Source organism: Mustela nivalis (genome assembly GCF_964662115.1).
Source record: "Mustela nivalis genome assembly, contig: HAP1_SCAFFOLD_915, whole genome shotgun sequence".
In the NCBI taxonomy this organism is placed as follows: Eukaryota; Metazoa; Chordata; class Mammalia; order Carnivora; family Mustelidae; genus Mustela; species Mustela nivalis.
This window is the reverse complement of record NW_028135749.1, coordinates 88,404-232,582: the sequence shown is the minus strand read 5'-3', so window position 1 is coordinate 232,582 and position 144,179 is coordinate 88,404.

The window sequence follows — 144,179 nt, the reverse complement described above, 5'->3', positions numbered from 1 at the left end:
GAGATGAGATCAAGATCCTCCCATGCCACCATCTTGAATGGAAACCCCAGACCTTATCTATGTATGTGTGTACACACACATATGTGTGTACACACACACACACACACACACACAAATATTCATGCTCTTCTAAACTATTTCCCATCTAGGGGCACCTGGGTGGCTCAGTGGGTTAAGCCTCTGCCTTCGGCTCAGGTCATATCTCAGAGTCCTGAGATCAAGCCTCACATCAGGCTCTCTGCTCAGCCGGAGCCTACTTTCCCCCCTCTCTCTGCCTGTCTCTCTGCCTCCTTGTGACCTCTCTCTCTCTCTGTCAAATAAATAAATAAAATCTTAAAAAAAGAATAAAAAAATAAAAAATAAAAACCCATTCTATTAAAAAAATTTCCCATCTAAAAATATAACTTGAATGTCTTTACATAAAACACATACATTTCTATTAATATTTTATGTGCATGCTGAGTGTCCCATTGAACAGATGTTCCAAATCTTTCATAACCTATTTCCAAGTATTGGTCTCACAGGATTAGCTATCCTGTGTTTCCCCTCTACAATACTGTGATACCCCGGTAGGCTTATATGCTTAGAGGCAATAAATTACTATCTAATTCCCCTGTGACTCTGCTACTCCATGACCTGTTTAGTCAGCAAGAATCAGATGTGATGGGGCGCCTGGGTGGCTCAGTGGATTAAGCCGCTGCCTTTGGCTCAGGTCATGATCTCAGGGTCCTGGGATCGGGTCCCGCATCGAGCTCTCTGCTTGGCAGGGAGCTTGCTTCCCTCTCTCTCTCTCTCTCTGGCTGCCTCTCTGTCTACTTGTGATTTCTCTCTGTCAAATAAATAAATCTTAAAAAAAAAAAGAATCAAATGTGATGATTCCCAAACTAGTTAAGGACACCTACACTTACTTTTCATTAAACACTATGTAAACCAACAAAATATGACTGCAAAAAAATCACTGTTCTTTTGAAAACTAACACAGCTACTTTGGAAAGATTTGATACAAAGAAATCAATAAGAAAATTTTTGCTAAGTTAGGTATGGGTGAGATGACCAAGTACCAGGCAGGGAGGGAGTGATCACAGGATTCTCACTCAATTCAGTTAAAGAAACTGAAACTGAATGCAAAAAAAGACAACATAGAAAACTTTTTTTAAAGATTCTTTTTATTTATTTGAGACACAGACAGACAGTATGAGCAGGGAAAGGGGCAATGGGAGGAGATTCCCTGCTGAACAGGGGGCCCAATGTGGGACTCCATCCCAGGACCCCGAGGTCATGACCTGAACCGAAGGTAGATGCCTAACCTATTGAGCGACCCAAGTGCTGTGATAACTCAGAAATCTAATCTGCAGCCAGTTTCCAGAGAAAAGACCTGGCACTGTTTCAATGGAGAATAAATGTACATATATTTTTTCCAAATAAAATGCTAAAAACTGTATGTACCATTCCCTAAGAGTACTTGTTTAAACTGACTTTTTTAGTTAATCAACCAAAGACTGACCCTGCTAGTGTCGGAGAGAAGGACTTCATACCAAACCGTAATTTCACAGTCATCTACAGAAAGCCACCTGCTCCTTACACTGGTGACCAAATTAGCCTGGACCTTTCTCTCCTGAGACAATTTCAGACCTTACATCATAGTTATGTAGTACATCACGGGAGGGGGTCTTGGTTCATAATCCTGGCCATCCTACGCATCAACTGTATACCTTTAGGTCGATCACTTTCCCTGCCTCAGTTACACATTGTTGAAGTTCTTGAACTTCATGATGGCATTCTAAATTGTATAACTGGGGTGCCTATGTGGTTAAGCATCTGCCTTTGGCTCAGGTCATGATCCCAGTCTCTTGGGTTTGAGTTCCACATCAGGCGCTCTGCTGAGCAAGGAGCCTGCTTCTCCCTCTGTCCCTTCCTCCTGCTCCTGCACTCTCTCACTCTCAAATAAAATCTTAAATAAGTAAATAAATAAATAAATCATATAACTTAGCCTCAGTGAACAAATGCTATTAGGTAATATTAGTACTCAACTTACCATTTATGCATTTGTTCTCAGATAAACAAAAGTTGCATAACACATGACTAAATAACTCGGAACATCTGTGAATACTGGGTTAGGCAGCGTTTGCTGTGAAAAGCAAACCCAAACTCACAGTGCCATAATAGAGACCCATTTCACTTAACCAAGAATGGTTTTACTACTTTAGGAATGGTTTTACTTTATAGTGTAGATTCCCCAAGTATTCAAAAAGAAAGTATTTACAACCCATACATTTATGGTCAACTGATTTTTCACAAGGATGCCAAGACCATTTAATGGGGGGGGGGGGAAACAGTCTTTTTGAGTGCCTACTACTGGGACAAGTGAATATCTACATGCAAAAGAATGAACTTGGAACAGCAACGTCACACATACACAAAAATATAACTCAAAGGGGAACAAAGATTTAAATGTAAGAGTCAAAACTGTAACACTCAGAGAAAACAGGTGAAAATCTGTATGACTTTGGATCAGGAAAAGCTTTCTTAGACATGATACACAAAGCAATAAGAAATATTAGATAAGCTGAACTTGATCAAAATAAAAACTTTCGTGTGTCAAAGGACACTACGGAGAACGTGAAAAGACAACCCACAGAATGGGAGAGAGTATCTGCAAATCATTTGTCTGACAAGGATCTAATAACCAGAATATGCAAATATACTCTTAGAACTCAACAACAAAAAAACAAATAACCTAATTTAAAAACAAGCCAAAGACTTTTGAATAGACATTTCTCCAAAGATGATACACAGATGGTCAAGAGCACATGTCGGGATGTTCGACATCCTTAGTCATTGGGGAAATGCGAATCAAAAGCACATGCAGATGCCACATCACACCCACTAGGACAACTATGGTAAAATAAGAAAAAGAAAAAGAAAAAAAAAGAAGAAGAAAAGTGCTGGCAAGAAGGCGGAGAAGCTGGAACCCTTCTGTATTGTCGGTGAGAATGTAAAACAGTGTGGCTAAGGCAGCAAACAGCTCGGTAGCTCCTCAAGAAGTTACACACGTACAATTACCCAGCAGTTCTACGTCTAGGGGTATGACATCGACAGAACTGACAACAGATGTTCCTGCCACAACCTGTACATGAATGTGCACAGCAGCGCTGCTCGTAACAGCCAAAAGAGTATATACCCAACGTCCATCAACTGATGAATGGATACATAAAATTTGGAAGAGCCTCTTACACAACCATAAAAAGGAATAAACTGTTACATGCTACAACACGAGTGAAGTCTGAAAACATTCTACTCTCAGGTTAAAGGAAGCCAGACACAAAAGGTCACGTGTTATACAATTCCACTGATATGAGATGTTCCAGAAAAGGCAAATCCATAAAAACAGAAAGTAGATTCATGATTGCCAGGGAATAAGGGGAGGGGAGAATTGGAAGTAAGAGGTTTATTTTTCGGGTGATGGAAGCATTCTGGAATTAGACAGAAGTGACGTATGTACCATATACACAGTAAATATACTAAAAACCAGAGAAGAGTACACTTTAAAATGGCAACTATTATGCTTTGTGAATTATATTTTGATGAAAAATGAAACAACTTAAATATCAACAAGCTAAATGCTAGGATACATTAAAAAAAATCCAAAGTAACACTAATCACAGGAACAATGGCGTAGCTACATGAATTTCAGACAAAGCAGATTTCAGAGAAGGAAAATTATCAGGCATAAAGAGCAGCATTACATAATGATAAAGAAATCGACTGACCAAGAAGACACAATTATCCTTAAGGTATGTGTGCCTGATCAACACAGGTAAGACACAACCTAACAGAACTGCAGGGAGAAATAAACAATTCCATTATCACAGCTGGTGACTTCAACACTTCTTCATCATTAATGGGCCAATCCAGCAGCAGGGCAACAAGGATTTGACAGATGTGGACATTCAGTCCAGACATGGCACACTTAACACCACCATCAATTACCGTACAACAGATGTACACAGACTATTTCGCCCAGTAATAGTGCAACACACATTCTTCTTAAGCTCATATGGAACACTCATCAAGACAGAATAATTCTGGGCCACAAAACACAACAAATTTTTAAAAATAAAAATTATACCAAATATGTTCTCAGACCGCAATGGAATTAAAAATCAGTAACAGAAGATAGTTGAAGAAGTCCAAAATACATGGAGATTAAATGACACACTTCTAAATGACAGGAGACCAGTCTCAACAAAATACAATGTAGCAAAATGTGTGGAATGCTGCTTAAAGGGAAAATACAGTACTGAATGCAAATATTAGAAAAAAAAAAAGATTAAAGTCAATAATCTAAGCTTCCATTTTAGGCAACAACAACAAAATCAAATCTAAAGTAAGGAGGGGCTCCTGGGTGGTTCATTTGGTTAATCATCTGCCTTTGGCTCAGGACATGGTCCTAGGGTCCTGGGACAGAGCCCTGCATCAGAGTTTCCTGCTTAGGGAGGCTGCTTCTCCATCTCCCATTCCTCCTGCCTGTATTCCCTCTCTCACTGACTCTCTCTGTGTCGAATAAAATCATTAAAAAAAAAAAACCCTAAAGGAAGTAGAAAAAAAATAAAAATTAGAGCAGAAATCAATGTAATTAAAACCAGGAATTTTTTTTTTAAATCAATAAACCCCAAGTCTGTTTCTTTGAAAACATCAATAAAACAGATAGACCCTTAGCCAGTCAAACAAAGAAAAAAAGGTAGAAGACATAAATTACTAATATCAGATGAAAGAAGGGAGGGCTACTGCTAACAATCCCAATCACTGTAAATTCAACCGAACATTTATGGAATACTACACAATTCTCTAAAATCTCTTCCAGAAAGTAAAACTAGAAGGAGTACTTCCTAAATCATTCTAGGAGATCATTATTACCCTGACACCAAAACCAATACTACAAGAAAAGAAACTATAAACTAGTATCTCTCATGAACACAGACATAAAAATCTTCAACAAAAATTAGCAAATAAAAGCAAACACTATATTAAAAAATTATACACCAGGGTCATGTAGGATTTATTCCAGGTATGCAACATTAGAAAATGTTCAACATTAGAAAATCAATGTGATCCATCATATCAACAGAAAGAAAATCACATGATCATATCAATGAAGGGAGGAAAAAAACATTTAACAAAATCCACACCTCTTCATTATTAACCCTCAGGAAACTAAGAATAGGAGGACTTCCTCAACTTGATAAAGAATGTTTCCAAAAATCCACAGCTAACATGATATTAATACTGAGAAAATAGAAGAGAGGTAATCAAGGCAAGGATGTCCCTCCTACTACTACTATTCAATACTATACTGGAAGGCCAAACTAATGAAATAAAGTAAGAAAAGGAAACAAAAGGTATACAACCTGGGAAAGAATAAAACTTTGTTCACAGATGACATGACTGTCTACAGAAAATACAAAGACTTCACACCCCACACCCTCCTGAAACTAGTCAAGTGATTATAGCAAGTCTGCACAATACACAGTTAAAATACAGAAGTCAATTGCTTTCCAATGATGTATCAGACAAAGGGCCAGTATTCAAAATTTATAAAGAATTTATCAAACTCAACATCCAAAAAACAAAAAAATCCAGTCAAGAAATGGACAGAAGACATGAACAGACCAAAGAAGACATCCAAATGGCCAACAGACACATGAAAAAGGGCTCCACATCACTCAGCATCAGGGAAATACAAATCAAAACCACAATGAGACACCACCTTACATCAGTCAAAATGGCTAAAATTAACAAGTCAGGAAACAACAGATGTTGGCGAAGATGTGGAGAAAGGGGAATCCTCCTACACTGTTGGTGGGAATGCAACTCTGGAAAACAGTATGGAGGCTCCTCAAAAAGTTAAAAATGTAACAACCCAACGACTTAGCAATTGCCCTATTAGATGTTTATCCAAAGTACACAAAGTGATTTGAAGGGGCAAAAGCACCCAGATGTTTATAGTCAAACTATTGAAAGAGCCCAGATGTCCATCAACAGATGAATGGATAAAGAAGATGTGGTATACATACACACACACACACACACACACACACACACACACATTACTCAGCCATCAAAAAGAACAAAATCTTGCCATTTGCAAGGACATGGATGGAACTAGAGGAAGACAAATACCATATAGTTTCAGTCACATGTGGAACTTAAGAAACAACAGATGAATATAGGAGAAGGGAAGGAAAAATAGAAACAGACAGGGAGGCAAATCAGAAGAGACTTAACTACAGGAAACAAACTGAGGGTTACTGGAGAGGGGAAAGTTGGGGTAACTGCGTGAGGGGTATTAAGGAGGGCACTTGTTGGGATGAGCTCTGGGTGTTGTATGCAACCAATGAATCACGAAATTCTAACCATGAAACTAAAAGTACACTGTATGTTAACGAGATTGAATTTTAATTAAAAAATTTAAAAAGTCAATTGCTTTCGTATATACCAGCAATGTACAAGTGGAATTTGAAGTTAAAAACACAAGACCATTTACATTAGCATACCAAAAAAATTAATACTTAGGTGCAAATCTAACAAAATATGCACAAGATCTATATGAGAAAAAGTATAAAATTCTGATGAAAGATAACAAGCAAGGTAAGATGTGAAGTGGAAAGAAAGTCCACAATCTTGGGTAAGAACACTCAATACTGTTAAGAGGTCAGTTCTTCCCAAACTGATCGACAGACTCAATGCAATCCCAATCAAAATGCCAGGAAGTTATTCTGTGGATACCAACATGTTGACTCTAAAATTTGGATGGAAAACTGGAAAACCAAGAGTCCCAGAGTAGTCAACAAAATATTAAATAGTGGGGAAAAAAAGGAAATTGAGGATTGCCACCACCCAATCTCAAGACTTACTATTAAAGCTATAGTGATTAAGACAGAAGGTGCCTGGCAAAAGAGACAGGTGCTTGGAACAGAGTGGAGAGCCCAGAACAACATCCACACACACAGGCAAAGGCAACTCAATGGCAAGGACAGTCTTCAACAAATGGAACCGAACAATGGGACATTGATAAGAAAAAACAAACAAATGAAAAGAATAAAAACAAACTTTTCACACCTTTCACAAAACCTAAACGTAAAATGCAAAACTTCTTAAAGATGACATAAGAAAAAATGTAGGGATCCTTGGATTTGGCAATGACTTTTCAGATATAAAACCAAAAGCATGATCTACGAAAGAAAAAAATTGATGAGAGGGACTTTGTTAAAATTAAACTTCTCTGTAAAAGACACTGTTAAGAGAATGAAAAGACGGGACAACTGGGTGGCTCAGTTGGTTAAGCAGCTGCCTTTGGTTCAGGTCATGATCCCAGCGTCCTGGGATCGAGTCCCACATTGGGATCCTTGCTCCGCAGGGATCCTGCTTCACCCTCTGACTCTGCCTTCCACTCTGTCTGCCTGTGCTCACTCTCGCTCGCTCTTTCTCTGACAAATAAATAAATAAAATCTTAAAAAAAAAAAGAGAGAGAGATGAAAAGACCAGTCACAGAGTAGAGAAAATATCTGCAAAACACAGCCATGGTAAAGGACTTAAAATAAGAAATATAATATAAAGATGTCTTAGTAGCAACAAGAAATCAAACCTAATTTAAAAATGTGAAAAGAGCGGTGGCTGGGAACCCCAGTCAGTTAAGCATCTGCCTTTAGCTCAGGTCCTGGGACTGAAATCCACACTGGGCTCCCGGCTCAGCGAGGAGCCTGCTTTTTTCCCTCTCCTGCTGCCTGCTGCTACCTCTCCGTATGCTTGTGCTGTTAATAAATAAATAGAATCTTTAAAAACAAAAACAAAAAAAAGGATCTGAAAAGATGCTCAACTTTGTATGTCATTAAGAAATTGCAAATTTAAACAAGGTACTATTACATATCACGTAGAATATAAAAAATCCAAAGCACTAGTAATACCAAATGGGACAAGGATGTGGGACAACCAAACTCTCATTCACTGTTTGGTCAGAATGCAAAATGGGAGACACTGTGTGAGACAGCTTGGCAGTTTCTCACAGAACTAAACACATTCTCACTATAAGATCAGTAATTGTGCTCCTTTGTATTTACCCAAAAGAGCTTAAAACTAGTGTCCACACAAAAACCTGCACACGGATATTTACAGCAGCTTTATTCTCTGAAGTGCCGATCCCTGCTTCTTAACAGCTCCAAGTGCCCGCCGCTTCAGAGTGGGGGCTGGGCGAGCAGGGAGCTGGGGTGGGCGCAGCGATGCCTAAGTTCTGACCTCAAGACCCTGTGCTGTTTCACCTGTCCCTTTAGGAGTACAATGACATAGGATGTCACCAACGGAGGATCTACCCCTGCATCCTGGTACTGGGAAAGCACGCGAGGGCTGCGGAGCTGAAAGCAAGAGTTGGTAGTTCCAGTAATGTGTGCAGGGTTTTAAAAAACTATATACCGGAAAATATCCGGTCTTATTTGCATGTGTTTGTATCATGCACAATTTTTAACTGCAATCCTCCTTTTACCTTCTTCCCTGTTGTTAAGACTCTCCTCTCCTCACCGCTGCCTTTGTCCCTATAATACCTGTTGACAGCCTGGTGCTCATCCATGAGCTCATTCGCCTCTATCCACGCACGCATGGGGCTCTGTCACTGTTTAACAAATATGGGCTCATTTTATCTACCTCTTGATCTAGTGCTTCCCAGTTAATAATCCCTCCTGCATAACGTCCTTCTGTTTTTATCTTCATTTTTATAAAGAATGGCTGCTCACCTTTTATCAGGTGCCTTTATTTTTTTATCAAATGCATTTATTGCTATGGTCTTAAGAGTTTTTCACAGTTAATTTAGTGATGAGGTAAATCTTATTGATTTTCTGGTCTTGAGCTCCCTTTATTTTCCTGGAATGAATCCAAGTTGGTCTCAGGATATAGTCCTTTGATAGAGGCCTGACTTCTGTTATTTGCTAACATTAGTTCAGTTTCTGTTAACTAATCTGTCCTAAGCCAGGTTTGTTAATAGCTTCCCCGGTCCTCCCTCTCAGGTTTGGGTATTAAAATTGTGCTCAGCTTCATCAAGTGAATTGACTTATTATTGTTTAATTGCCTATTGCCATTTAACAGTAGAATGAGAGTTATCAAGCTGCAAACCTGTCTGATCTTGGAACTCATCTTCTAAACTTGAAATCTTGGCCATTGGTTTTGATTAGATATGGTTAGGTTTTTATAATTTTAAAAATCCCTCCAGCCCTTGGTTCTGTCTGACCTGATTGCTTTCAGCTGTTTCTGCAACAAAAATGTCCCGGCAGGGAAAACTCTCATTGTTTACAGTGGTGCCCCCTTCTGAACACTTTGTTAATAAAAAGCTTTTTTTTTTTTTTTTTTTTTTTTTTCGGGCTATGGTAAATGTGGAACAACAATGAGGTATTTCAAAGAGGTGAACCACAGATAAATTTCTCTAAAGGTGGGGTGAGGTTTACTCAAAAAGGAACTTGACAAGGCTTTTAAAGATATCGACAATCATTATAACATAACGTGACTGATTGTTACTGTGTGCTTAAGTGGGCCAACACTTGTTGGCTTCCAAGATAAACTAACATAGTTGAGATGGTTCTAGCGGCCTTCTAGCACAGGGTCTCATGAGGCAGGGATTCTAGCCACTGGCTGTGCAAGGCATGAGGCCTGTTAGTGATTTTATTTTTTCCTCTGCAGAATGGGTCTTTCTACATTCCAGGTCCTTTCGACCCCAATAAATAAAGCAGCGATTCTCTCAATGAGTTGTACTATTGGTTTAAACAGCCAACTGTCTCTTTAAAAGGACTTTTGATTAAATTCCTTTAAAAAAAGTCCTTTCAAAAAAATCTTTTTTTTTCCTATTTTTTATTTTTAAATCCCATATGTTTACTCTGATCGTGGAACTTTGTCATTTTGACCTTCTCTGCTGATTAAAATATTCTTCATCATCAGCACCTACTGCTCTCCTCTCCTGGTGGTCTCTCCGGAAGGGGTCTTCTCTAGGTCTTCTAGCAGGAGATGGGCACTTCCCCTCTACCCATGTTTCCAGACCAGCCTTACCTATCCTGCAGGGTCAGGTCGGCCTGGCTTTTGGTCTGTTGTTCTCTTCTGAGTCGTTAGTTTTTCATAGATACCGTGCTTTGCATTTGTCAGGACTTACCCTGGACCCTTTTCTGGTGCCAGTGAATCCTAAAAAACAGTCGTGATGAGAGAACCAGGAACTCGAACAGATCATATTTATCCTGAATGTTCTGTCCAAAATGAAAAATACATTTCTGAGGAGCCTCAAGACCTCTGAGAAGGGAAGTTTCACCAACTCTGTTATGTAGGGGCATCAATTCCGATTCTGTGTCAATTTTTTTACTTTCCCAGCTAGTAATTCTCTACCTCAGATAGCCCACTCTCTACCGTTTCCTCTCTCAAAGGCAGTTGCTCTTACAGTCTGCACATGGCACTTGGGGCCTGCTGGTCGTTGGCTACTGCCCTCTCTACCTTGGGTCTAACAGCTGCGGGGCATCAAGATGAGAACGTCTCTTGTTCTAAGACTTAATAGAGTTTGGGACACATGGGAAGCAATAATCACTTTTGTTGTTGATCCAAGTGTTCAAACATTCTTAATTATTTTAGTACCACAGTTTACTTGTTCTAAGATTTGTCCTCCACCCCCATGTTAATATCTCTTAAAGTGGAACTCACCTTGCACTTGATGACATATCCTAGTTTAACTGACAGCATTTCTCTTTCTTAGTCGTACATAAACTATATTGCATCTTACCCTTGATAAAAGCTAGGATGCAATTAAATACTCTATTATGGTTACGATTCTGATATTTGAAATCCTCCGGTAACACCCTCTGCCGCCACAGTGTAGTACCTCACTTCCTCGGCATAGTATACAAACCATCTCACCCCAGTGTTAACCCCAGATCTCAGCCTCCATCCCCAGGTGATGCTGCCAGATCAGCTGTCGGTTGTCATGAACTTGCTGTAGTTTCCCGAATGCACTGTGCTGCCTCCTGGCACTTTGAAACTTGACACACTCATCCTCATTCTTCACTTTGCCATTGTCTATCACCTCCCCTGAAAATCTGTTCCTAAGTGGCTTTTCCCAGGTCCAACCTACCCTTGGCAGTCTTTTATCTCCCTGTGGTAAAGCCTGTCACATTGCACCATGGACATGCCCATTGTCCCCTGTAGAAGATAAAAGGGACAGTGAGGTCCCCCAGCATTTGCAGCTCTAGTGCAGAGCCCCATGCCTGGCTTGCAGGAAATGCCAGATCACGAAGACAATTGGAGATCATGCTCTGGCTAAAACCAGCTCTTCTTTGCCTACCGCAGGATCTGGATCAATAAAGAGCAGCCAGTTATTATTGCTGTTTTTCTAGGGAATTTTTCCCCATATATTTCCCAGGTCTTTACTTTTTTTTTTTTTATAGCACTTTAATTCAGGCTTCAACCACTTCCTAATCAGATCAGGTGAAATCATTTCCTTCCCATACCCTCGATGTATTTCACACCTAGTAATTCTTTTTTTAAAGATCTTATTTACCCATTTGACAGACAGATCACAAGTAGGTAGAGAGGGAGGCAGAGAGAGAGGGGGAAAGCAGGCTCCCCGCTGAGCAGAGAGCCCGATGTGGGGCTCCATCCCAGGACCCTGAAATCATGACCTGAGCCGAAGGCAGAGGCCTAAACCACTGAGCCACCCAGGAGACCCCATATCTGGTAATTTTTAACCAACGTGGATTTGCTGCATCAAATAGTTCCTTCTTCTTCAAATATAAATATATAAATATATTGATCAAGTCACTCGCATGTCTTAGGAGAATGTCATACCATTAGTAGCAAACTTGAAATCTTGGCCATTGGTTTTGATTAGATATGGTTAGGTTTTTGTAATTTTAAAAATCCCTCCAGCCCTTGGTTCTGTCTGACCTGATTGCTTTCAGCTGTTTCTGCAACAAAAATGTCCCGGCAGGGAAAACTCTCATTGTTTACAGTGGCGCCCCCTTCTGAACACTTTGTTAATAAAAAGCTTTTTTTTTTTTTTTTTTTTTTTTCGGGCTATGGTAAATGTGGAACAACAATGAGGTATTTCAAAGAGGTGAACCACAGATAAATTTCTCTAAAGGTGGGGTGAGGTTTACTCAAAAAGGAACTTGACAAGGCTTTTAAAGATATCGACAATCATTATAACATAACGTGACTGATTGTTACTGTGTGCTTAAGTGGGCCAACACTTGTTGGCTTCCAAGATAAACTAACATAGTTGAGATGGTTCTAGCGGCCTTCTAGCACAGGGTCTCATGAGGCAGGGATTCTAGCCACTGGCTGTGCAAGGCATGAGGCCTGTTAGTGATTTTATTTTTTCCTCTGCAGAATGGGTCTTTCTACATTCCAGGTCCTTTCGACCCCAATAAATAAAGCAGCGATTCTCTCAATGAGTTGTACTATTGGTTTAAACAGCCAACTGTCTCTTTAAAAGGACTTTTGATTAAATTCCTTTAAAAAAAGTCCTTTCAAAAAAATCTTTTTTTTTCTATTTTTTATTTTTAAATCCCATATGTTTACTCTGATCGTGGAACTTTGTCATTTTGACCTTCTCTGCTGATTAAAATATTCTTCATCATCAGCACCTACTGCTCTCCTCTCCTGGTGGTCTCTCCGGAAGGGGTCTTCTCTAGGTCTTCTAGCAGGAGATGGGCACTTCCCCTCTACCCATGTTTCCAGACCAGCCTTACCTATCCTGCAGGGTCAGGTCGGCCTGGCTTTTGGTCTGTTGTTCTCTTCTGAGTCGTTAGTTTTTCATAGATACCGTGCTTTGCATTTGTCAGGACTTACCCTGGACCCTTTTCTGGTGCCAGTGAATCCTAAAAAACAGTCGTGATGAGAGAACCAGGAACTCGAACAGATCATATTTATCCTGAATGTTCTGTCCAAAATGAAAAATACATTTCTGAGGAGCCTCAAGACCTCTGAGAAGGGAAGTTTCACCAACTCTGTTATGTAGGGGCATCAATTCCGATTCTGTGTCAATTTTTTTACTTTCCCAGCTAGTAATTCTCTACCTCAGATAGCCCACTCTCTACCGTTTCCTCTCTCAAAGGCAGTTGCTCTTACAGTCTGCACATGGCACTTGGGGCCTGCTGGTCGTTGGCTACTGCCCTCTCTACCTTGGGTCTAACAGCTGCGGGGCATCAAGATGAGAACGTCTCTTGTTCTAAGACTTAATAGAGTTTGGGACACATGGGAAGCAATAATCACTTTTGTTGTTGATCCAAGTGTTCAAACATTCTTAATTATTTTAGTACCACAGTTTACTTGTTCTAAGATTTGTCCTCCACCCCCATGTTAATATCTCTTAAAGTGGAACTCACCTTGCACTTGATGACATATCCTAGTTTAACTGACAGCATTTCTCTTTCTTAGTCGTACATAAACTATATTGCATCTTACCCTTGATAAAAGCTAGGATGCAATTAAATACTCTATTATGGTTACGATTCTGATATTTGAAATCCTCCGGTAACACCCTCTGCCGCCACAGTGTAGTACCTCACTTCCTCGGCATAGTATACAAACCATCTCACCCCAGTGTTAACCCCAGATCTCAGCCTCCATCCCCAGGTGATGCTGCCAGATCAGCTGTCGGTTGTCATGAACTTGCTGTAGTTTCCCGAATGCACTGTGCTGCCTCCTGGCACTTTGAAACTTGACACACTCATCCTCATTCTTCACTTTGCCATTGTCTATCACCTCCCCTGAAAATCTGTTCCTAAGTGGCTTTTCCCAGGTCCAACCTACCCTTGGCAGTCTTTTATCTCCCTGTGGTAAAGCCTGTCACATTGCACCATGGACATGCCCATTGTCCCCTGTAGAAGATAAAAGGGACAGTGAGGTCCCCCAGCATTTGCAGCTCTAGTGCAGAGCCCCATGCCTGGCTTGCAGGAAATGCCAGATCACGAAGACAATTGGAGATCATGCTCTGGCTAAAACCAGCTCTTCTTTGCCTACCGCAGGATCTGGATCAATAAAGAGCAGCCAGTTATTATTGCTGTTTTTCTAGGGAATTTTTCCCCATATATTTCCCAGGTCTTTACTTTTTTTTTTTTATAGCACTTTAATTCAGGCTTCAACCACTTCCTAATCAGATCAGGTGAAATCATTTCCTTCCCATACCCTCGATGTATTTCACACCTAGTAATTCTTTTTTTAAAGATCTTATTTACCCATTTGACAGACAGATCACAAGTAGGTAGAGAGGGAGGCAGAGAGAGAGGGGGAAAGCAGGCTCCCCGCTGAGCAGAGAGCCCGATGTGGGGCTCCATCCCAGGACCCTGAAATCATGACCTGAGCCGAAGGCAGAGGCCTAAACCACTGAGCCACCCAGGAGACCCCATATCTGGTAATTTTTAACCAACGTGGATTTGCTGCATCAAATAGTTCCTTCTTATTCAAATATAAATATATAAATATATTGATCAAGTCACTCGCATGTCTTAGGAGAATGTCATACCATTAGTAGCAAACTTGAAATCTTGGCCATTGGTTTTGATTAGATATGGTTAGGTTTTTGTAATTTTAAAAATCCCTCCAGCCCTTGGTTCTGTCTGACCTGATTGCTTTCAGCTGTTTCTGCAACAAAAATGTCCCGGCAGGGAAAACTCTCATTGTTTACAGTGGCGCCCCCTTCTGAACACTTTGTTAATAAAAAGCTTTTTTTTTTTTTTTTTTTTTTCGGGCTATGGTAAATGTGGAACAACAATGAGGTATTTCAAAGAGGTGAACCACAGATAAATTTCTCTAAAGGTGGGGTGAGGTTTACTCAAAAAGGAACTTGACAAGGCTTTTAAAGATATCGACAATCATTATAACATAACGTGACTGATTGTTACTGTGTGCTTAAGTGGGCCAACACTTGTTGGCTTCCAAGATAAACGAACATAGTTGAGATGGTTCTAGCGGCCTTCTAGCACAGGGTCTCATGAGGCAGGGATTCTAGCCACTGGCTGTGCAAGGCATGAGGCCTGTTAGTGATTTTATTTTTTCCTCTGCAGAATGGGTCTTTCTACATTCCAGGTCCTTTCGACCCCAATAAATAAAGCAGCGATTCTCTCAATGAGTTGTACTATTGGTTTAAACAGCCAACTGTCTCTTTAAAAGGACTTTTGATTAAATTCCTTTAAAAAAAGTCCTTTCAAAAAAATCTTTTTTTTTCCTATTTTTTATTTTTAAATCCCATATGTTTACTCTGATCGTGGAACTTTGTCATTTTGACCTTCTCTGCTGATTAAAATATTCTTCATCATCAGCACCTACTGCTCTCCTCTCCTGGTGGTCTCTCCGGAAGGGGTCTTCTCTAGGTCTTCTAGCAGGAGATGGGCACTTCCCCTCTACCCATGTTTCCAGACCAGCCTTACCTATCCTGCAGGGTCAGGTCGGCCTGGCTTTTGGTCTGTTGTTCTCTTCTGAGTCGTTAGTTTTTCATAGATACCGTGCTTTGCATTTGTCAGGACTTACCCTGGACTATCAAAACCCTTTTCTGGTGCCAGTGAATCCTAAAAAACAGTCGTGATGAGAGAACCAGGAACTCGAACAGATCATATTTATCCTGAATGTTCTGTCCAAAATGAAAAATACATTTCTGAGGAGCCTCAAGACCTCTGAGAAGGGAAGTTTCACCAACTCTGTTATGTAGGGGCATCAATTCCGATTCTGTGTCAATTTTTTTACTTTCCCAGCTAGTAATTCTCTACCTCAGATAGCCCACTCTCTACCGTTTCCTCTCTCAAAGGCAGTTGCTCTTACAGTCTGCACATGGCACTTGGGGCCTGCTGGTCGTTGGCTACTGCCCTCTCTACCTTGGGTCTAACAGCTGCGGGGCATCAAGATGAGAACGTCTCTTGTTCTAAGACTTAATAGAGTTTGGGACACATGGGAAGCAATAATCACTTTTGTTGTTGATCCAAGTGTTCAAACATTCTTAATTATTTTAGTACCACAGTTTACTTGTTCTAAGATTTGTCCTCCACCCCCATGTTAATATCTCTTAAAGTGGAACTCACCTTGCACTTGATGACATATCCTAGTTTAACTGACAGCATTTCTCTTTCTTAGTCGTACATAAACTATATTGCATCTTACCCTTGATAAAAGCTAGGATGCAATTAAATACTCTATTATGGTTACGATTCTGATATTTGAAATCCTCCGGTAACACCCTCTGCCGCCACAGTGTAGTACCTCACTTCCTCGGCATAGTATACAAACCATCTCACCCCAGTGTTAACCCCAGATCTCAGCCTCCATCCCCAGGTGATGCTGCCAGATCAGCTGTCGGTTGTCATGAACTTGCTGTAGTTTCCCGAATGCACTGTGCTGCCTCCTGGCACTTTGAAACTTGACACACTCATCCTCATTCTTCACTTTGCCATTGTCTATCACCTCCCCTGAAAATCTGTTCCTAAGTGGCCCTTCCCAGGTCCAACCTACCCTTGGCAGTCTTTTATCTCCCTGTGGTAAAGCCTGTCACATTGCACCATGGACATGCCCATTGTCCCCTGTAGAAGATAAAAGGGACAGTGAGGTCCCCCAGCATTTGCAGCTCTAGTGCAGAGCCCCATGCCTGGCTTGCAGGAAATGCCAGATCACGAAGACAATTGGAGATCATGTTCTGGCTAAAACCAGCTCTTCTTTGCCTACCGCAGGATCTGGATCAATAAAGAGCAGCCAGTTATTATTGCTGTTTTTCTAGGGAATTTTTCCCCATATATTTCCCAGGTCTTTACTTTTTTTTTTTTATAGCACTTTAATTCAGGCTTCAACCACTTCCTAATCAGATCAGGTGAAATCATTTCCTTCCCATACCCTCGATGTATTTCACACCTAGTAATTCTTTTTTTAAAGATCTTATTTACCCATTTGACAGACAGATCACAAGTAGGTAGAGAGGGAGGCAGAGAGAGAGGGGGAAAGCAGGCTCCCCGCTGAGCAGAGAGCCCGATGTGGGGCTCCATCCCAGGACCCTGAAATCATGACCTGAGCCGAAGGCAGAGGCCTAAACCACTGAGCCACCCAGGAGACCCCATATCTGGTAATTTTTAACCAACGTGGATTTGCTGCATCAAATAGTTCCTTCTTATTCAAATATAAATATATAAATATATTGATCAAGTCACTCGCATGTCTTAGGAGAATGTCATACCATTAGTAGCAAACTTGAAATCTTGGCCATTGGTTTTGATTAGATATGGTTAGGTTTTTGTAATTTTAAAAATCCCTCCAGCCCTTGGTTCTGTCTGACCTGATTGCTTTCAGCTGTTTCTGCAACAAAAATGTCCCGGCAGGGAAAACTCTCATTGTTTACAGTGGCGCCCCCTTCTGAACACTTTGTTAATAAAAAGCTTTTTTTTTTTTTTTTTTTTTTCGGGCTATGGTAAATGTGGAACAACAATGAGGTATTTCAAAGAGGTGAACCACAGATAAATTTCTCTAAAGGTGGGGTGAGGTTTACTCAAAAAGGAACTTGACAAGGCTTTTAAAGATATCGACAATCATTATAACATAACGTGACTGATTGTTACTGTGTGCTTAAGTGGGCCAACACTTGTTGGCTTCCAAGATAAACTAACATAGTTGAGATGGTTCTAGCGGCCTTCTAGCACAGGGTCTCATGAGGCAGGGATTCTAGCCACTGGCTGTGCAAGGCATGAGGCCTGTTAGTGATTTTATTTTTTCCTCTGCAGAATGGGTCTTTCTACATTCCAGGTCCTTTCGACCCCAATAAATAAAGCAGCGATTCTCTCAATGAGTTGTACTATTGGTTTAAACAGCCAACTGTCTCTTTAAAAGGACTTTTGATTAAATTCCTTTAAAAAAAGTCCTTTCAAAAAAATCTTTTTTTTTCCTATTTTTTATTTTTAAATCCCATATGTTTACTCTGATCGTGGAACTTTGTCATTTTGACCTTCTCTGCTGATTAAAATATTCTTCATCATCAGCACCTACTGCTCTCCTCTCCTGGTGGTCTCTCCGGAAGGGGTCTTCTCTAGGTCTTCTAGCAGGAGATGGGCACTTCCCCTCTACCCATGTTTCCAGACCAGCCTTACCTATCCTGCAGGGTCAGGTCGGCCTGGCTTTTGGTCTGTTGTTCTCTTCTGAGTCGTTAGTTTTTCATAGATACCGTGCTTTGCATTTGTCAGGACTTACCCTGGACCCTTTTCTGGTGCCAGTGAATCCTAAAAAACAGTCGTGATGAGAGAACCAGGAACTCGAACAGATCATATTTATCCTGAATGTTCTGTCCAAAATGAAAAATACATTTCTGAGGAGCCTCAAGACCTCTGAGAAGGGAAGTTTCACCAACTCTGTTATGTAGGGGCATCAATTCCGATTCTGTGTCAATTTTTTTACTTTCCCAGCTAGTAATTCTCTACCTCAGATAGCCCACTCTCTACCGTTTCCTCTCTCAAAGGCAGTTGCTCTTACAGTCTGCACATGGCACTTGGGGCCTGCTGGTCGTTGGCTACTGCCCTCTCTACCTTGGGTCTAACAGCTGCGGGGCATCAAGATGAGAACGTCTCTTGTTCTAAGACTTAATAGAGTTTGGGACACATGGGAAGCAATAATCACTTTTGTTGTTGATCCAAGTGTTCAAACATTCTTAATTATTTTAGTACCACAGTTTACTTGTTCTAAGATTTGTCCTCCACCCCCATGTTAATATCTCTTAAAGTGGAACTCACCTTGCACTTGATGACATATCCTAGTTTAACTGACAGCATTTCTCTTTCTTAGTCGTACATAAACTATATTGCATCTTACCCTTGATAAAAGCTAGGATGCAATTAAATACTCTATTATGGTTACGATTCTGATATTTGAAATCCTCCGGTAACACCCTCTGCCGCCACAGTGTAGTACCTCACTTCCTCGGCATAGTATACAAACCATCTCACCCCAGTGTTAACCCCAGATCTCAGCCTCCATCCCCAGGTGATGCTGCCAGATCAGCTGTCGGTTGTCATGAACTTGCTGTAGTTTCCCGAATGCACTGTGCTGCCTCCTGGCACTTTGAAACTTGACACACTCATCCTCATTCTTCACTTTGCCATTGTCTATCACCTCCCCTGAAAATCTGTTCCTAAGTGGCTTTTCCCAGGTCCAACCTACCCTTGGCAGTCTTTTATCTCCCTGTGGTAAAGCCTGTCACATTGCACCATGGACATGCCCATTGTCCCCTGTAGAAGATAAAAGGGACAGTGAGGTCCCCCAGCATTTGCAGCTCTAGTGCAGAGCCCCATGCCTGGCTTGCAGGAAATGCCAGATCACGAAGACAATTGGAGATCATGCTCTGGCTAAAACCAGCTCTTCTTTGCCTACCGCAGGATCTGGATCAATAAAGAGCAGCCAGTTATTATTGCTGTTTTTCTAGGGAATTTTTCCCCATATATTTCCCAGGTCTTTACTTTTTTTTTTTTTATAGCACTTTAATTCAGGCTTCAACCACTTCCTAATCAGATCAGGTGAAATCATTTCCTTCCCATACCCTCGATGTATTTCACACCTAGTAATTCTTTTTTTAAAGATCTTATTTACCCATTTGACAGACAGATCACAAGTAGGTAGAGAGGGAGGCAGAGAGAGAGGGGGAAAGCAGGCTCCCCGCTGAGCAGAGAGCCCGATGTGGGGCTCCATCCCAGGACCCTGAAATCATGACCTGAGCCGAAGGCAGAGGCCTAAACCACTGAGCCACCCAGGAGACCCCATATCTGGTAATTTTTAACCAACGTGGATTTGCTGCATCAAATAGTTCCTTCTTCTTCAAATATAAATATATAAATATATTGATCAAGTCACTCGCATGTCTTAGGAGAATGTCATACCATTAGTAGCAAACTTGAAATCTTGGCCATTGGTTTTGATTAGATATGGTTAGGTTTTTGTAATTTTAAAAATCCCTCCAGCCCTTGGTTCTGTCTGACCTGATTGCTTTCAGCTGTTTCTGCAACAAAAATGTCCCGGCAGGGAAAACTCTCATTGTTTACAGTGGCGCCCCCTTCTGAACACTTTGTTAATAAAAAGCTTTTTTTTTTTTTTTTTTTTTTTTCGGGCTATGGTAAATGTGGAACAACAATGAGGTATTTCAAAGAGGTGAACCACAGATAAATTTCTCTAAAGGTGGGGTGAGGTTTACTCAAAAAGGAACTTGACAAGGCTTTTAAAGATATCGACAATCATTATAACATAACGTGACTGATTGTTACTGTGTGCTTAAGTGGGCCAACACTTGTTGGCTTCCAAGATAAACTAACATAGTTGAGATGGTTCTAGCGGCCTTCTAGCACAGGGTCTCATGAGGCAGGGATTCTAGCCACTGGCTGTGCAAGGCATGAGGCCTGTTAGTGATTTTATTTTTTCCTCTGCAGAATGGGTCTTTCTACATTCCAGGTCCTTTCGACCCCAATAAATAAAGCAGCGATTCTCTCAATGAGTTGTACTATTGGTTTAAACAGCCAACTGTCTCTTTAAAAGGACTTTTGATTAAATTCCTTTAAAAAAAGTCCTTTCAAAAAAATCTTTTTTTTTCCTATTTTTTATTTTTAAATCCCATATGTTTACTCTGATCGTGGAACTTTGTCATTTTGACCTTCTCTGCTGATTAAAATATTCTTCATCATCAGCACCTACTGCTCTCCTCTCCTGGTGGTCTCTCCGGAAGGGGTCTTCTCTAGGTCTTCTAGCAGGAGATGGGCACTTCCCCTCTACCCATGTTTCCAGACCAGCCTTACCTATCCTGCAGGGTCAGGTCGGCCTGGCTTTTGGTCTGTTGTTCTCTTCTGAGTCGTTAGTTTTTCATAGATACCGTGCTTTGCATTTGTCAGGACTTACCCTGGACTATCAAAACCCTTTTCTGGTGCCAGTGAATCCTAAAAAACAGTCGTGATGAGAGAACCAGGAACTCGAACAGATCATATTTATCCTGAATGTTCTGTCCAAAATGAAAAATACATTTCTGAGGAGCCTCAAGACCTCTGAGAAGGGAAGTTTCACCAACTCTGTTATGTAGGGGCATCAATTCCGATTCTGTGTCAATTTTTTTACTTTCCCAGCTAGTAATTCTCTACCTCAGATAGCCCACTCTCTACCGTTTCCTCTCTCAAAGGCAGTTGCTCTTACAGTCTGCACATGGCACTTGGGGCCTGCTGGTCGTTGGCTACTGCCCTCTCTACCTTGGGTCTAACAGCTGCGGGGCATCAAGATGAGAACGTCTCTTGTTCTAAGACTTAATAGAGTTTGGGACACATGGGAAGCAATAATCACTTTTGTTGTTGATCCAAGTGTTCAAACATTCTTAATTATTTTAGTACCACAGTTTACTTGTTCTAAGATTTGTCCTCCACCCCCATGTTAATATCTCTTAAAGTGGAACTCACCTTGCACTTGATGACATATCCTAGTTTAACTGACAGCATTTCTCTTTCTTAGTCGTACATAAACTATATTGCATCTTACCCTTGATAAAAGCTAGGATGCAATTAAATACTCTATTATGGTTACGATTCTGATATTTGAAATCCTCCGGTAACACCCTCTGCCGCCACAGTGTAGTACCTCACTTCCTCGGCATAGTATACAAACCATCTCACCCCAGTGTTAACCCCAGATCTCAGCCTCCATCCCCAGGTGATGCTGCCAGATCAGCTGTCGGTTGTCATGAACTTGCTGTAGTTTCCCGAATGCACTGTGCTGCCTCCTGGCACTTTGAAACTTGACACACTCATCCTCATTCTTCACTTTGCCATTGTCTATCACCTCCCCTGAAAATCTGTTCCTAAGTGGCCCTTCCCAGGTCCAACCTACCCTTGGCAGTCTTTTATCTCCCTGTGGTAAAGCCTGTCACATTGCACCATGGACATGCCCATTGTCCCCTGTAGAAGATAAAAGGGACAGTGAGGTCCCCCAGCATTTGCAGCTCTAGTGCAGAGCCCCATGCCTGGCTTGCAGGAAATGCCAGATCACGAAGACAATTGGAGATCATGTTCTGGCTAAAACCAGCTCTTCTTTGCCTACCGCAGGATCTGGATCAATAAAGAGCAGCCAGTTATTATTGCTGTTTTTCTAGGGAATTTTTCCCCATATATTTCCCAGGTCTTTACTTTTTTTTTTTTTTTATAGCACTTTAATTCAGGCTTCAACCACTTCCTAATCAGATCAGGTGAAATCATTTCCTTCCCATACCCTCGATGTATTTCACACCTAGTAATTCTTTTTTTAAAGATCTTATTTACCCATTTGACAGACAGATCACAAGTAGGTAGAGAGGGAGGCAGAGAGAGAGGGGGAAAGCAGGCTCCCCGCTGAGCAGAGAGCCCGATGTGGGGCTCCATCCCAGGACCCTGAAATCATGACCTGAGCCGAAGGCAGAGGCCTAAACCACTGAGCCACCCAGGAGACCCCATATCTGGTAATTTTTAACCAACGTGGATTTGCTGCATCAAATAGTTCCTTCTTCTTCAAATATAAATATATAAATATATTGATCAAGTCACTCGCATGTCTTAGGAGAATGTCATACCATTAGTAGCAAACTTGAAATCTTGGCCATTGGTTTTGATTAGATATGGTTAGGTTTTTGTAATTTTAAAAATCCCTCCAGCCCTTGGTTCTGTCTGACCTGATTGCTTTCAGCTGTTTCTGCAACAAAAATGTCCCGGCAGGGAAAACTCTCATTGTTTACAGTGGCGCCCCCTTCTGAACACTTTGTTAATAAAAAGCTTTTTTTTTTTTTTTCGGGCTATGGTAAATGTGGAACAACAATGAGGTATTTCAAAGAGGTGAACCACAGATAAATTTCTCTAAAGGTGGGGTGAGGTTTACTCAAAAAGGAACTTGACAAGGCTTTTAAAGATATCGACAATCATTATAACATAACGTGACTGATTGTTACTGTGTGCTTAAGTGGGCCAACACTTGTTGGCTTCCAAGATAAACTAACATAGTTGAGATGGTTCTAGCGGCCTTCTAGCACAGGGTCTCATGAGGCAGGGATTCTAGCCACTGGCTGTGCAAGGCATGAGGCCTGTTAGTGATTTTATTTTTTCCTCTGCAGAATGGGTCTTTCTACATTCCAGGTCCTTTCGACCCCAATAAATAAAGCAGCGATTCTCTCAATGAGTTGTACTATTGGTTTAAACAGCCAACTGTCTCTTTAAAAGGACTTTTGATTAAATTCCTTTAAAAAAAGTCCTTTCAAAAAAATCTTTTTTTTTCCTATTTTTTATTTTTAAATCCCATATGTTTACTCTGATCGTGGAACTTTGTCATTTTGACCTTCTCTGCTGATTAAAATATTCTTCATCATCAGCACCTACTGCTCTCCTCTCCTGGTGGTCTCTCCGGAAGGGGTCTTCTCTAGGTCTTCTAGCAGGAGATGGGCACTTCCCCTCTACCCATGTTTCCAGACCAGCCTTACCTATCCTGCAGGGTCAGGTCGGCCTGGCTTTTGGTCTGTTGTTCTCTTCTGAGTCGTTAGTTTTTCATAGATACCGTGCTTTGCATTTGTCAGGACTTACCCTGGACTATCAAAACCCTTTTCTGGTGCCAGTGAATCCTAAAAAACAGTCGTGATGAGAGAACCAGGAACTCGAACAGATCATATTTATCCTGAATGTTCTGTCCAAAATGAAAAATACATTTCTGAGGAGCCTCAAGACCTCTGAGAAGGGAAGTTTCACCAACTCTGTTATGTAGGGGCATCAATTCCGATTCTGTGTCATTTTTTTTACTTTCCCAGCTAGTAATTCTCTACCTCAGATAGCCCACTCTCTACCGTTTCCTCTCTCAAAGGCAGTTGCTCTTACAGTCTGCACATGGCACTTGGGGCCTGCTGGTCATTGGCTACTGCCCTCTCTACCTTGGGTCTAACAGCTGCGGGGCATCAAGATGAGAACGTCTCTTGTTCTAAGACTTAATAGAGTTTGGGACACATGGGAAGCAATAATCACTTTTGTTGTTGATCCAAGTGTTCAAACATTCTTAATTATTTTAGTACCACAGTTTACTTGTTCTAAGATTTGTCCTCCACCCCCATGTTAATATCTCTTAAAGTGGAACTCACCTTGCACTTGATGACATATCCTAGTTTAACTGACAGCATTTCTCTTTCTTAGTCGTACATAAACTATATTGCATCTTACCCTTGATAAAAGCTAGGATGCAATTAAATACTCTATTATGGTTACGATTCTGATATTTGAAATCCTCCGGTAACACCCTCTGCCGCCACAGTGTAGTACCTCACTTCCTCGGCATAGTATACAAACCATCTCACCCCAGTGTTAACCCCAGATCTCAGCCTCCATCCCCAGGTGATGCTGCCAGATCAGCTGTCGGTTGTCATGAACTTGCTGTAGTTTCCCGAATGCACTGTGCTGCCTCCTGGCACTTTGAAACTTGACACACTCATCCTCATTCTTCACTTTGCCATTGTCTATCACCTCCCCTGAAAATCTGTTCCTAAGTGGCTTTTCCCAGGTCCAACCTACCCTTGGCAGTCTTTTATCTCCCTGTGGTAAAGCCTGTCACATTGCACCATGGACATGCCCATTGTCCCCTGTAGAAGATAAAAGGGACAGTGAGGTCCCCCAGCATTTGCAGCTCTAGTGCAGAGCCCCATGCCTGGCTTGCAGGAAATGCCAGATCACGAAGACAATTGGAGATCATGCTCTGGCTAAAACCAGCTCTTCTTTGCCTACCGCAGGATCTGGATCAATAAAGAGCAGCCAGTTATTATTGCTGTTTTTCTAGGGAATTTTTCCCCATATATTTCCCAGGTCTTTACTTTTTTTTTTTTTATAGCACTTTAATTCAGGCTTCAACCACTTCCTAATCAGATCAGGTGAAATCATTTCCTTCCCATACCCTCGATGTATTTCACACCTAGTAATTCTTTTTTTAAAGATCTTATTTACCCATTTGACAGACAGATCACAAGTAGGTAGAGAGGGAGGCAGAGAGAGAGAGGGGGAAAGCAGGCTCCCCGCTGAGCAGAGAGCCCGATGTGGGGCTCCATCCCAGGACCCTGAAATCATGACCTGAGCCGAAGGCAGAGGCCTAAACCACTGAGCCACCCAGGAGACCCCATATCTGGTAATTTTTAACCAACGTGGATTTGCTGCATCAAATAGTTCCTTCTTCTTCAAATATAAATATATAAATATATTGATCAAGTCACTCGCATGTCTTAGGAGAATGTCATACCATTAGTAGCAAACTTGAAATCTTGGCCATTGGTTTTGATTAGATATGGTTAGGTTTTTGTAATTTTAAAAATCCCTCCAGCCCTTGGTTCTGTCTGACCTGATTGCTTTCAGCTGTTTCTGCAACAAAAATGTCCCGGCAGGGAAAACTCTCATTGTTTACAGTGGCGCCCCCTTCTGAACACTTTGTTAATAAAAAGCTTTTTTTTTTTTTTTCGGGCTATGGTAAATGTGGAACAACAATGAGGTATTTCAAAGAGGTGAACCACAGATAAATTTCTCTAAAGGTGGGGTGAGGTTTACTCAAAAAGGAACTTGACAAGGCTTTTAAAGATATCGACAATCATTATAACATAACGTGACTGATTGTTACTGTGTGCTTAAGTGGGCCAACACTTGTTGGCTTCCAAGATAAACTAACATAGTTGAGATGGTTCTAGCGGCCTTCTAGCACAGGGTCTCATGAGGCAGGGATTCTAGCCACTGGCTGTGCAAGGCATGAGGCCTGTTAGTGATTTTATTTTTTCCTCTGCAGAATGGGTCTTTCTACATTCCAGGTCCTTTCGACCCCAATAAATAAAGCAGCGATTCTCTCAATGAGTTGTACTATTGGTTTAAACAGCCAACTGTCTCTTTAAAAGGACTTTTGATTAAATTCCTTTAAAAAAAGTCCTTTCAAAAAAATCTTTTTTTTTCCTATTTTTTATTTTTAAATCCCATATGTTTACTCTGATCGTGGAACTTTGTCATTTTGACCTTCTCTGCTGATTAAAATATTCTTCATCATCAGCACCTACTGCTCTCCTCTCCTGGTGGTCTCTCCGGAAGGGGTCTTCTCTAGGTCTTCTAGCAGGAGATGGGCACTTCCCCTCTACCCATGTTTCCAGACCAGCCTTACCTATCCTGCAGGGTCAGGTCGGCCTGGCTTTTGGTCTGTTGTTCTCTTCTGAGTCGTTAGTTTTTCATAGATACCGTGCTTTGCATTTGTCAGGACTTACCCTGGACTATCAAAACCCTTTTCTGGTGCCAGTGAATCCTAAAAAACAGTCGTGATGAGAGAACCAGGAACTCGAACAGATCATATTTATCCTGAATGTTCTGTCCAAAATGAAAAATACATTTCTGAGGAGCCTCAAGACCTCTGAGAAGGGAAGTTTCACCAACTCTGTTATGTAGGGGCATCAATTCCGATTCTGTGTCAATTTTTTTACTTTCCCAGCTAGTAATTCTCTACCTCAGATAGCCCACTCTCTACCGTTTCCTCTCTCAAAGGCAGTTGCTCTTACAGTCTGCACATGGCACTTGGGGCCTGCTGGTCGTTGGCTACTGCCCTCTCTACCTTGGGTCTAACAGCTGCGGGGCATCAAGATGAGAACGTCTCTTGTTCTAAGACTTAATAGAGTTTGGGACACATGGGAAGCAATAATCACTTTTGTTGTTGATCCAAGTGTTCAAACATTCTTAATTATTTTAGTACCACAGTTTACTTGTTCTAAGATTTGTCCTCCACCCCCATGTTAATATCTCTTAAAGTGGAACTCACCTTGCACTTGATGACATATCCTAGTTTAACTGACAGCATTTCTCTTTCTTAGTCGTACATAAACTATATTGCATCTTACCCTTGATAAAAGCTAGGATGCAATTAAATACTCTATTATGGTTACGATTCTGATATTTGAAATCCTCCGGTAACACCCTCTGCCGCCACAGTGTAGTACCTCACTTCCTCGGCATAGTATACAAACCATCTCACCCCAGTGTTAACCCCAGATCTCAGCCTCCATCCCCAGGTGATGCTGCCAGATCAGCTGTCGGTTGTCATGAACTTGCTGTAGTTTCCCGAATGCACTGTGCTGCCTCCTGGCACTTTGAAACTTGACACACTCATCCTCATTCTTCACTTTGCCATTGTCTATCACCTCCCCTGAAAATCTGTTCCTAAGTGGCTTTTCCCAGGTCCAACCTACCCTTGGCAGTCTTTTATCTCCCTGTGGTAAAGCCTGTCACATTGCACCATGGACATGCCCATTGTCCCCTGTAGAAGATAAAAGGGACAGTGAGGTCCCCCAGCATTTGCAGCTCTAGTGCAGAGCCCCATGCCTGGCTTGCAGGAAATGCCAGATCACGAAGACAATTGGAGATCATGCTCTGGCTAAAACCAGCTCTTCTTTGCCTACCGCAGGATCTGGATCAATAAAGAGCAGCCAGTTATTATTGCTGTTTTTCTAGGGAATTTTTCCCCATATATTTCCCAGGTCTTTACTTTTTTTTTTTTTTTTATAGCACTTTAATTCAGGCTTCAACCACTTCCTAATCAGATCAGGTGAAATCATTTCCTTCCCATACCCTCGATGTATTTCACACCTAGTAATTCTTTTTTTAAAGATCTTATTTACCCATTTGACAGACAGATCACAAGTAGGTAGAGAGGGAGGCAGAGAGAGAGGGGGAAAGCAGGCTCCCCGCTGAGCAGAGAGCCCGATGTGGGGCTCCATCCCAGGACCCTGAAATCATGACCTGAGCCGAAGGCAGAGGCCTAAACCACTGAGCCACCCAGGAGACCCCATATCTGGTAATTTTTAACCAACGTGGATTTGCTGCATCAAATAGTTCCTTCTTCTTCAAATATAAATATATAAATATATTGATCAAGTCACTCGCATGTCTTAGGAGAATGTCATACCATTAGTAGCAAACTTGAAATCTTAGCCATTGGTTTTGATTAGATATGGTTAGGTTTTTGTAATTTTAAAAATCCCTCCAGCCCTTGGTTCTGTCTGACCTGATTGCTTTCAGCTGTTTCTGCAACAAAAATGTCCCGGCAGGGAAAACTCTCATTGTTTACAGTGGCGCCCCCTTCTGAACACTTTGTTAATAAAAAGCTTTTTTTTTTTTTTTTTTTTTTCGGGCTATGGTAAATGTGGAACAACAATGAGGTATTTCAAAGAGGTGAACCACAGATAAATTTCTCTAAAGGTGGGGTGAGGTTTACTCAAAAAGGAACTTGACAAGGCTTTTAAAGATATCGACAATCATTATAACATAACGTGACTGATTGTTACTGTGTGCTTAAGTGGGCCAACACTTGTTGGCTTCCAAGATAAACGAACATAGTTGAGATGGTTCTAGCGGCCTTCTAGCACAGGGTCTCATGAGGCAGGGATTCTAGCCACTGGCTGTGCAAGGCATGAGGCCTGTTAGTGATTTTATTTTTTCCTCTGCAGAATGGGTCTTTCTACATTCCAGGTCCTTTCGACCCCAATAAATAAAGCAGCGATTCTCTCAATGAGTTGTACTATTGGTTTAAACAGCCAACTGTCTCTTTAAAAGGACTTTTGATTAAATTCCTTTAAAAAAAGTCCTTTCAAAAAAATCTTTTTTTTTCCTATTTTTTATTTTTAAATCCCATATGTTTACTCTGATCGTGGAACTTTGTCATTTTGACCTTCTCTGCTGATTAAAATATTCTTCATCATCAGCACCTACTGCTCTCCTCTCCTGGTGGTCTCTCTGGAAGGGGTCTTCTCTAGGTCTTCTAGCAGGAGATGGGCACTTCCCCTCTACCCATGTTTCCAGACCAGCCTTACCTATCCTGCAGGGTCAGGTCGGCCTGGCTTTTGGTCTGTTGTTCTCTTCTGAGTCGTTAGTTTTTCATAGATACTGTGCTTTGCATTTGTCAGGACTTACCCTGGACTATCAAAACCCTTTTCTGGTGCCAGTGAATCCTAAAAAACAGTCGTGATGAGAGAACCAGGAACTCGAACAGATCATATTTATCCTGAATGTTCTGTCCAAAATGAAAAATACATTTCTGAGGAGCCTCAAGACCTCTGAGAAGGGAAGTTTCACCAACTCTGTTATGTAGGGGCATCAATTCCGATTCTGTGTCAATTTTTTTACTTTCCCAGCTAGTAATTCTCTACCTCAGATAGCCCACTCTCTACCGTTTCCTCTCTCAAAGGCAGTTGCTCTTACAGTCTGCACATGGCACTTGGGGCCTGCTGGTCGTTGGCTACTGCCCTCTCTACCTTGGGTCTAACAGCTGCGGGGCATCAAGATGAGAACGTCTCTTGTTCTAAGACTTAATAGAGTTTGGGACACATGGGAAGCAATAATCACTTTTGTTGTTGATCCAAGTGTTCAAACATTCTTAATTATTTTAGTACCACAGTTTACTTGTTCTAAGATTTGTCCTCCACCCCCATGTTAATATCTCTTAAAGTGGAACTCACCTTGCACTTGATGACATATCCTAGTTTAACTGACAGCATTTCTCTTTCTTAGTCGTACATAAACTATATTGCATCTTACCCTTGATAAAAGCTAGGATGCAATTAAATACTCTATTATGGTTACGATTCTGATATTTGAAATCCTCCGGTAACACCCTCTGCCGCCACAGTGTAGTACCTCACTTCCTCGGCATAGTATACAAACCATCTCACCCCAGTGTTAACCCCAGATCTCAGCCTCCATCCCCAGGTGATGCTGCCAGATCAGCTGTCGGTTGTCATGAACTTGCTGTAGTTTCCCGAATGCACTGTGCTGCCTCCTGGCACTTTGAAACTTGACACACTCATCCTCATTCTTCACTTTGCCATTGTCTATCACCTCCCCTGAAAATCTGTTCCTAAGTGGCTTTTCCCAGGTCCAACCTACCCTTGGCAGTCTTTTATCTCCCTGTGGTAAAGCCTGTCACATTGCACCATGGACATGCCCATTGTCCCCTGTAGAAGATAAAAGGGACAGTGAGGTCCCCCAGCATTTGCAGCTCTAGTGCAGAGCCCCATGCCTGGCTTGCAGGAAATGCCAGATCACGAAGACAATTGGAGATCATGCTCTGGCTAAAACCAGCTCTTCTTTGCCTACCGCAGGATCTGGATCAATAAAGAGCAGCCAGTTATTATTGCTGTTTTTCTAGGGAATTTTTCCCCATATATTTCCCAGGTCTTTACTTTTTTTTTTTTTTTTATAGCACTTTAATTCAGGCTTCAACCACTTCCTAATCAGATCAGGTGAAATCATTTCCTTCCCATACCCTCGATGTATTTCACACCTAGTAATTCTTTTTTTAAAGATCTTATTTACCCATTTGACAGACAGATCACAAGTAGGTAGAGAGGGAGGCAGAGAGAGAGGGGGAAAGCAGGCTCCCCGCTGAGCAGAGAGCCCGATGTGGGGCTCCATCCCAGGACCCTGAAATCATGACCTGAGCCGAAGGCAGAGGCCTAAACCACTGAGCCACCCAGGAGACCCCATATCTGGTAATTTTTAACCAACGTGGATTTGCTGCATCAAATAGTTCCTTCTTCTTCAAATATAAATATATAAATATATTGATCAAGTCACTCGCATGTCTTAGGAGAATGTCATACCATTAGTAGCAAACTTGAAATCTTGGCCATTGGTTTTGATTAGATATGGTTAGGTTTTTGTAATTTTAAAAATCCCTCCAGCCCTTGGTTCTGTCTGACCTGATTGCTTTCAGCTGTTTCTGCAACAAAAATGTCCCGGCAGGGAAAACTCTCATTGTTTACAGTGGCGCCCCCTTCTGAACACTTTGTTAATAAAAAGCTTTTTTTTTTTTTTTCGGGCTATGGTAAATGTGGAACAACAATGAGGTATTTCAAAGAGGTGAACCACAGATAAATTTCTCTAAAGGTGGGGTGAGGTTTACTCAAAAAGGAACTTGACAAGGCTTTTAAAGATATCGACAATCATTATAACATAACGTGACTGATTGTTACTGTGTGCTTAAGTGGGCCAACACTTGTTGGCTTCCAAGATAAACTAACATAGTTGAGATGGTTCTAGCGGCCTTCTAGCACAGGGTCTCATGAGGCAGGGATTCTAGCCACTGGCTGTGCAAGGCATGAGGCCTGTTAGTGATTTTATTTTTTCCTCTGCAGAATGGGTCTTTCTACATTCCAGGTCCTTTCGACCCCAATAAATAAAGCAGCGATTCTCTCAATGAGTTGTACTATTGGTTTAAACAGCCAACTGTCTCTTTAAAAGGACTTTTGATTAAATTCCTTTAAAAAAAGTCCTTTCAAAAAAATCTTTTTTTTTCCTATTTTTTATTTTTAAATCCCATATGTTTACTCTGATCGTGGAACTTTGTCATTTTGACCTTCTCTGCTGATTAAAATATTCTTCATCATCAGCACCTACTGCTCTCCTCTCCTGGTGGTCTCTCCGGAAGGGGTCTTCTCTAGGTCTTCTAGCAGGAGATGGGCACTTCCCCTCTACCCATGTTTCCAGACCAGCCTTACCTATCCTGCAGGGTCAGGTCGGCCTGGCTTTTGGTCTGTTGTTCTCTTCTGAGTCGTTAGTTTTTCATAGATACCGTGCTTTGCATTTGTCAGGACTTACCCTGGACTATCAAAACCCTTTTCTGGTGCCAGTGAATCCTAAAAAACAGTCGTGATGAGAGAACCAGGAACTCGAACAGATCACATTTATCCTGAATGTTCTGTCCAAAATGAAAAATACATTTCTGAGGAGCCTCAAGACCTCTGAGAAGGGAAGTTTCACCAACTCTGTTATGTAGGGGCATCAATTCCGATTCTGTGTCAATTTTTTTACTTTCCCAGCTAGTAATTCTCTACCTCAGATAGCCCACTCTCTACCGTTTCCTCTCTCAAAGGCAGTTGCTCTTACAGTCTGCACATGGCACTTGGGGCCTGCTGGTCGTTGGCTACTGCCCTCTCTACCTTGGGTCTAACAGCTGCGGGGCATCAAGATGAGAACGTCTCTTGTTCTAAGACTTAATAGAGTTTGGGACACATGGGAAGCAATAATCACTTTTGTTGTTGATCCAAGTGTTCAAACATTCTTAATTATTTTAGTACCACAGTTTACTTGTTCTAAGATTTGTCCTCCACCCCCATGTTAATATCTCTTAAAGTGGAACTCACCTTGCACTTGATGACATATCCTAGTTTAACTGACAGCATTTCTCTTTCTTAGTCGTACATAAACTATATTGCATCTTACCCTTGATAAAAGCTAGGATGCAATTAAATACTCTATTATGGTTACGATTCTGATATTTGAAATCCTCCGGTAACACCCTCTGCCGCCACAGTGTAGTACCTCACTTCCTCGGCATAGTATACAAACCATCTCACCCCAGTGTTAACCCCAGATCTCAGCCTCCATCCCCAGGTGATGCTGCCAGATCAGCTGTCGGTTGTCATGAACTTGCTGTAGTTTCCCGAATGCACTGTGCTGCCTCCTGGCACTTTGAAACTTGACACACTCATCCTCATTCTTCACTTTGCCATTGTCTATCACCTCCCCTGAAAATCTGTTCCTAAGTGGCTTTTCCCAGGTCCAACCTACCCTTGGCAGTCTTTTATCTCCCTGTGGTAAAGCCTGTCACATTGCACCATGGACATGCCCATTGTCCCCTGTAGAAGATAAAAGGGACAGTGAGGTCCCCCAGCATTTGCAGCTCTAGTGCAGAGCCCCATGCCTGGCTTGCAGGAAATGCCAGATCACGAAGACAATTGGAGATCATGCTCTGGCTAAAACCAGCTCTTCTTTGCCTACCGCAGGATCTGGATCAATAAAGAGCAGCCAGTTATTATTGCTGTTTTTCTAGGGAATTTTTCCCCATATATTTCCCAGGTCTTTACTTTTTTTTTTTTTTATAGCACTTTAATTCAGGCTTCAACCACTTCCTAATCAGATCAGGTGAAATCATTTCCTTCCCATACCCTCGATGTATTTCACACCTAGTAATTCTTTTTTTAAAGATCTTATTTACCCATTTGACAGACAGATCACAAGTAGGTAGAGAGGGAGGCAGAGAGAGAGGGGGAAAGCAGGCTCCCCGCTGAGCAGAGAGCCCGATGTGGGGCTCCATCCCAGGACCCTGAAATCATGACCTGAGCCGAAGGCAGAGGCCTAAACCACTGAGCCACCCAGGAGACCCCATATCTGGTAATTTTTAACCAACGTGGATTTGCTGCATCAAATAGTTCCTTCTTATTCAAATATAAATATATAAATATATTGATCAAGTCACTCGCATGTCTTAGGAGAATGTCATACCATTAGTAGCAAACTTGAAATCTTGGCCATTGGTTTTGATTAGATATGGTTAGGTTTTTGTAATTTTAAAAATCCCTCCAGCCCTTGGTTCTGTCTGACCTGATTGCTTTCAGCTGTTTCTGCAACAAAAATGTCCCGGCAGGGAAAACTCTCATTGTTTACAGTGGCGCCCCCTTCTGAACACTTTGTTAATAAAAAGCTTTTTTTTTTTTTTTTTTTTTTTTTTTTCGGGCTATGGTAAATGTGGAACAACAATGAGGTATTTCAAAGAGGTGAACCACAGATAAATTTCTCTAAAGGTGGGGTGAGGTTTACTCAAAAAGGAACTTGACAAGGCTTTTAAAGATATCGACAATCATTATAACATAACGTGACTGATTGTTACTGTGTGCTTAAGTGGGCCAACACTTGTTGGCTTCCAAGATAAACTAACATAGTTGAGATGGTTCTAGCGGCCTTCTAGCACAGGGTCTCATGAGGCAGGGATTCTAGCCACTGGCTGTGCAAGGCATGAGGCCTGTTAGTGATTTTATTTTTTCCTCTGCAGAATGGGTCTTTCTACATTCCAGGTCCTTTCGACCCCAATAAATAAAGCAGCGATTCTCTCAATGAGTTGTACTATTGGTTTAAACAGCCAACTGTCTCTTTAAAAGGACTTTTGATTAAATTCCTTTAAAAAAAGTCCTTTCAAAAAAATCTTTTTTTTTCCTATTTTTTATTTTTAAATCCCATATGTTTACTCTGATCGTGGAACTTTGTCATTTTGACCTTCTCTGCTGATTAAAATATTCTTCATCATCAGCACCTACTGCTCTCCTCTCCTGGTGGTCTCTCCGGAAGGGGTCTTCTCTAGGTCTTCTAGCAGGAGATGGGCACTTCCCCTCTACCCATGTTTCCAGACCAGCCTTACCTATCCTGCAGGGTCAGGTCGGCCTGGCTTTTGGTCTGTTGTTCTCTTCTGAGTCGTTAGTTTTTCATAGATACCGTGCTTTGCATTTGTCAGGACTTACCCTGGACTATCAAAACCCTTTTCTGGTGCCAGTGAATCCTAAAAAACAGTCGTGATGAGAGAACCAGGAACTCGAACAGATCATATTTATCCTGAATGTTCTGTCCAAAATGAAAAATACATTTCTGAGGAGCCTCAAGACCTCTGAGAAGGGAAGTTTCACCAACTCTGTTATGTAGGGGCATCAATTCCGATTCTGTGTCAATTTTTTTACTTTCCCAGCTAGTAATTCTCTACCTCAGATAGCCCACTCTCTACCGTTTCCTCTCTCAAAGGCAGTTGCTCTTACAGTCTGCACATGGCACTTGGGGCCTGCTGGTCGTTGGCTACTGCCCTCTCTACCTTGGGTCTAACAGCTGCGGGGCATCAAGATGAGAACGTCTCTTGTTCTAAGACTTAATAGAGTTTGGGACACATGGGAAGCAATAATCACTTTTGTTGTTGATCCAAGTGTTCAAACATTCTTAATTATTTTAGTACCACAGTTTACTTGTTCTAAGATTTGTCCTCCACCCCCATGTTAATATCTCTTAAAGTGGAACTCACCTTGCACTTGATGACATATCCTAGTTTAACTGACAGCATTTCTCTTTCTTAGTCGTACATAAACTATATTGCATCTTACCCTTGATAAAAGCTAGGATGCAATTAAATACTCTATTATGGTTACGATTCTGATATTTGAAATCCTCCGGTAACACCCTCTGCCGCCACAGTGTAGTACCTCACTTCCTCGGCATAGTATACAAACCATCTCACCCCAGTGTTAACCCCAGATCTCAGCCTCCATCCCCAGGTGATGCTGCCAGATCAGCTGTCGGTTGTCATGAACTTGCTGTAGTTTCCCGAATGCACTGTGCTGCCTCCTGGCACTTTGAAACTTGACACACTCATCCTCATTCTTCACTTTGCCATTGTCTATCACCTCCCCTGAAAATCTGTTCCTAAGTGGCTTTTCCCAGGTCCAACCTACCCTTGGCAGTCTTTTATCTCCCTGTGGTAAAGCCTGTCACATTGCACCATGGACATGCCCATTGTCCCCTGTAGAAGATAAAAGGGACAGTGAGGTCCCCCAGCATTTGCAGCTCTAGTGCAGAGCCCCATGCCTGGCTTGCAGGAAATGCCAGATCACGAAGACAATTGGAGATCATGCTCTGGCTAAAACCAGCTCTTCTTTGCCTACCGCAGGATCTGGATCAATAAAGAGCAGCCAGTTATTATTGCTGTTTTTCTAGGGAATTTTTCCCCATATATTTCCCAGGTCTTTACTTTTTTTTTTTTTTATAGCACTTTAATTCAGGCTTCAACCACTTCCTAATCAGATCAGGTGAAATCATTTCCTTCCCATACCCTCGATGTATTTCACACCTAGTAATTCTTTTTTTAAAGATCTTATTTACCCATTTGACAGACAGATCACAAGTAGGTAGAGAGGGAGGCAGAGAGAGAGGGGGAAAGCAGGCTCCCCGCTGAGCAGAGAGCCCGATGTGGGGCTCCATCCCAGGACCCTGAAATCATGACCTGAGCCGAAGGCAGAGGCCTAAACCACTGAGCCACCCAGGAGACCCCATATCTGGTAATTTTTAACCAACGTGGATTTGCTGCATCAAATAGTTCCTTCTTCTTCAAATATAAATATATAAATATATTGATCAAGTCACTCGCATGTCTTAGGAGAATGTCATACCATTAGTAGCAAACTTGAAATCTTGGCCATTGGTTTTGATTAGATATGGTTAGGTTTTTGTAATTTTAAAAATCCCTCCAGCCCTTGGTTCTGTCTGACCTGATTGCTTTCAGCTGTTTCTGCAACAAAAATGTCCCGGCAGGGAAAACTCTCATTGTTTACAGTGGCGCCCCCTTCTGAACACTTTGTTAATAAAAAGCTTTTTTTTTTTTTTTTTTTTTTTTTCGGGCTATGGTAAATGTGGAACAACAATGAGGTATTTCAAAGAGGTGAACCACAGATAAATTTCTCTAAAGGTGGGGTGAGGTTTACTCAAAAAGGAACTTGACAAGGCTTTTAAAGATATCGACAATCATTATAACATAACGTGACTGATTGTTACTGTGTGCTTAAGTGGGCCAACACTTGTTGGCTTCCAAGATAAACTAACATAGTTGAGATGGTTCTAGCGGCCTTCTAGCACAGGGTCTCATGAGGCAGGGATTCTAGCCACTGGCTGTGCAAGGCATGAGGCCTGTTAGTGATTTTATTTTTTCCTCTGCAGAATGGGTCTTTCTACATTCCAGGTCCTTTCGACCCCAATAAATAAAGCAGCGATTCTCTCAATGAGTTGTACTATTGGTTTAAACAGCCAACTGTCTCTTTAAAAGGACTTTTGATTAAATTCCTTTAAAAAAAGTCCTTTCAAAAAAATCTTTTTTTTTCCTATTTTTTATTTTTAAATCCCATATGTTTACTCTGATCGTGGAACTTTGTCATTTTGACCTTCTCTGCTGATTAAAATATTCTTCATCATCAGCACCTACTGCTCTCCTCTCCTGGTGGTCTCTCCGGAAGGGGTCTTCTCTAGGTCTTCTAGCAGGAGATGGGCACTTCCCCTCTACCCATGTTTCCAGACCAGCCTTACCTATCCTGCAGGGTCAGGTCGGCCTGGCTTTTGGTCTGTTGTTCTCTTCTGAGTCGTTAGTTTTTCATAGATACCGTGCTTTGCATTTGTCAGGACTTACCCTGGACTATCAAAACCCTTTTCTGGTGCCAGTGAATCCTAAAAAACAGTCGTGATGAGAGAACCAGGAACTCGAACAGATCATATTTATCCTGAATGTTCTGTCCAAAATGAAAAATACATTTCTGAGGAGCCTCAAGACCTCTGAGAAGGGAAGTTTCACCAACTCTGTTATGTAGGGGCATCAATTCCGATTCTGTGTCAATTTTTTTACTTTCCCAGCTAGTAATTCTCTACCTCAGATAGCCCACTCTCTACCGTTTCCTCTCTCAAAGGCAGTTGCTCTTACAGTCTGCACATGGCACTTGGGGCCTGCTGGTCGTTGGCTACTGCCCTCTCTACCTTGGGTCTAACAGCTGCGGGGCATCAAGATGAGAACGTCTCTTGTTCTAAGACTTAATAGAGTTTGGGACACATGGGAAGCAATAATCACTTTTGTTGTTGATCCAAGTGTTCAAACATTCTTAATTATTTTAGTACCACAGTTTACTTGTTCTAAGATTTGTCCTCCACCCCCATGTTAATATCTCTTAAAGTGGAACTCACCTTGCACTTGATGACATATCCTAGTTTAACTGACAGCATTTCTCTTTCTTAGTCGTACATAAACTATATTGCATCTTACCCTTGATAAAAGCTAGGATGCAATTAAATACTCTATTATGGTTACGATTCTGATATTTGAAATCCTCCGGTAACACCCTCTGCCGCCACAGTGTAGTACCTCACTTCCTCGGCATAGTATACAAACCATCTCACCCCAGTGTTAACCCCAGATCTCAGCCTCCATCCCCAGGTGATGCTGCCAGATCAGCTGTCGGTTGTCATGAACTTGCTGTAGTTTCCCGAATGCACTGTGCTGCCTCCTGGCACTTTGAAACTTGACACACTCATCCTCATTCTTCACTTTGCCATTGTCTATCACCTCCCCTGAAAATCTGTTCCTAAGTGGCTTTTCCCAGGTCCAACCTACCCTTGGCAGTCTTTTATCTCCCTGTGGTAAAGCCTGTCACATTGCACCATGGACATGCCCATTGTCCCCTGTAGAAGATAAAAGGGACAGTGAGGTCCCCCAGCATTTGCAGCTCTAGTGCAGAGCCCCATGCCTGGCTTGCAGGAAATGCCAGATCACGAAGACAATTGGAGATCATGCTCTGGCTAAAACCAGCTCTTCTTTGCCTACCGCAGGATCTGGATCAATAAAGAGCAGCCAGTTATTATTGCTGTTTTTCTAGGGAATTTTTCCCCATATATTTCCCAGGTCTTTACTTTTTTTTTTTTTTATAGCACTTTAATTCAGGCTTCAACCACTTCCTAATCAGATCAGGTGAAATCATTTCCTTCCCATACCCTCGATGTATTTCACACCTAGTAATTCTTTTTTTAAAGATCTTATTTACCCATTTGACAGACAGATCACAAGTAGGTAGAGAGGGAGGCAGAGAGAGAGGGGGAAAGCAGGCTCCCCGCTGAGCAGAGAGCCCGATGTGGGGCTCCATCCCAGGACCCTGAAATCATGACCTGAGCCGAAGGCAGAGGCCTAAACCACTGAGCCACCCAGGAGACCCCATATCTGGTAATTTTTAACCAACGTGGATTTGCTGCATCAAATAGTTCCTTCTTCTTCAAATATAAATATATAAATATATTGATCAAGTCACTCGCATGTCTTAGGAGAATGTCATACCATTAGTAGCAAACTTGAAATCTTGGCCATTGGTTTTGATTAGATATGGTTAGGTTTTTGTAATTTTAAAAATCCCTCCAGCCCTTGGTTCTGTCTGACCTGATTGCTTTCAGCTGTTTCTGCAACAAAAATGTCCCGGCAGGGAAAACTCTCATTGTTTACAGTGGCGCCCCCTTCTGAACACTTTGTTAATAAAAAGCTTTTTTTTTTTTTTTTTTTTTTTTTTTCGGGCTATGGTAAATGTGGAACAACAATGAGGTATTTCAAAGAGGTGAACCACAGATAAATTTCTCTAAAGGTGGGGTGAGGTTTACTCAAAAAGGAACTTGACAAGGCTTTTAAAGATATCGACAATCATTATAACATAACGTGACTGATTGTTACTGTGTGCTTAAGTGGGCCAACACTTGTTGGCTTCCAAGATAAACTAACATAGTTGAGATGGTTCTAGCGGCCTTCTAGCACAGGGTCTCATGAGGCAGGGATTCTAGCCACTGGCTGTGCAAGGCATGAGGCCTGTTAGTGATTTTATTTTTTCCTCTGCAGAATGGGTCTTTCTACATTCCAGGTCCTTTCGACCCCAATAAATAAAGCAGCGATTCTCTCAATGAGTTGTACTATTGGTTTAAACAGCCAACTGTCTCTTTAAAAGGACTTTTGATTAAATTCCTTTAAAAAAAGTCCTTTCAAAAAAATCTTTTTTTTTCCTATTTTTTATTTTTAAATCCCATATGTTTACTCTGATCGTGGAACTTTGTCATTTTGACCTTCTCTGCTGATTAAAATATTCTTCATCATCAGCACCTACTGCTCTCCTCTCCTGGTGGTCTCTCCGGAAGGGGTCTTCTCTAGGTCTTCTAGCAGGAGATGGGCACTTCCCCTCTACCCATGTTTCCAGACCAGCCTTACCTATCCTGCAGGGTCAGGTCGGCCTGGCTTTTGGTCTGTTGTTCTCTTCTGAGTCGTTAGTTTTTCATAGATACCGTGCTTTGCATTTGTCAGGACTTACCCTGGACTATCAAAACCCTTTTCTGGTGCCAGTGAATCCTAAAAAACAGTCGTGATGAGAGAACCAGGAACTCGAACAGATCATATTTATCCTGAATGTTCTGTCCAAAATGAAAAATACATTTCTGAGGAGCCTCAAGACCTCTGAGAAGGGAAGTTTCACCAACTCTGTTATGTAGGGGCATCAATTCCGATTCTGTGTCAATTTTTTTACTTTCCCAGCTAGTAATTCTCTACCTCAGATAGCCCACTCTCTACCGTTTCCTCTCTCAAAGGCAGTTGCTCTTACAGTCTGCACATGGCACTTGGGGCCTGCTGGTCGTTGGCTACTGCCCTCTCTACCTTGGGTCTAACAGCTGCGGGGCATCAAGATGAGAACGTCTCTTGTTCTAAGACTTAATAGAGTTTGGGACACATGGGAAGCAATAATCACTTTTGTTGTTGATCCAAGTGTTCAAACATTCTTAATTATTTTAGTACCACAGTTTACTTGTTCTAAGATTTGTCCTCCACCCCCATGTTAATATCTCTTAAAGTGGAACTCACCTTGCACTTGATGACATATCCTAGTTTAACTGACAGCATTTCTCTTTCTTAGTCGTACATAAACTATATTGCATCTTACCCTTGATAAAAGCTAGGATGCAATTAAATACTCTATTATGGTTACGATTCTGATATTTGAAATCCTCCGGTAACACCCTCTGCCGCCACAGTGTAGTACCTCACTTCCTCGGCATAGTATACAAACCATCTCACCCCAGTGTTAACCCCAGATCTCAGCCTCCATCCCCAGGTGATGCTGCCAGATCAGCTGTCGGTTGTCATGAACTTGCTGTAGTTTCCCGAATGCACTGTGCTGCCTCCTGGCACTTTGAAACTTGACACACTCATCCTCATTCTTCACTTTGCCATTGTCTATCACCTCCCCTGAAAATCTGTTCCTAAGTGGCTTTTCCCAGGTCCAACCTACCCTTGGCAGTCTTTTATCTCCCTGTGGTAAAGCCTGTCACATTGCACCATGGACATGCCCATTGTCCCCTGTAGAAGATAAAAGGGACAGTGAGGTCCCCCAGCATTTGCAGCTCTAGTGCAGAGCCCCATGCCTGGCTTGCAGGAAATGCCAGATCACGAAGACAATTGGAGATCATGCTCTGGCTAAAACCAGCTCTTCTTTGCCTACCGCAGGATCTGGATCAATAAAGAGCAGCCAGTTATTATTGCTGTTTTTCTAGGGAATTTTTCCCCATATATTTCCCAGGTCTTTACTTTTTTTTTTTTTTTTATAGCACTTTAATTCAGGCTTCAACCACTTCCTAATCAGATCAGGTGAAATCATTTCCTTCCCATACCCTCGATGTATTTCACACCTAGTAATTCTTTTTTTAAAGATCTTATTTACCCATTTGACAGACAGATCACAAGTAGGTAGAGAGGGAGGCAGAGAGAGAGGGGGAAAGCAGGCTCCCCGCTGAGCAGAGAGCCCGATGTGGGGCTCCATCCCAGGACCCTGAAATCATGACCTGAGCCGAAGGCAGAGGCCTAAACCACTGAGCCACCCAGGAGACCCCATATCTGGTAATTTTTAACCAACGTGGATTTGCTGCATCAAATAGTTCCTTCTTCTTCAAATATAAATATATAAATATATTGATCAAGTCACTCGCATGTCTTAGGAGAATGTCATACCATTAGTAGCAAACTTGAAATCTTGGCCATTGGTTTTGATTAGATATGGTTAGGTTTTTGTAATTTTAAAAATCCCTCCAGCCCTTGGTTCTGTCTGACCTGATTGCTTTCAGCTGTTTCTGCAACAAAAATGTCCCGGCAGGGAAAACTCTCATTGTTTACAGTGGCGCCCCCTTCTGAACACTTTGTTAATAAAAAGCTTTTTTTTTTTTTTTTTTTTTTTTTTTTTTTCGGGCTATGGTAAATGTGGAACAACAATGAGGTATTTCAAAGAGGTGAACCACAGATAAATTTCTCTAAAGGTGGGGTGAGGTTTACTCAAAAAGGAACTTGACAAGGCTTTTAAAGATATCGACAATCATTATAACATAACGTGACTGATTGTTACTGTGTGCTTAAGTGGGCCAACACTTGTTGGCTTCCAAGATAAACTAACATAGTTGAGATGGTTCTAGCGGCCTTCTAGCACAGGGTCTCATGAGGCAGGGATTCTAGCCACTGGCTGTGCAAGGCATGAGGCCTGTTAGTGATTTTATTTTTTCCTCTGCAGAATGGGTCTTTCTACATTCCAGGTCCTTTCGACCCCAATAAATAAAGCAGCGATTCTCTCAATGAGTTGTACTATTGGTTTAAACAGCCAACTGTCTCTTTAAAAGGACTTTTGATTAAATTCCTTTAAAAAAAGTCCTTTCAAAAAAATCTTTTTTTTCCCTATTTTTTATTTTTAAATCCCATATGTTTACTCTGATCGTGGAACTTTGTCATTTTGACCTTCTCTGCTGATTAAAATATTCTTCATCATCAGCACCTACTGCTCTCCTCTCCTGGTGGTCTCTCCGGAAGGGGTCTTCTCTAGGTCTTCTAGCAGGAGATGGGCACTTCCCCTCTACCCATGTTTCCAGACCAGCCTTACCTATCCTGCAGGGTCAGGTCGGCCTGGCTTTTGGTCTGTTGTTCTCTTCTGAGTCGTTAGTTTTTCATAGATACCGTGCTTTGCATTTGTCAGGACTTACCCTGGACTATCAAAACCCTTATCTGGTGCCAGTGAATCCTAAAAAACAGTCGTGATGAGAGAACCAGGAACTCGAACAGATCATATTTATCCTGAATGTTCTGTCCAAAATGAAAAATACATTTCTGAGGAGCCTCAAGACCTCTGAGAAGGGAAGTTTCACCAACTCTGTTATGTAGGGGCATCAATTCCGATTCTGTGTCAATTTTTTTACTTTCCCAGCTAGTAATTCTCTACCTCAGATAGCCCACTCTCTACCGTTTCCTCTCTCCAAGGCAGTTGCTCTTACAGTCTGCACATGGCACTTGGGGCCTGCTGGTCGTTGGCTACTGCCCTCTCTACCTTGGGTCTAACAGCTGCGGGGCATCAAGATGAGAACGTCTCTTGTTCTAAGACTTAATAGAGTTTGGGACACATGGGAAGCAATAATCACTTTTGTTGTTGATCCAAGTGTTCAAACATTCTTAATTATTTTAGTACCACAGTTTACTTGTTCTAAGATTTGTCCTCCACCCCCATGTTAATATCTCTTAAAGTGGAACTCACCTTGCACTTGATGACATATCCTAGTTTAACTGACAGCATTTCTCTTTCTTAGTCGTACATAAACTATATTGCATCTTACCCTTGATAAAAGCTAGGATGCAATTAAATACTCTATTATGGTTACGATTCTGATATTTGAAATCCTCCGGTAACACCCTCTGCCGCCACAGTGTAGTACCTCACTTCCTCGGCATAGTATACAAACCATCTCACCCCAGTGTTAACCCCAGATCTCAGCCTCCATCCCCAGGTGATGCTGCCAGATCAGCTGTCGGTTGTCATGAACTTGCTGTAGTTTCCCGAATGCACTGTGCTGCCTCCTGGCACTTTGAAACTTGACACACTCATCCTCATTCTTCACTTTGCCATTGTCTATCACCTCCCCTGAAAATCTGTTCCTAAGTGGCCCTTCCCAGGTCCAACCTACCCTTGGCAGTCTTTTATCTCCCTGTGGTAAAGCCTGTCACATTGCACCATGGACATGCCCATTGTCCCCTGTAGAAGATAAAAGGGACAGTGAGGTCCCCCAGCATTTGCAGCTCTAGTGCAGAGCCCCATGCCTGGCTTGCAGGAAATGCCAGATCACGAAGACAATTGGAGATCATGCTCTGGCTAAAACCAGCTCTTCTTTGCCTACCGCAGGATCTGGATCAATAAAGAGCAGCCAGTTATTATTGCTGTTTTTCTAGGGAATTTTTCCCCATATATTTCCCAGGTCTTTACTTTTTTTTTTTTTTATAGCACTTTAATTCAGGCTTCAACCACTTCCTAATCAGATCAGGTGAAATCATTTCCTTCCCATACCCTCGATGTATTTCACACCTAGTAATTCTTTTTTTAAAGATCTTATTTACCCATTTGACAGACAGATCACAAGTAGGTAGAGAGGGAGGCAGAGAGAGAGGGGGAAAGCAGGCTCCCCGCTGAGCAGAGAGCCCGATGTGGGGCTCCATCCCAGGACCCTGAAATCATGACCTGAGCCGAAGGCAGAGGCCTAAACCACTGAGCCACCCAGGAGACCCCATATCTGGTAATTTTTAACCAACGTGGATTTGCTGCATCAAATAGTTCCTTCTTCTTCAAATATAAATATATAAATATATTGATCAAGTCACTCGCATGTCTTAGGAGAATGTCATACCATTAGTAGCAAACTTGAAATCTTGGCCATTGGTTTTGATTAGATATGGTTAGGTTTTTGTAATTTTAAAAATCCCTCCAGCCCTTGGTTCTGTCTGACCTGATTGCTTTCAGCTGTTTCTGCAACAAAAATGTCCCGGCAGGGAAAACTCTCATTGTTTACAGTGGCGCCCCCTTCTGAACACTTTGTTAATAAAAAGCTTTTTTTTTTTTTTTTTTTTTTTTTCGGGCTATGGTAAATGTGGAACAACAATGAGGTATTTCAAAGAGGTGAACCACAGATAAATTTCTCTAAAGGTGGGGTGAGGTTTACTCAAAAAGGAACTTGACAAGGCTTTTAAAGATATCGACAATCATTATAACATAACGTGACTGATTGTTACTGTGTGCTTAAGTGGGCCAACACTTGTTGGCTTCCAAGATAAACTAACATAGTTGAGATGGTTCTAGCGGCCTTCTAGCACAGGGTCTCATGAGGCAGGGATTCTAGCCACTGGCTGTGCAAGGCATGAGGCCTGTTAGTGATTTTATTTTTTCCTCTGCAGAATGGGTCTTTCTACATTCCAGGTCCTTTCGACCCCAATAAATAAAGCAGCGATTCTCTCAATGAGTTGTACTATTGGTTTAAACAGCCAACTGTCTCTTTAAAAGGACTTTTGATTAAATTCCTTTAAAAAAAGTCCTTTCAAAAAAATCTTTTTTTTTCCTATTTTTTATTTTTAAATCCCATATGTTTACTCTGATCGTGGAACTTTGTCATTTTGACCTTCTCTGCTGATTAAAATATTCTTCATCATCAGCACCTACTGCTCTCCTCTCCTGGTGGTCTCTCCGGAAGGGGTCTTCTCTAGGTCTTCTAGCAGGAGATGGGCACTTCCCCTCTACCCATGTTTCCAGACCAGCCTTACCTATCCTGCAGGGTCAGGTCGGCCTGGCTTTTGGTCTGTTGTTCTCTTCTGAGTCGTTAGTTTTTCATAGATACCGTGCTTTGCATTTGTCAGGACTTACCCTGGACTATCAAAACCCTTTTCTGGTGCCAGTGAATCCTAAAAAACAGTCGTGATGAGAGAACCAGGAACTCGAACAGATCATATTTATCCTGAATGTTCTGTCCAAAATGAAAAATACATTTCTGAGGAGCCTCAAGACCTCTGAGAAGGGAAGTTTCACCAACTCTGTTATGTAGGGGCATCAATTCCGATTCTGTGTCAATTTTTTTACTTTCCCAGCTAGTAATTCTCTACCTCAGATAGCCCACTCTCTACCGTTTCCTCTCTCAAAGGCAGTTGCTCTTACAGTCTGCACATGGCACTTGGGGCCTGCTGGTCGTTGGCTACTGCCCTCTCTACCTTGGGTCTAACAGCTGCGGGGCATCAAGATGAGAACGTCTCTTGTTCTAAGACTTAATAGAGTTTGGGACACATGGGAAGCAATAATCACTTTTGTTGTTGATCCAAGTGTTCAAACATTCTTAATTATTTTAGTACCACAGTTTACTTGTTCTAAGATTTGTCCTCCACCCCCATGTTAATATCTCTTAAAGTGGAACTCACCTTGCACTTGATGACATATCCTAGTTTAACTGACAGCATTTCTCTTTCTTAGTCGTACATAAACTATATTGCATCTTACCCTTGATAAAAGCTAGGATGCAATTAAATACTCTATTATGGTTACGATTCTGATATTTGAAATCCTCCGGTAACACCCTCTGCCGCCACAGTGTAGTACCTCACTTCCTCGGCATAGTATACAAACCATCTCACCCCAGTGTTAACCCCAGATCTCAGCCTCCATCCCCAGGTGATGCTGCCAGATCAGCTGTCGGTTGTCATGAACTTGCTGTAGTTTCCCGAATGCACTGTGCTGCCTCCTGGCACTTTGAAACTTGACACACTCATCCTCATTCTTCACTTTGCCATTGTCTATCACCTCCCCTGAAAATCTGTTCCTAAGTGGCTTTTCCCAGGTCCAACCTACCCTTGGCAGTCTTTTATCTCCCTGTGGTAAAGCCTGTCACATTGCACCATGGACATGCCCATTGTCCCCTGTAGAAGATAAAAGGGACAGTGAGGTCCCCCAGCATTTGCAGCTCTAGTGCAGAGCCCCATGCCTGGCTTGCAGGAAATGCCAGATCACGAAGACAATTGGAGATCATGCTCTGGCTAAAACCAGCTCTTCTTTGCCTACCGCAGGATCTGGATCAATAAAGAGCAGCCAGTTATTATTGCTGTTTTTCTAGGGAATTTTTCCCCATATATTTCCCAGGTCTTTACTTTTTTTTTTTTTTATAGCACTTTAATTCAGGCTTCAACCACTTCCTAATCAGATCAGGTGAAATCATTTCCTTCCCATACCCTCGATGTATTTCACACCTAGTAATTCTTTTTTTAAAGATCTTATTTACCCATTTGACAGACAGATCACAAGTAGGTAGAGAGGGAGGCAGAGAGAGAGGGGGAAAGCAGGCTCCCCGCTGAGCAGAGAGCCCGATGTGGGGCTCCATCCCAGGACCCTGAAATCATGACCTGAGCCGAAGGCAGAGGCCTAAACCACTGAGCCACCCAGGAGACCCCATATCTGGTAATTTTTAACCAACGTGGATTTGCTGCATCAAATAGTTCCTTCTTCTTCAAATATAAATATATAAATATATTGATCAAGTCACTCGCATGTCTTAGGAGAATGTCATACCATTAGTAGCAAACTTGAAATCTTGGCCATTGGTTTTGATTAGATATGGTTAGGTTTTTGTAATTTTAAAAATCCCTCCAGCCCTTGGTTCTGTCTGACCTGATTGCTTTCAGCTGTTTCTGCAACAAAAATGTCCCGGCAGGGAAAACTCTCATTGTTTACAGTGGCGCCCCCTTCTGAACACTTTGTTAATAAAAAGCTTTTTTTTTTTTTTTTCGGGCTATGGTAAATGTGGAACAACAATGAGGTATTTCAAAGAGGTGAACCACAGATAAATTTCTCTAAAGGTGGGGTGAGGTTTACTCAAAAAGGAACTTGACAAGGCTTTTAAAGATATCGACAATCATTATAACATAACGTGACTGATTGTTACTGTGTGCTTAAGTGGGCCAACACTTGTTGGCTTCCAAGATAAACTAACATAGTTGAGATGGTTCTAGCGGCCTTCTAGCACAGGGTCTCATGAGGCAGGGATTCTAGCCACTGGCTGTGCAAGGCATGAGGCCTGTTAGTGATTTTATTTTTTCCTCTGCAGAATGGGTCTTTCTACATTCCAGGTCCTTTCGACCCCAATAAATAAAGCAGCGATTCTCTCAATGAGTTGTACTATTGGTTTAAACAGCCAACTGTCTCTTTAAAAGGACTTTTGATTAAATTCCTTTAAAAAAAGTCCTTTCAAAAAAATCTTTTTTTTTCCTATTTTTTATTTTTAAATCCCATATGTTTACTCTGATCGTGGAACTTTGTCATTTTGACCTTCTCTGCTGATTAAAATATTCTTCATCATCAGCACCTACTGCTCTCCTCTCCTGGTGGTCTCTCCGGAAGGGGTCTTCTCTAGGTCTTCTAGCAGGAGATGGGCACTTCCCCTCTACCCATGTTTCCAGACCAGCCTTACCTATCCTGCAGGGTCAGGTCGGCCTGGCTTTTGGTCTGTTGTTCTCTTCTGAGTCGTTAGTTTTTCATAGATACCGTGCTTTGCATTTGTCAGGACTTACCCTGGACTATCAAAACCCTTTTCTGGTGCCAGTGAATCCTAAAAAACAGTCGTGATGAGAGAACCAGGAACTCGAACAGATCATATTTATCCTGAATGTTCTGTCCAAAATGAAAAATACATTTCTGAGGAGCCTCAAGACCTCTGAGAAGGGAAGTTTCACCAACTCTGTTATGTAGGGGCATCAATTCCGATTCTGTGTCAATTTTTTTACTTTCCCAGCTAGTAATTCTCTACCTCAGATAGCCCACTCTCTACCGTTTCCTCTCTCAAAGGCAGTTGCTCTTACAGTCTGCACATGGCACTTGGGGCCTGCTGGTCGTTGGCTACTGCCCTCTCTACCTTGGGTCTAACAGCTGCGGGGCATCAAGATGAGAACGTCTCTTGTTCTAAGACTTAATAGAGTTTGGGACACATGGGAAGCAATAATCACTTTTGTTGTTGATCCAAGTGTTCAAACATTCTTAATTATTTTAGTACCACAGTTTACTTGTTCTAAGATTTGTCCTCCACCCCCATGTTAATATCTCTTAAAGTGGAACTCACCTTGCACTTGATGACATATCCTAGTTTAACTGACAGCATTTCTCTTTCTTAGTCGTACATAAACTATATTGCATCTTACCCTTGATAAAAGCTAGGATGCAATTAAATACTCTATTATGGTTACGATTCTGATATTTGAAATCCTCCGGTAACACCCTCTGCCGCCACAGTGTAGTACCTCACTTCCTCGGCATAGTATACAAACCATCTCACCCCAGTGTTAACCCCAGATCTCAGCCTCCATCCCCAGGTGATGCTGCCAGATCAGCTGTCGGTTGTCATGAACTTGCTGTAGTTTCCCGAATGCACTGTGCTGCCTCCTGGCACTTTGAAACTTGACACACTCATCCTCATTCTTCACTTTGCCATTGTCTATCACCTCCCCTGAAAATCTGTTCCTAAGTGGCTTTTCCCAGGTCCAACCTACCCTTGGCAGTCTTTTATCTCCCTGTGGTAAAGCCTGTCACATTGCACCATGGACATGCCCATTGTCCCCTGTAGAAGATAAAAGGGACAGTGAGGTCCCCCAGCATTTGCAGCTCTAGTGCAGAGCCCCATGCCTGGCTTGCAGGAAATGCCAGATCACGAAGACAATTGGAGATCATGCTCTGGCTAAAACCAGCTCTTCTTTGCCTACCGCAGGATCTGGATCAATAAAGAGCAGCCAGTTATTATTGCTGTTTTTCTAGGGAATTTTTCCCCATATATTTCCCAGGTCTTTACTTTTTTTTTTTTTATAGCACTTTAATTCAGGCTTCAACCACTTCCTAATCAGATCAGGTGAAATCATTTCCTTCCCATACCCTCGATGTATTTCACACCTAGTAATTCTTTTTTTAAAGATCTTATTTACCCATTTGACAGACAGATCACAAGTAGGTAGAGAGGGAGGCAGAGAGAGAGGGGGAAAGCAGGCTCCCCGCTGAGCAGAGAGCCCGATGTGGGGCTCCATCCCAGGACCCTGAAATCATGACCTGAGCCGAAGGCAGAGGCCTAAACCACTGAGCCACCCAGGAGACCCCATATCTGGTAATTTTTAACCAACGTGGATTTGCTGCATCAAATAGTTCCTTCTTCTTCAAATATAAATATATAAATATATTGATCAAGTCACTCGCATGTCTTAGGAGAATGTCATACCATTAGTAGCAAACCTGAAATCTTGGCCATTGGTTTTGATTAGATATGGTTAGGTTTTTGTAATTTTAAAAATCTCTCCAGTCCTTGGTTCTGTCTGACCTGATTGCTTTCAGCTGTTTCTGCAACAAAAATGTCCCGGCAGGGAAAACTCTCATTGTTTACAGTGGCGCCCCCTTCTGAACACTTTGTTAATAAAAAGCTTTTTTTTTTTTTCGGGCTATGGTAAATGTGGAACAACAATGAGGTATTTCAAAGAGGTGAACCACAGATAAATTTCTCTAAAGGTGGGGTGAGGTTTACTCAAAAAGGAACTTGACAAGGCTTTTAAAGATATCGACAATCATTATAACATAACGTGACTGATTGTTACTGTGTGCTTAAGTGGGCCAACACTTGTTGGCTTCCAAGATAAACTAACATAGTTGAGATGGTTCTAGCGGCCTTCTAGCACAGGGTCTCATGAGGCAGGGATTCTAGCCACTGGCTGTGCAAGGCATGAGGCCTGTTAGTGATTTTATTTTTTCCTCTGCAGAATGGGTCTTTCTACATTCCAGGTCCTTTCTACCCCAATAAATAAAGCAGCGATTCTCTCAATGAGTTGTACTATTGGTTTAAACAGCCAACTGTCTCTTTAAAAGGACTTTTGATTAAATTCCTTTAAAAAAAGTCCTTTCAAAAAAATCTTTTTTTTTCCTATTTTTTATTTTTAAATCCCATATGTTTACTCTGATCGTGGAACTTTGTCATTTTGACTTTCTCTGCTGATTAAAATATTCTTCATCATCAGCACCTACTGCTCTCCTCTCCTGGTGGTCTCTCCGGAAGGGGTCTTCTCTAGGTCTTCTAGCAGGAGATGGGCACTTCCCCTCTACCCATGTTTCCAGACCAGCCTTACCTATCCTGCAGGGTCAGGTCGGCCTGGCTTTTGGTCTGTTGTTCTCTTCTGAGTCGTTAGTTTTTCATAGATACCGTGCTTTGCATTTGTCAGGACTTACCCTGGACTATCAAAACCCTTTTCTGGTGCCAGTGAATCCTAAAAAACAGTCGTGATGAGAGAACCAGGAACTCGAACAGATCATATTTATCCTGAATGTTCTGTCCAAAATGAAAAATACATTTCTGAGGAGCCTCAAGACCTCTGAGAAGGGAAGTTTCACCAACTCTGTTATGTAGGGGCATCAATTCCGATTCTGTGTCAATTTTTTTACTTTCCCAGCTAGTAATTCTCTACCTCAGATAGCCCACTCTCTACCGTTTCCTCTCTCAAAGGCAGTTGCTCTTACAGTCTGCACATGGCACTTGGGGCCTGCTGGTCGTTGGCTACTGCCCTCTCTACCTTGGGTCTAACAGCTGCGGGGCATCAAGATGAGAACGTCTCTTGTTCTAAGACTTAATAGAGTTTGGGACACATGGGAAGCAATAATCACTTTTGTTGTTGATCCAAGTGTTCAAACATTCTTAATTATTTTAGTACCACAGTTTACTTGTTCTAAGATTTGTCCTCCACCCCCATGTTAATATCTCTTAAAGTGGAACTCACCTTGCACTTGATGACATATCCTAGTTTAACTGACAGCATTTCTCTTTCTTAGTCGTACATAAACTATATTGCATCATACCCTTGATAAAAGCTAGGATGCAATTAAATACTCTATTATGGTTACGATTCTGATATTTGAAATCCTCCGGTAACACCCTCTGCCGCCACAGTGTAGTACCTCACTTCCTCGGCATAGTATACAAACCATCTCACCCCAGTGTTAACCCCAGATCTCAGCCTCCATCCCCAGGTGATGCTGCCAGATCAGCTGTCGGTTGTCATGAACTTGCTGTAGTTTCCCGAATGCACTGTGCTGCCTCCTGGCACTTTGAAACTTGACACACTCATCCTCATTCTTCACTTTGCCATTGTCTATCACCTCCCCTGAAAATCTGTTCCTAAGTGGCCCTTCCCAGGTCCAACCTACCCTTGGCAGTCTTTTATCTCCCTGTGGTAAAGCCTGTCACATTGCACCATGGACATGCCCATTGTCCCCTGTAGAAGATAAAAGGGACAGTGAGGGCCCCCAGCATTTGCAGCTCTAGTGGAGAGCCCCATGCCTGGCTCGCAGGAAATGCCAGATCACGAAGACAATTGGAGATCATGCTCTGGCTAAAACCAGCTCTTCTTTGCCTACCGCAGGATCTGGATCAATAAAGAGCAGCCAGTTATTATTGCTGTTTTTCTAGGGAATTTTTCCCCATATATTTCCCAGGTCTTTACTTTTTTTTTTTTTTATAGCACTTTAATTCAGGCTTCAACCACTTCCTAATCAGATCAGGTGAAATCATTTCCTTCCCATACCCTCGATGTATTTCACACCTAGTAATTCTTTTTTTAAAGATCTTATTTACCCATTTGACAGACAGATCACAAGTAGGTAGAGAGGGAGGCAGAGAGAGGGGGGGAAAGCAGGCTCCCCGCTGAGCAGAGAGCCCGATGTGGGGCTCCATCCCAGGACCCTGAAATCATGACCTGAGCCGAAGGCAGAGGCCTAAACCACTGAGCCACCCAGGAGACCCCATATCTGGTAATTTTTAACCAACGTGGATTTGCTGCATCAAATAGTTCCTTCTTCTTCAAATATAAATATATAAATATATTGATCAAGTCACTCGCATGTCTTAGGAGAATGTCATACCATTAGTAGCAAACTTGAAATCTTGGCCATTGGTTTTGATTAGATATGGTTAGGTTTTTGTAATTTTAAAAATCTCTCCAGTCCTTGGTTCTGTCTGACCTGATTGCTTTCAGCTGTTTCTGCAACAAAAATGTCCCGGCAGGGAAAACTCTCATTGTTTACAGTGGCGCCCCCTTCTGAACACTTTGTTAATAAAAAGCTTTTTTTTTTTTTCGGGCTATGGTAAATGTGGAACAACAATGAGGTATTTCAAAGAGGTGAACCACAGATAAATTTCTCTAAAGGTGGGGTGAGGTTTACTCAAAAAGGAACTTGACAAGGCTTTTAAAGATATCGACAATCATTATAACATAACGTGACTGATTGTTACTGTGTGCTTAAGTGGGCCAACACTTGTTGGCTTCCAAGATAAACTAACATAGTTGAGATGGTTCTAGCGGCCTTCTAGCACAGGGTCTCATGAGGCAGGGATTCTAGCCACTGGCTGTGCAAGGCATGAGGCCTGTTAGTGATTTTATTTTTTCCTCTGCAGAATGGGTCTTTCTACATTCCAGGTCCTTTCGACCCCAATAAATAAAGCAGCGATTCTCTCAATGAGTTGTACTATTGGTTTAAACAGCCAACTGTCTCTTTAAAAGGACTTTTGATTAAATTCCTTTAAAAAAAGTCCTTTCAAAAAAATCTTTTTTTTTCCTATTTTTTATTTTTAAATCCCGTATGTTTACTCTGATCGTGGAACTTTGTCATTTTGACTTTCTCTGCTGATTAAAATATTCTTCATCATCAGCACCTACTGCTCTCCTCTCCTGGTGGTCTCTCCGGAAGGGGTCTTCTCTAGGTCTTCTAGCAGGAGATGGGCACTTCCCCTCTACCCATGTTTCCAGACCAGCCTTACCTATCCTGCAGGGTCAGGTCGGCCTGGCTTTTGGTCTGTTGTTCTCTTCTGAGTCGTTAGTTTTTCATAGATACCGTGCTTTGCATTTGTCAGGACTTACCCTGGACTATCAAAACCCTTTTCTGGTGCCAGTGAATCCTAAAAAACAGTCGTGATGAGAGAACCAGGAACTCGAACAGATCATATTTATCCTGAATGTTCTGTCCAAAATGAAAAATACATTTCTGAGGAGCCTCAAGACCTCTGAGAAGGGAAGTTTCACCAACTCTGTTATGTAGGGGCATCAATTCCGATTCTGTGTCAATTTTTTTACTTTCCCAGCTAGTAATTCTCTACCTCAGATAGCCCACTCTCTACCGTTTCCTCTCTCAAAGGCAGTTGCTCTTACAGTCTGCACATGGCACTTGGGGCCTGCTGGTCGTTGGCTACTGCCCTCTCTACCTTGGGTCTAACAGCTGCGGGGCATCAAGATGAGAACGTCTCTTGTTCTAAGACTTAATAGAGTTTGGGACACATGGGAAGCAATAATCACTTTTGTTTTGTTGATCCAAGTGTTCAAACATTCTTAATTATTTTAGTACCACAGTTTACTTGTTCTAAGATTTGTCCTCCACCCCCATGTTAATATCTCTTAAAGTGGAACTCACCTTGCACTTGATGACATATCCTAGTTTAACTGACAGCATTTCTCTTTCTTAGTCGTACATAAACTATATTGCATCTTACCCTTGATAAAAGCTAGGATGCAATTAAATACTCTATTATGGTTACGATTCTGATATTTGAAATCCTCCGGTAACACCCTCTGCCGCCACAGTGTAGTACCTCACTTCCTCGGCATAGTATACAAACCATCTCACCCCAGTGTTAACCCCAGATCTCAGCCTCCATCCCCAGGTGATGCTGCCAGATCAGCTGTCGGTTGTCATGAACTTGCTGTAGTTTCCCGAATGCACTGTGCTGCCTCCTGGCACTTTGAAACTTGACACACTCATCCTCATTCTTCACTTTGCCATTGTCTATCACCTCCCCTGAAAATCTGTTCCTAAGTGGCTTTTCCCAGGTCCAACCTACCCTTGGCAGTCTTTTATCTCCCTGTGGTAAAGCCTGTCACATTGCACCATGGACATGCCCATTGTCCCCTGTAGAAGATAAAAGGGACAGTGAGGTCCCCCAGCATTTGCAGCTCTAGTGCAGAGCCCCATGCCTGGCTTGCAGGAAATGCCAGATCACGAAGACAATTGGAGATCATGCTCTGGCTAAAACCAGCTCTTCTTTGCCTACCGCAGGATCTGGATCAATAAAGAGCAGCCAGTTATTATTGCTGTTTTTCTAGGGAATTTTTCCCCATATATTTCCCAGGTCTTTACTTTTTTTTTTTTTTATAGCACTTTAATTCAGGCTTCAACCACTTCCTAATCAGATCAGGTGAAATCATTTCCTTCCCATACCCTCGATGTATTTCACACCTAGTAATTCTTTTTTTAAAGATCTTATTTACCCATTTGACAGACAGATCACAAGTAGGTAGAGAGGGAGGCAGAGAGAGAGGGGGAAAGCAGGCTCCCCGCTGAGCAGAGAGCCCGATGTGGGGCTCCATCCCAGGACCCTGAAATCATGACCTGAGCCGAAGGCAGAGGCCTAAACCACTGAGCCACCCAGGAGACCCCATATCTGGTAATTTTTAACCAACGTGGATTTGCTGCATCAAATAGTTCCTTCTTCTTCAAATATAAATATATAAATATATTGATCAAGTCACTCGCATGTCTTAGGAGAATGTCATACCATTAGTAGCAAACTTGAAATCTTGGCCATTGGTTTTGATTAGATATGGTTAGGTTTTTGTAATTTTAAAAATCCCTCCAGCCCTTGGTTCTGTCTGACCTGATTGCTTTCAGCTGTTTCTGCAACAAAAATGTCCCGGCAGGGAAAACTCTCATTGTTTACAGTGGCGCCCCCTTCTGAACACTTTGTTAATAAAAAGCTTTTTTTTTTTTTTTTTTTTTTTTCGGGCTATGGTAAATGTGGAACAACAATGAGGTATTTCAAAGAGGTGAACCACAGATAAATTTCTCTAAAGGTGGGGTGAGGTTTACTCAAAAAGGAACTTGACAAGGCTTTTAAAGATATCGACAATCATTATAACATAACGTGACTGATTGTTACTGTGTGCTTAAGTGGGCCAACACTTGTTGGCTTCCAAGATAAACTAACATAGTTGAGATGGTTCTAGCGGCCTTCTAGCACAGGGTCTCATGAGGCAGGGATTCTAGCCACTGGCTGTGCAAGGCATGAGGCCTGTTAGTGATTTTATTTTTTCCTCTGCAGAATGGGTCTTTCTACATTCCAGGTCCTTTCGACCCCAATAAATAAAGCAGCGATTCTCTCAATGAGTTGTACTATTGGTTTAAACAGCCAACTGTCTCTTTAAAAGGACTTTTGATTAAATTCCTTTAAAAAAAGTCCTTTCAAAAAAATCTTTTTTTTTCCTATTTTTTATTTTTAAATCCCATATGTTTACTCTGATCGTGGAACTTTGTCATTTTGACCTTCTCTGCTGATTAAAATATTCTTCATCATCAGCACCTACTGCTCTCCTCTCCTGGTGGTCTCTCCGGAAGGGGTCTTCTCTAGGTCTTCTAGCAGGAGATGGGCACTTCCCCTCTACCCATGTTTCCAGACCAGCCTTACCTATCCTGCAGGGTCAGGTCGGCCTGGCTTTTGGTCTGTTGTTCTCTTCTGAGTCGTTAGTTTTTCATAGATACCGTGCTTTGCATTTGTCAGGACTTACCCTGGACTATCAAAACCCTTTTCTGGTGCCAGTGAATCCTAAAAAACAGTCGTGATGAGAGAACCAGGAACTCGAACAGATCATATTTATCCTGAATGTTCTGTCCAAAATGAAAAATACATTTCTGAGGAGCCTCAAGACCTCTGAGAAGGGAAGTTTCACCAACTCTGTTATGTAGGGGCATCAATTCCGATTCTGTGTCAATTTTTTTACTTTCCCAGCTAGTAATTCTCTACCTCAGATAGCCCACTCTCTACCGTTTCCTCTCTCAAAGGCAGTTGCTCTTACAGTCTGCACATGGCACTTGGGGCCTGCTGGTCGTTGGCTACTGCCCTCTCTACCTTGGGTCTAACAGCTGCGGGGCATCAAGATGAGAACGTCTCTTGTTCTAAGACTTAATAGAGTTTGGGACACATGGGAAGCAATAATCACTTTTGTTGTTGATCCAAGTGTTCAAACATTCTTAATTATTTTAGTACCACAGTTTACTTGTTCTAAGATTTGTCCTCCACCCCCATGTTAATATCTCTTAAAGTGGAACTCACCTTGCACTTGATGACATATCCTAGTTTAACTGACAGCATTTCTCTTTCTTAGTCGTACATAAACTATATTGCATCTTACCCTTGATAAAAGCTAGGATGCAATTAAATACTCTATTATGGTTACGATTCTGATATTTGAAATCCTCCGGTAACACCCTCTGCCGCCACAGTGTAGTACCTCACTTCCTCGGCATAGTATACAAACCATCTCACCCCAGTGTTAACCCCAGATCTCAGCCTCCATCCCCAGGTGATGCTGCCAGATCAGCTGTCGGTTGTCATGAACTTGCTGTAGTTTCCCGAATGCACTGTGCTGCCTCCTGGCACTTTGAAACTTGACACACTCATCCTCATTCTTCACTTTGCCATTGTCTATCACCTCCCCTGAAAATCTGTTCCTAAGTGGCTTTTCCCAGGTCCAACCTACCCTTGGCAGTCTTTTATCTCCCTGTGGTAAAGCCTGTCACATTGCACCATGGACATGCCCATTGTCCCCTGTAGAAGATAAAAGGGACAGTGAGGTCCCCCAGCATTTGCAGCTCTAGTGCAGAGCCCCATGCCTGGCTTGCAGGAAATGCCAGATCACGAAGACAATTGGAGATCATGCTCTGGCTAAAACCAGCTCTTCTTTGCCTACCGCAGGATCTGGATCAATAAAGAGCAGCCAGTTATTATTGCTGTTTTTCTAGGGAATTTTTCCCCATATATTTCCCAGGTCTTTACTTTTTTTTTTTTTTTATAGCACTTTAATTCAGGCTTCAACCACTTCCTAATCAGATCAGGTGAAATCATTTCCTTCCCATACCCTCGATGTATTTCACACCTAGTAATTCTTTTTTTAAAGATCTTATTTACCCATTTGACAGACAGATCACAAGTAGGTAGAGAGGGAGGCAGAGAGAGAGGGGGAAAGCAGGCTCCCCGCTGAGCAGAGAGCCCGATGTGGGGCTCCATCCCAGGACCCTGAAATCATGACCTGAGCCGAAGGCAGAGGCCTAAACCACTGAGCCACCCAGGAGACCCCATATCTGGTAATTTTTAACCAACGTGGATTTGCTGCATCAAATAGTTCCTTCTTCTTCAAATATAAATATATAAATATATTGATCAAGTCACTCGCATGTCCTAGGAGAATGTCATACCATTAGTAGCAAACTTGAAATCTTGGCCATTGGTTTTGATTAGATATGGTTAGGTTTTTGTAATTTTAAAAATCCCTCCAGTCCTTGGTTCTGTCTGACCTGATTGCTTTCAGCTGTTTCTGCAACAAAAATGTCCCGGCAGGGAAAACTCTCATTGTTTACAGTGGCGCCCCCTTCTGAACACTTTGTTAATAAAAAGCTTTTTTTTTTTTTTTTGGGCTATGGTTAATGTGGAACAACAATGAGGTATTTCAAAGAGGTGAACCACAGATAAATTTCTCTAAAGGTGGGGTGAGGTTTACTCAAAAAGGAACTTGACAAGGCTTTTAAAGATATCGACAATCATTATAACATAACGTGACTGATTGTTACTGTGTGCTTAAGTGGGCCAACACTTGTTGGCTTCCAAGATAAACTAACATAGTTGAGATGGTTCTAGCGGCCTTCTAGCACAGGGTCTCATGAGGCAGGGATTCTAGCCACTGGCTGTGCAAGGCATGAGGCCTGTTAGTGATTTTATTTTTTCCTCTGCAGAATGGGTCTTTCTACATTCCAGGTCCTTTCTACCCCAATAAATAAAGCAGCGATTCTCTCAATGAGTTGTACTATTGGTTTAAACAGCCAACTGTCTCTTTAAAAGGACTTTTGATTAAATTCCTTTAAAAAAAGTCCTTTCAAAAAAATCTTTTTTTTTTTATTTTTTATTTTTAAATCCCATATGTTTACTCTGATCGTGGAACTTTGTCATTTTGACCTTCTCTGCTGATTAAAATATTCTTCATCATCAGCACCTACTGCTCTCCTCTCCTGGTGGTCTCTCCGGAAGGGGTCTTCTCTAGGTCTTCTAGCAGGAGATGGGCACTTCCCCTCTACCCATGTTTCCAGACCAGCCTTACCTATCCTGCAGGGTCAGGTCGGCCTGGCTTTTGGTCTGTTGTTCTCTTCTGAGTCGTTAGTTTTTCATAGATACCGTGCTTTGCATTTGTCAGGACTTACCCTGGACTATCAAAACCCTTTTCTGGTGCCAGTGAATCCTAAAAAACAGTCGTGATGAGAGAACCAGGAACTCGAACAGATCATATTTATCCTGAATGTTCTGTCCAAAATGAAAAATACATTTCTGAGGAGCCTCAAGACCTCTGAGAAGGGAAGTTTCACCAACTCTGTTATGTAGGGGCATCAATTCCGATTCTGTGTCAATTTTTTTACTTTCCCAGCTAGTAATTCTCTACCTCAGATAGCCCACTCTCTACCGCTTCCTCTCTCAAAGGCAGTTGCTCTTACAGTCTGCACATGGCACTTGGGGCCTGCTGGTCGTTGGCTACTGCCCTCTCTACCTTGGGTCTAACAGCTGCGGGGCATCAAGATGAGAACGTCTCTTGTTCTAAGACTTAATAGAGTTTGGGACACATGGGAAGCAATAATCACTTTTGTTGTTGATCCAAGTGTTCAAACATTCTTAATTATTTTAGTACCACAGTTTACTTGTTCTAAGATTTGTCCTCCACCCCCATGTTAATATCTCTTAAAGTGGAACTCACCTTGCACTTGATGACATATCCTAGTTTAACTGACAGCATTTCTCTTTCTTAGTCGTACATAAACTATATTGCATCTTACCCTTGATAAAAGCTAGGATGCAATTAAATACTCTATTATGGTTACGATTCTGATATTTGAAATCCTCCGGTAACACCCTCTGCCGCCACAGTGTAGTACCTCACTTCCTCGGCATAGTATACAAACCATCTCACCCCAGTGTTAACCCCAGATCTCAGCCTCCATCCCCAGGTGATGCTGCCAGATCAGCTGTCGGTTGTCATGAACTTGCTGTAGTTTCCCGAATGCACTGTGCTGCCTCCTGGCACTTTGAAACTTGACACACTCATCCTCATTCTTCACTTTGCCATTGTCTATCACCTCCCCTGAAAATCTGTTCCTAAGTGGCTTTTCCCAGGTCCAACCTACCCTTGGCAGTCTTTTATCTCCCTGTGGTAAAGCCTGTCACATTGCACCATGGACATGCCCATTGTCCCCTGTAGAAGATAAAAGGGACAGTGAGGTCCCCCAGCATTTGCAGCTCTAGTGCAGAGCCCCATGCCTGGCTTGGAGGAAATGCCAGATCACGAAGACAATTGGAGATCATGCTCTGGCTAAAACCAGCTCTTCTTTGCCTACCGCAGGATCTGGATCAATAAAGAGCAGCCAGTTATTATTGCTGTTTTTCTAGGGAATTTTTCCCCATATATTTCCCAGGTCTTTACTTTTTTTTTTTTTTATAGCACTTTAATTCAGGCTTCAACCACTTCCTAATCAGATCAGGTGAAATCATTTCCTTCCCATACCCTCGATGTATTTCACACCTAGTAATTCTTTTTTTAAAGATCTTATTTACCCATTTGACAGACAGATCACAAGTAGGTAGAGAGGGAGGCAGAGAGAGAGGGGGAAAGCAGGCTCCCCGCTGAGCAGAGAGCCCGATGTGGGGCTCCATCCCAGGACCCTGAAATCATGACCTGAGCCGAAGGCAGAGGCCTAAACCACTGAGCCACCCAGGAGACCCCATATCTGGTAATTTTTAACCAACGTGGATTTGCTGCATCAAATAGTTCCTTCTTCTTCAAATATAAATATATAAATATATTGATCAAGTCACTCGCATGTCTTAGGAGAATGTCATACCATTAGTAGCAAACTTGAAATCTTGGCCATTGGTTTTGATTAGATATGGTTAGGTTTTTGTAATTTTAAAAATCCCTCCAGTCCTTGGTTCTGTCTGACCTGATTGCTTTCAGCTGTTTCTGCAACAAAAATGTCCCGGCAGGGAAAACTCTCATTGTTTACAGTGGCGCCCCCTTCTGAACACTTTGTTAATAAAAAGCTTTTTTTTTTTTTTTTGGGCTATGGTTAATGTGGAACAACAATGAGGTATTTCAAAGAGGTGAACCACAGATAAATTTCTCTAAAGGTGGGGTGAGGTTTACTCAAAAAGGAACTTGACAAGGCTTTTAAAGATATCGACAATCATTATAACATAACGTGACTGATTGTTACTGTGTGCTTAAGTGGGCCAACACTTGTTGGCTTCCAAGATAAACTAACATAGTTGAGATGGTTCTAGCGGCCTTCTAGCACAGGGTCTCATGAGGCAGGGATTCTAGCCACTGGCTGTGCAAGGCATGAGGCCTGTTAGTGATTTTATTTTTTCCTCTGCAGAATGGGTCTTTCTACATTCCAGGTCCTTTCTACCCCAATAAATAAAGCAGCGATTCTCTCAATGAGTTGTACTATTGGTTTAAACAGCCAACTGTCTCTTTAAAAGGACTTTTGATTAAATTCCTTTAAAAAAAGTCCTTTCAAAAAAATCTTTTTTTTTCCTATTTTTTATTTTTAAATCCCATATGTTTACTCTGATCGTGGAACTTTGTCATTTTGACTTTCTCTGCTGATTAAAATATTCTTCATCATCAGCACCTACTGCTCTCCTCTCCTGGTGGTCTCTCCGGAAGGGGTCTTCTCTAGGTCTTCTAGCAGGAGATGGGCACTTCCCCTCTACCCATGTTTCCAGACCAGCCTTACCTATCCTGCAGGGTCAGGTCGGCCTGGCTTTTGGTCTGTTGTTCTCTTCTGAGTCGTTAGTTTTTCATAGATACCGTGCTTTGCATTTGTCAGGACTTACCCTGGACTATCAAAACCCTTTTCTGGTGCCAGTGAATCCTAAAAAACAGTCGTGATGAGAGAACCAGGAACTCGAACAGATCATATTTATCCTGAATGTTCTGTCCAAAATGAAAAATACATTTCTGAGGAGCCTCAAGACCTCTGAGAAGGGAAGTTTCACCAACTCTGTTATGTAGGGGCATCAATTCCGATTCTGTGTCAATTTTTTTACTTTCCCAGCTAGTAATTCTCTACCTCAGATAGCCCACTCTCTACCGTTTCCTCTCTCAAAGGCAGTTGCTCTTACAGTCTGCACATGGCACTTGGGGCCTGCTGGTCGTTGGCTACTGCCCTCTCTACCTTGGGTCTAACAGCTGCGGGGCATCAAGATGAGAACGTCTCTTGTTCTAAGACTTAATAGAGTTTGGGACACATGGGAAGCAATAATCACTTTTGTTGTTGATCCAAGTGTTCAAACATTCTTAATTATTTTAGTACCACAGTTTACTTGTTCTAAGATTTGTCCTCCACCCCCATGTTAATATCTCTTAAAGTGGAACTCACCTTGCACTTGATGACATATCCTAGTTTAACTGACAGCATTTCTCTTTCTTAGTCGTACATAAACTATATTGCATCTTACCCTTGATAAAAGCTAGGATGCAATTAAATACTCTATTATGGTTACGATTCTGATATTTGAAATCCTCCGGTAACACCCTCTGCCGCCACAGTGTAGTACCTCACTTCCTCGGCATAGTATACAAACCATCTCACCCCAGTGTTAACCCCAGATCTCAGCCTCCATCCCCAGGTGATGCTGCCAGATCAGCTGTCGGTTGTCATGAACTTGCTGTAGTTTCCCGAATGCACTGTGCTGCCTCCTGGCACTTTGAAACTTGACACACTCATCCTCATTCTTCACTTTGCCATTGTCTATCACCTCCCCTGAAAATCTGTTCCTAAGTGGCTTTTCCCAGGTCCAACCTACCCTTGGCAGTCTTTTATCTCCCTGTGGTAAAGCCTGTCACATTGCACCATGGACATGCCCATTGTCCCCTGTAGAAGATAAAAGGGACAGTGAGGTCCCCCAGCATTTGCAGCTCTAGTGCAGAGCCCCATGCCTGGCTTGCAGGAAATGCCAGATCACGAAGACAATTGGAGATCATGCTCTGGCTAAAACCAGCTCTTCTTTGCCTACCGCAGGATCTGGATCAATAAAGAGCAGCCAGTTATTATTGCTGTTTTTCTAGGGAATTTTTCCCCATATATTTCCCAGGTCTTTACTTTTTTTTTTTTTTTATAGCACTTTAATTCAGGCTTCAACCACTTCCTAATCAGATCAGGTGAAATCATTTCCTTCCCATACCCTCGATGTATTTCACACCTAGTAATTCTTTTTTTAAAGATCTTATTTACCCATTTGACAGACAGATCACAAGTAGGTAGAGAGGGAGGCAGAGAGAGAGGGGGAAAGCAGGCTCCCCGCTGAGCAGAGAGCCCGATGTGGGGCTCCATCCCAGGACCCTGAAATCATGACCTGAGCCGAAGGCAGAGGCCTAAACCACTGAGCCACCCAGGAGACCCCATATCTGGTAATTTTTAACCAACGTGGATTTGCTGCATCAAATAGTTCCTTCTTCTTCAAATATAAATATATAAATATATTGATCAAGTCACTCGCATGTCTTAGGAGAATGTCATACCATTAGTAGCAAACTTGAAATCTTGGCCATTGGTTTTGATTAGATATGGTTAGGTTTTTGTAATTTTAAAAATCCCTCCAGCCCTTGGTTCTGTCTGACCTGATTGCTTTCAGCTGTTTCTGCAACAAAAATGTCCCGGCAGGGAAAACTCTCATTGTTTACAGTGGCGCCCCCTTCTGAACACTTTGTTAATAAAAAGCTTTTTTTTTTTTTTTCGGGCTATGGTAAATGTGGAACAACAATGAGGTATTTCAAAGAGGTGAACCACAGATAAATTTCTCTAAAGGTGGGGTGAGGTTTACTCAAAAAGGAACTTGACAAGGCTTTTAAAGATATCGACAATCATTATAACATAACGTGACTGATTGTTACTGTGTGCTTAAGTGGGCCAACACTTGTTGGCTTCCAAGATAAACTAACATAGTTGAGATGGTTCTAGCGGCCTTCTAGCACAGGGTCTCATGAGGCAGGGATTCTAGCCACTGGCTGTGCAAGGCATGAGGCCTGTTAGTGATTTTATTTTTTCCTCTGCAGAATGGGTCTTTCTACATTCCAGGTCCTTTCGACCCCAATAAATAAAGCAGCGATTCTCTCAATGAGTTGTACTATTGGTTTAAACAGCCAACTGTCTCTTTAAAAGGACTTTTGATTAAATTCCTTTAAAAAAAGTCCTTTCAAAAAAATCTTTTTTTTTCTATTTTTTATTTTTAAATCCCATATGTTTACTCTGATCGTGGAACTTTGTCATTTTGACCTTCTCTGCTGATTAAAATATTCTTCATCATCAGCACCTACTGCTCTCCTCTCCTGGTGGTCTCTCCGGAAGGGGTCTTCTCTAGGTCTTCTAGCAGGAGATGGGCACTTCCCCTCTACCCATGTTTCCAGACCAGCCTTACCTATCCTGCAGGGTCAGGTCGGCCTGGCTTTTGGTCTGTTGTTCTCTTCTGAGTCGTTAGTTTTTCATAGATACCGTGCTTTGCATTTGTCAGGACTTACCCTGGACTATCAAAACCCTTTTCTGGTGCCAGTGAATCCTAAAAAACAGTCGTGATGAGAGAACCAGGAACTCGAACAGATCATATTTATCCTGAATGTTCTGTCCAAAATGAAAAATACATTTCTGAGGAGCCTCAAGACCTCTGAGAAGGGAAGTTTCACCAACTCTGTTATGTAGGGGCATCAATTCCGATTCTGTGTCAATTTTTTTACTTTCCCAGCTAGTAATTCTCTACCTCAGATAGCCCACTCTCTACCGTTTCCTCTCTCAAAGGCAGTTGCTCTTACAGTCTGCACATGGCACTTGGGGCCTGCTGGTCGTTGGCTACTGCCCTCTCTACCTTGGGTCTAACAGCTGCGGGGCATCAAGATGAGAACGTCTCTTGTTCTAAGACTTAATAGAGTTTGGGACACATGGGAAGCAATAATCACTTTTGTTGTTGATCCAAGTGTTCAAACATTCTTAATTATTTTAGTACCACAGTTTACTTGTTCTAAGATTTGTCCTCCACCCCCATGTTAATATCTCTTAAAGTGGAACTCACCTTGCACTTGATGACATATCCTAGTTTAACTGACAGCATTTCTCTTTCTTAGTCGTACATAAACTATATTGCATCTTACCCTTGATAAAAGCTAGGATGCAATTAAATACTCTATTATGGTTACGATTCTGATATTTGAAATCCTCCGGTAACACCCTCTGCCGCCACAGTGTAGTACCTCACTTCCTCGGCATAGTATACAAACCATCTCACCCCAGTGTTAACCCCAGATCTCAGCCTCCATCCCCAGGTGATGCTGCCAGATCAGCTGTCGGTTGTCATGAACTTGCTGTAGTTTCCCGAATGCACTGTGCTGCCTCCTGGCACTTTGAAACTTGACACACTCATCCTCATTCTTCACTTTGCCATTGTCTATCACCTCCCCTGAAAATCTGTTCCTAAGTGGCTTTTCCCAGGTCCAACCTACCCTTGGCAGTCTTTTATCTCCCTGTGGTAAAGCCTGTCACATTGCACCATGGACATGCCCATTGTCCCCTGTAGAAGATAAAAGGGACAGTGAGGTCCCCCAGCATTTGCAGCTCTAGTGCAGAGCCCCATGCCTGGCTTGCAGGAAATGCCAGATCACGAAGACAATTGGAGATCATGCTCTGGCTAAAACCAGCTCTTCTTTGCCTACCGCAGGATCTGGATCAATAAAGAGCAGCCAGTTATTATTGCTGTTTTTCTAGGGAATTTTTCCCCATATATTTCCCAGGTCTTTACTTTTTTTTTTTTTTTATAGCACTTTAATTCAGGCTTCAACCACTTCCTAATCAGATCAGGTGAAATCATTTCCTTCCCATACCCTCGATGTATTTCACACCTAGTAATTCTTTTTTTAAAGATCTTATTTACCCATTTGACAGACAGATCACAAGTAGGTAGAGAGGGAGGCAGAGAGAGAGGGGGAAAGCAGGCTCCCCGCTGAGCAGAGAGCCCGATGTGGGGCTCCATCCCAGGACCCTGAAATCATGACCTGAGCCGAAGGCAGAGGCCTAAACCACTGAGCCACCCAGGAGACCCCATATCTGGTAATTTTTAACCAACGTGGATTTGCTGCATCAAATAGTTCCTTCTTCTTCAAATATAAATATATAAATATATTGATCAAGTCACTCGCATGTCTTAGGAGAATGTCATACCATTAGTAGCAAACTTGAAATCTTGGCCATTGGTTTTGATTAGATATGGTTAGGTTTTTGTAATTTTAAAAATCCCTCCAGCCCTTGGTTCTGTCTGACCTGATTGCTTTCAGCTGTTTCTGCAACAAAAATGTCCCGGCAGGGAAAACTCTCATTGTTTACAGTGGCGCCCCCTTCTGAACACTTTGTTAATAAAAAGCTTTTTTTTTTTTTTTTTTTTTTTTTCGGTCTATGGTAAATGTGTAACAACAATGAGGTATTTCAAAGAGGTGAACCACAGATAAATTTCTCTAAAGGTGGGGTGAGGTTTACTCAAAAAGGAACTTGACAAGGCTTTTAAAGATATCGACAATCATTATAACATAACGTGACTGATTGTTACTGTGTGCTTAAGTGGGCCAACACTTGTTGGCTTCCAAGATAAACTAACATAGTTGAGATGGTTCTAGCGGCCTTCTAGCACAGGGTCTCATGAGGCAGGGATTCTAGCCACTGGCTGTGCAAGGCATGAGGCCTGTTAGTGATTTTATTTTTTCCTCTGCAGAATGGGTCTTTCTACATTCCAGGTCCTTTCGACCCCAATAAATAAAGCAGCGATTCTCTCAATGAGTTGTACTATTGGTTTAAACAGCCAACTGTCTCTTTAAAAGGACTTTTGATTAAATTCCTTTAAAAAAAGTCCTTTCAAAAAAATCTTTTTTTTTCTATTTTTTATTTTTAAATCCCATATGTTTACTCTGATCGTGGAACTTTGTCATTTTGACCTTCTCTGCTGATTAAAATATTCTTCATCATCAGCACCTACTGCTCTCCTCTCCTGGTGGTCTCTCCGGAAGGGGTCTTCTCTAGGTCTTCTAGCAGGAGATGGGCACTTCCCCTCTACCCATGTTTCCAGACCAGCCTTACCTATCCTGCAGGGTCAGGTCGGCCTGGCTTTTGGTCTGTTGTTCTCTTCTGAGTCGTTAGTTTTTCATAGATACCGTGCTTTGCATTTGTCAGGACTTACCCTGGACTATCAAAACCCTTTTCTGGTGCCAGTGAATCCTAAAAAACAGTCGTGATGAGAGAACCAGGAACTCGAACAGATCATATTTATCCTGAATGTTCTGTCCAAAATGAAAAATACATTTCTGAGGAGCCTCAAGACCTCTGAGAAGGGAAGTTTCACCAACTCTGTTATGTAGGGGCATCAATTCCGATTCTGTGTCAATTTTTTTACTTTCCCAGCTAGTAATTCTCTACCTCAGATAGCCCACTCTCTACCGTTTCCTCTCTCAAAGGCAGTTGCTCTTACAGTCTGCACATGGCACTTGGGGCCTGCTGGTCGTTGGCTACTGCCCTCTCTACCTTGGGTCTAACAGCTGCGGGGCATCAAGATGAGAACGTCTCTTGTTCTAAGACTTAATAGAGTTTGGGACACATGGGAAGCAATAATCACTTTTGTTGTTGATCCAAGTGTTCAAACATTCTTAATTATTTTAGTACCACAGTTTACTTGTTCTAAGATTTGTCCTCCACCCCCATGTTAATATCTCTTAAAGTGGAACTCACCTTGCACTTGATGACATATCCTAGTTTAACTGACAGCATTTCTCTTTCTTAGTCGTACATAAACTATATTGCATCTTACCCTTGATAAAAGCTAGGATGCAATTAAATACTCTATTATGGTTACGACTCTGATATTTGAAATCCTCCGGTAACACCCTCTGCTGCCACAGTGTAGTACCTCACTTCCTCGGCATAGTATACAAACCATCTCACCCCAGTGTTAACCCCAGATCTCAGCCTCCATCCCCAGGTGATGCTGCCAGATCAGCTGTCGGTTGTCATGAACTTGCTGTAGTTTCCCGAATGCACTGTGCTGCCTCCTGGCACTTTGAAACTTGACACACTCATCCTCATTCTTCACTTTGCCATTGTCTATCACCTCCCCTGAAAATCTGTTCCTAAGTGGCTTTTCCCAGGTCCAACCTACCCTTGGCAGTCTTTTATCTCCCTGTGGTAAAGCCTGTCACATTGCACCATGGACATGCCCATTGTCCCCTGTAGAAGATAAAAGGGACAGTGAGGTCCCCCAGCATTTGCAGCTCTAGTGCAGAGCCCCATGCCTGGCTTGCAGGAAATGCCAGATCACGAAGACAATTGGAGATCATGCTCTGGCTAAAACCAGCTCTTCTTTGCCTACCGCAGGATCTGGATCAATAAAGAGCAGCCAGTTATTATTGCTGTTTTTCTAGGGAATTTTTCCCCATATATTTCACAGGTCTTTACTTTTTTTTTTTTTATAGCACTTTAATTCAGGCTTCAACCACTTCCTAATCAGATCAGGTGAAATCATTTCCTTCCCATACCCTCGATGTATTTCACACCTAGTAATTCTTTTTTTAAAGATCTTATTTACCCATTTGACAGACAGATCACAAGTAGGTAGAGAGGGAGGCAGAGAGAGAGGGGGAAAGCAGGCTCCCCGCTGAGCAGAGAGCCCGATGTGGGGCTCCATCCCAGGACCCTGAAATCATGACCTGAGCCGAAGGCAGAGGCCTAAACCACTGAGCCACCCAGGAGACCCCATATCTGGTAATTTTTAACCAACGTGGATTTGCTGCATCAAATAGTTCCTTCTTCTTCAAATATAAATATATAAATATATTGATCAAGTCACTCGCATGTCTTAGGAGAATGTCATACCATTAGTAGCAAACTTGAAATCTTGGCCATTGGTTTTGATTAGATATGGTTAGGTTTTTGTAATTTTAAAAATCCCTCCAGCCCTTGGTTCTGTCTGACCTGATTGCTTTCAGCTGTTTCTGCAACAAAAATGTCCCGGCAGGGAAAACTCTCATTGTTTACAGTGGCGCCCCCTTCTGAACACTTTGTTAATAAAAAGCTTTTTTTTTTTTTTCGGGCTATGGTAAATGTGGAACAACAATGAGGTATTTCAAAGAGGTGAACCACAGATAAATTTCTCTAAAGGTGGGGTGAGGTTTACTCAAAAAGGAACTTGACAAGGCTTTTAAAGATATCGACAATCATTATAACATAACGTGACTGATTGTTACTGTGTGCTTAAGTGGGCCAACACTTGTTGGCTTCCAAGATAAACTAACATAGTTGAGATGGTTCTAGCGGCCTTCTAGCACAGGGTCTCATGAGGCAGGGATTCTAGCCACTGGCTGTGCAAGGCATGAGGCCTGTTAGTGATTTTATTTTTTCCTCTGCAGAATGGGTCTTTCTACATTCCAGGTCCTTTCGACCCCAATAAATAAAGCAGCGATTCTCTCAATGAGTTGTACTATTGGTTTAAACAGCCAACTGTCTCTTTAAAAGGACTTTTGATTAAATTCCTTTAAAAAAAGTCCTTTCAAAAAAATCTTTTTTTTTCTATTTTTTATTTTTAAATCCCATATGTTTACTCTGATCGTGGAACTTTGTCATTTTGACCTTCTCTGCTGATTAAAATATTCTTCATCATCAGCACCTACTGCTCTCCTCTCCTGGTGGTCTCTCCGGAAGGGGTCTTCTCTAGGTCTTCTAGCAGGAGATGGGCACTTCCCCTCTACCCATGTTTCCAGACCAGCCTTACCTATCCTGCAGGGTCAGGTCGGCCTGGCTTTTGGTCTGTTGTTCTCTTCTGAGTCGTTAGTTTTTCATAGATACCGTGCTTTGCATTTGTCAGGACTTACCCTGGACTATCAAAACCCTTTTCTGGTGCCAGTGAATCCTAAAAAACAGTCGTGATGAGAGAACCAGGAACTCGAACAGATCATATTTATCCTGAATGTTCTGTCCAAAATGAAAAATACATTTCTGAGGAGCCTCAAGACCTCTGAGAAGGGAAGTTTCACCAACTCTGTTATGTAGGGGCATCAATTCCGATTCTGTGTCAATTTTTTTACTTTCCCAGCTAGTAATTCTCTACCTCAGATAGCCCACTCTCTACCGTTTCCTCTCTCAAAGGCAGTTGCTCTTACAGTCTGCACATGGCACTTGGGGCCTGCTGGTCGTTGGCTACTGCCCTCTCTACCTTGGGTCTAACAGCTGCGGGGCATCAAGATGAGAACGTCTCTTGTTCTAAGACTTAATAGAGTTTGGGACACATGGGAAGCAATAATCACTTTTGTTGTTGATCCAAGTGTTCAAACATTCTTAATTATTTTAGTACCACAGTTTACTTGTTCTAAGATTTGTCCTCCACCCCCATGTTAATATCTCTTAAAGTGGAACTCACCTTGCACTTGATGACATATCCTAGTTTAACTGACAGCATTTCTCTTTCTTAGTCGTACATAAACTATATTGCATCTTACCCTTGATAAAAGCTAGGATGCAATTAAATACTCTATTATGGTTACGATTCTGATATTTGAAATCCTCCGGTAACACCCTCTGCCGCCACAGTGTAGTACCTCACTTCCTCGGCATAGTATACAAACCATCTCACCCCAGTGTTAACCCCAGATCTCAGCCTCCATCCCCAGGTGATGCTGCCAGATCAGCTGTCGGTTGTCATGAACTTGCTGTAGTTTCCCGAATGCACTGTGCTGCCTCCTGGCACTTTGAAACTTGACACACTCATCCTCATTCTTCACTTTGCCATTGTCTATCACCTCCCCTGAAAATCTGTTCCTAAGTGGCTTTTCCCAGGTCCAACCTACCCTTGGCAGTCTTTTATCTCCCTGTGGTAAAGCCTGTCACATTGCACCATGGACATGCCCATTGTCCCCTGTAGAAGATAAAAGGGACAGTGAGGTCCCCCAGCATTTGCAGCTCTAGTGCAGAGCCCCATGCCTGGCTTGCAGGAAATGCCAGATCACGAAGACAATTGGAGATCATGCTCTGGCTAAAACCAGCTCTTCTTTGCCTACCGCAGGATCTGGATCAATAAAGAGCAGCCAGTTATTATTGCTGTTTTTCTAGGGAATTTTTCCCCATATATTTCCCAGGTCTTTACTTTTTTTTTTTTTTATAGCACTTTAATTCAGGCTTCAACCACTTCCTAATCAGATCAGGTGAAATCATTTCCTTCCCATACCCTCGATGTATTTCACACCTAGTAATTCTTTTTTTAAAGATCTTATTTACCCATTTGACAGACAGATCACAAGTAGGTAGAGAGGGAGGCAGAGAGAGAGGGGGAAAGCAGGCTCCCCGCTGAGCAGAGAGCCCGATGTGGGGCTCCATCCCAGGACCCTGAAATCATGACCTGAGCCGAAGGCAGAGGCCTAAACCACTGAGCCACCCAGGAGACCCCATATCTGGTAATTTTTAACCAACGTGGATTTGCTGCATCAAATAGTTCCTTCTTCTTCAAATATAAATATATAAATATATTGATCAAGTCACTCGCATGTCTTAGGAGAATGTCATACCATTAGTAGCAAACTTGAAATCTTGGCCATTGGTTTTGATTAGATATGGTTAGGTTTTTGTAATTTTAAAAATCCCTCCAGCCCTTGGTTCTGTCTGACCTGATTGCTTTCAGCTGTTTCTGCAACAAAAATGTCCCGGCAGGGAAAACTCTCATTGTTTACAGTGGCGCCCCCTTCTGAACACTTTGTTAATAAAAAGCTTTTTTTTTTTTTTTTTTTTTTTTTTTCGGGCTATGGTAAATGTGGAACAACAATGAGGTATTTCAAAGAGGTGAACCACAGATAAATTTCTCTAAAGGTGGGGTGAGGTTTACTCAAAAAGGAACTTGACAAGGCTTTTAAAGATATCGACAATCATTATAACATAACGTGACTGATTGTTACTGTGTGCTTAAGTGGGCCAACACTTGTTGGCTTCCAAGATAAAGGAACATAGTTGAGATGGTTCTAGCGGCCTTCTAGCACAGGGTCTCATGAGGCAGGGATTCTAGCCACTGGCTGTGCAAGGCATGAGGCCTGTTAGTGATTTTATTTTTTCCTCTGCAGAATGGGTCTTTCTACATTCCAGGTCCTTTCGACCCCAATAAATAAAGCAGCGATTCTCTCAATGAGTTGTACTATTGGTTTAAACAGCCAACTGTCTCTTTAAAAGGACTTTTGATTAAATTCCTTTAAAAAAAGTCCTTTCAAAAAAATCTTTTTTTTTTTATTTTTTATTTTTAAATCCCATATGTTTACTCTGATCGTGGAACTTTGTCATTTTGACCTTCTCTGCTGATTAAAATATTCTTCATCATCAGCACCTACTGCTCTCCTCTCCTGGTGGTCTCTCCGGAAGGGGTCTTCTCTAGGTCTTCTAGCAGGAGATGGGCACTTCCCCTCTACCCATGTTTCCAGACCAGCCTTACCTATCCTGCAGGGTCAGGTCGGCCTGGCTTTTGGTCTGTTGTTCTCTTCTGAGTCGTTAGTTTTTCATAGATACCGTGCTTTGCATTTGTCAGGACTTACCCTGGACTATCAAAACCCTTTTCTGGTGCCAGTGAATCCTAAAAAACAGTCGTGATGAGAGAACCAGGAACTCGAACAGATCATATTTATCCTGAATGTTCTGTCCAAAATGAAAAATACATTTCTGAGGAGCCTCAAGACCTCTGAGAAGGGAAGTTTCACCAACTCTGTTATGTAGGGGCATCAATTCCGATTCTGTGTCAATTTTTTTACTTTCCCAGCTAGTAATTCTCTACCTCAGATAGCCCACTCTCTACCGTTTCCTCTCTCAAAGGCAGTTGCTCTTACAGTCTGCACATGGCACTTGGGGCCTGCTGGTCGTTGGCTACTGCCCTCTCTACCTTGGGTCTAACAGCTGCGGGGCATCAAGATGAGAACGTCTCTTGTTCTAAGACTTAATAGAGTTTGGGACACATGGGAAGCAATAATCACTTTTGTTGTTGATCCAAGTGTTCAAACATTCTTAATTATTTTAGTACCACAGTTTACTTGTTCTAAGATTTGTCCTCCACCCCCATGTTAATATCTCTTAAAGTGGAACTCACCTTGCACTTGATGACATATCCTAGTTTAACTGACAGCATTTCTCTTTCTTAGTCGTACATAAACTATATTGCATCTTACCCTTGATAAAAGCTAGGATGCAATTAAATACTCTATTATGGTTACGATTCTGATATTTGAAATCCTCCGGTAACACCCTCTGCCGCCACAGTGTAGTACCTCACTTCCTCGGCATAGTATACAAACCATCTCACCCCAGTGTTAACCCCAGATCTCAGCCTCCATCCCCAGGTGATGCTGCCAGATCAGCTGTCGGTTGTCATGAACTTGCTGTAGTTTCCCGAATGCACTGTGCTGCCTCCTGGCACTTTGAAACTTGACACACTCATCCTCATTCTTCACTTTGCCATTGTCTATCACCTCCCCTGAAAATCTGTTCCTAAGTGGCTTTTCCCAGGTCCAACCTACCCTTGGCAGTCTTTTATCTCCCTGTGCTAAAGCCTGTCACATTGCACCATGGACATGCCCATTGTCCCCTGTAGAAGTAAAAGGGACAGTGAGGTCCCCCAGCATTTGCAGCTCTAGTGCAGAGCCCCATGCCTGGCTTGCAGGAAATGCCAGATCACGAAGACAATTGGAGATCATGCTCTGGCTAAAACCAGCTCTTCTTTGCCTACCGCAGGATCTGGATCAATAAAGAGCAGCCAGTTATTATTGCTGTTTTTCTAGGGAATTTTTCCCCATATATTTCCCAGGTCTTTACTTTTTTTTTTTTTTTATAGCACTTTAATTCAGGCTTCAACCACTTCCTAATCAGATCAGGTGAAATCATTTCCTTCCCATACCCTCGATGTATTTCACACCTAGTAATTCTTTTTTTAAAGATCTTATTTACCCATTTGACAGACAGATCACAAGTAGGTAGAGAGGGAGGCAGAGAGAGAGGGGGAAAGCAGGCTCCCCGCTGAGCAGAGAGCCCGATGTGGGGCTCCATCCCAGGACCCTGAAATCATGACCTGAGCCGAAGGCAGAGGCCTAAACCACTGAGCCACCCAGGAGACCCCATATCTGGTAATTTTTAACCAACGTGGATTTGCTGCATCAAATAGTTCCTTCTTCTTCAAATATAAATATATAAATATATTGATCAAGTCACTCGCATGTCTTAGGAGAATGTCATACCATTAGTAGCAAACTTGAAATCTTGGCCATTGGTTTTGATTAGATATGGTTAGGTTTTTGTAATTTTAAAAATCCCTCCAGCCCTTGGTTCTGTCTGACCTGATTGCTTTCAGCTGTTTCTGCAACAAAAATGTCCCGGCAGGGAAAACTCTCATTGTTTACAGTGGCGCCCCCTTCTGAACACTTTGTTAATAAAAAGCTTTTTTTTTTTTTTTTTTTTTTTTTTTTTCGGGCTATGGTAAATGTGGAACAACAATGAGGTATTTCAAAGAGGTGAACCACAGATAAATTTCTCTAAAGGTGGGGTGAGGTTTACTCAAAAAGGAACTTGACAAGGCTTTTAAAGATATCGACAATCATTATAACATAACGTGACTGATTGTTACTGTGTGCTTAAGTGGGCCAACACTTGTTGGCTTCCAAGATAAACGAACATAGTTGAGATGGTTCTAGCGGCCTTCTAGCACAGGGTCTCATGAGGCAGGGATTCTAGCCACTGGCTGTGCAAGGCATGAGGCCTGTTAGTGATTTTATTTTTTCCTCTGCAGAATGGGTCTTTCTACATTCCAGGTCCTTTCTACCCCAATAAATAAAGCAGCGATTCTCTCAATGAGTTGTACTATTGGTTTAAACAGCCAACTGTCTCTTTAAAAGGACTTTTGATTAAATTCCTTTAAAAAAAGTCCTTTCAAAAAAATCTTTTTTTTTTTATTTTTTATTTTTAAATCCCATATGTTTACTCTGATCGTGGAACTTTGTCATTTTGACCTTCTCTGCTGATTAAAATATTCTTCATCATCAGCACCTACTGCTCTCCTCTCCTGGTGGTCTCTCCGGAAGGGGTCTTCTCTAGGTCTTCTAGCAGGAGATGGGCACTTCCCCTCTACCCATGTTTCCAGACCAGCCTTACCTATCCTGCAGGGTCAGGTCGGCCTGGCTTTTGGTCTGTTGTTCTCTTCTGAGTCGTTAGTTTTTCATAGATACCGTGCTTTGCATTTGTCAGGACTTACCCTGGACTATCAAAACCCTTATCTGGTGCCAGTGAATCCTAAAAAACAGTCGTGATGAGAGAACCAGGAACTCGAACAGATCATATTTATCCTGAATGTTCTGTCCAAAATGAAAAATACATTTCTGAGGAGCCTCAAGACCTCTGAGAAGGGAAGTTTCACCAACTCTGTTATGTAGGGGCATCAATTCCGATTCTGTGTCAATTTTTTTACTTTCCCAGCTAGTAATTCTCTACCTCAGATAGCCCACTCTCTACCGTTTCCTCTCTCAAAGGCAGTTGCTCTTACAGTCTGCACATGGCACTTGGGGCCTGCTGGTCGTTGGCTACTGCCCTCTCTACCTTGGGTCTAACAGCTGCGGGGCATCAAGATGAGAACGTCTCTTGTTCTAAGACTTAATAGAGTTTGGGACACATGGGAAGCAATAATCACTTTTGTTGTTGATCCAAGTGTTCAAACATTCTTAATTATTTTAGTACCACAGTTTACTTGTTCTAAGATTTGTCCTCCACCCCCATGTTAATATCTCTTAAAGTGGAACTCACCTTGCACTTGATGACATATCCTAGTTTAACTGACAGCATTTCTCTTTCTTAGTCGTACATAAACTATATTGCATCTTACCCTTGATAAAAGCTAGGATGCAATTAAATACTCTATTATGGTTACGATTCTGATATTTGAAATCCTCCGGTAACACCCTCTGCCGCCACAGTGTAGTACCTCACTTCCTCGGCATAGTATACAAACCATCTCACCCCAGTGTTAACCCCAGATCTCAGCCTCCATCCCCAGGTGATGCTGCCAGATCAGCTGTCGGTTGTCATGAACTTGCTGTAGTTTCCCGAATGCACTGTGCTGCCTCCTGGCACTTTGAAACTTGACACACTCATCCTCATTCTTCACTTTGCCATTGTCTATCACCTCCCCTGAAAATCTGTTCCTAAGTGGCTTTTCCCAGGTCCAACCTACCCTTGGCAGTCTTTTATCTCCCTGTGGTAAAGCCTGTCACATTGCACCATGGACATGCCCATTGTCCCCTGTAGAAGATAAAAGGGACAGTGAGGTCCCCCAGCATTTGCAGCTCTAGTGCAGAGCCCCATGCCTGGCTTGGAGGAAATGCCAGATCACGAAGACAATTGGAGATCATGCTCTGGCTAAAACCAGCTCTTCTTTGCCTACCGCAGGATCTGGATCAATAAAGAGCAGCCAGTTATTATTGCTGTTTTTCTAGGGAATTTTTCCCCATATATTTCCCAGGTCTTTACTTTTTTTTTTTTTTATAGCACTTTAATTCAGGCTTCAACCACTTCCTAATCAGATCAGGTGAAATCATTTCCTTCCCATACCCTCGATGTATTTCACACCTAGTAATTCTTTTTTTAAAGATCTTATTTACCCATTTGACAGACAGATCACAAGTAGGTAGAGAGGGAGGCAGAGAGAGAGGGGGAAAGCAGGCTCCCCGCTGAGCAGAGAGCCCGATGTGGGGCTCCATCCCAGGACCCTGAAATCATGACCTGAGCCGAAGGCAGAGGCCTAAACCACTGAGCCACCCAGGAGACCCCATATCTGGTAATTTTTAACCAACGTGGATTTGCTGCATCAAATAGTTCCTTCTTCTTCAAATATAAATATATAAATATATTGATCAAGTCACTCGCATGTCTTAGGAGAATGTCATACCATTAGTAGCAAACTTGAAATCTTGGCCATTGGTTTTGATTAGATATGGTTAGGTTTTTGTAATTTTAAAAATCCCTCCAGCCCTTGGTTCTGTCTGACCTGATTGCTTTCAGCTGTTTCTGCAACAAAAATGTCCCGGCAGGGAAAACTCTCATTGTTTACAGTGGCGCCCCCTTCTGAACACTTTGTTAATAAAAAGCTTTTTTTTTTTTTTTTTTTTTTTTTTTTCGGGCTATGGTAAATGTGGAACAACAATGAGGTATTTCAAAGAGGTGAACCACAGATAAATTTCTCTAAAGGTGGGGTGAGGTTTACTCAAAAAGGAACTTGACAAGGCTTTTAAAGATATCGACAATCATTATAACATAACGTGACTGATTGTTACTGTGTGCTTAAGTGGGCCAACACTTGTTGGCTTCCAAGATAAACGAACATAGTTGAGATGGTTCTAGCGGCCTTCTAGCACAGGGTCTCATGAGGCAGGGATTCTAGCCACTGGCTGTGCAAGGCATGAGGCCTGTTAGTGATTTTATTTTTTCCTCTGCAGAATGGGTCTTTCTACATTCCAGGTCCTTTCTACCCCAATAAATAAAGCAGCGATTCTCTCAATGAGTTGTACTATTGGTTTAAACAGCCAACTGTCTCTTTAAAAGGACTTTTGATTAAATTCCTTTAAAAAAAGTCCTTTCAAAAAAATCTTTTTTTTTTTATTTTTTATTTTTAAATCCCATATGTTTACTCTGATCGTGGAACTTTGTCATTTTGACCTTCTCTGCTGATTAAAATATTCTTCATCATCAGCACCTACTGCTCTCCTCTCCTGGTGGTCTCTCCGGAAGGGGTCTTCTCTAGGTCTTCTAGCAGGAGATGGGCACTTCCCCTCTACCCATGTTTCCAGACCAGCCTTACCTATCCTGCAGGGTCAGGTCGGCCTGGCTTTTGGTCTGTTGTTCTCTTCTGAGTCGTTAGTTTTTCATAGATACCGTGCTTTGCATTTGTCAGGACTTACCCTGGACTATCAAAACCCTTATCTGGTGCCAGTGAATCCTAAAAAACAGTCGTGATGAGAGAACCAGGAACTCGAACAGATCATATTTATCCTGAATGTTCTGTCCAAAATGAAAAATACATTTCTGAGGAGCCTCAAGACCTCTGAGAAGGGAAGTTTCACCAACTCTGTTATGTAGGGGCATCAATTCCGATTCTGTGTCAATTTTTTTACTTTCCCAGCTAGTAATTCTCTACCTCAGATAGCCCACTCTCTACCGTTTCCTCTCTCAAAGGCAGTTGCTCTTACAGTCTGCACATGGCACTTGGGGCCTGCTGGTCGTTGGCTACTGCCCTCTCTACCTTGGGTCTAACAGCTGCGGGGCATCAAGATGAGAACGTCTCTTGTTCTAAGACTTAATAGAGTTTGGGACACATGGGAAGCAATAATCACTTTTGTTGTTGATCCAAGTGTTCAAACATTCTTAATTATTTTAGTACCACAGTTTACTTGTTCTAAGATTTGTCCTCCACCCCCATGTTAATATCTCTTAAAGTGGAACTCACCTTGCACTTGATGACATATCCTAGTTTAACTGACAGCATTTCTCTTTCTTAGTCGTACATAAACTATATTGCATCTTACCCTTGATAAAAGCTAGGATGCAATTAAATACTCTATTATGGTTACGATTCTGATATTTGAAATCCTCCGGTAACACCCTCTGCCGCCACAGTGTAGTACCTCACTTCCTCGGCATAGTATACAAACCATCTCACCCCAGTGTTAACCCCAGATCTCAGCCTCCATCCCCAGGTGATGCTGCCAGATCAGCTGTCGGTTGTCATGAACTTGCTGTAGTTTCCCGAATGCACTGTGCTGCCTCCTGGCACTTTGAAACTTGACACACTCATCCTCATTCTTCACTTTGCCATTGTCTATCACCTCCCCTGAAAATCTGTTCCTAAGTGGCTTTTCCCAGGTCCAACCTACCCTTGGCAGTCTTTTATCTCCCTGTGGTAAAGCCTGTCACATTGCACCATGGACATGCCCATTGTCCCCTGTAGAAGATAAAAGGGACAGTGAGGTCCCCCAGCATTTGCAGCTCTAGTGCAGAGCCCCATGCCTGGCTTGGAGGAAATGCCAGATCACGAAGACAATTGGAGATCATGCTCTGGCTAAAACCAGCTCTTCTTTGCCTACCGCAGGATCTGGATCAATAAAGAGCAGCCAGTTATTATTGCTGTTTTTCTAGGGAATTTTTCCCCATATATTTCCCAGGTCTTTACTTTTTTTTTTTTTTATAGCACTTTAATTCAGGCTTCAACCACTTCCTAATCAGATCAGGTGAAATCATTTCCTTCCCATACCCTCGATGTATTTCACACCTAGTAATTCTTTTTTTAAAGATCTTATTTACCCATTTGACAGACAGATCACAAGTAGGTAGAGAGGGAGGCAGAGAGAGAGGGGGAAAGCAGGCTCCCCGCTGAGCAGAGAGCCCGATGTGGGGCTCCATCCCAGGACCCTGAAATCATGACCTGAGCCGAAGGCAGAGGCCTAAACCACTGAGCCACCCAGGAGACCCCATATCTGGTAATTTTTAACCAACGTGGATTTGCTGCATCAAATAGTTCCTTCTTCTTCAAATATAAATATATAAATATATTGATCAAGTCACTCGCATGTCTTAGGAGAATGTCATACCATTAGTAGCAAACTTGAAATCTTGGCCATTGGTTTTGATTAGATATGGTTAGGTTTTTGTAATTTTAAAAATCCCTCCAGCCCTTGGTTCTGTCTGACCTGATTGCTTTCAGCTGTTTCTGCAACAAAAATGTCCCGGCAGGGAAAACTCTCATTGTTTACAGTGGCGCCCCCTTCTGAACACTTTGTTAATAAAAAGCTTTTTTTTTTTTTTTTTTTTTTTTTTTTCGGGCTATGGTAAATGTGGAACAACAATGAGGTATTTCAAAGAGGTGAACCACAGATAAATTTCTCTAAAGGTGGGGTGAGGTTTACTCAAAAAGGAACTTGACAAGGCTTTTAAAGATATCGACAATCATTATAACATAACGTGACTGATTGTTACTGTGTGCTTAAGTGGGCCAACACTTGTTGGCTTCCAAGATAAACGAACATAGTTGAGATGGTTCTAGCGGCCTTCTAGCACAGGGTCTCATGAGGCAGGGATTCTAGCCACTGGCTGTGCAAGGCATGAGGCCTGTTAGTGATTTTATTTTTTCCTCTGCAGAATGGGTCTTTCTACATTCCAGGTCCTTTCTACCCCAATAAATAAAGCAGCGATTCTCTCAATGAGTTGTACTATTGGTTTAAACAGCCAACTGTCTCTTTAAAAGGACTTTTGATTAAATTCCTTTAAAAAAAGTCCTTTCAAAAAAATCTTTTTTTTTCTATTTTTTATTTTTAAATCCCATATGTTTACTCTGATCGTGGAACTTTGTCATTTTGACCTTCTCTGCTGATTAAAATATTCTTCATCATCAGCACCTACTGCTCTCCTATCCTGGTGGTCTCTCCGGAAGGGGTCTTCTCTAGGTCTTCTAGCAGGAGATGGGCACTTCCCCTCTACCCATGTTTCCAGACCAGCCTTACCTATCCTGCAGGGTCAGGTCGGCCTGGCTTTTGGTCTGTTGTTCTCTTCTGAGTCGTTAGTTTTTCATAGATACCGTGCTTTGCATTTGTCAGGACTTACCCTGGACTATCAAAACCCTTTTCTGGTGCCAGTGAATCCTAAAAAACAGTCGTGATGAGAGAACCAGGAACTCGAACAGATCACATTTATCCTGAATGTTCTGTCCAAAATGAAAAATACATTTCTGAGGAGCCTCAAGACCTCTGAGAAGGGAAGTTTCACCAACTCTGTTATGTAGGGGCATCAATTCCGATTCTGTGTCAATTTTTTTACTTTCCCAGCTAGTAATTCTCTACCTCAGATAGCCCACTCTCTACCGTTTCCTCTCTCAAAGGCAGTTGCTCTTACAGTCTGCACATGGCACTTGGGGCCTGCTGGTCGTTGGCTACTGCCCTCTCTACCTTGGGTCTAACAGCTGCGGGGCATCAAGATGAGAACGTCTCTTGTTCTAAGACTTAATAGAGTTTGGGACACATGGGAAGCAATAATCACTTTTGTTGTTGATCCAAGTGTTCAAACATTCTTAATTATTTTAGTACCACAGTTTACTTGTTCTAAGATTTGTCCTCCACCCCCATGTTAATATCTCTTAAAGTGGAACTCACCTTGCACTTGATGACATATCCTAGTTTAACTGACAGCATTTCTCTTTCTTAGTCGTACATAAACTATATTGCATCTTACCCTTGATAAAAGCTAGGATGCAATTAAATACTCTATTATGGTTACGATTCTGATATTTGAAATCCTCCGGTAACACCCTCTGCCGCCACAGTGTAGTACCTCACTTCCTCGGCATAGTATACAAACCATCTCACCCCAGTGTTAACCCCAGATCTCAGCCTCCATCCCCAGGTGATGCTGCCAGATCAGCTGTCGGTTGTCATGAACTTGCTGTAGTTTCCCGAATGCACTGTGCTGCCTCCTGGCACTTTGAAACTTGACACACTCATCCTCATTCTTCACTTTGCCATTGTCTATCACCTCCCCTGAAAATCTGTTCCTAAGTGGCTTTTCCCAGGTCCAACCTACCCTTGGCAGTCTTTTATCTCCCTGTGGTAAAGCCTGTCACATTGCACCATGGACATGCCCATTGTCCCCTGTAGAAGATAAAAGGGACAGTGAGGTCCCCCAGCATTTGCAGCTCTAGTGCAGAGCCCCATGCCTGGCTTGGAGGAAATGCCAGATCACGAAGACAATTGGAGATCATGCTCTGGCTAAAACCAGCTCTTCTTTGCCTACCGCAGGATCTGGATCAATAAAGAGCAGCCAGTTATTATTGCTGTTTTTCTAGGGAATTTTTCCCCATATATTTCCCAGGTCTTTACTTTTTTTTTTTTTTATAGCACTTTAATTCAGGCTTCAACCACTTCCTAATCAGATCAGGTGAAATCATTTCCTTCCCATACCCTCGATGTATTTCACACCTAGTAATTCTTTTTTTAAAGATCTTATTTACCCATTTGACAGACAGATCACAAGTAGGTAGAGAGGGAGGCAGAGAGAGAGGGGGAAAGCAGGCTCCCCGCTGAGCAGAGAGCCCGATGTGGGGCTCCATCCCAGGACCCTGAAATCATGACCTGAGCCGAAGGCAGAGGCCTAAACCACTGAGCCACCCAGGAGACCCCATATCTGGTAATTTTTAACCAACGTGGATTTGCTGCATCAAATAGTTCCTTCTTCTTCAAATATAAATATATAAATATATTGATCAAGTCACTCGCATGTCTTAGGAGAATGTCATACCATTAGTAGCAAACTTGAAATCTTGGCCATTGGTTTTGATTAGATATGGTTAGGTTTTTGTAATTTTAAAAATCCCTCCAGCCCTTGGTTCTGTCTGACCTGATTGCTTTCAGCTGTTTCTGCAACAAAAATGTCCCGGCAGGGAAAACTCTCATTGTTTACAGTGGCGCCCCCTTCTGAACACTTTGTTAATAAAAAGCTTTTTTTTTTTTTTTTTTTTTTTTTTTTTCGGGCTATGGTAAATGTGGAACAACAATGAGGTATTTCAAAGAGGTGAACCACAGATAAATTTCTCTAAAGGTGGGGTGAGGTTTACTCAAAAAGGAACTTGACAAGGCTTTTAAAGATATCGACAATCATTATAACATAACGTGACTGATTGTTACTGTGTGCTTAAGTGGGCCAACACTTGTTGGCTTCCAAGATAAACGAACATAGTTGAGATGGTTCTAGCGGCCTTCTAGCACAGGGTCTCATGAGGCAGGGATTCTAGCCACTGGCTGTGCAAGGCATGAGGCCTGTTAGTGATTTTATTTTTTCCTCTGCAGAATGGGTCTTTCTACATTCCAGGTCCTTTCTACCCCAATAAATAAAGCAGCGATTCTCTCAATGAGTTGTACTATTGGTTTAAACAGCCAACTGTCTCTTTAAAAGGACTTTTGATTAAATTCCTTTAAAAAAAGTCCTTTCAAAAAAATCTTTTTTTTTCTATTTTTTATTTTTAAATCCCATATGTTTACTCTGATCGTGGAACTTTGTCATTTTGACCTTCTCTGCTGATTAAAATATTCTTCATCATCAGCACCTACTGCTCTCCTATCCTGGTGGTCTCTCCGGAAGGGGTCTTCTCTAGGTCTTCTAGCAGGAGATGGGCACTTCCCCTCTACCCATGTTTCCAGACCAGCCTTACCTATCCTGCAGGGTCAGGTCGGCCTGGCTTTTGGTCTGTTGTTCTCTTCTGAGTCGTTAGTTTTTCATAGATACCGTGCTTTGCATTTGTCAGGACTTACCCTGGACTATCAAAACCCTTTTCTGGTGCCAGTGAATCCTAAAAAACAGTCGTGATGAGAGAACCAGGAACTCGAACAGATCACATTTATCCTGAATGTTCTGTCCAAAATGAAAAATACATTTCTGAGGAGCCTCAAGACCTCTGAGAAGGGAAGTTTCACCAACTCTGTTATGTAGGGGCATCAATTCCGATTCTGTGTCAATTTTTTTACTTTCCCAGCTAGTAATTCTCTACCTCAGATAGCCCACTCTCTACCGTTTCCTCTCTCAAAGGCAGTTGCTCTTACAGTCTGCACATGGCACTTGGGGCCTGCTGGTCGTTGGCTACTGCCCTCTCTACCTTGGGTCTAACAGCTGCGGGGCATCAAGATGAGAACGTCTCTTGTTCTAAGACTTAATAGAGTTTGGGACACATGGGAAGCAATAATCACTTTTGTTGTTGATCCAAGTGTTCAAACATTCTTAATTATTTTAGTACCACAGTTTACTTGTTCTAAGATTTGTCCTCCACCCCCATGTTAATATCTCTTAAAGTGGAACTCACCTTGCACTTGATGACATATCCTAGTTTAACTGACAGCATTTCTCTTTCTTAGTCGTACATAAACTATATTGCATCTTACCCTTGATAAAAGCTAGGATGCAATTAAATACTCTATTATGGTTACGATTCTGATATTTGAAATCCTCCGGTAACACCCTCTGCCGCCACAGTGTAGTACCTCACTTCCTCGGCATAGTATACAAACCATCTCACCCCAGTGTTAACCCCAGATCTCAGCCTCCATCCCCAGGTGATGCTGCCAGATCAGCTGTCGGTTGTCATGAACTTGCTGTAGTTTCCCGAATGCACTGTGCTGCCTCCTGGCACTTTGAAACTTGACACACTCATCCTCATTCTTCACTTTGCCATTGTCTATCACCTCCCCTGAAAATCTGTTCCTAAGTGGCCCTTCCCAGGTCCAACCTACCCTTGGCAGTCTTTTATCTCCCTGTGGTAAAGCCTGTCACATTGCACCATGGACATGCCCATTGTCCCCTGTAGAAGATAAAAGGGACAGTGAGGTCCCCCAGCATTTGCAGCTCTAGTGCAGAGCCCCATGCCTGGCTTGCAGGAAATGCCAGATCACGAAGACAATTGGAGATCATGCTCTGGCTAAAACCAGCTCTTCTTTGCCTACCGCAGGATCTGGATCAATAAAGAGCAGCCAGTTATTATTGCTGTTTTTCTAGGGAATTTTTCCCCATATATTTCCCAGGTCTTTACTTTTTTTTTTTTTTTATAGCACTTTAATTCAGGCTTCAACCACTTCCTAATCAGATCAGGTGAAATCATTTCCTTCCCATACCCTCGATGTATTTCACACCTAGTAATTCTTTTTTTAAAGATCTTATTTACCCATTTGACAGACAGAACACAAGTAGGTAGAGAGGGAGGCAGAGAGAGAGGGGGAAAGCAGGCTCCCCGCTGAGCAGAGAGCCCGATGTGGGGCTCCATCCCAGGACCCTGAAATCATGACCTGAGCCGAAGGCAGAGGCCTAAACCACTGAGCCACCCAGGAGACCCCATATCTGGTAATTTTTAACCAATGTGGATTTGCTGCATCAAATAGTTCCTTCTTCTTCAAATATAAATATATAAATATATTGATCAAGTCACTCGCATGTCTTAGGAGAATGTCATACCATTAGTAGCAAACTTGAAATCTTGGCCATTGGTTTTGATTAGATATGGTTAGGTTTTTGTAATTTTAAAAATCCCTCCAGCCCTTGGTTCTGTCTGACCTGATTGCTTTCAGCTGTTTCTGCAACAAAAATGTCCCGGCAGGGAAAACTCTCATTGTTTACAGTGGCGCCCCCTTCTGAACACTTTGTTAATAAAAAGCTTTTTTTTTTTTTTTTTTTTTTTTTTTTTCGGGCTATGGTAAATGTGGAACAACAATGAGGTATTTCAAAGAGGTGAACCACAGATAAATTTCTCTAAAGGTGGGGTGAGGTTTACTCAAAAAGGAACTTGACAAGGCTTTTAAAGATATCGACAATCATTATAACATAACGTGACTGATTGTTACTGTGTGCTTAAGTGGGCCAACACTTGTTGGCTTCCAAGATAAACGAACATAGTTGAGATGGTTCTAGCGGCCTTCTAGCACAGGGTCTCATGAGGCAGGGATTCTAGCCACTGGCTGTGCAAGGCATGAGGCCTGTTAGAGATTTTATTTTTTCCTCTGCAGAATGGGTCTTTCTACATTCCAGGTCCTTTCTACCCCAATAAATAAAGCAGCGATTCTCTCAATGAGTTGTACTATTGGTTTAAACAGCCAACTGTCTCTTTAAAAGGACTTTTGATTAAATTCCTTTAAAAAAAGTCCTTTCAAAAAAATCTTTTTTTTTCTATTTTTTATTTTTAAATCCCATATGTTTACTCTGATCGTGGAACTTTGTCATTTTGACCTTCTCTGCTGATTAAAATATTCTTCATCATCAGCACCTACTGCTCTCCTCTCCTGGTGGTCTCTCCGGAAGGGGTCTTCTCTAGGTCTTCTAGCAGGAGATGGGCACTTCCCCTCTACCCATGTTTCCAGACCAGCCTTACCTATCCTGCAGGGTCAGGTCTGCCTGGCTTTTGGTCTGTTGTTCTCTTCTGAGTCGTTAGTTTTTCATAGATACCGTGCTTTGCATTTGTCAGGACTTACCCTGGACTATCAAAACCCTTTTCTGGTGCCAGTGAATCCTAAAAAACAGTCGTGATGAGAGAACCAGGAACTCGAACAGATCATATTTATCCTGAATGTTCTGTCCAAAATGAAAAATACATTTCTGAGGAGCCTCAAGACCTCTGAGAAGGGAAGTTTCACCAACTCTGTTATGTAGGGGCATCAATTCCGATTCTGTGTCAATTTTTTTACTTTCCCAGCTAGTAATTCTCTACCTCAGATAGCCCACTCTCTACCTTTTCCTCTCTCAAAGGCAGTTGCTCTTACAGTCTGCACATGGCACTTGGGGCCTGCTGGTCGTTGGCTACTGCCCTCTCTACCTTGGGTCTAACAGCTGCGGGGCATCAAGATGAGAACGTCTCTTGTTCTAAGACTTAATAGAGTTTGGGACACATGGGAAGCAATAATCACTTTTGTTGTTGATCCAAGTGTTCAAACATTCTTAATTATTTTAGTACCACAGTTTACTTGTTCTAAGATTTGTCCTCCACCCCCATGTTAATATCTCTTAAAGTGGAACTCACCTTGCACTTGATGACATATCCTAGTTTAACTGACAGCATTTCTCTTTCTTAGTCGTACATAAACTATATTGCATCTTACCCTTGATAAAAGCTAGGATGCAATTAAATACTCTATTATGGTTACGATTCTGATATTTGAAATCCTCCGGTAACACCCTCTGCCGCCACAGTGTAGTACCTCACTTCCTCGGCATAGTATACAAACCATCTCACCCCAGTGTTAACCCCAGATCTCAGCCTCCATCCCCAGGTGATGCTGCCAGATCAGCTGTCGGTTGTCATGAACTTGCTGTAGTTTCCCGAATGCACTGTGCTGCCTCCTGGCACTTTGAAACTTGACACACTCATCCTCATTCTTCACTTTGCCATTGTCTATCACCTCCCCTGAAAATCTGTTCCTAAGTGGCCCTTCCCAGGTCCAACCTACCCTTGGCAGTCTTTTATCTCCCTGTGGTAAAGCCTGTCACATTGCACCATGGACATGCCCATTGTCCCCTGTAGAAGATAAAAGGGACAGTGAGGTCCCCCAGCATTTGCAGCTCTAGTGCAGAGCCCCATGCCTGGCTTGCAGGAAATGCCAGATCACGAAGACAATTGGAGATCATGCTCTGGCTAAAACCAGCTCTTCTTTGCCTACCGCAGGATCTGGATCAATAAAGAGCAGCCAGTTATTATTGCTGTTTTTCTAGGGAATTTTTCCCCATATATTTCCCAGGTCTTTACTTTTTTTTTTTTTTATAGCACTTTAATTCAGGCTTCAACCACTTCCTAATCAGATCAGGTGAAATCATTTCCTTCCCATACCCTCGATGTATTTCACACCTAGTAATTCTTTTTTTAAAGATCTTATTTACCCATTTGACAGACAGATCACAAGTAGGTAGAGAGGGAGGCAGAGAGAGAGGGGGAAAGCAGGCTCCCCGCTGAGCAGAGAGCCCGATGTGGGGCTCCATCCCAGGACCCTGAAATCATGACCTGAGCCGAAGGCAGAGGCCTAAACCACTGAGCCACCCAGGAGACCCCATATCTGGTAATTTTTAACCAACGTGGATTTGCTGCATCAAATAGTTCCTTCTTCTTCAAATATAAATATATAAATATATTGATCAAGTCACTCGCATGTCTTAGGAGAATGTCATACCATTAGTAGCAAACTTGAAATCTTGGCCATTGGTTTTGATTAGATATGGTTAGGTTTTTGTAATTTTAAAAATCCCTCCAGCCCTTGGTTCTGTCTGACCTGATTGCTTTCAGCTGTTTCTGCAACAAAAATGTCCCGGCAGGGAAAACTCTCATTGTTTACAGTGGCGCCCCCTTCTGAACACTTTGTTAATAAAAAGCTTTTTTTTTTTTTTTTTTTTTTTTTTTTTTCGGGCTATGGTAAATGTGGAACAACAATGAGGTATTTCAAAGAGGTGAACCACAGATAAATTTCTCTAAAGGTGGGGTGAGGTTTACTCAAAAAGGAACTTGACAAGGCTTTTAAAGATATCGACAATCATTATAACATAACGTGACTGATTGTTACTGTGTGCTTAAGTGGGCCAACACTTGTTGGCTTCCAAGATAAACTAACATAGTTGAGATGGTTCTAGCGGCCTTCTAGCACAGGGTCTCATGAGGCAGGGATTCTAGCCACTGGCTGTGCAAGGCATGAGGCCTGTTAGTGATTTTATTTTTTCCTCTGCAGAATGGGTCTTTCTACATTCCAGGTCCTTTCTACCCCAATAAATAAAGCAGCGATTCTCTCAATGAGTTGTACTATTGGTTTAAACAGCCAACTGTCTCTTTAAAAGGACTTTTGATTAAATTCCTTTAAAAAAAGTCCTTTCAAAAAAATCTTTTTTTTTCTATTTTTTATTTTTAAATCCCATATGTTTACTCTGATCGTGGAACTTTGTCATTTTGACCTTCTCTGCTGATTAAAATATTCTTCATCATCAGCACCTACTGCTCTCCTCTCCTGGTGGTCTCTCCGGAAGGGGTCTTCTCTAGGTCTTCTAGCAGGAGATGGGCACTTCCCCTCTACCCATGTTTCCAGACCAGCCTTACCTATCCTGCAGGGTCAGGTCTGCCTGGCTTTTGGTCTGTTGTTCTCTTCTGAGTCGTTAGTTTTTCATAGATACCGTGCTTTGCATTTGTCAGGACTTACCCTGGACTATCAAAACCCTTTTCTGGTGCCAGTGAATCCTAAAAAACAGTCGTGATGAGAGAACCAGGAACTCGAACAGATCATATTTATCCTGAATGTTCTGTCCAAAATGAAAAATACATTTCTGAGGAGCCTCAAGACCTCTGAGAAGGGAAGTTTCACCAACTCTGTCATGTAGGGGCATCAATTCCGATTCTGTGTCAATTGTCCTACTTTCCCAGCTAGTAATTCTCTACCTCAGAAAGCCCACTCTCTACCGTTTCCTCTCTCAAAGGCAGTTGCTCTTAGAGTCTGCACATGGCACTTGGGACCTGCTGGTCGTTGGCTACTGCCCTCTGTACCTTGGGTCTAACAGCTGCGGGGCATCAAGATGAGCACATCTCTTGTTCTAGGACTTAATATAGTTTGGGGCACATGGTAAGCAGTAATCACTTCTTTAGTTGAACCAAGTGTTGGATATTTCTTATTTATTCTACTACCACAATTTACTTTTTCTAAGATCCCCCCCCCTTTTAATAACTCTTAAGGTGGCACTCACGTTGCACTTGATGACATATCCTTGTTTAATTGACAGCATTTCTCTTTCTTAGTCAAACATAAACTATAGTGCATCTTACCCTTGATGAAAGCTAGGATGCAATTAAATACTCTTTTATGGTTACGATTCTGATATTTGAAATCCTCCGGTAGCTCCCTGTACCCCCACAGTGTAGTACCTCACCTCCTCGCCATAGTATACAAACCTTCTCACCCCCAGTGTTAACCCCGGGCCTCAGCCTCCATCCCCAGGTGATGCTGCCAGATCAGCTGTCGGTTGTCATGAACTTGCTGTAGTTTCCTGAATGCACTGTGCTGCCTCCTGGCACTTTGAAACTTGACACACTCATCCTCATTCTTCGCTTTGCCCTTGTCTATCACCTCCCCTGAAAATCTGTTCCTAAGTGGCTTTTCCCAGGTCCAACCTACCCTTGGCAGTGTATTATCTCCCTGTGGTAAAGCCTGTCACACTGCACCATGGACATGCCCGTTGTCCCCCTGAGAAGAGAAAAGGGACAATGAGGGCCCCAAGCATTTGCAGCTCTAGTGGAGAGCCCCATGCCTGGCTTGCAGGAAATGCCAGATCATGAAGACAATTGGAGATCATGCTCTGGCTAAAACCAGCTCTTCTTTGCCTACCGCAGGATCTGGATTAATAAAGAGCAGCCAGTTATTATTGCTGTTTTTCTAGGGATTTTTACCCCATATATTTCCCAGGTCTTTACTCTTTTTATAACACTTAATTCAGGCTTCAACCACTTCCTAGTCAGATCAGGTGAAATCATTTTCCTTCCCATACCCTCGATGTATTACACATCCAGTAATTCTTTTTTTAAACATCTTATTTACCCATTTGACAGACAGATCACAAGTAGGTAGAGAGGGAGGCAGAGAGAGAGGGTGTAAGCAGGCTCTCCGCTCAGCAGAGAGCCCGATGTGGGGCTCCATCCCAGGACACTGAAATCATGACCTGAGCCTAAACCACTGAGCCACCCAGGAGCCCCCATATCTGGTAATTTTTAACCAACGTGGATTTGCTGCATCAAATAGTTCCTTCTTCTTCAAATATAAATATATAAATATATTGATCAAGTCACTTGCATGTCTTACGAGAATGTCATACCATTAGTAGCAAACTTGAAATTTTGGCCATTGGTTTTGATTTTTGTTATGGTTAGATTTGGTTCGGTTTTTGTAATTTAAAAAATCCCTCCAGCCCTTGGCTCTGTCTGACCTGATTGCTTTCAGCTGTTTCTGCAACAAAATTATCCCAGCAGCAAAAACTCTCATTTTTTACAGTGGCGCCCCCTTCTGAACACTTTGTTAATAAAAAGCTTTTTTTTTTTGTTTTTTTTTTTTTGTTTGTTTTTCGGCTATGGTAAATGTGGAACAACAATGAGGTATTTCAAAGAGGTGAACCACAGATAAATTTCTCTAAGGGTGGGGTGAGGGTTACTCAAAATGAACTTGACAAGGCTTTTAAAGATATCGACCATCATTATAACATAACATGACTGATTGTTACCGTGCGCTTAACTGGGCAAACACTTGTTGGCTTCAAAGAAAAACTACATAGTTTAAATGCTTCTTGTGGCCTTATAGCACAGGGACTGATGGGGCAGGTATTCTAGCCACTGGCTGTGCAAGGAATGAGGCCTGTTAGTGATTCTATTTTTTCCTCTGCAGAATGGGTCTTTCTACATTCCAGGTCCTTTCTACCCCAACAAATAATTCGGCGATTCTCTCAGTGAGTTGTACTTTTGGTTTAAACAGACAACTGTCTCTTAAAAAGGTCTTTTGGTCAAATTCGTTATAAAAAAAGTCCTTCCAAAAAATTTTTTTTTATTTTTTATTTTTAAATCCCATATGTTTACTCTGATCATGGAACTTTGTCATTTTGACCATCTCTGCTGATTAAAATATTCTTCATCATTAGCACCTCCTACTCTCCTCTCCTGATGGTCTCTCCGGAAGGGGTCTTCTCTAGCTCTTCTAGCAGGAGATGGGCACTTCCCCTCTACCCCTGTTGCCAGACTAACCTTACCTATCCTGCAGGGTCAGGTCGGCCTGGTCCTTTATCTGTTGTTCTCCACTGAGTGGTTAGTTTTTCATAGATACCTTGCTTTGCTTTCGTCAGATTTTCCCTGGACTATCAAAACACTTTTCTTGTGCTAGTGAAGCTTAAGAAACAGTACGGATGAGAGAACCAGGAACTCGAACAGATCATATTTATCTTGAATGTTCTGTCCAAAATGAAAAATTCATTTCTGAGGAGCCTCAAGTTTCTCTGAGAAGGGAAGTTTCACCAACTCTGTCATGTAGGGGCATTAATTCCGATTCTTGTCAATTGTCCTACTTTCCCAGCTAGTAATTCTCTACCTCAGAAAGCCCACTCTCAACCGTTTCCTCTCTCAAAGGCAGTTGCTCTTAGAGTCTGCACATGGCAATTGGGGCCTGCTGGTCATTGGCTACTGCCCTCTGTACCTTGGGTCTAACAGCCTGGGCATCAAGATGAGCACGTCTCTTGTTCTAGGACTTAATATAGTTTGGGGAACATGGTAAGCAATAATTACTTCTTTAGTTGATCCAAGTGTGGGACCTTTCTTATTTATTCTACTACCACAATTGACTTGTTCTAAGAGTTGTCCCCCCCCCCCATTTTAATATCTCTTAAGGTGGCACTCACCTTGCACTTGATGACATATCCTAGTTTAACAAACAGCATTTCTCTTTCTTAGTCGAACATAAACTATAGTGCATCTTACCCTTGATGAAAGCTAGGATGCAATTAAATACTCTATTATGGTTACGATCCTAATCCAATCCATTACTCTAACACTGACTACTACATTACCCTGTCCTTGACACTAATGTGGACTTTAAACCAATACCTGATCCTGACCGTAAACCTGACACTGGCCCTAGACTTCACCCTGACCCTGACTCAGGCAAACACCAGAAACCTAACCATGAACCTAAAAGTGACCCTGACCTGACCCTAACACTATCCCTGACACTGAATGTGAGCCTGACCCTAACTCTAACCCTAAACCTAACCCTCCCTGACACTAACACGGGCCCTGACCCGGAACCTAACACTGAACCTAACCCTAAAACTAACCCCTAACATTATCCCTGACACTGACCCTAACCTGGTCTAACCCTAACCCTCAACCTACCTCTACCCTAACCCTAACCACACTTTAACCATAATCCCGAACCTCTCCCTGACCATGATCATAACCCTAACTCTGAAATTTGCCTTTGTCATTTCTTAAACTTAAACCTGACTCTGGCCTTGACCTTAACACTGACCCTAACCCAGACTGTAAATCTAACTCTGACGCAAACCGTGATCCTGAACAGAATCGTAACCCTAAAGCTAACCCTGATCCTGAACCTACTCATAAAACAGAACCTAAACATAAATATCAGAATCGTAACCATAATAGAGTATTTAATTGCATCCTAGCTTTCATCAAGGGTAAGATGCACTATAGTTTATGTTCAACTAAGAAAGAGAAATGCTGTCAGTTAAACTAGGATATGTCATCAAGTGCAAGGTGAGTGCCACCTTAAGAAATATTAAAACGGGGGGGGGGGCAAATCTTAGAAAAGTAAATTGTGGTATTAGAATAATTAAGAAAAGTTCGAACACTTGGATCAATTAAAAAAGTGATTATTGCTTACCATGTGCCCCAAACTATATTAAGTCTTAGAACAAGAGACGTGCTCATCTGATGCCGCGCAGCTGTTAGACCCAAAGTACAGAGCGCAGTAGCCAACGACCAGCAGGCCCCAGGTGCCATGTGAAGACTCTAAGAGCAACTTCCTTTGAGAGAGGAAACGGTTGAGATTGGGCTTTATGAGGTAGAGAATTATTAGCTGGGAAAGTAGGAAAATTGACACAGAATCGGAATTGATGCCCCTACATGACAGAGTTGGTGAAACTTCCCTTCTCAGAGATCTTGAGGCTCCTCAGAAATGTATTTTTCATTTTGGACAGAACATTCAGGATAAATATGATCTGTTCGAGTTCCTGGTTCTCTCATCAGAACTGTTTCTTAGGCTTCACTGGCACAAGAAAAGGGTTTTGATAGTCCAGGGTAAATCCAGACAAAAGGAAAGCATGGTATCTATGAAAAACTAACCACTCAGAAGAGAACAACAGATAAAAGGCCAGAAGGACTTGACCCTGCAGGATTGGTAAGGCTGGTCCGGCAATAGGGGTAGAGGGGAAGTGCCCATCTCCTGCTAGAAGAGCTAGAGTTGTCCCCTTCTGGAGAGACCACCAGGAGAGGAGAGCAGTAGGTGCTGATGATGAATAACTTAATCAGCCGAGAAGGTCATAATGACAAAGTTCCACGATCAGAGTAAACATATGGTATTAAAAAATAAAAATTAAAAAAAAGATTTTTTTAAAAAGACTTTTTTTTAAAGGAATTTAAACAAAAGTCCTTTTTAAGAGACAGTTGGCTGTTTAAACCAAAAGTACAACTCACTGAGAGAATCGCCGCATTATTTATTGGGGTCGAAAGGACCTGGAATGTAGAAAGACCCATTCTGCAGAGTAACCCTCACCCACCCTTAGAGAAATTTATCTGTGGTTCACCTCTTTGAAATACCGCATTGTTGTTGCACATTTATCATAGCCAAAAAAAAAAAAAAATCTTTTTATTAACAAAGTGTTCAGAAGGGGGCGCCACTGTAAACAATGAGAGTTTTCACTGCCTGGACGATTTTTTTGCAGAAACAGCTGAAAGCAATCAGGTCAGACAGAGCCAAGGGCTGGAGGCATTTTTAAATTACAAAAACCGAACCAAATCTAACCAAAACAAAATCAAAAATCAAAACCAATGGCCAAGATTTCAAGTTTGCTACTAAAGGCATGACATTCTCCTAAGACATGCGAGTGACTTGATCAATATATTTATATATTTATATTTGAAGAAGGAAGTATTTGATGCAGCAAGTCCACCTTGATTAAAAATTACCAGATATGGGGTCTCCTGCGTGGCTCAGTGGTTTAGGCCTCTGCCTTTGGCTCAGGTCATGATTTCAGGGTCCTGGGATGGAGCCCCACATGGGGTTCTCTGCTGAGTGCGGAGCCTGCTTCCCCCCTCTCTCTCTGCCTCCCTCTCTACCTACTTGTGATCTGTCTGTCAAATGGGTAAATAAGATCTTTAAAAAAAGAATTACTAGATGGGAAATACATCGAGGGTATGGGAAGGAAAATGATTTCACCTGATCTGACTAGGAAGTGGTTGAAGCCTGAATTAAAGTGCTATAAAAGAGTAAAGACCTGGGAAATATATGGGGAAAAAATCCCTAGACAAACAGCAATAATAACTGGCTGCCCTTTATTGATCCAGATCCTGCGGTAGGCAAAGAAGGCTGGTTTTAGTCAGAGGATGATCTCTGTTTGTCTTCATGATCTGGCATTTCCTGCAAGCCAGGCATGGGGCTCTGCACTAGAGCTGCAAATGCTGGGGGACCTCACTGTCCCTTTTCTCTTCTCAGGGGGACAACGGGCATGTCCATGGTGCAGTGTGACAGGCTTTACCACAGGGAGATAAAATACTGCCAAGGGTAGGTGGGAGCTGGGAAAAGCCACTTAGGAACAGATTTTCAGGGGAGGTAATAGACAAGGGCAAAGCAAAGAATGAGGATGAGTGTGTGAAGTTTTAAAGTGTCAGGAGGCAGCACAGTGCATTCGGGAAACTACAGCAAGTTCATGACAACGGACAGCTGATCTGGCAGCATCACCTGGGGATGGAGGTTTAGCCCTGGGGTTAACACTGGGGGTGAGAAGGTTTGTATACTTGGCGAGGAGGTGAGGTACTACACTGTGGGGGCACAGGGAGCTACCGGAGGATTTCACATATCAGAATTGTAACCATAATAGAGTATTTAATTGCATCCTAGCTTTCATCAAGGATAAGATGCACTATAGTTTATGTTCGACTAAGAAAGTGAAATGCTGTCAGTTAAACTAGGATATGTCATCAAGTGCAAGGTGATTGCCACCTTAAGAGATATTAAAATGGGGGGGGGGGTGGAAAAATCTTAGAACTATAAATTGTGGTACTAGAATAATTTAGAAAAATAATACAAGAACACTTGGATCAACAAAAAAATTGATTATTGCTTACCATGTGCCCCAAACTATATTGTCTCCAAAAATTTTATATCATTTGATAGGTCAGATATATATAAAATTACATTTAAAGTTTTAAAAATATCAGCAAATATTTTCATTTAAATGCAAATTTCAAAGAAAATCTACTTTTCCAAACACGACTTTTTATCCTATTGTTTTTTAATTTTGTCGACAACTGATAAAATGTTTAGCGAGACTATAAATGTTTGATTGAAAAAAATGATTAATAGATGTAGGTTCAAATTATTATGTTCCATTAAAAATGATTTAGTCTTTGATGAACATCTGTTTGGTAATATGTTGTATCCAGATATAGTAAATTAATGACATATATAAAATTATAGGGAAATGACACCTTCCGTTCCATTATGAGTAGAGCTTTTAAAATGCTATTTGTCACAACCTGTCATCTTGTCATTATGTAGCATTATGTAACATTTAAAAAATGTATACTCTTCACTTTGAAGTCTTTTAGAAATCTAAAATATGACTTTCTATGGTTTGTGTTTCCATATTCCTTTATTGCCAGTTTGAACAAATCCACATGCTTTGATTCAAAGGTAATAAATTCCTCTTATTTGGAAAAATGATGTTTATATTTGTTCTCTCACCCTTAGCAGGTGGTTTCATTTTAGCACACTTCAGAGTTATAATTTCATGCTTATTTTTTTTTTTTTTTTTTTTTTTTAAAGATTTTATTTATTTATTTGACAGAGAGAAATCACAAGTAGATTGACAGAGAGAAATCACAAGTAGACGGAAAGGCAGGCAGAGAGAGGTAAGCAGGCTCCCTGCCGAGCAGAGAGCCCGATGCGGGACTCGATCCCAGGACCCTGAGATCATGACCTGAGCCGAAGGCAGCGGCTTAACCCACTGAGCCACCCAGGCACCCTCATGCTTATTAAAACATTTATTATGATCTACGTAGATGAATGAAATTTTTATTTATTAAATTATTTGCCAAAAAAATCTGTTATTTTTAAAAATGTATTTCCTTTGAAGGGTTATTTTAGAGCATTCAGAGAGGATCTAGGAGTGTGGTATTATGCAATTTTTAAGTAGGTATGAAATGGTTATTTATATGATTGTTTCTTTAAGGCTTATGTATATTGTCCATTATATGCTATAAAATATTTTGAAAGTAAATTTAAGGTATGTTTTACATAGTTTATTTTTTGGAAAAAAATATTGAAATGACTTATGAAATTCAGTATACTATCAACATTATTTTTTTCTGAAATTTACAAATTGTCTACTGAACCTATTATATGACAGATATTTTCCATGTGGTGGTATCATGATATATGCCAACAACAGTTTAGATTTTTTGTTGCTTCTCAATCTAGCTCAGACAAAGTACAATTAGCCTTTATAATTTTAGCCATTCTAATAGATATGTAGGCATGCCTCATTATGATTTTAATTTGTATTTCTTTAATGTCTAAATGTTGAGAAATTTGTCATGTGCTTATAAGCCATCCATATACTTTTGGTGACATGTCTCTTCCATTATTTCCTTCACATGTACAATTGGATACTCTGGTTATTAGTAAGGTCTTTTATTTTTATTCATATTTAATAATCAGAGTAGATGTCCATCATCAGATATATAATTTGCAAATCCCTTCTCCATCTTTACGGTTTCTTAATGGAGCTTTGATAGCTGTGTCTTTCAAGAAAGTGCTACTTCTTTCCTGGTACACGGAGGAATGACTAGAACATTATCAATGTTGGCCTTTGCAAAGAAAATCATGGCTTAAGATATATGTAGTCTGCGGTTGTTGGGAGTGTTCTGTAATATCAAGCATATCTAGTTAGTTGATAATTTTGTTCAAGTCTTACATATCTTACCAATTTGATGACCATTTGTCTATATAATCTTAAAATAAAGGTGTTGAAATTTTTTTCCATTTCTCTTCTAAGGTAGAAGTTATGATTTTTGTTCTTAGTTTTGTTATTAAGTATTAAAAGTCAAGAATTATTATACTCCCTGAGGAATTCATCCTTTTACTCTTCTGTGTTTTTGACTTGATCTTTATGTCTGATAATGAAATTTGCTTTAAAATCACTTTTCATTATCTTGATATAACCACCAAAGTTATAGTGTGATTAGTGTTAATATAGCATATTTTTTCTTTTACTTTTTAAAGCACTTCTATATTTAATCCTGACAAAAAAACAAAACAGCTTTTTAGCTCTGGAAGCACATTTCTAAATTATCTTTTTTTTTTTTTTTTAATGAAGCAGTAGCAATTTTTGTTAAGGGACCTAATCTGAAAGTAGGTTTAGAAATTTATTTATTTATTTATTTAGGAAAAGATTTTATTTTGTTTATTGACAGCAAGAGAGAGAAAGAGAGAGAGAGAGAGTGGAAGCGCACAAGCGGGGGGAATCACGTGCAAAGGGTTAGGAAGAAGCAAGCTCCTTGGGGTGCAAGTAGTCCCATGCAGGGCTGGAGCCCTGTACACTGGAATCATGACCTCAGCCAAAGGCAAACATCTGCTTAAACAACTGAGTCATCCAGGCACCCCTAGAAAATTTAAAAAAAAGACCTTTTAAAAACATTTTGTTTCTTTCTTGTATTTTTTTTAATATTTTATTTATTTGACAGACAGAGAGATAGGAAGAGGAACTATAAGCAGGGCAGAGGGAAAAGGAGAAGCAGGTTTCCCACTGAGCAGAGAGCCTGATGTGGGGCTCCATCCCAGGACTCTGGGATCATGACCTGAAAAGAAGGGACATTTATGGAGGAAGCAACCCAGACACCTCTTTTCTTTGTTTTTAATATATGGCAACTGATGCTTCCCAGCCACGAGGAGCATATTACCCATTGATTAAATCTTTGATAACATCCTATTTAAAAAGGTGTGTAAATATATACTTACGCAGATTTATACACTTTGTGTTTTCTTCATAGTTTGGGGCTGGACCCCATGGTGACAACACTGCTTTCAGCCTTTGCCTTCCCATCTTTTGATACCAGGTATTTGGTCAGCAAAGCAAATTAGTATCAAAATTAATAAGCCCTTGGCACCATATCTCTGGAGCAGGGGTTGCTCTTAGCCAAGGCCCAGAGCATTTGACCTCCCCTCGCTAGTGCTATAGCCCCAAGACTAGGTCCCTGCCACCAGAACTCAGTCTTACATGTTATGCTAAGCAGACAAAATCAAAACCGGAAAGCTCCAACAGCTTTCAATGGCATGCCTCATCTCCCACTCCCAACGACGTCCAGGCAGTACCAGATGCCAGGGAAAGGTCTTGGTCCAACATATGGGCGGGAAGGAAGTAGCCACGAGCAAGTACCTGCTTCTCTGTGCCTTTCTTTCATGAGCAGGTTGTAAGGAGGAGGAAGAAGAAGGCGAAGAGAGGTGAATTTCAAGGGGTGAAGGCCTCAGGTAGGCAGCTGGCTCCTGCCAGTAGGAAAGGGACAAAGGAGAAGGCAGTGAGTCTTGCAGGGAGGGTGGGGGGTAAGGGTTACAGCTTATGACGGAATCTGGACAGGAGTAATAGGGATACTAGTCATTTGAGTCCACCATTGGCAAGCTGGGCTGGGTGTCAAGGCAGATAGGCCTCCCTGGGCAATGGCACATGAGAGAAGGTGGAATTCTTCTCTGAGGAGCAGGTTGAGCTTCAGGTGTTGGGAAAGCATAGACAGTATTGTTCCAGGTCCAAGGACAGGTCCAGGTACTTCTGGTTAGAGGTCAAGGCCACAGTATGATCCAGGTCTTCTACCAGCAGCTTGAAGGAACCACATGCCAGCCACTCCTCATTATTGTGTATAACTCTCTGGTGCACTTATTGGCTTGTCCATCAAATGACTCCTTCAGCAGCTTGAAAACCACCTCCACAGGCACTCCAGGATATGGGAGGCTTCCAGATTGAAGATTTTGCACAGGATCACCCCAAAAGACCAGAAGTCACTCTGGTGGATGTAGCTCTGGTCAAACATGGCCTTAGGGACCATCCACTTCACAGGCAGTCCACTGTTGGTTGTCTTTTTATAGTTACTGATGTGGTTATATCTCTGGCAAGGCTGAAGTCTGAGATCCTCATCATGTTGTCCTTTGTCACCAGCACTTCCCTAGTGCCAGGTCTTGGTGTATGCACTTCTTGGAGGCAAGGTACTCCATGCCTCAGGCTACCTGATAGGCACAGGATACCAGGTCCTTGGAGGAGAGTTGCTCTGCTGCATTGTGGCTGATATTGTAACAGTACTCCAGGTCAGGAGGCCTCTGGGCCTGCAGGTACTCCTGTATGTTGTCTTTGGAGGCATATTCCATGAGAGTGTACGAAGGACCATCCTGTGTGCAGAACCCAGCAGGTTGATGGTGTCCTTGTGCTGTCCAATCATCTTCATCATCTCCATTTCTGAGATTAGGTTTAACAGGTCTTTCTCTGTTGCATCTGACTTCAACATCTTCACAGACACTTTAGTCAAATGGTTGGATTTGTCTTTGTCCAGCCCAATGGCTTCCTCCAACACCACCTGCCCAAAGTAGGCCTGTCTTAGGGGTCTGCCTAAACTGCCTACAACCAGCCTGCCTCAAGGCAGTTATAAACTCTAGATTATCCTCAAAAACATTAAACCACAAGCTAAAAATTCTCTTCACTAGGTCTCTGTCGCAGGTCTAATTTTCCTATCGTTCATCATTTATCTTTTTCCTAATTCTTATTTTCAGTATAGTTTATTTTGCTTCCAGGTGTTTCCCCTGGTTTTTGTATGCTGTTTCATAGGGAAGAATTATCCTGTCATAAAATTATTTCTTGAGCATTCATTATATCTCTCAGTTAAAATGGGTTCTTTTATGGTATTGATTCATTTGAGTTTTCTCAAAATGGGAAGAATTTTCAAAATGGTGTTTTCCTCAAGGTTCAGAGTATGTCTTAGCATCATCTTTAAGCTTTTTGAAATTCACTTTACAAATTCTTGTCCCTCTTTTTATCTTTTTAAAATAAAATGTTTTATTTTTACTATTTTTTTATTTGAGTATAGTGATATTCAGTGTTACATTGGTTTCAGGTTTTCAATATCTCCATACATTATTCTATGATCACTATAAATATAGCCACCATCTGTCACCATATAACACTATTATAATATCATTGATTATATTCTCTACACTGTCCCAGATCTCTTTTTAAAATCTCTAATTTTTATGTTTTCTGTTATTCCAATTTTCAACCATCATTTTACATGGTTACTTTAATAAAATATGCCTGATTACACACTCTTTGCTGAAAACCATAGCATTTGATTTATAGTAGTCTTCTTCTTCCTCTTTTTTTTTAAAATGAACATATAATGCATTATTAGCCCCAGAGGTACAGGTCTGTGAATCGCCGGGTTTACACACTTCACAGCACTCACCACAGCACATACCCTCCCCAATGTTCATAACCCCACCACCCTCTCCCTCCCTACCCTCCCCACCCCCCGGCAACTCTCAGTTTGTTTTGTGAGATTAAGAGTCTCCTATGGTTTGTCTCCCTCCTGATCCCATCTTGTTTCATTTACTCTTTTCCTGTCCCCCAAGCACCCACATTGCACCTCCATTTCCTCATATCAGAGAGATCATATGATAGTGACTTTCTCTGGTTGACTTATTTTGCTAAGCATAATACCCTCTAGTTCCATCCATGTCATCGCAAATGGCAAGATTTCATTTCTTTTGATGGCTGCATAGTATTCCATCGTATATATATATATACCATTCATTTGTTGATGGACATCTAGGTTCTTTCCATAGTTTGGCTATTGTGGATATTGCTGCTATAAACATTTGGTGCACATGCCCCTTTGGATCATATACTAATCTTCTTTACCTCTATCAGAAACCCAGGAAGCTTTATTTATTTATTTACTCACATAAACACATGATCCAACACAACGTTTTTTGATGTTCAAATGTATTATAATGTCTTACCGCTTAACACTATGCTTACTGTTCTCTTTCACTGTCTGACTAAATCCTCATTATCACTATGCCATTTAATGAGAAATAACATTGGAACTCAGAGTTCTCTCCATATCAGGGAATGAAGACTCCACCCTTCTGTTTGTGCAGGTAAAATAAATGTTGATATTGTCTGTCCTGCACATACTCCATCCTGTTCACCAGAATATTCACCATCAAAATATATACAAAATAAAAACCATACCTCACCACTTCTATTACCACCCAGCATGCTAAAAACACCATCATATATGTTCCTGAATTATTGACTTGATTGATAACCCCACTTCCACACATGCTGCACTCCTTTTTCCTTGCAAATTTATTTTGGTACAGCAACTTTACCTAAAAATCAAGTCAGATGATTTTATTCTGCTTTTGAAAGTCTTTTGGTATCTTCCACTTTCATATTAAATAAAAACTGAAGGCGTTTCAATGTACTAGAAGGTCATACATCAATACGTTCTTCCTCTCTCCACCACTATGAACTCCTCATTGGCCTCCTTGCTTTTCCTCAAAAGTAACAGACAAGCTGTTCACACAAAGTCTATATACTTACTTGCTCTGCCTAGAGCAATCTTTTCCTTTAATATTTGTATAACACCCTCCTTCACTTCCTGGGTCTTTGTGCAAATAACATCTCCTAAATGAGATATAACCACCCAACACAAAATAAAATTAACTTTCATCCCAGCATTCTCCAATGGCTTTTACCTTTCTTGTATTTCTTTGTAACACTTATCGCCATCAACCATCAATCATTATTCTATTACTGGTTTATTACCTTATTTGAGACAGAGAGAGAGAGAATTGGGAGGGTGCGCAGAGGAAGAAGAAAACACCCCACTGCCTAGAAAGCCTGCTGGGGAGTTACATCCCAGGACACTGAGATCATGACCCAAGCCAGAGGCAGTCACTCAATGGACTGAGCCACCGAAGCGCCCCTCTATTATTGGTTTATTTCACTATTATATTTCAAAAGAATGTAAGCTCTTTCTGGTCAGCTATTTTATATGTTTTATTAATTGAAGTATTCTCAGAAAGGTAGCTGGCAGATTGTAAGGGATCACTAAACTGTATTTTGTTGTTATTATTGGGCTCCTTTATGGGCTTTACCTCTTACGCTAGAAGTCTATCCTTCAGATGTAAGCAATAAGAATAGAACCCTGCTGCCAGGTTCAAATGAGTAAAAAGCCTGTATTAAGTGCATATTTTAAAAGCTAAATGAATGGCTTAATAGTTGTATATAGGGAGAAAGGGAACATATTTTCCACAGTTTAGAAGTGGAGTTCTTTTATAGAGTTCTTGTACAAGCCTACACTCTTGAACGATAATGGGCAGTTGTACATTACAATTATACAAACACTTTGGTATTTATATCATTTTTTTGTATTTCATGACTGGATCATTTGATTCCTTAGGAGCATTACAGCATTTCAACTTTTCACGTTCAAAAAACTTATTGGGGTTGCTACCTTTTTTATTCAAATGGAGAAATAGTCATGATTTAATCTAAATAAAGTGTTATTGGTTGTGTTGTTTTCTAGGAATGAGTCGCACATGCTAGTTTAAAAGTTTTGTTAAATTCCCAAGTCTGTCACTGATAAAAGCCTTTTGTAGATTAGTAACTTGATCAAAACAGAAAAGTTATGTAACACCAATTGTTATACTATCTTTGTTTCCATCTTGCATTGTTATAACGCCCATCTTAACTCTATTTAAGACAAGTCATCGACAGATGGCTTTCTGGCATTGATTGCATGATATGAAATCTAGTATAACTAAAAGTTTTTGGTTTTAGTAGCATATAAATCAATTTAGAAAAATATATGTATTTGAATATAAGATAAAGTTTTAAATTATTTGGCAATAGTAAACTAAACTCTTTTTTTGTAAATTTTTATTTTCTAAAATTTCATTGAGCTCTTTTGCATATTGAAACAAGTTACAAAAAGTTAAGGTTTATTTACCCCAATTCAAAATTATTAGGAATATAATCATAGAGGTTGAAGTATTTAAAATATTGAACCCAAAATATTTTATTAGGTAAATTCATGAATGCTGAGCATTCACTGTTAAAATATACTAATACTATTGATAGACTGCTAGAAGCCTAAAATCAAATATTTATTAAATATTTATATCCATATCTTTTCATGGCTTGGTAATTCATTTCTCTAGCATTAAATAATATTCCATTGTTTGCATGTACTATACTTTATTTGACCTTTCACCTGTGGAATGATATCCTGGTTGCTTCCAAGCTTTTGTCAGTTATGAATAAAACTACTATAGATCTCTTTGTGGGTATAGATTTCATCTTCTTTGGATAAATACCAAGAACTGCTACTGCTGAATCATCTGTCAAGAATATGTTTAGTTTTGTAAGAAACTGCCAAGTTGTTTTCCATTCTTTATTCTCAATAGACATGGAAGAACATTCCTGTTGCTCCACATCCTCACCAACATTTCATGTTCTGTTTTCAGTGTTCTGAATTCTGGGTATGTACGGGAGTCTCTTTTTTGTTTTAATTTGCATTTTCCTGATGACCTATGATGAGAAGCATCTTTTTATATGCTTATTTGCCTTCTGTAATATTTTCTTTTGTGAGGTATCTGCTAAGGTCTTTGGCTCATTTTTTTTTTTTAAAGATTTTATTTATTTATTTATTTGACAGAGAGAAATCACAAGTAGACGGAGAGGCAGGCAGAGAGAGAGAGAGGGAAGCAGGCTCCCTGCCGAGCAGAGAGCCCGATGCGGAACTCGATCCCAGGACCCTGAGATCATGACCTGAGCCGAAGGCAGCGGCTTAACCACTGAGCCACCCAGGCGCCCCTTTGGCTCATTTTTAATCAGGTTTTTCCCCCATTGTTGAGGTTTAAGGGGTCTTTGTGTATTTTTGATTAACAGTCCTTTGCCAGATGTGTATTTTGCAAATTTTTTCTCATAGTCTGTGCTTTGCCTTTTCATTCTCTTGGCATTGTGTTTCACAGAGTAGACATTTTAAAATTCAGTGCTTGTGCTTTTGTAGCTAAAGTTATTGCCAAAACCAAGGTCATTTAAATTTTCTTCTATATTACCTTCTACATGTTTCATGTTTAGGTTTATAATCCAATCTGAGTTAATTTTTGTGAAGAGTGTATGATATCTGCCTGAATTTATTTTATTTTATTATTTTATTTGATTTTAATTTTATATTTTTACATTTAGCTTCACCATTACTCCAGAACCATTTGTTTAAAAGATTGTATTTTGCTCTCTTGTATTGCTTTTGCTTTTATATTAAATATAAAATATAGTTGATAATATATATTCTGTTTCTTTAATCTAGTCTTTCTGTGGTATTACAATATCTTGCTTACAATTATCATTATGGTCAACTTTTTTTAAAAGATTTTATTTATTTTTTTGACAGAGAGGGATCACAAATAGGCAGAGAGACAGACAGAGAGAGAGATGAGGAGAATCAGGCTCCCTGCTGAGCAGAGAGCCCAATGCAGGACTCGATCCCAGGCCCCTGGGATCATGACCTGAGCCAAAGGTAGAGGCTTAACCCACTGAGCCACCCAGCCACCCCATCGTTATGGTAAACTTTGAAGTCAGTCCTCAGTCTTTGTTCTCCTTCAACACTATGTTGACTATTGTGAGTCTTTGCCTCTTCATATAAACTTTAAAGTAAGTTTGTTAATATTAAAAAACAAAGAACTTGCTGGAATGCATTAATCGTATAGATAAACTTGGAAACCAGTGACCTCTTGAGCTTAGCAGGAGATAGACCATGGTCATCAGTTGTCACAGTGGTGCCTCTGGCAGAGCCTTTTGCAAATCCCTAGGTAAAATGAGACCTCAGGTATCTGGGAGATGTCTAAGAAGTACTTGATACATCCCTTGGGTATGGTTTATTGAAGTGTCCACCTGTCTGAAAGCTCAGGAATCTAGATAAGGGAGGGAAAATTAGTGATGAAAAACATATCAACAAACATGAATAAATTCTGTAAAACTAATTGTCATGGCTCATATACAGTATGACCAACAGAGGGACAATCAAAAGGAAAGCATCAGTTATGTTTATTGTGAAATTTTTTTATTCAAAATAAAGCAATGTGAGGGGAACACACTATGAGAAAATTACCATTTTTTAAATGGTAAATATCTTACCAAATGGAATAGGTTTTATATTCTAAGTAGTATATTGAACAGTAAAACATTGGGGCGCCTGGGTGGCTCAGTGGTTTGGGCTGCTGCCTTTGGCTCGGGTCATGATCTCAGGGTCCTGGGATCGAGCCCCGCATCGGGCTCCCTGCTCCGCAGGAAGCCTGCTTCCCTCTCTCTCTCTCTCTGCCTGCCTCTCTGCCTACTTGTGATCTCCGTCTTTCAAATAAATAAATAAAATCTTTTAAAAAAAAAGAAAAGAAAATTAAAACATTAAAAAATAAAATTTTAATTTAAAAAATTATGTAATTTTTAAAAAAGGTTAAAAATAGCAGAACCATTTTTCTTATAACTGGAAAATACATTGTGTATATATCTATCAAAAATAACTTGTCATGGGGCCGCCTGGGTGGCCCAGTGGGTTAAAGCCTCTGCCTTCGGCTCAGGTCATGATCCCAGGATCCTTGGATCGAGTCCCACATTGAGCTCTCAGCTCCGCAGCGTTCCTGCTTCTTCCTCTCTCTCTGCCTGACTCTGCCTACTTGTGATCTCTGTCAAATAAATAAATAAAATCATTTATAAAAAATTTTAAAAAAATAACTTGTCATGTCTGGAATCAGGAGCATATGGAAAAAAATAATATCTGAGGACAATACTTCTGCCGTTTTGTGCCTTGTTAATATTTTTAAACAGTCAGGCAACTTTTAGCTTTATTGAAATACCTGCTAAGATACCAGCAGTGCCTTTTGGAGCCCTATGACTATAAAAATTAATTGCAAATATTCAAAATGTTTACTATGGTGTCACTATTTAGGGCCACCACCAAGTATGTTTCAGAAGTAAGCATAACTGTTACTCTTCTGTAAGGCAAAAGGGCATATTTTCAGGAGTTCCATCTGCTGTACCAGGAGGTGAATCAAGTAATGATTTTTGTCTATAAAATAATTCACTTTTCAATCTAACATTCCTTATTCCACATTATAATAATAAAAACTAGGAGGAGACTAAAACAAACAAACAACTACAACTACAACAACCAGCTTTTCCTTCAGTGGAAAAGTAAATATAACCTTATGAGTAGCCTGAAATTTATTTTTAAATATTTTTAAGATAAACGTTTTTGTTAGAAAACCATATATTTTATATTACTAAGAAATAACAGGCAAAGTTTTATTAACTTCTAAAAAGTCTAGTTACTTCTATTTATCTATTAACTCATCTCTTTTTGAAGTAGAATATGATCACACCTATTGTATCTACCCAAGTTTGTATGCTTTGGTTATTTTATGTTTGCTATTTCCTTGATTAATTTTTACAATATTTGATACATAATAGTATCTTTAAGTCCATCTATGGTTTCACAGAATTTGTTTGAACTTCATAAAAATGTACCATACTTTTTGCACTGCCCTTGTTTTACTTCTCTATTAACTTTCCAAGATTTATTCACTTTAGAGTGTGTAGCTATCATTTATTTTTATTCCTCCATAATGCTATGTTTACAAATTTGTATTTATCTGTACTTTTAAAATTATCTTAATTATAAACCATTTCTCATCTCACGTAACACTCATGTTATTTCTACACTTATCAGATATTATGTAACTGAAAACCACAACTCAGCAACAATATAGCACCATTTTTCAAAATTAAATGGCTTACCAGAATTCTTTAATTCTATCCTTTATTTGTATTAGATGACCCTTTATTCTGGTATTTGGCATTTTTCATATGGAGGAAAGCTTATAAGTTGGTATTCCATAAATAGAAGGAAGAATGGCCGTATGCCTATATATCAGGTGTCCTGTTTTCACTCCCTTTGTGGAGCACCTACCCTGGAGGTCATGTAATAACCAATGACCAAAAAACAAACAAAAAACCCAAACATCCAGGTCGAAGTGCCATCCCTGACTGGAGATGAGTAAACTGCTCAACAGACCCTGGGCAGGCATCTCAGCCCAGGCCTGTGCTGGGGAAGCTGGAGCTGGCTTTGGGCGCAATCAGGAAGCCAGCAAACTGACCGGAGAGTGCAGCCACGGTGAACAGGACTGATGATCTTTTAGCAGCCAGGCCATGTGCGGACACCCGCTCAGGGAGCCAGGCTAGGAGGCTGCCCAGCGCCTGAGCTGGCAATGCTTACAAGCCCCCTGGGGCTTCGCCCCGCGCCCCAGCACCGGCCTGGCCTCAGGAGGGAGGGGGGCGGGGCGGCGCAGAGAAGGGGCTTTGCTAATTGCCAAAACGGGAAGTGAGCTCGCTGAGGACTCAGGAGGGATGGGGGCGGGGGCGGGTCGAGGGCGGCCAGGAGAAGGGACTTTGCTAATTGCTGAAGTGGGAAGTGAGCTCAAGGAGGATGTGGCGGAGAGTCTGGGAGGAGGTGGAGCGGCTGGAGGAGGAGGGGCGTGCAGCGCCGCGGTGCTGTGCTGCGTCCCAGTTGGGACTGCAGGACCCACCGGACTCGCCGCCCATGCGCTCCCGCGTGAGGTCCTGCTGTCCCGCTCCTGCTGCCTGCTGCCACTTCCCGCCCCAAGGCTTCTCCTGACCACCCTCTGTGCACAGGTAAAGTGACACCGCGCCTCACCCTCACCTGGAGCAGAAAGCGGGGGACGCGACCTGGGGGCGGGGAGGGGGGTTGTTGTAACCCAGCCTCCCGGGAACACCAGGGCACCGGGACCACCCCGGACACTGGGCAGAATCCGGGTCTGCATGGGGTCGGGCTGGGGACAGCGCCTTGCGAGGTGCCCCCCGCCAGTGGGCGCGCTAGCCCCCATTATTCGGAACCCACCTGTGAGAGCCCACCTGTAGAGTCCTTTCATTAGAATGGTCTCTGGTTCTAGCCTCAGTTCAGAATACTGCATGTATCTGAGGACCGAGTCCAGATGTTTCTTTCATCTCTGACTTGAATTTGAAATCCTCCTCAGACTTCAGCTTCCAGGATTTTTCCAGTCCTTGCTCTCCCACTGTCTTGGTGGGGATCCGCCATGAGTGTTGAACCCAGGAATGAATGAATGATATATACCCCAGATCGCTGGGGCTTTGTCTTGTTTTGCTGAGGTTGGAAAGGCTTGGGCGAGACCCCCTGTATGCAGATACAGAGCTGCATGCAATTGCTTAAACGTGTTCCCCACTTAATTGCTTGGGCATTGAACATTTCACCCTTAACCTGTGGCTTGAGCAGTTAGGAGGAGACAATCTGGAGGCAAATCAGAAGATGGCTGAATCCACATGGTGGTGGTCTGGGTTTGGGAGATTTTCCTGGAGATTCAAAGGAAAGATCTAAATTCTTCCAGTGGGGAGTGGTAAACATTTTATGGATGGGAGATTGAAAATAAGTGGTCTGGTTAACCTTTCCCTCCCCCTCAAAACCCATTATTTGAAAAAACAAAAAGGGAAGTGAATGGAGAAATCCTCCCACTCCCATCCCCACTCACCTCCATAGCCACCTCCTCTTCCAAGAACCTAAAAGACAAGGTGCCAAGAAGTGTTAGGTACCAGCAGTGGTCTCAGATCTCATTCAAGGATCATGGTGAAAGGCATTCAAAGAGATTGTGGGGGCACAGGGATCCAATTAAGGGGGACAAGTTTAAGGTTTGCCTGGTCCCCTAAAAATTAATGGCACTAGAGAAGATGAGCTTTGGGAACTATAGCTTAATGGATACAATGTGTAAAAAGCTTCAGTGAGTCATGGTGGGAAGAGGCCATGAGGGCAGCAAATACAGTCTTAGATGATGTTATTAATAGCACTACAGGCTCTAGATTTCCTGTGGTGGCAAGACCAGCCCGGCCAAAGTGGATACTCACAACCTGGAACAGAGGGTCTTGGAGATCCCAGCACGTGAGGTATGATGAGAGGGTAAAATGATAGGAGGTGTCCTTTGGAAGGACTGTCTCCTTGACTTTAAAAGGGAGAACCCAAATCTGTAGGTGAAATCTTTTTGGCTACAAAGAGGGCCGAGGCCTCCTAAGGTCAAGGTCTCCTCGTCACTTGCAAAGATGTCGAAGAACATATTCAGACATTTCAAAGATGTCCTCATGTCCATCGGTTCCCACTCTGGAATTCTATCAATAAGGTGAGAGTTCCTCTAGTTGAAAAAAAGATCTAAAATGACGTCCCTTTCTCATGTAATTTCTGTAACCTCCAGGACACACCCACCTCCCCCTTCCAGCTCTGTAATGAAGCCACAGCTGGTGCCAATTTGTGGAACTCCTTAAAGGCTATTCTCCATTATATACCCCCTGACAAAGTTCCCATGCTCCCTCACCTGATTTCCTGCACTCACCTCCCACCTGGTGTGTTCACACCTGCAAGTGCCTTTTACCAACCCCTTTGCCAAAAGGCAGCCAGAGTGACCTTTCAAAGACCTATCAGTTCCTGGCATTTGTCTCCATAGAAATCTGCACTGATCTTCTAACAAATTCCCAGTCCTCCAAAGGCACCCATAATCCTCCCATCAGTCTCTTCATACCCCTCCAACTGACTGATGCCTGTTCTGCCCCCATCTCTCTGCCCTTCAACCACACTGCCTCCCTCTTCCTGTGGAGACCCCTCATGGTGCCTGCCTCCAAGCACAGGTGATTCCCATTGATGGGAAGACCCTCTTCCTCTCCCCCATCTCCCCACTCCAGTTACTCCCACTTATTCGTGAGCTAACTAGCCCCATGGTACACACTCTCCATGCAGCCTGCTCTCTCTTTTCTAGCACTGGCCTCTGTTTCTAGCTGTGGTTGTGTCATGGATGTCCCTCCCCAGCCAGCCTCCAAGCTCTCCTTCCCTTTAGCTCCAACACCTGACACAGTGCCTGGCACGTAGTAAGCCCTGGCTAGCTTCTAAGAGCCTCACTGAGGGACTGAAAGCATTTTAAAAAGGTCACCACGTAGGCTCCAAACTGTAGGCAGAAAAAGCTTTGCCTGGATTGACATTTTAGAGACGTATTCGTCAAGTTGGATGTGTTCACTGACTTTACCTTGTAAAATTTTTAAAAAAAGGACCTCTGTATCGCTTCGCATCTAACGAAGGCACATGTATACTATTAGACCACGTTATGAGCTTAATGGAAGGAGACAAGATGTTTTCGCTAAGAAAATGTATAAGACTGTTGAGGTCAAGTGGGAGAAAACAGTCCGTTTGTTGGAGCATTGCTATCTTACTCTATCACAGCCACTCATAAAAATCTGACACGGGGTGAGTCAGAATTGTCTGTTGGAGATGAGTTAGATCTGGCTCATGTTCTTACAGACATGAAAGCCAGGAACGAAGAAGGAGGCTTTGAAAGCCTGGGTTGAGGAGGCGGTTTGGTTCACTGCGATGAGCTAAGTGCCCAGGGCTAGGGGCAGACATGCGGGCCTGTGTCCTTCCTTTGTTCTGGGGTCCCTCTTGCACCATGTGGTGAGGCTGGTGGCTGGGAGCAGCTCAGGACAGGACCCGGTGGCATCTTACCTCTCTCACCCTCCTGTGGGCTCCAGTGGGCTCCAGTAGGTCCCAGGGGACAGCCTGCCTTCCTTGAAAAGCCCAGTAGCACTGGGAGCAGAAACTGGGACCAAAGAGTGAGCACCCTGTTTGACAAGCTGGACCAGCCACCTCTTCTTCAGATGCAGAGGGAACCCTGGCATGCTGACTCCTCCCTTCTCCCTTTCCCCTTTCCTCTCTTCCTCCCTCTTCCCTTCCCCTCTCTCCTTCCCTGGTGGTGCCCTTTCCCAATGCCCACTTCATCCCTTTTCCTTTCTACATGCCTGAGTTGTAGAGTTTCTTCTCTTTCCTCCCCATTACTTCCCTTCATCTAAATCTCCTCTTTGTTCCCTTTGTCCCCGCTCTCTGCTCCTCCTCCCCTTCCGTGGGCCCTGTTCAGCTCCATCCTGACTGCAGGCAGAGCTGGACTAACATGCTCACTTGCTAGCTCAGTCACCCTCCAGAGAAGTCACTCTTCGGTAGCCAACTTCCTGACCCCCTGGTCCCTTCTCCACTTGTTCAGATATTGCTCTGAAGTCTGAGGAGGACAGAGCGGGGCTGCCACAGAATCAGGCCAGAGGAGAAACCAAACCATGTGCCCCCACTGTCGCCCAGCACTGCTGCTCTGAGAGTTTTCAGAGTCCTCAACAGGGTTAGGATTTAGGGGCTTCTTCAGAACCGGGAGTGAAAACAACCATAGGTCAAAAGAAAAGCTATGACCCCCACACAAAAATAATAATCACAAATGAAAACTATGTTAACTCTGAAGTCCCAAAGTCGAAGAATTGCCTTGAATCTGTCACAAGAAAGCACCCAAGGCCTCACTCTCTGGGTTCTGGTTGGCCTGGAATGGCAGGAGGCTCTGACCCATGCGTGGGGGTGCCAAAGGATGGGGGCTAGCCTGCCCCTTTTCGGGGCGGGAATACCTCGTGCAGCGCTATGCCTGGCCCGACCCCTGGGGGTCGGCGTGCGGCGCCGCGTCCAGGGTGGTCCCGGTGCCATGGGGTTTGCTGGAGGCTGGGCCCCGCCCCCTCCCTGCTCGTGGCCCCCGTTTTCTGCTCCAGGTGAGGGCGCGGCGCGGTGTCACTTTACCTGTGAGCAGAGGGTCTTCCGGAGAAGCCATGGGGCCTGGAGGGGCAGCAGGCGGCGGCACGGGACAGCGGGGCCTCGGGGGCTAGGCTGGAGCAGGGAGTGCACGGGCGGCGAGGGCGGCGGTATGGTGGGTCCTGCAGTCCAGACTGGGCTGCAGCACAGCACCCTGGCGCTGAGCGCCCCTCCTCCACCAGCCCCTCCACCTCCTCCCAGACTCTCCACTGCGTCCTCCCAGAGCTCACATCCTGCCTTGGCAATTAGCAAAGCCCCTTCTCCGGGCTGCTCCCGCCTGGCCCCCGACCCTCCCTCCTGAGTCCTCAGCAAACTCACTTCCCGCTTTGGAAATTAGCAATGCCCCTTCTCTGCGCCGCCCCTGCCCCCCTCCCTCCTGAGGCCCCGCTGGCCTGGGGTGGGGGGCGAAGCCTTGGCGGGCTGCAAGTGTTGCAAGTGTTGCCAGCGCCAGTGCTGGGCAGCCTCCTAGCCTGGCTCCCTGAGCAGGTGTCTGCGCCCGGCCTGGCTGTGAAAAGGTCATCAGTCCTAAATGCCGGCTGCACACTTGGGTCAGTTTGCTGGCTTCCAGATTGCGCCCAAAGCCAGGAACCAGCTGCCCCAGCACAGGCCTGCGCTGAGATGCCTGCCCAGGATCTGTCTGAGCAGTCTCCTCATCTCCAGGGTGGTCAGGAGAAGCCTTGGGGCGGGAAGGGGCAGCAGGCAGCAGGAGCGGGACAGCAGGGCCTCACGCGGGAGCGCATGGGCGGCATGCTCAAGTGTTGGTATAAAGCTATTATGCTTTTCAAAACCCCGAACACTAATTCATGTATCGTGGTCATTATTTATCATATCACACAGTAGAGAGGTGGCAGAAACGCACTTTCAGGTTAATTTTTTTACAAGGAAGATTGACTTATGAACCTACTTTGTTATTCCCTTTCATTCAATTTCCCTGTACCTCCTTTTCTATGAATTGTAACGGTAAAAAAATTTCCCTTCCCATCATTATTTTTATTGTTGGCACGTTCTTTGTGAACCATAAAGTGTATGCTATAAATGGGAGCGCTTTTCTTTTTTTTGTAGTTTACGAAGAACTAATATTTTTAAAATTTATATTTTATTTATTTTCAGCTCCACACCCAGTGCTCCATGCAAGCAGTGCCCTCTATAATACCCAACACCTGGTACCCCAACCTCCCAACCCCCGCCCCTTATAAACCCTCAGATTGTTTTTCAGAGTCCATAGTCTCTCATGGTTCAGCTCCCCTTCCAATTTCCCCCACCTCCCTTCTCGTTTCTAACTCCTCATGTCCATGAAAAACTAATTTAAAAACATTCATCCACCAGAGTACCCAAAGGGCTCCCATATAAACTATCTGTCGTTACATTATGTCCCGATGTGGAGCTCAATCCCAGGATCCTGACATCATGACCTGAACTGAAGGCAGAGGCTTTAACCCACTGAGCCACCAGCCCCAATGTATTCTCTTCAGTACCAATTTGTAACCAATTGACAGATGAAAAAGGAGGCAGTCAAGTGAAAAACAATAGGTCTTAGACCTGCAAGAAATTCGAATTTGATGAATTCAGCTACTCAGGCACTGTTTCACATTTTCAGATCTCTGCAGAAAAGGGGTTAACCTTTTTACTGCATGTAAAAGAGAAGACTATAACACATAATATGTGTAAGCATGTAAATATCAAAATATATCCCATTAGTTGCTAAGACACACAGGGCCTATTTTTTCTCTCAAATTCATGAATATGTAGGAGCAATAAGTGAGAAGTGAATGTATACTCTTCACTTCGAAGTCTTTTAGAAATCTAAAATATGACTCTCTATGGTTTGTGTCTCCATATTCCTTTATTGCCAGTTTGAACAAATCCACATGCTTTGATTCAAAGGTAATAAATTCCTCTTATTTGGAAAAATGATGTTTATTTTTGTTCTCTCACCCTTCGCAGGTGGTTTCATTTTAGCACACTTCAGAGTTATAATTTCATGCTTATTAAAAACATTTAATATGATCTACATAGATGAAAGAAACTTTTGTTTTATTAAATTATTTGACAAAAAAATCTGTTATTTTAAAAATGTAATTCTTTTGAAGGGTCATTTTAGAGCGTTCAGAGAGGATCTAGGAGTGTGGTATTATGCAGTTTTTAAGTAGGTATGAAATGGTTATTTCTACGATTGTTTCTTTAAGGCTTATGTATATTGTCCATTATATGCTATAAAATATTTTGAAAGAGAATTTAAGGTATGTTTTACATAGTTTATTTTTTGGAAAAAATTATTGAAATGACTTATGAAATTCAGTATACTCTCAACATTAATTTATTCTGAAATTTACCAATTGTCTACTGAACCTATTATATGGCAGATATTACTTCAGACTACACTGGTAAATGAAATACTTGGCTTTGTAGAACTTTTATTTTCATGGGTGAGACAATTAAAAGCTATAAACCTTAATAAAAATTGCATAGTGCATTCAAAAATGATGAGTAAAATGGGGAAAAAGAAAAATTCGATCAGGGTGAGAAAAATCAAGGTTGCTAGGCAGGGGATGGGGAGTTAAAATTTTTAATAGGAAGATCAGGATAGTTACAATGAAGCTGACAATTGAACAAAGGTATGGAAAGGTGATGAATTTGCCCAGAACTATCAGCAATAAGGTCACTCCAGAAAAAGGAATTGGCTATCTTGAAGGCCATAAGGTTGGATCATGCCTGGCATATCTGAGGAATAGCAAGGAGGCCACTGTGAGTGACTGAAGAGTAGCAGGGAAAGAGGTCACAGAGGTTAAATGAGTGGCTAGATCATGTAAAAGCTTAGAAGTCATTGTAAAACTCTGGCTTTTATATTTGGAAACTTACTGTGTGATAGAATTTCTGCTAATAACTGAGAGTTCAAATGTCCATAAAATTTCAAGGATTCTTATTCTACTAAGACGGAATAAAGAAAAAGAGTTCATATTTTCATATGGTGTAACAAATGCTCGGAGATCCAAGTGTAGGAAGCTATGGGAGCACAGAAGAAGGCACTAAAATCACACCAATATATTTGATGACTGTGACTATATATAAATTTGTATTTTCTAGATTTTTTATAGTCATGGAATCACACAGTATATACTATTCATTGCCTGGCTTTTCTTTGAGAAAAGCATCATTACTTTGAGAATCTGCAATTGTAAATAGTTCATTTTGATGTTGAATAGTAATCTCTTTAATGAATAGATCATAAGTTGTCTTTGCTCTATTGATGGACATTGATGAACATTTCCACTGTTTTCAATTCTTACAAATAAAGCTGCTATGAAATTCATATACAAGTCCTTGTATGAACATAGGGTTTGTTTCTCTTGGTTAAATGCCGAGAAGTAAAATGGCTATTTGTGTAACTGCAACATACTTTGCATTTAAAAAATTTTCAAACTATTTTCCAAAGTGGTGGTATCATGATATATGCCAACAACAGTTTAGATTATTTGTTGCTTCTCAATCTAGCTCAGACGAAGTACAATTAGCCTTTATAATTTTAGCCATTCTAATAGATATGTAAGCATGTCTCATTATGATTTTAATTTGTATTTCTTTAATGTCTAAATGTTGAGAAATTTGTCATGTGCTTATAAGCCATCCATATACTTTTGGTGACATGTCTCTTCCATTATTTCCTTCACATGTAAAATTGGATACTCTGGTTATTAGTAAGGTTTTTTATTTTTATTCATTTTTTAATAATCAGAGTAGATGTCCATTATCATATATATAATTTGCAAATCCCTTCTCCATCTTTACGGTTTCTCAATGGAGCTTTGATAGCTGTGTCTTTCAAGAAATATGCTACTTCTTTCCTGGTACACGGAGGTATGACTAGAACATTTGCAAAGAAAATCATGGCTTAAGATATATGTAGTCTGCAGTTGTTGGGAGTGTTCACCATCCTTGCCTCTCACTCATCTCTCACTGCCCACACATTCAGATATAGTGGAATATTGATTGACAAAATATTAATTGCCAAATAACACTAGTTGGAGAATAAGAAAAATGCAGGCACCTGATTATATAATATTACTTAAATAAAATATGTTTTTATAAGTGCTATTGGAAGTAAATTCCTCAATATTTTAATCACACAGAATGATGGAATCCTAGATTTTTTTTTCTTCTATTTACTAAGAAAATGATCATGCCTCAAGTATATTAAAATGGAATAGGGAAAATTAAAAATTGTTTTAAGTTGATTTGCGTGTGTTGTGCGTATGTGAGAGATAAAGTGAGAGAGAAAGAGAAAGAGAGAAAAAGAAAAAGGGAAAGACAGAGAGGTGGCTGCAGTGAATTGATGAGTTGCAGGATAGATTTTAAAGTTTTGTCTTTTGCTTTCTACATTTCCTTTTCCTTAGGTTCAAGAGAACAATCAGTAATATCTCAGATGCCTGCTGGTAACATCAGCAGAAAGAGTTAGAGGTTCCCAGAAAATTAAAGATGAGATATAGTTTTCCTGACATGAGAAAAGTCATTTTTTGTCCCCAGCTATTTTCAATGATCTATACCCCACCTGTGTACTTGCCCAAGCACACTTCTTCCAAAACTTCCTGGGAGGTTCTTACAAAGAAATGCAAAAACCTCACTAGTTAAGGATTTTGAGGGAACAAGGCAATGGGAAAACTAACAGTCACCACCAGACCAGGAAATAGCCTAAGCTATTGAGACAATAAATCAGTGGTAAAACTCCTAGTGCTATTTCAAAAGTAATCAAGGCCTTGCATTCCTTGTTCCAGAAAATGAGCCCAAGACCCCATCTAGTTTATATCTGCTCTTGAAGCCTGCAGAGTCCCTTTCCCTTGTCCAACAGTTACCTCTGCTTTATTCTAACGTTGAAGTTTCTGCCCTCGGTGGAATACAAGCATCATTCATGTGAACTTGCAATACATATTGCACAAATACATATGTGGATGTGCATGCATCCACAACCTTATGACCAACCATACACGGGATAATAAAACTCTCCCTTCTGAGTATTCATCTTAAATACTAAATAAAAATCTCTCTCCTGTTCAAACAGTCAAGGCTTTGGAACTTATTCCCTGTGATCTCCTTGTATGTTGTAAACAAAGATTCCTTTGTTTGACAACTCCACCTGTTTCTGTGATTCACCAAAGACTGACCTCAGTTAGTTCCGTTACTGTAATGGCTTTCACTACTCTGATTCTACCTCTGCAAGTCTCCAAATTTAATTATTTTTTTCTCCCAATTCCGCATGTTCTTGGCTTTAAACTGCAACTCTGAAGAGATGATTGGCTTGTTTAAAAAAAAATCAAGCAAAGGGAGTAGTAGTCAACATTGTTACTTTGAACTTCCTGCCCTAAGGGGCTCTCCTGTTGTTTCTCTTTGACTTCCTGGACTGAAACGACAGAAATTTGGCAATACATCACTCCCCAATCCAGATTACTGACAGAACAGTTTAGACCCTTAGAAAAATATTAGTTTAAAAGATCACATAATTAAATACTTAAGCATGTAGTGTAATATAGTGGTTTACAAGAAATATATTTTGGTCATCTGAATATTTGGTTTTCAACCATGGCTACTGACTCACAGCTCCTAAAACTCTTGGAATTTCCTGTGATAAGGGTGAGAGAGGTGTGTTTTGTTATGTTAATGAAGTGACCTTCAGACCTCACTCAAGGCAAGGGCTCTTTGCCTGAAGGACCAACCACTTGGTGAAAGCCTTCATAACTTTTTGCCCAACATGCCTCCCCTTCCTCCCAATTCAGGATTATCTGGGGAGGGAAGAGGAGCTGGAGATTAGATCAGCAAATGACAATGATTTAGTCAGTCATGACTATGTCATGAAGCCTCCACAGAAAACCTGAAAGGACTGGGTTCAGAAAGCTTTTAGTTTGTTAAATGTATGAAAAGGCAGGAAGAGTGGCAGTCTTACAGAAGGTAATAGAAGCTCTGTGCCCATTCTCCATACCTTGCCCTGTGCACTTCTTTATCTATCTATTGATTTAAATCTTCTATTATATCTTTTAATAAGCTGGCAAACATAAAGTAAGTACTTTTCTGAGTTTTGTGAGTCCCTGTAGCAAATTAAAAGAATGAAAGAAGTAGGCCACTGGGACCTCCAACCTGTAGTTGCTCAGTCACAAGCACAGGTAATAACCTGGGGCCTACAGTGAGACTGGCATCTGAGATGGGGTTGGAGATAGTCTTGGAGGACTGATCCCTTAACTGATGAAATCTTACGCTATGTTCAGGTAGATAGTGTCAGAATTTAGTTGAATTCTTGGAGATCCTGCTGTTGTCTGAAAATTATTTGGCATTGTTGGTATGATGTCCTAAAACCCAAAAAGATATAGCTACCTCAAAATAAGAATAAGGTTGACAGCTTAGATATAATAAGTGAGTATATCAGGGATTTAAAATATACCCAATAAATAATGTAAGGAAATAAGAAAAGATTTTGAAATGAAAACAAGAATAAGAACCTAGTGGTACTAATAGATTAAATATATGTAATCTAGTTGAATTAAGAATACAATGGATAGAATACATAATGGATTCAATAGAGATAAGAAGTCACTTAAGGATATAGTCATCTGGATACCAGCAAAGCATTAAAATTATCAATATAAAAGAGGTGTAAGATGTAGGTGATGTGTGTGGAACAAAAGCTAGAGAAAAAATTAGATTTCCTTACTACTCATAGCCTGTTGACAAGTCCTTGAAGTTCCTCTGGGGACTCAGCTGCTTCCATGTGGACACATCCACTCAGGGCAAAAAGCATTCTTAGTCCACCCCCCCCCCAGGATACTGAAAATCTACTTTCACATGTAAAAATTACTTTGGAAACTTCTTTATCTCTACTCCCCACCCCTACCCTCAAGATATACATTGGCAATCATCTCCCAAGCATATACCCACTGATACACATCAGAAGAGTCTCTTCCCTAAGTTTTTACTAAATAGTAATAAATGACCTTTCCCTAACAATAGCTAGCCCCCTCAAGGTCCTGGAAACCTTGTTTATAAAATACCTTGGAGGCCTGTGCTATCCCTAACCTCCTCCCAAATTGAAAGTATATAATCAGCCACTCTTCATGACCCTCTCTCTCTACTCCAAATAAATAAATAAATATTTTTAAATAAAATAAAATAAATGACTTTTTTTAAATGAAAGAAGAAAAAGGAAAGAAATATTTGAATATTAATGTACATCTGTTTCTCAAGCATAAAATAGTCAAGACACTGGATTAAAACTTACATACAAGAAAAGAAAGAAAATATTCATAACTATAGTTGACTCTATGAATCCCAAACTAGGGCATACATACCAAAGACAAAAAAAAAATCATAAGTGTTAGAGAGAAAAAAAATAATTCATTAATAAAGAGACAAGTATCAGACTGACAGAAATTTTTTAAATAACATCAGATATAAAAAAGAATGAAGTAATAGCTTTATTATCTTGAAAAAAATAATCACAAATGTAAACATTTAGATCCTTATAAAATGTCATTGGAATAGGAAGGCATAATAAAAAAAATTTTCAGGAATACAGACCACAGTTAATTTGCCTTAATTTGTGTAGGCAGCACTTAAATACTAATATTATTTTAACAGTTAAAATGTATCTATGACCTATGGGGTAGGGGAAAAGAGGATGACCAAGTCATCTTGAAATAATTCAGTTTTATGTAAAAAGTAAAAAGATCGAAAAAAAGACTTGAAGAAAAGAGAGATAAAACATATGCATAATAAAAATAAATAAATAAACAACTGGAGTGCCTGGGTGACTTAGTCGGTTCAAGTGTCTGCCTTCAGCTCAGGTGATGATCCCAGGGTTCTGGTATTGAGCCCTGCATCAGGCTCCCTGCTCAGTGGAGAGTCTGCTTCTCCCTCCCATTGAGAAAAAAAATTTGACTTATTTATTTGAGAGAGAGAATCTTTAAATTTGACTTATTTATTTGAGAGAGAGTGAGAAAAGAAAAACATGCACACAGCAGGGGGAATAACAGAGGGAGAGGGAGAAGCACCCCACTGAGCAGGGAACCCCCTGCGGGCTCTATCTCAGGACCCGGGTATTATGACCTGAGCTATAGGTAGACACTTAACTGGCTGAGCCACTCACGTACCCCCAATGAATACAATCTTTACAAATAATAATAATAATAATAATAATAATAATAATAATAAATAATATTACAGATAGTATGATTTTTTTAATGTAAGACTTGGTATAAAAACAGGATGACATACTTGTCTAATTATAGCAAAAGACTTTGATAAGTGTAGATGCAGTAGTACATAAAAAATTTAACTTCTTTCATTAACTGATAATTTAATTAGATTAAATTAAGAGACATCAAAATTTAGAGAATCTAATAGTCCTGATCTATTAATAAATGTAGCCATCCTGACCCCAAAACAATAGTCTTCAGTAAGTATATAAGCATAAGTTGAACATTTACACAAACAGGCCATTATTTAGGCCAGAAGTATATGCCAATAAATTCCTAGAGTTAAATATCAGGCTATATTTTCCAAGAATAAGGCAATAAAATTAGAAAACAATGACCAAAATATTAAATTCATATAATTGGAAGTTAACTTCATACCTAAAAAGAAATAATACAGCTAATTCAGAAATTTTTAGAATTACAGTACTTTGGTAATATCAACTCTCAAAATGAGTAACGGACTGGTGGGGCTAGGGAGGAAGAGATCCATAGGGAACTTTGTGAACAGGCTCTCAGAAATCCCCAAAATGTGGTGTGGTAAAGAGATAAATTGGACCACCCTACCCCGGGAAGAGCACCCTGATCTAGGCATGTAGGATGGAGGACCACCCTGCCCTAGGTGTATGGGGTGGGTCATGTGGGGTGGGTGTCTCTATGATAAACACCTGTAACCAAAAAAGAATAATCAGACCCTCAAAAGGAGGTAAGCCATTGCAGCAGTTATTGATAGAGATGTTAAAAGGATTAAAGTTGCCTGGTTACCTTTTTATAAAAAATAAACCCTGAAGGCACTCATTGTTAACTGAGTGGGGACCCCTCTTAGTTGTGAGAACTTTTTCTATATATTCACTTGATAAACTTCTGTCACTTACTCACTCTCCATTGCCCACGAGATTCCTTCCTTGACTCCAAGAGACAAGAACCTAGCTCTCCCACATCATTCCCTAGAGTTAAGTATCAGGCTATATTTTCCAATAATAAGGCAATAAAACTAGAATAGAATGACCAAAATATTAAGTCCATGTAACTGGAAGTTAACTTTATACCTAAAAAGAAATAATACAGCTAATTCAGAAATATTTAGAATTACTGTACTATGGTAATATCATTTGTGAAAATATGTGACAATAATTAAAGGTATGAAGGAAATCTAAAGGTTTAATTGTATTAATTCAAAAGAAAAACAAAACAATACAACAAAACACCAAAGCATAAAACAACAAAACAAAACAAAAAGAATATAAAGGCAAAACCTAAGAACAGCAGCAGTAATAACAAAATATTATGGAAACAAACAAATTTTTGGACTAGATTAATAAGAAAGATTTGACCAATGAGTACTGGTCAGGAATACTCAGAGATGATGAAGATAAAATAAAATACTAAATAAAATGTATAAAAACTAAATTATAGACTAATTAAAAATGCTTCTAGAAAAAGAGTCTCATTTGAAGACAATAAAATTATTAGCACCATAGACAAAACTGTATTTGTGACATAGGGGAGCAATTAGAGATGATAAAGTATTTCCTTAAATATCAAAGATAACAAGTAGACTCAGTGGCTCAGTCAGCTAAGCCTCTGCCTTCACCTCAGATCATGATCCCAAGGCCCTGAGACTGAGCTTGACTCCCTGTTTGGTGGGGAACCTGCTTCTTCTTTTCCCTCTCCCTCTGCAGCTTCCCCTGCTTGCGCTTGTTCTTTCTCTCTCTCACTCTCTCTCTCAATAAATAAAATTTTAAAAGTTAAAAAAATTAAGAAATAAGCATCAAAGATTAATCCATAAGGTAAAAATCTTTATTAAAGTGATTAATTAATTTATATTAAAATTAAATATTTCCTTGCAATTAAGTGCAGTGTGGAGGAAAAGTTAATAGACAACTGACATAGGAATGAACAATACTTAAAATATTTAAAACTGACAAGGAATTATTAGATTTAGACTCCATGATGATCTCTATGTATGTGCATATAAAACACCTTCATATACTTTGTTGGAATGTGCTACAGGAAATTAAAGAGACAGAAAGATAAAGGGGGAAAAAATAGCTCAACTTGAAATGACTAGTTGGTTGCCATTTACATTTTCCACCACTTTTTTGGTCAATGAAATTATTTTACATGTATCTATTATTATCTTGTAGGACATGTTACACTAAGATCATTATTAATGAAGTTGAGAATAAGAATATGATGCCTCATTTCATCATAGCTGTTAAAAATGATTCCTAAGCTGGTAAATGCAGGAAGCCAGAAACAAACAAATAATAATTAGCACCAGTACAAAAGCTTGTCCACCTGGAACCTGTAAGAAAATCCAACTAGATCCTGAAAATAATGAGTGATTTGAGGAAACTGGACAGGGATATAGATTTCCAGATGCTTTTTACTTATAATGGCAATAGCAACTTAGACAAGGTAATGGAAAAAAAATCTATTAATTGGCAGTAGGAAAATTATTAAAAAAAATATAAACCATAAGCCAATGAACTTGGGAAAATTATGAAGAATCTACATAAACATAAAATGAAACAATATATATTTGCCAAGGCACATTCACATTTTAAAAAATAAGTTGAAAGGGGAACAATATGCCATAATACATATATCAATGTTTTTCATAGAAGTTTAGTATAAAAAATAAACATTTTAAATAATTTATTTGGAAATTGATATCACATATCTGAAAAACTTGGAAGAAGAAATGGATAACCATGACTAAACAAATGTAGCAGAAAAATGATTTACAATAATAGATAAAAGCTATTCAAAAATGCAGTGAATATTGGCCAAAGCTTAGAAAAATCGATAAAATATAAAATGTAAAATGAATTCATGAATGAAAAAGAGAATCCCATTAAATCTAATTTGGAAAGAACTAATAGTTTTTTTTTGCCTGAATCTGATCTGCCTTTCATTAGGTGGGACACTGACCAAGCCCACTCAGCTCCTCTCTCATGCCCAGTAATAGAAAAGTCAGGGACATTAATTACTTCTGGGATGAATTTTAACCACTGTGGATAGGATGCAGAAGCCAGTGGGTTAAACAGATTCTTTCTTGTTTCAGGAAAATAATTCTGAGATGTATTCTGTGCATTAGGATTGATGCTCAGTTGTCCACAATCATAATCCACTCAGTCTGAACTCATATATGTTTCTCCTGGACCACTTAGCTCTTCTCATTCTCTCCTCTTCCATGTGATCAAATCCCAAAATAATTATTTAGGTTGTGTATGCAAGTCCTGATTTTGAAGGGAAACTCAGTTACAGAAAGAGATGAAAATAAAGATACAGGGGAAAAAATGGGGCACTTGGGTGACTCAATTAGATAAGCATCTGATTTCAGCTCAGGTTGTTATCTCAGGGCGATGAGATGAAGCCCCTATAGGCTCTGTGCTGGGCAAATAGGTTGCTTAAGATTCTCTCTTCTGGGGCGCCTGGGTGGCTCAGTGGGTTAAAGCCTCTGCTTTCGGCTCGGGTCATGATCCCAGGGTCCTGGGATCGAGCCCCACGTCGGGCTCTCTGCTTGGCGGGGAGCCTGCTTCCTCCTCTCTCTCTGCCTGCCTCTCTGCCTACTTGTGATCTCTCTCTGTCGAATAAATAAAAAATCTTAAAAAAAAAAAAAAGATTCTTTCTTCTTATCCCTTTCCTTCCACCCCTCACCTCCCATGCTGTCTTTCTCTTAAATAATAAGCACTGCTGAACTATCTTAGATTCTGTACCTTCTCTCCAGCCATGAACCTATCACTGTCTTTAACTCTTGAAAACTTTATTATACAAATTAATGTGGTGAAGGAAGCAATATGAGAAAGCCTATTAATCTGATGAGCATGGAACTGAACAAACCCTATAGATACTTTCCCTTTGATTTCTAGCCTATCAATAACTACAGTGAGTCACATACACTCAAGATTATTGTTTTTATTGTATACTTCATATATTCATTAATTTTTGACTCGTTATCATTTTGTTGAAGTGTTAAACTATGGTAATAAACAAACTTTTAATTAACTTTTCCTCCTAGGATACAAATATAACTTGCACTTGAGCTTTAGCTAATTTTATGTTCTAAAATTGCCAAAACAAAATGATCAAGGTTTCTAGATTATTTACTGTATTTTCTACTATATAATATTGTTCTATCTCTTCTGTATAAAGAAAATGAATGCTTGGGGCTCTTGGGTGGCTCAGTGCGTTAAAGCCTCTGCCTTCTGCTCAGGTCATGATCCCAGAGTCCTGGGATAGAGCCCCACATCAGGCTCTCTGCTAAGCAGGGACCCTGCTTCCTTTCCTTTCTCTCTGCCTGCCTCTCTGTCTACTTGTGCTCTCTGTCTGTCAAATAAATAAATAAAATCTTAAAAAAAAGCAAATGAATCCTTGATAACTAAATGAATGCTTTACTGAACAAATTAAATATGGCAATAGCATTTTATTTTATCATGCTTTACATATGAAACTATAATATTATATCACTAGTCTATAAATAATCTACTCACATAGTGATTTGGAAGCTTTTAGCAAAAGAATTCTTTTTTTTTTTCTAAAGATTTTATTTATTTATTTGACAGAGAGAAATCACAAGTAGACAGAGAGGCAGGCAGTGAGAGAGAGAGGGAAGCAGGCCTCCTGCTGAGCAGAGAGCCCGATGCGGGACTCGATCCCAGGACCCTGAGATCATGACCTGAGCCAAAGGCAGCGGCTTAACCCACTGAGCCACCCAGGCGCCCCTAGCAAAAGAATTCTTCCTCCTGATTGTAGTATAAAAGCCACAAAAATATTCAGAAGACTCCTAGGATAGAAAGTTAAATCCAGTTATCCGTGATGCCTTGAGTAGGACCTGACCTATGTATGTCCTGGGATGCACTAGTAACTGTTACATGTGATAGGATTATATTTAATATATACAGTTTCATTTACTTCACAAAGGAGATATAAATTTGAGAATAAAATATTTGATGAATCTATAAAGTCTATATCTATTTGTAACCAATGTGGTAGAATTAAGATGTTAATTTGAAAAAAAAATTTCATTGAACACATACACATATTCAATTGTTTTTATATATATAAACAGCATTATTTATTTATGTAAATAAATGCATTGTCAGTAAAATCCATTTACTTATCAATCATAAGGGTAATGTTAAGTACTAAGAATAAGAAATATGTGAAAAGATAAGTGTTCAAGAGTGCAGTTTGTGGTAATTAATACAACATGATAGGCTCATAAAAAAGATATATTACTTGAACTTAAAAGCTTCTATAATTAAGCGATCACCACTTGAAATTTGTAATTAGTCTTGCTGCAGGTTTTCCTTGCACTTATTGCCCTTCCCCAGAAGTTCATTAAGAATTTCTGTGAATGTCCTTATGTTTAATCTCATTCATAGATTCCACTGCTGCTCACAAAACAAAGCCAAAAAGAGAGGTAACTCTATGTGGCACTCCATCCACAAGCAATACATTTATAAATAATTAAAAAGCTCTCTACTTCATTTGTTACCCATTCAGCTGATAATTTAAAAGAGTAACTGAGGCCATTTTATCAGCACTTTTAATAGAATGCGACTCAGAAACTTCACAGTGTTATTTAAGAAGAAATGCTCATGTGTTAAGGTTTTTATTTTTTTTTAAATCAACAAAATAATTTTCAAATATTAAAAGCAAATGTCTCCTTTTCCTCCAAGTTTCCTTGCTATGTCAAAGTTATAAATAAATACATTACAATCGTATTTTGAGTCGTAGATAAAAACAAATGTTCTGAAACTGTCTGTGGGTTGAGTGTCTGGGTTAACTAGTATAAATATCTGAACTCAAGGTATTTAGACTGTATTAGATGGTTCTTTTAGACTATTTAAAAATACATGCTCAGATAATGACAACATTATTTTATTCATTTTAATAAATAAATTATTTTATTTTATTATGTTTAGATATTTATTTATTAAATTAATGATTTAATATTTAAAAATCTAAATTTGAAATATTTCAAATTCTAAAAAATAGTTATTTAATTAAATCGATATATTTAATATAAATATTTAATAAATTATTTAATCATTATTATAATTATGCAATACATTATGTATTGTGTAATAATTGCATTTTAATAAATAAATAAATGTATTATTTACATTATTTTATTTTACTTTATTTTATTTAGTTGACAAAGAGAGGGAGAACGCAAGCAAAGGGAGCTGCAGGCAGAGGGAGAGGGAGAAGTAGGCTCCCAGCTGAGCAGAAAGTTCAAACTGGGGTTCCATCCCACGACCCTGGGATCACCACCTGAGTCGAAGGCAGATGCTTAACTGACTGAGCCATCCAGATGCCCAAGGCTTTGTATTCTTCGCTTCTAAACATTGATGCTGCTTCATCTCTGGAGTTAGTCAATTGATGCTGAGAATTCATATCAAAGAATTGATAGTAGCTGTTAAACAGAAACATGTAATTTAGGGGAAAAAAAAGAACAGAAGGAAGAGAAAGGCCAAAAGTCAAAAGCATATTAATATAAAATTTAATTAGATAAATAAAGCTAGTATTCCTGAAGGGGGCTAAAAAAAGAGCTGCAAAGAGCTGATAGGATTAGGAAAATTGTCCACTCCTGGTCATTTCATAATTTTAAACTATTCCTTATTAATAAATATACTTAGTTCCAGAAACACAACCACATAAGGACATTTCCACCAAGTTTCCTCTAACAGCATTTACAAATAAAACCCTAAATGAAACCTTTCTTTGTTTATTAGCTTAAATAGGTAAATTAGCAACAGCAACAACAACAAACAGCTAATATTATAGAGGTAGGAACAATTTACCTTTTCATTCATTGCTATTTTCTAAAAATTCCTATTTTATTTTTTTCTCAAGTCTGTCATAATAATTTTCTAAATCTCCTGCCTTATTCAATTTTTTTCTTTTAGTGGAAATCTCTATTTCATATTTATTTTCTCTTCCTCCACTCTTTGCTCTAATAATTCAATGTATTATTAGATTTTCTGTTTTTCTCTTTATCCAGATATATCTTTTCTTTCTTTCTTTCTTTTCTAAATAATTTGATTTGCTGGCATTTTACATCAGTACATGCTTTCTTATGGATGTTATAAATGTCTGTGGAACTACTAGAAGAAAAAACTTTTTTACCTTTAAGAAGTTTACAGTCTAGAGTGCCTGGGTGGCTCAGTTGGTTAAGTGTCTTCCTTCAGCTTAGGCCATGATGCCAGGGTACTAGGATCCAGTCCTGCATCAGCTGCCTGCTCAGCAAGGAGTCTGGTTCTTCCTCTCCCTCTGCCCCTCCCTCTCTCTTTCTAATAAATAAATAAAATCATTAAAAAAAAAGACTTACTGAAATCTGAGACTGAATTACTAAATTCAGTCTTAATATAAGACAGCTAAACAAAGCAATGATCACAACTGGAAAATTTAGTCAGATCATGGTTTAACATTTTTGGTTGACACGGGACCTCTTTCAGTAACAACTTCCCTAAATATCAATTTCATTTTAAGGCAAAAAATTTTGACAAGAAATCCAGATCCTTCTCATCATTTTCATATCAATTTAATGTGACATCCTCGGAGTAAATAATCAAATATGTAATTATTCTATCTGTTGCCTTGTATATTGCCTGTATCTTTTTCAGACTCAAAGTTCCATTGAGGTAGAGTTTTTTTGTTTTGTTTTTAAAGTAGAGATTTTTAAAGTGTTTGATATATACAAGATGCTTAATAAGTGTTTACAAAACCTATGTATTTCAGAAGCCTTAAACAGGCTTTAAAATAATGTAGGTGATATTAGTAGTCATATCAAACAGTTTGTAGGTTTCAGTCATGTAAATAACTACATTTCTCAGAGACAGCGAAACATACAAATGATCTGGGTCCAGTAGGATAATGCTAGCATGTGTTGTAAATTCTCTTATATGACCTTATTCTTGCAAAAATTGGTTATGTGGCAGAAAAAAAGGTATCACTATCTTACACCTTATGATTTAAAGAGATTTATGGAAGTTGTTAATTTCTTACACTACCCCTTTGTTTCAGTGGACCCAATTTCCGTGGTAATGGTGAGAGGAAAGTAGGCAATTTAGGCAGCAGCAAAAATCTCCTACAAGGCACTATAAAATAAGGCTTGTTCTAGATCATGGGTCTGTCCAAAGGGGAATGTTAAGGGGTAGAATGGATGATGGGTGCATTGTGGACTTATAACTATAAGATTAATACTGTTATGCCCCAATAATGGGTCTATAATTAAAGGAGCGAGACTGATGTAAAGCGAAGGTCAAGCAAAGCCTTATTTCATGCCAAGCATCAAGAATCTAACCAAACGTTCAGAGCCACACCTCTTATGAGAGAAGGCAACCCTTCACTGTTTCACAGTCTAGCTTTTAAGGGCAAAGGCCATGAAGTCAGGCCTGGCCACGCACAGGTGACCAATGAGATTTTAACACACACAGGAAACTCCACAGTGAGGCTAGGTGACCAATTGAGGTTCAATTTACCCTGGTATAGACATTTGACCCAGCCTATTACACCTTGATTAGGATTGGTGCCAAAACGGTTCCCAAAGGGCAGAGGAGTGGGGCATACTCCTTAGTATCTAGGGAGACAATATGCAAACACCACCCCCCCCTCCCGCTGATTGATGTCTCCACCTGGCCTGACCCACCCTTGTATATGGGCTTTGTTACCTGGAGCTGATTTCCAGGTCTTGTTTTTAAGTGAATTCCCTGGGGGAAGGGGAGCAAGGACAGTTTCAGGGTTAACCTCAATGAAAGCCTCTTGCTAAAATATAAAAATATAAAATAGGTCCTTACATTACAACAACTCAGTAGGGAAAGTCCCAGTGTGGTGATCAAAGAAGTGATGTAACTTGCATTGCGCATTTTATTTTTAAAACGTGTAAGTTGTATTTTTCCCTGCCATGACATAATACTTTATCTTCATCTCTGTCTACTAGTTTAAAACTAGTTAAACAAACTCGACAATTTTTTTAAAAATATTTTATTTATTTATTTAAGAGGAAAAGCCAGAGAGAGAGAGAGAGAGAGCGAGAGCATGAGCAATATGGGGCTCGATCCCAGGACTCTTGAGATCATGATCTGAGCCAAAGGCAGACACTTAACTGACTGAGCAAATGAGACTCCCACAAACTCAACAATTTTATAAAATTTTTATTTGTTGGGGTGCCTGGCTGGATCAGTCAGTAAAATATGTAACTCTTGATCTTGGGGTTTTACGTTTGAAAACCACCTTGGGTGTAGAGGTTTTTAAAAATAAAATCTTTTAAAATTTTTTTTCATTTTTTTATGTAAGCCATTGTATGGCAGTATTGATCACTATATTGTACACATGAAACTAATATTAACCTTATTTTAACTAACTGGAATTTAAATAAAAACTTTAAAAATAAAAATAATAATCATAAAAATAAAAAAGAGGAAAAATTATTTGGCAGGCAATATTCTTTTTTTTTAAAGATTTAATTTATTAATTTAACAGAGAGAAATCACAAGTAGATGGAGAGGCAGCCAGAGAGAGAGAGAGAGGGAAGCAGGCTCTCTGCTCAGCGGGACTCGATCCCAGAACTCTGAGATCATGACCTGAGCCGAAGGCAGCGGCTTATCCCACTGAGCCACCCAGGTGCCCGGCAGGCAATTTTCTTAATTGCATGATTATTTATTATTATTTATTATTATCATAGTCTGTGTGTGTCGGTGGGAAGTGGCTGGTATTCCAGTGAGTTCCATATCTGTGTTACACTGAGGTCCATGTCTGTAGTCAGTCTTTTTTTTCTTTTAATTTATTTTCAGTGATCTAAAATTCATTGTTTATGTACCACACCCAGTGCTTCATGTAATAAATTCCCTCCTTAATACCCACCACTGGGCTCACCCAACCACCTGCCACCCTCCTCTTCAAAACCCTCAGTTTGTTTCTCAGAGTCCACAGTCTCTCATGGTTTGTCTCTCCCTCCGATTTCCCCCAGCACACTTCTCTCCATCTCCCAGTGTCCTCCACGTTATTCCTTATGTATTGAGTCTTATAAAAACTTTTATTTCTTTCCCTATTCTGCTTTGCATATGCTTACCTTAGATGTTAAAATGTTATAAACCTCTCCTGCCTGGTCCATTTTCTCTCTCTTCTCTCATGATTTCTCATGCTCTCCCTGCCAACCCCACATGCCTTACAATATCTGGATATGACTAATTTCTTCCTGAGCTACTTTATTCTACTCTGCCATATGGTTGCCCTTCCCTCTTCTGTACCATAACTTCTATCCCCTGCATTTGTGCTTTAACAATACCTAATTCTTTTCACTACATCTGTATCTTTGAGGTCAATACTCAGTAGTGCAATCGCTGGGTCATAGGCTAGCTCTATTTTACTGGAAAGAAGGGCCATATGCACCCCAGTGTTCATAGCAGCAATGTCCACAATAGCCATTCTGTTGAAAGAGCCAAGATCCCCTTCAACAGACAAACGGATAAAGAAGATGTGATCTATGGATACGATGGAATATCACTCAGCCATCAGAAAGGATGAATACCCAACTTTTGCATCAACATGGATGGGACTGGAGGAGATTATGTTAAGTGAAATAAGTCAAGTAGAGAAAGTCAATCATCATATGGTTTCACTTATTTGTGGAACCTAAGGAATAGCATGGAGGACATTAGGAGAAGGAAAGGAAAAATGAAGTGGGGGCATTGGAGGGGGAAATGAAACATGAAAAACTATGGACTCCAAGAAACAAACTGAGGGTTTTAAAGATGAGAAGGATGTGGGGATGGGTGAGCCTGGTGATGGGTATTAAGGAGGGCACATATTGCATGGGGCACTGGGTGTTTTACACCAACAATGAATCATGGAACACTACTTCAAAAACTAATGATGTATTGTATGGTAACTAACATAACATAATTAAAAAAAAAAAAAAGGAGGGGAACAATACCTAACACTCAATCTGTGCTAGTTTCTTGTTTACCTCCTTTTAAAAGTAAGCTCATTAGTGGTTTTTTGTTTGTTTGTTTGTTTGTTTGTCTCAACTAAAAGAAGAAAAATAATACACATTATTTTGAAAACTTTTTGAACAGTGTACAAACGTTAGTCAAGTCCACAATGTCTCATCTCTTCTTCCTCCTAACATGGCTAAGTTGAAAAACCCTTTATCTGGGAAAAGATCATTCTCCTGCCACCTTGTGTAAGATTTTGGCTTTAGCTTAAATTATCCTTTCTTTCCTTTTCTGAAAATAAGTTGAAAATATTAATAGCCTCAGTTTCTTCTTCCAAAATATGACTGCTTCTTTATCAAGTGCAAAAGCAACCCATTTTGACCATAGTAAACAGCTTGGACCTACTTTTTTTGGCTCACTGTTTTAGTGAGACAAGTGGAGTGAAGATGACACACCATTTCCAAATGTATTCATACTTGGTAGACCATACTTCTAACTTGAAGTTTTGTTGCCATTAAACTACGACCAGACTCGCTATAATTACAGAGGTAAATTCTTTATATTTACTATATTTGAAATTACCATATAATACCAAAATAAAATTATGATTATGTGAAGAGTCTGTAATATTAAGAAGATGACTTTGAAATTATTGCTTATCTAAATGAAATTTCCCATTTTATAATCTTGTATAAGCTTCCGTTGTCATTTCCTATTTAAAATCTATTAGAAGGCACTCTTATTTTCCCTTAAGTGGGAATTCAAATGTGGAACAAATTCATCCCAAAGGAACAGATTCTATATTCCACTGAAGACCAGGTGGCTTCCATGTGGCATTTTGCCTCTTGCATATTGTTCATCTCCTACAACAAATGGGGGTATGCTCTTTAGTAAACTAATTCAACTCAATTAGAGACATTGTCTTCAAGGGATAACATCATAGAGACTAGAATCAGAATCATGCTTTTGGGAAAATTGGGCCTAGGTTTTTTGTTTTGCTTTGTTTTGTTTTAAGATTTTATTTATTTATTTGACAGACAGAGACCACAAGTCGGCAGAGAGGCAGAGAGAGAGGGGGAAGCAGGCTCCCTACTGAACAGAGAGCTTGATGCAGAGCTCCATCCCAGGACCCTGAGATCATGGCCTGAGCCGAAGGCAGAGGCTTAACCCACTGAGCTACCCAGGCGTCCCTGGACCCAGGTTTTGATGGCTTCTTTTCTCAATCTTATAAAACCTATTTGAACTCTACTGGATGCCAGAACTGCTTAAAAATATTTGGTCCCTTGTAATTTTAACCTTCCAGTATTCAATGCCCCTGATCCATGTAATATCCTATAGTATTTTTGTCAAATGAAGACTCTCAAAGTGTGTTTCTTGGGAGACACTTTTCAATTGGTTGCTTACATTTCTGCATTTATTATTTGTTCTAGACCATCCTTTGAAGATGGTTGTATTGAATAGACTTGGAAGACAGAAATAGTATCTTTTTTTTTAACTTAACCTGTTGTGTTTGCAAATATTATCTGCCTCTGTTTTGATTCTTCTTGTGGGAACTGATGCTCAGAACTGATATATAACTCCCACCCCTACACACACACACACACACGCACACACACAAACACACAAACACACACACACACACACACACACAAATACTGTTAATATTCTGGCTACTTCTATTGCTGTGAATAATAAACTATATTATTTCTGAACCATGAGTCTGCGTCTTCTATCAACACCCAAGAAACCACGGCAGACTCATACACCAGCTTTCAAATAAGGGAAAATAATCTCAGATGCTTTATATTTTTTGATAGTGTTACCTACTTCTGAACATATGACTGAACACATATAAAGCTGGAGCCATGACCATTTAGAGCTTCTTCTGTGGAAGAACTATGCATTCACTAGTAAACAAAAGTAGTTTTATCTTTTTTTTTTTCCCTCCTGGACACCATTTCCTCTCTCACACTGTTGCTCAAATTGGATGGAGTCTAAGGTCCTTTGAGGAAATTTTTGTTTAATGACTCAAAATAAAATAGGAAGAGTCTAAAGTGCTAAATGTAATTCTAGATAAAAGGTATAAGATCATGCCAGAAAGGATAGTAATTTTATCTAAGTATTATTATTAAGTTTTCATTTGAAATCCAGTTAGTTAACATATATGGTTGTATTAGTTTCATGTGTACAATATAACATCTAGCACTCGGTGCTCATCATGACAAGTGCTCTAATTAACCCCCATCACTTATTTAATCCATCACTCCTTTCAGATCCTCTCAAGTAACCATCAGTTTATTCTCCGTAATGAAATGTCTGTTTCTTGCTTTCTTTCTCTTTCTATGTCTTATTATTTCCCCCTTTGCTTGTTTGTTTTGTTTCTTTTATTCCATATATGAGTAAAGGTATTTGTCTTTCTCTGACTGACTTATTTCACTTTTAGCATTATACTGTCTAGTTCCAGCCATGTTATTGCAAATGGCAAGATTTCAGTCTTTTTTTATGGCAGAATAATATTCCATTGTATATACATACCAATTATTCTTTATTTATTCATCAATTGATGGATACTTGGGCTCTTTCCATATCTTAGCTTTACAAATAATGCTACTATAAACATAGGGGTGCTAGCATCCCTTTGAATACGTTTTCTTATATTCATTGGTAAATACACACCAACAGGATTGTTGGATCACAAAGGACTTCTATTTTTAAATTTTATGGAAATTCCATACTGTTTTCAAATATGGCTGTATCAGTTTGCATCACCACTAACAGTTCACAATTGTTACTTTTTCTTTTTTTTAAGATTTTATTCATCTGACAGAGAGAGATCACAAGTAGAGAGAGAGAGGAGGGAGCAGGCTCCATGCCTGGCAGAGAGCCCAATGTGGGACTTGATCCCAGGACCCTGAGATCATGACCTGAGCTGAAGGCAGAGGCTTAACCCACTGAGCCACCCAGGCAGCCCCCACAAGTGTTACTTTTTCACATCCTCTCCAACACCTTTTGTTTCTTGTAGTGTTGATTTTAGCCATTCTGACAGGTGTGAGGTGGTATCTCTTTCTAGTTTTGCTTTGCAATTTCCTGATGATACATGATGATGGACATCTTTTCATGTATCTACTGAACATTTGAATGTGTTCTTTGGGGAAACACTTGTTCATGTCTTCTATCCATGTTTTTATTGGATTATTTGTTTTTGGATGTTGACTAAAAACTGGATATTAAGTAACACACAAGACAGGTTTCCTTGAGCTTAAATTTTATTTGCATGAGTGTCATTAACAGGAAAAAATATGCATATGTATATGTACAAGTGTGTTTATGTATACATCTATCTATCTATCCTCTATCCCCTGTCTTCTAATTGTGGTAAATCTTGTAAAGTGGGAAATGGGATAGTCTGAAGAAATGTGCTGCTGGATATGTTGGGTAGGCAAATTTAATTGCACTCAGATGCATTGGATATAAGTGAATCACTCAAATGAGTTATTTAATATTATATAGAAACAAATTAAAATTTTATGTAGTTGAAAATAATAGGTGGTTAAAATAATTTTTGTTGTTTGTTGTTTTTGTGTCTTTTTTTTGTTTATATATACTATGGTGTGAATGTTTATGTCTCCCAAAATCATATTATGAAATCTAACTCTGGAAGTGATAGTATTAAAACATAGGGGCCTTTGGGAGGTGATTATGTCATAAGTGGGATTACAGTCCTTTTAAAGGAGACCCCAGAGCGTTCTCTTGATTCATTCATCATGTACGTTTACAGTGAGAAGATAGCCATCTATGAGGAAGTGGGCTCTCCCTGGATCTGCCCATTCCTTAATCTTGAACTTTTCAGTTCTAGAACTGTGAGAAATAAATTCCTGTTCTTTATAAGCTATTCAGTCTATATCATGTCCATTATAGCAGCCTGCATGCAGAAGAACACTATGACCTAAAACGAGAGCAATAAATATAAAGTTTCAGTAAAGTCAGTTGGTACAATGTTTTTTTACTTAGAGAAGACATGCTGCTTCATGTGAAACCTTGATATTGGATATGTTTCTTGAAGGGCCACTTCTTACTCCTTTGTGTGTTTTCCACAAAGTCCAGGATGATGCCTTACATAAAGGTAATATTTTATAAATACTGTTGGAAATATATACTTCTCTAAAATCTTATTTTGCCTACAGATTACTTGGATCCACTTTGCCTTGTGTAGAATATTTGAAATATATTAAGAACAGAATGTCTCTCTAAATAACATTTAGAATCATCATTAGTTTATGACTCCTGACTCATTTGTTTATGCAGTGATGCTTACTGCAAGAACACTGAAGTTTGTAATATAATTTTTGAATTAATCACCAAGCTAGTTTATTATAACTTATGAAAAAATAATTTCTCATGTTGGTTTAATTCTGCTCTTATGTTATGGTCATGACATTTTCATTAAAATAAAGTAGAAAATAGAAGTAAATAATAAATGAAAAATAAAAAATAATAAATAAAAAAATAAAAGTAAAACTCTTGTGAAATGTTAAACTTTTCTTACTTATTTTGTTTTGCTTTTCCTCTACGATGCTGGCAAAGCTGTATTTTGCAGATAGATTCAATTTTCTAGTTGCTAGGTTTGTTACTTTTGCTAAAATTTTCAAAATATAAGAAGTTGAATAGTCATGGATTGTTTATTAAACTCCTTATCTACACATATAAAAATAAAACAATGATGGTGACCTGGGTATTTCTAAAATTGTATTCTGTTTTTCCATATTGTGTTTTACAATGTAATTAATAAAGATTTTGCATATATTAACACCCATCCCCTTCTATCTCATCTGTATGTCCATTACAGAGCATGTATGATTTCTACTCATTGCTATGTTGTGGTGAAGAGATTGTCTGAAGTAGTCCTATATTTATGCAGGTAGATCTTAAGCTACGGTGCTCTTGTTTATTTGCTTGTTCGTGATCAGTATGTCTGAAAGATGGTAACTATTGCATCAGGTATGACGATTAAAAAATATTATTGGCGCCTGATACACTGTGATGAAATAGGTAAGTCGATTCATAATTTGTTAATTAAATTAGAAAAAAATTCCTTTGGATTTGTCCTTTATTAAGAGTTTTTTTTTTTTAACAAATTGCTTGGGATGTTTTTTTGTGTAATATATATCACATGCCTCAACCTTTAAATTTGAATGTAGAAAAGAGTTATCAGAATGAGCCTAGAAAATATTGTTATGAAATATTTGTGTTCTGTTATATTATGTTAACTTAGGAAATAATGGTAGTTATTTTTATTAGCATTTCCTACTTTCCACATGCCCTTACAGATGAGATATCATGTTTTTCCTACTCTTTTTATCGTGGTTGTTATATTCTTCATGATCAATAACAATCAATGAAAATTCATAACATTAATTTTCTTTGGGAAAGTGATATTTTAGCAAGAATCCATGACCAAAAATTTTAGCTGTTGTTCTTCTAGGAGATGAGACTATCAATGTTCCCGAAATTTCAAGAAATAGAACTTATTAATTGTGTTGGTTGATGTTTATTGTTTCTGAACTTAGAGGTGCATAATTCAATTTAAAATTTATTTTGGGGGCGCCTGGGTGGCTCAGTGGGTTAAAGCCTCTGCCTTTGGCTCAGGTCATGATCCCAGGGTCCTGGGATCGAGCCCCGCATCGGGCTCTCTGCCTAGCAGGGAGCCTGCTTCCTCTTCCCTCTCTCTCTGCCTGCCTCTCTGCCTACTTGTGATCTCTATCTGTCAATTAAAATAAATAAAATCTTAAAAAAAATGGAGTGGACCTTACGGGGGTGCTTATCTGAAATTGAGGGACATTATAAAAAAAATAAAAAATAAAATTTATTTTGAATTGAAAACAAGATCTTACTGAAGTTTAGGCATCCCACTTTATATCAGGCCTCCAGTACATTATAATTTATTTATAGAAAATTTCATAAACATGAATGTCACTTTTCCTATTGCATTTATACTGAAACTGCAATGACTCAAAGATGTCAGATCTGAAAAGCACTACCTTTCTATAATTTCTGTTTCCTAGAAGGAATGGATATACCATTTTAGCACAATTATCCAACAGTATTCAAAACCACCCTGAATTTTAAGACATAGTTTTTACACCCTAAAAATCAAGTATGAAAATGTATAAACAACCAAATCTCTATCTGTAAATGAAATACTCCCACACAGACGTGTTTTAAAACTTTCTAACTTAAGGGATTTGATAGCACAGACTCAGGGTAGTAGTTTCAGTGCCTACAGTATACTTTCAGGGAGAGAGTAATGTAGGCTCTGAGTCACTTTCTGCCTAGAGATGACCTAATAGTGGTTCTGCCATTGTTTGTTTGTTTTTGAAAATACATCCCTGGGCGTCATTCAGAAAATGCAGAGTTTGGCAATCTATATAAATTAAGGATGATCTTTTTGAATGTTTGTCTTTCACTACATCAAATTAACATAATTGGACAGAAATTCCACTAAATTAAGCATTGTTAGGAAACGTGTAAATTGGAGCTGCTCAAATTAGTTGCTCTTTGAACTATGTGCTGTTGGTTCAGGATTAGATAAGGAGTTTGAAGGAAAACCTAAATCATTGCTTCCTTTTTTGAGAGAGTCTTAGCATATTTTCTTAAAATTAGCTGAAATAAACAATGTGTTTAGTCGCAAAGTGATTTGCATTTTTGCACAAACTCCCTATCTCCTTGAGAATTATAACAAATATTTCATGAAACATCATTGATCTTTACTTTGTGACACTGCTGTAAAGTACATTCAGAGTTGCCAGTTAAAAGTGTTAGTGTTGAGATAAAATGTCATGCATTTTTCTTCACTTCCATGCAAATGAACACAGTAATTTATTAAGACACAATGAAGAAAAAAAAATTGACAATGAGTTCCAGATTTTAAAAATCACTTGCCATTCAATCCAAATTGTGAGTTTGATCGGTTACCGAACACTTTATAATGCACCCCCAGTAATTTTACAGAGATTATTTTTTTCTTACCAATTCTTGATTATTCTGTCTTGCAATGCAGAGAAAGCTAACTAAATTAAAATAAACTTCCGTTAATTTTGATTGTTATAAACTTAAAACTGATTAATTTCCATATAGAGAGTTTAAAATGTTCACAATTTACATTAAATATATATTCTGTGTGTACCTTGGAAAAATTATACTGAAAATTGAAATTAAAATGATGTTGTATATAGCTGCAAGAAGCCGCCTGTCCCATTTCATCTTACTATATAAGTTTTGTCAAAACCACCATGAATTTTAAGACATAGTTTATAATTTATAAAATCCCTACTGCATAACAAGTCTATTTTTATTGGAATGGGTAGTAATGTTTCTTCTTATTTCTAAATAAGAGTTGGTCTATGAGTGCATCTGCAACTGTATTTTTCCTAAGTGGCTTCATGGTCTTGAACTGAGAAATCTCAGAACATTAAACATCAAAATAATATATTTTGACATAATTAGACATCAAGGAAATGCAATTAAAATGACACTGAGATATCACTACCCACTTACCAGAATGGCTAAAACTAAATATGATGACAAGACCAAAAGAAAAAATATACCATTTGATGATACACAATGGCAAGTTGTACCATAACTTAACCATCTCAGACTAGTGAAGTGTTAAATTTGTTTTTCTAAGCAATGTTTTGGGTCACTTACCACTTTTCAAGGATATAAAGTGCTACCATTTTACTTAAAACTGTGAAATTTGGTCAGATTTAAATTTCAATTTATGTTAAAACATTCTGTAAACTTTGACATTTGTTCCCTCTGTTCAGTGAATAACACTATATCATATTCTGAAAAATACGCTAATTTTCATTTTGAAAAATATCCCTTTTTCCTCTTATGGTAATTATTAATATGAATTAATAGTAGAATTTGATATGGTTCCATATGCCCATAAATACTTTTATTGTATATTATCAAATTTAATAATGAATATAATGTACTTCTTTGGACAATTTTTAAAGACCAGTCTACCTGGGGATAAAAATATATGTTTATAAAAAATAAAAAGTTAAAAAAAAAAAAAGACCAGTCTACTCTTAAAACAAAAAAATGGAGACGCACTTCTTTAGTTCACACAAATTTCATTTTATTATATATAACCTCAGATAAATTTCAACAAATCATAATTTATTAAAATTATGTCTACTTAAAAATCTCATAGAGAGTAAAACCATCAAAAATAAAAATAAACACACACAACACACACACATCACCCATGTATTGGCAAATTGCAGTTGCTGTAATAATACATTAGGCATTCCACTGTTGAGGGCTATCATATCAAAATTTCCATCAGTGACAAGAAGATCTGTATCCAAATGGACTGATTTTCCAGAATCCAAGAAAAAGTCTCCTAGGGTTTATTTAAAGATAAATATTTGAACAAATACTTCTTAAATTTAGGAAATTCAGAACATACGATTAAGGAATATTTGCAGTGCAGACTATATTCAATCCTTCCTTCAAAATGTGCCTTTGAGTACATAATTCTGTTTTCTCTATCTAAATTGAGCTGTTCTCCAAGGAAGTTTTCTAAAATGTGTATCTCTGTGTGATAAATGTTCTAAGACCTAACATGCTTCATTGTATTTTTACTGTGCTCTCAAATTTAATCAATAATTTGGCTTGATGTATAATATCTAGTTTCAAATATCTTTTCCATCTATACAAACACCCAGCTGTCTCCTTTATATGCTATTACTATTGAGAATTCTGCTGTCAGTATTATTCTTGTACATTTTAGGTGATCTGTTCTTCTCTTGGGCATCATTTATGCTCTTCTCTGTTTTTGATATTCTTAAAACTCACCATAAAGTATATGAGTGGTTTTGTGTGTGTGTGGTTTTTGTTTTGTTTTGTTTCTGATTTCTCATGTTTGGCATCATTTTAAGTCTAGTATCTTTTATCTTTCTTTAATTCTCCAAAATTTATCTCAGTACTTATTTAAATATTTTCTTTATTTTTTTTTCTCTTCTGCTGCATTTGGGCAAAAGTCATTAATTTGTTTGTTTGTTTGTTTTTCCCAACTCATTTATTCATTTTACAGCTATATTCATCTTAGTATCCATTTATTGTATTCTTTATTTCAGCTTTTTCACTTAATTTATATTCACAGTATAGTATCTTTTCTTTGTATATGTATATCATTATTTTATCATATACTTTTAAGCTATTTTTAAAAATATTTTATTTATTTATTTGACCGTGAGAGATCACAAATAGGCAGAGAGGCGGGCAGTGAGAGAGGAAGGGAAGCAGGCTACCTGCTGAGCAGAAAGCCCGATGTGGGGCTTGATCCCAGGACCCTGAGATCATAACCTGAACCGAAGGCAGCGGCTTAACCCACTGAGCCACCCAGGCGCCCCTTTTAAGCTATTTTTTTAAAGTACAGTCATTCTTTTTTTTTTTTTTTAAGATTTTCTTTCTTTATTTATTTGACAGAGAGAGATCACAAATAGACGGAGGGCAGGCAGAGAGAGAGAGAGAAAGAGAGAGAGAGGGAAGCTGACTCCCTGCTGAGCAGAGAGCCTGATACAGGACTTGAACCCAGGAACCTGAGATCATGACCTGAGCTGAAGGCAGTGGCTTAATCCACTGCGCCACCTAGGCGCCCCTAAGCTATTTTTTTAATTCCTGTTCCAATAACACTTGGATTGCCATATAAAGTTAACCACATCACCTTTTTTAGGTAAGTAATTGTACTTTTTATGTGCATAGTTATTTTGGTCCATGAGTTCAGCTCCTCTTAGGATCATCAAATCTCTGTAAAGTCTGGGTATGCTAGGATTTTCTAAGCAACAATAAAATACATTGAAACCTGGTAGCTTAATTATAATAATGTTTTCTTTCTCAATCATTCACAATAGTATTACATTCTGAGTAGCTTCCTTCTATTTTGCAGCTATAGTGTTTGGAAAAACTTGAATTGTGATATCACTGTGATAATGTGAATTAGTCAGGGTTTTTTAGAGAATCGGGAAGATAAAAAAAGGAAGATATTCTCCAGGGCCAACTCTAGAAGTGACTATTAAAACATCTGTCCAAATTCAATTGAACAAAACTCAGAAATGCCATCTCCAGTGAAATACAAAGAAGATTATGTATAGTTCTGGGCACACACATCTCATTTGACCCAATGATGTATATCAATGAAAGACTGAAGGCCAATCACCACTCCATGGGAGAATTTAAAAATAAATTTACTAATGAGGCCAAGAATTCAGAATCACAAATAATTCAGAACTAATAATAACTGCCTTCACTTGATGTAAGATAAATCCTACGATCAAGTTTCAATTTTAAATTCTTACAATTTTAAATTCTTAAATCCTTATGAAGAAGCATCATTTGGAGGGAGCAGTTTTCATAATTTATCATCCATCAGCCTTTTTTTTAAGATTTTATTTATTTCTTGGACACAGAGAGAGAGAAAGAGAGAGAGAGAGAGAGATCACAAGTAAGCAGAGAGGCAGGCAAGCAGGGAAAGAAGCAGGCTTCCTTTTGAGCAGAGCCCGATGTGGGGCTGGTTCCCAGGACCCAGAGACCATGACTTGAGATGAAGGCAGAGGCTTAACCCACCACCCACGTGATGAGAGAGCCACTCAGGTGCCCCTCATCCATCAGTCTTAATTGATTGGAGGAAAATGTGTGGAGGAATAATGCCTTAGGGAGCTAATCTCTCTAAAGAATTTTCAAGTCTTTACCCCTTCAAGGTTTTTGTACAGTTCTGATAGCCTCTAAACATCCAGCTGATTTCTACAGTGACAGGCCTGTTAAAACCTGTCTTCAAACCAGGAATAGAGCTTGAAACATACCAGTCAAGAGCAACTTTGAGTCTTTTAAGGAATTTATCATCATTTCTTTGTTTTTGGTTAATATCTGAAATAGTTCCATATTACACTTGCATAATTTCTCCAGAGCTGACTTTGAAGGAGGCATTCAGTTCCAGCTAGTTCCATATTTTGGCAAGAACTATAATTCTATATATAAAAAAAAAAAAACATATTTTAGGGTGCCTGGGTGGCTCAGTGGGTTAAAATCTCTGCCTTCGGCTCAGGTCATGATTCCAGGTTCCTGGGATTGAGTCCCACAGTGGGCTCTCTTCTCAGCAGGGAGCCTGCTTCCATTCCTCTCTCTCTGGCTGCCTCTCTACCTTCCTGTGATCTCTGTCAAGTAAATAAATAAAATTTTTAAAAAAACATATTTTATACCAGTTATTCATGTTTATTAACAAAGATATCACAATACAAATAATACAAACAGTTGCTCTTTATTAATACCTTCAACCAAGATCAAAAAATATGTCATATTTTATACAAAAATTTTATATCATCTGATAGGTCAGATATATATAAAATTACTTTTAAAGTTTTAAAAATATCATCAAATATTTTCATTTAAATGCAAATTTGAAAAAAAAATCTACTTTTCCAAACACGACTTTTCATCCTATTTTTTTTTGAATTTTGTCGACAATTGATAAAATGTTTAGCGAGACTATAAATGTTAGATCAAAAAAAATGATTAATAGATGTAGGTTCAAATTATTATGTTCCATTAAAAATGATTTAGTCTTTGATGAACATCTGTTTGGTAATATGTTGTATCCAGATATAGTAAATTAATGATATATATAAAATTATAGGGAAATGACACCTTCCGTTCCATTATGAGTAGAGCTTTTAAAATGCTATTTGTCACAACCTGTCATCTTGTCATTATGTAGCATTATGTAGCATTTAAAAAATGTATACTCTTCACTTCGAAGTCTTTTAGAAATCTAAAATATGACTTTCTATGGTTTGTGTCCATATTCCTTTATTGCCAGTTTGAACAAATCCACATGCTTGGATTCAAAGGTAATAAATTCCTCTTATTTGGAAAAATGATGTTTATTTTTGTTCTCTCACCCTTCGCAGGTGGTTTCATTTTAACACACTTCAGAGTTATAATTTCATGCTTATTAAAAACATTTATTATGATCTACATAGATGAATGAAACTTTTATTTTATTAAATTATTTGCCAAAAAATCTGTTATTTTTAAAAATGTATATCCTTTGAAGGGTTATTTTAGAGCGTTCAGAGAGGATCTAGGAGTGTGATATTATGCAGTTTTTAAGCAGGTATGAAATGGTTATTTATATGATTGTTTCTTTAAGGCTTATGTATATTGTCCATTATATGCTATAAAATATTTTGAGGTAAATTTAAAGTATGTTTTACATAGTTTATTTTTTGGAAAAATATTGAAATGACTTATGAAATTCAGTATACTCTCAACATTAATTTATTTTGAAATTTACCAGTTGTCTACTGAACCTATTATATGGCAGATATTACTTCAGACTACACTGGTAAATGAAATACTTGGCTTTGTAGAACTTTTATTTTCATGGGTGAGACAATTAAAAGCTATAAACCTTAATAAAAATTGCATAGTGCATTCAAAAATGATGAGTAAAATGGGGAAAAAGAAAAATTCGATCAGGGTGAGAAAAATCAAGGTTGCTAGGCAGGGGATGGGAGTTAAAATTTTTAATAGGAAGATCAGGGTAGTTACAATGAAGCTGACAATTGAACAAAGGTATGGAAAGGTGATGAATTTGCCCAGAACTATTAGCAATAAGATCACTCCAGACAAAGGAATTGGCTATCTTGAAGGCCATAAGGTTGGATCCTGCCTGGCATATCTGAGGAATAGCAAGGAGGCCACTGTGAGTGACTGAAGAGTAGCAGGAAAAGAGGTCACAGAGGTTAAATGAGTGGCTAGATCATGTAAAAGCTTAGAAGTCATTGTAAAACTCTGGCTTTTATATTTGGAAACTTACTGTGTGATAGAATTTCTGCTAATAACTGAGAGTTCAAATGTCCATAAAATTTCAAGTTTTATTATTCTACTAAGTTGGAATAAAGAAAAAGAGTTCATATTTTCACATGGTGTAACAAATGCTCGGAGATCCAAGTGTAGGAAGCTATGGGAGCACAGAAGAAGGCACTAAAATCACACCAATATATTAGATGACTGTGACTATATATAAATTTGTATTTTCTAGATTTTTTATAGTCATGGAATCACACAGTATATACTATTCATTGCCTGGCTTTCTTTTCTCAGCATCAATACTTTGAGAATTTCCAATTGTAAATAGTTCATTTTGATGTTGAATAGTAATCTCTTTAATGAATAGATCATAATTTGTCTTTGCTCAATTGATGGATATTGATGAACATTTCCACTGTTTTCAATTCTTAAAGCTGCTATGAAATTCATATACAAGTCCTTGTATGAACATAGGGTTTGTTTCTCTTGGTTAAATGCCTAGAAGTAAAATGGCTATTTGTGTAACTGCAACATATTTTGCATTTAAAAAAATTTTCAAACTATTTTCCAAAGTGGTGGTATCATGATATATGCCAACA